The sequence below is a fragment of the Polyodon spathula genome, chromosome 11, assembly GCF_017654505.1.
Source record: "Polyodon spathula isolate WHYD16114869_AA chromosome 11, ASM1765450v1, whole genome shotgun sequence".
NCBI lineage: Eukaryota > Metazoa > Chordata > Actinopteri > Acipenseriformes > Polyodontidae > Polyodon > Polyodon spathula.
This window is the reverse complement of record NC_054544.1, coordinates 33,551,010-33,680,548: the sequence shown is the minus strand read 5'-3', so window position 1 is coordinate 33,680,548 and position 129,539 is coordinate 33,551,010. Positions and strand designations below refer to the sequence as shown.

General features: G+C 35.6%; 2 protein-coding genes and 1 long non-coding RNA gene across 31 annotated transcripts; 2 read left to right on the top strand and 1 right to left on the bottom strand.

The window, feature by feature from the left end:
- Nucleotides 1-22,587: 22,587 nt before the first annotated feature.
- Nucleotides 22,588-85,327, top strand: LOC121322813 (muscleblind-like protein 1). Of its 27 annotated transcripts, none has more exons than XM_041263124.1 (13): nt 22,588-22,688; nt 35,730-36,615; nt 67,605-67,775; nt 69,410-69,469; nt 71,990-72,190; nt 76,207-76,458; nt 77,156-77,209; nt 78,022-78,172; nt 80,067-80,102; nt 80,817-80,911; nt 81,410-81,433; nt 82,255-82,329; nt 84,121-85,325. In XM_041263124.1, exons 2-12 carry the CDS (start codon nt 36,442-36,444, stop codon nt 82,309-82,311), a joined length of 1,275 nt encoding a protein of 424 aa, XP_041119058.1. In that variant the 5' UTR covers nt 22,588-22,688; nt 35,730-36,441; the 3' UTR covers nt 82,312-82,329; nt 84,121-85,325. The 27 variants fall into 27 exon arrangements, with proteins under 27 accessions (XP_041119058.1, XP_041119056.1, XP_041119075.1 ...); XM_041263122.1 differs by lacking the exon at nt 22,588-22,688 and adding an exon at nt 27,475-27,693; XM_041263141.1 differs by lacking the exons at nt 22,588-22,688; nt 77,156-77,209 and adding an exon at nt 27,475-27,693 and having other exon boundaries at nt 78,127-78,172; nt 84,121-85,326.
- Nucleotides 85,328-111,712: 26,385 nt separating this feature from the next.
- LOC121323509 lies at nt 111,713-118,617 on the bottom strand. Of its 2 annotated transcripts, none has more exons than XR_005951144.1 (3): nt 118,551-118,617; nt 118,007-118,265; nt 111,713-114,787 (listed from the first exon to the last, which is right to left on the bottom strand). It is a non-coding gene; the product is annotated as an uncharacterized LOC121323509 (long non-coding RNA). The 2 variants fall into 2 exon arrangements; XR_005951143.1 differs by lacking the exon at nt 111,713-114,787 and adding an exon at nt 117,093-117,481 and having other exon boundaries at nt 118,551-118,616.
- Nucleotides 118,618-118,727: 110 nt separating this feature from the next.
- Nucleotides 118,728-123,449, top strand: LOC121323507 (P2Y purinoceptor 1-like). 2 transcript variants are annotated; one of them, XM_041264604.1, is made up of 2 exons: nt 118,728-118,811; nt 119,441-123,449. In XM_041264604.1, the coding sequence occupies exon 2, from the start codon at nt 119,515-119,517 to the stop codon at nt 120,586-120,588; it is 1,074 nt and encodes a 357-aa protein (XP_041120538.1). In that variant the 5' UTR covers nt 118,728-118,811; nt 119,441-119,514; the 3' UTR covers nt 120,589-123,449. The 2 variants fall into 2 exon arrangements, with proteins under 2 accessions (XP_041120538.1, XP_041120537.1); XM_041264603.1 differs by having other exon boundaries at nt 118,736-118,895.
- Nucleotides 123,450-129,539: the final 6,090 nt, after the last annotated feature.

The following is a 129,539-nucleotide window of genomic DNA, read 5'->3' as shown; positions in this document are numbered from 1 at the left end:
ATCTGCCTTGTACCCACAATACCTTGTATTGGCCCACAATTCCTTGTAATTGTCTTAAATGGCTGTTGAAACCAATGATAACATGTCTCATCCTGTTGTTGTCTTAACAGTAATGTAACCATAACATCTCAATAATGTACACGGTTTAAGGACCTGAAAGTAAATGAAGGTTGAAAATCTCTTGCCATGAAATAGGTTACTGCATTGATTCTGATGGATCTTTTTTTTTTTTTTAAGTAAGTCTGAATTTATCTCAGACTAGCATTTGTGTTCCAGGAGTGACTTGTAGTGACAAAGTGGACCAGGCCTCCTTTTATATGTTTATAACAGGTGCTTCTTGTTAACAAATTAGAGGGGCAAATATTAAGTTTGGTACAAATCAAGACTATTTCCATCATTTAATTCGCATCTATTCCAGAATACTGTAGCGATCTCAGTTCCCTCAGGCAGGCGCATCACACAGGGCGAGGTAATCCACACACAGACGGAGGGCGGGCGCAAACCCGGGACCTCTCGCACTGAAGCTTAGCACCGATACTGCTGTATAAAAGAGCCTGCTCCTTTGCAAGGAGTGCATATCGGCTTATGTCTTTGTATATGATTATGTAATCTAGCTGCCCTGCTGCTGCCTTCCCCCGTGCACGCTACACTCTCCCCTGCCAGCTTCAAGTCTGCCCCGGATTTGCTCACCAGGCTACAGTCCGATGAGTGCGTGCCGGGGTACCTGTGTCCACTCATGATACAAATATAGCGATCTCGGTTCCCACAGGCAGGCACATCACACAGAGCGAGGCAATCCCTACACAGGCGGAGAGTGGGCGCGAACCAGCAACTTTACCTTCATTTAAAATATCACCAGCATATCCCAAATAAAAGTGCCCAAAGTTTCAGTGGGTGACAATGCTAATATTGCAATCTCTGATAAGTGGGGGGATATATTTGAAAACATTGGCTGGTACTCCTTAATGCAGCAATAAAAATAATTTTAATAAGATTCAGCAGGTCCTTCAGTGTGTATCTATGCAGTAAAAGCGTTCTGCGCCACAGGCGTTGTGGCTACCCAAACAGTCCAGCTCTCCTTACGCTATATCATGGCAGCTGTCTGGATGAGTGCTACTAAGTCTTTCTTAATGCTGCTACACACACCAGTGTACTATAATTAAAAGCACAAGTGGGAGTAGAAGGAAGGCATTGCTTTCTTTTGTGCTATAGCAAGTTGCAAAATATTGACTACCTATAAGAATAGCTGTAACACTTTCTGATGCCAGCAGGCAGTACCACCGTATGGTAAAGTAGAAGTAAAATAAATATTTAACAGCACTACAGTAGTTATTATTAGATTTTGTACAGAGGCTGTGCAAGCTATCTAGCCTTGTTTGCAATCAGCCACTAAGGGTGCAATATAGATAGTCTGTCTGGTTTTTTTTCATGCAGTAATTTTAAAAGATTATAATGAAATTCAGCAATATGTACAATATGCTAACCATTCAGAAAATACATTGCCTAAACTTTTGGTAATTGTAAAGAATATTTTGTAAACTGCGTCTTAATATGACTCACATTATAACATTGTCATGAATAATTTACAACGTCATTGGTTTACACTGATATTTGAAAATCAAGAGAGTTCATACATAGGCAATGTTTTTGAGTAGAATCAATACAAATATCAATTATTTAAACACCGCTCATTGTTAGAAATCTCGTTATATCAGTTAGTCAACAGAGCCTTTGTACTTCAGACAGCTGGCAAGTAATATTTAATTTAAAAACAATGGCAATAGTGCATACTTGTAGAATATCAGTCAGTCTCTTTAAGTTTTTCTTTTATTTTTATTACTGTGACAGCGTGACAGTCTTCTTTCATAACCTTATGTCTCATTCCAGTTTAACAAAAAGAGAGAAAGTTTAAAATACAGCAGTTATGACAGATATTGCAATACACACAATGAATGTTGTTTTTGTTTTTATCTTGTCCTGTAAAACTCCAGGCCCTTTAGCACTGGTTTAGCTTTAGTTTCCAGGCTGGTGGGAGGGGGTCAGTATTTGCTAACATCTACAGTACTCTTTAACCCTTTCATGCATGGCTACCTAATATGGGAACAGATATTGAAGACGCAAATGCATGGTAGCCTCATATAAGGATGCCATTGTTCCCCATATAAAGCAATACAAAAACATTGAAAACAATTTAATTACAAATATATATATTTATTATGTGTCCAAAACTACTTTTTTCAGCTATTTTTAAAATACTTTCTGCATGAAAGGTTGAAGTGGACCAGCAGCAGGGTCTCCAGGACCTCTGCTTCTTGGGCTAAATGGTGTCTTCAGGCCAATCTTTCAAACACTAGCAGTAAATTACAATGTGAGCTGACACAGTATGTGGAGGGGAATTATTGTTTGCTGCAGCATTGTGTTTTTAAACCTGATGACAGCACATAAGGAATTTATCTGTGTGCTTGAATGTAAGGTATTTTACAGTTAGATATTGTTACTGTATTTTATCATTAAAATTCAAGACGCAAAATGTAGTTCATTTGAAATAATAGACTACTCCTACGGGTTTTCTTTAAATAATATGTTTCTCATACCAGAAACCACCCATTCAACCCTGTGTTTAAACCGCAGCAAAAAACGTACACAGATTTAGTAGTGAATTCCTAGGGATGTGGGACGAAAATAAATAAAAACAATACCAGATGGTCCAGACGAAGCCACATTTCATTATAATGTTTACTCTCATTTTAATAATAGAAAATCCTCAGTACCAGTTACTGTCAATTTATTAACATGTGATGTGATTTCAAAACTACTGCGTGTATTATTTTGTAATGTACTTTTTATAATATTATAGCTGCAATACTAGTGCAGCAGCAAGCCTACAGTAAGTCTTTGGCATGGCATTGAAACATATGTATGGATGCAGGCACAGATATTGTATACCCAAAGAGCTTTGGCAGCTGTACCACCACCAAGAATGGCAATTTCCAAAAGAGCCAAACAAACAAACAAAAAAAAACAAACTCCAGTATAAAGCAGCCTCTGAGCTAAGGTCTAGGCTTTTGTTTATTTTTTCAAATGCAATATGCTTATGTGCTGTTTTATTTAATAGGGAATGGAGGCATCATACATCATAGTAACAATAAACTAAGCAGTGCATAATACAGCATCTAAATGTCTAGAGCAATGACTGTAATGAGTAATTCGGACAGACCAAGCAAATTCAAATCTTGAATGTGTTGCATTTTTAGGTTATTGTTTTGGTCATTTGTCTTTTCCGTGGAAAATACCAAAAACATACATTGATGATAGCTGGAAACTTACACATGGGTATGTGGTGTGTAATTTCATATAAAAATTAGTGAGTTTGAAGAAAAATAGCAGGATGGTTTAATCAGTTTATATATACATGTGAAAAGTCACACAGTGCTGTTGCTTATTGCATTTTGGCGCTCTAGTAGGACAGACATGCAATAATACATGATCTGTCAGCAGTTTAGCGCTTTTCTGGACTGCTTGTTAAGTATATGAGGTTTACCTCATTCAGATTTTAATTTGTTTCATAAGGAATGCTAATTACATTTCTTTGGGCCATAGCCGAAACACTGAAAGACTTGTGATATTGGTATAGCGAATAATATTATTTTTATGTAGTTACTTTTTTATGTTACCATATAATGATGGACAAAATGTATCACTTTTCAGCATTATGTGATGCCATTTTGTATTTATTTTTTTACATATGGATTAACATTTACTGTACTGTAGTCAATGTTAACACCTAGCTGAATAAATTAACGATCAGATAATATCTGAGTTACCTGACAGGCCAGACTTTATTACATCCATGAGTGTCTTTCTTCTGAACCACTGATTAGTTATATCTGGGTTGTTGATGGCAGTGACTTCACATGACGATTTCTGAACAGTAGTTTTCAATAAACGATGAAAGCCAATTGGACAAACAATCAATATGGCAGTCATATTGAGTTTGTGTTACTTTTTAGATTACTGAGCACATATTTGCCTGTGATTCTTTCAGCTAAGTTTCAGCCAGACTGTTTGTTTCCTGTAATTAGAGGTAACACATACTGATGGACATTAACCTCATGAGGCGTTATTGGATAAACATCTGGGATGCAATTTCAGAAGAAGCTATGAAATCTAAAAATAGGTACATGAGTAGCTGCTGCCTAATGGGTAGTTTACGCCCCTATTTTATGAAGGATCTGATAATTTAGCAAAGACATGTTGAGAGAATTGTTTTAATCATAAGATGGATTAGCTTTGTGGCAATTGGCAAAGAAATGCAAACAATTTTATATAAATTAATTTAATTATAATTTTGGAAAAGTCCCATTTAGTAACAGTACTGTGTATGCTTTATAATACATGACATGGCTGCATCAGCTATGATCACTAATGCTGTCAACATTCCAACAGACTATAAAACAGTATTTATGTCAAGTTCGTATAACAGTAGATGTTTTTTAATACAAAGCATAGACTATATAAGAGAGTAAAAAGGAAGGTGTCCTTTAATCATTCTGTTGTGTTTTTGTGATTTGAACCTGTACATAATTCGCTTGATCTCAGTTAAAGTTTAGTACCTGAAATGGAAAATAAAGGGCTTAGTGGGACCTCTTGCACATTTATTAGAGGACAGAAAAAGCTGAATCATGTGAATCTTTTAATTAAAAGCCAGTTTACACAGCCTGCATACAAAGCACAAGGGTCACTAGATTAAGTATTCACCAGAAACCTTCCCTGTAGGGTTATACAAACATGATGTTAAGTTCAGTAAAGCTACACATTCAAAATAACATAATCAAAAATGTTTTTTAATGTTAATATTTGAATATAAATAGATATAGTTTTATTGAACCACTTGCGTTTTTTTTATGCATTATATAATTGATTCTTGATGAGTAGGCATTTGGTAAAATTTAAGAATCATCTGATGCTTCAGGCATATGATGCTGAAGGATCTTATAGACTGACATTCTGCATAATACACTTTATGACTGGGGGCAGGATCTGAAAACAAATAACAGTAAAAGGTAGGGAAAAGGACAAACAGCATGCACGACTGCATATCCAAAAGTCCGTATTACAAGTCTGTGTTTGTATTACAAAAACAAACAAGCCCTCATGCTAACATGTACAGCATAGTTTTGTTTATTGTAGTATATTGTAACAGATTGTCCTTGTGTAGCTGTACAGACAGAGAGAGAGAAAAAGAACAAAATACAAGGTCTGGGTGCATGTACGTATGTTATATTATTCAGAGGCTTGTTCAGGTTATATGAGGCAATGTTTAAAAAATACTTCAGATGATACCTCAAATTTTGCTTTTTCTTTTTTAAAATGTATACATGGTCGGGTGTTTGAATCACGGGTATGGCTGTTACATACTTTATTGTCTCTCGCTGAGTGCTGTCTATATTGTTTAGTTAAGGGCACAAGCAGTCATCTGGCAGTTAGGCCCTGACAGCTCTAGAGCCTGAGAGGGAGCTGGTAATGCAGAGCAGCTGCTATTTCGTGCTAATGGTCAGTTGAGCTCAGCAGATTAGAATAAGAAGGTGAATGCACATGTCTAAGATTATGAGGATTATGTGGTTTCCTTATACGGGACAATTATCCAGTGTTAAGAGTTTGACAGGTTAATTGAGAAAGCAGATTTTTTTATCATAATGTGCTGATGAGAACAATATTGAGACTGAGGCTTTGAGAATGCTATTTTAGTTTTCTGTGCTTTATTTTTTGTGGTATTGTTTAAGACTAGCCAGTACATTTTTAGGTATTCCAGTCTATAATGTCTCTGGTGTCTGAAGTCCCACTGTGAGTGAGGAGGATTTTAAATGGGCAAAGTGGAACGTTTGTTTGACGCCCCACACAAACCACAAATAAATCAACAGTCTTGAATCTCCGTTTTCTCAAATATATATAATAAAGTTACCAAACTAGCAATAAAATGTAAAACTTATTTTAGCTTGCATGTAATCCAAACTGGTTTATTATTACTTTTAGAATTGTGTTATTTGGATTCAAAAAACAGTATTTGAAGTAAAAGCTTTTAGAATCACAGCTCAAAATCTTTTAATATCATGCAACCATTTTTTTTGTTACTGAAATTCCTGATATACATCCCTGAAACTAAATATGGAATGTGTGCAGCATGTACTGGAGTACTTTGCAAACCATGGGCTTCTGAGAAAGTGCCAAAGCAGATTATTTGCTTAAACAAAAATATTGAAAATTATATTATTTAACTTACTTATAAATAGGGCTGTTTTCGAAGGTTCGTTCGCTAGCCAGAAATTCAAAGATAGTTTTAAACCTTCAAAGGTTTGTCAGGTGACATTCACGCACTGTGTTTTTTTTTTTTGCCTGTTAATAGAAACCGTTTGACAATGTGTGAATACTATAAATCACACATTAAATGTCACTCACGTGCAAAAATTGGATTTTTGGATTTGTATAATGCATATTACGTAAACAAAAGTTAAAATCCACTAATCGCTATATGTAGCAACTCTACATGCCTCTGCTGCTGGGTATGGAGCAGGGTATAGTTTCTAAATCACTGGGGGGTACCTATAGCGGTTGTAGTGCATCAGTAAAATATGGACTGAATACCTAGTGTACAGGACAGTGTAAGAGAAGTGCTATGATAGAATATGTTTGAAACTTAAAGAATATACACTAACTCTTCTTCATTTGCCATCTCAACAGCAAAGCCATAGCGTAAGCTGTTTTGAAAGAAATGTCTCGAAACACCTCTGCTCTTTGGGATTTTTTGGTTAAATGATCAAACGACCGAAAAAAAAAAAAGTTGAACGCAAACTTTGCAAGCAACTGATGATGTATCATGGAGGCACAATCAATCTGTGCGGTCACTTGAGTATAAATTCATATTATGAATATCTTTAGTAGTAGCAAAATGTGACTGATAACCTGTTTTGAACGGTGACTGTTAAAGAAAGCTTTTATTTTGCCTAAGTCTGCTGCAGTTGGTGCTGCTGCAGTGCAAGCTTACTGTATAGATCGCAAACAGCATCAGTTAAATGTAAATAAACTACATGTGAATGTTGTATTCCATTTATATGGACTACCTGTAAAATAATAGGATTTTGAATCAAATATAAACAAGTAAAGCTATGGTGACGTACCCAGTAAATTATGCAAATTAGTACCACTGAAGGTAGGAACCTTCCTTCAGTAATGTGTTCCGAACCTTCAAAGGTTAAAATGTACCCTTCATTGCAGTCCTACTTACAAACTCACTACTCTAAACAAAATAGCTGTGCTTTGAAAACAACTCAGTTGCTATTGTGTGGGCCGTGGGGTATGGAGTTAATGTAATGCACTTGTTAACAACCTGTAGGAGTTAGCACACAATTAAGGAAACTTGGCTAACTTTATTTACTAGCTACTGGCCTAGGCTCATGCAATTTCTGGCAGCAGACTCTTGCATCATTTTCCAATTGGTCTCTCCATTTTCAAAATATTTAGTAGTATCTCCTTGTCATAAATAGAAAAAAAAACCTTAATGAATGTTTATAAAGAGGCACTCTGACAGCTATCCTGCTACATATAGTGTTAGAGAGGGAGGGATAGCATCGGGAATGAGACTCGAAGGCTGGAAACTGCAGTTAAGGTACGGCTAAGGAAATGTCACATGTGCGTGACGGATCATTACCATTTTACCAATTTGCATATGTTTTGCATCATGTTTTTTATCATTTGCGGCACTTCTGACAGCTCGTGAAGATGATATCGCCATTTTGCTTCCAAATGTTTTTTAAACCTCATTCCATTTAGAATTAAAACTTTCTTGATCACACGTGCCAGCAGAGGAAGTTGAAGTGAGCGATCATACCGTATTACAAAAAAAAAAAAAAAAAAACACCACTCTACAGCAGGCAGTTCTCAGAAATGCTGCTATGATGTCAACATGAAATAGATTATAGAGATTATAGAGAGATCCTGAAAAGTTAAAATTGCATTTTAAGACATCTCTAAATGACAGCTTGGAATACCATGCTAGAGAAACCCAAACACAGTACAGACACGCAGATCAGTGTATTCATTTTAGATATTATTTAAGCATTTTTTTTTTTAAATGATTTTTGAGCAATAAGTGCAAACTTGATTATGTTGGAGATTATTTTAAGGACTAAACAGTACGTTTTGCAGTGTAACCTGTCACAAAAATACGCTGCAGGCTGCACTGTGCAGCTAGAGGTATAGTGGAGCTGTGTATTATTCAAAGGAAAGCCAAGGTTTAATGTCTTATTTTGGATCCACAGAATGTGCATGGTTAAAATATCTGTTTGTGGCATGCTTTTTCACATCAGTGACACCTGATTGACAGAGTCTACCAAAATGTGATTAAACTTTGTACATATTACAAGAAAGTTAACCCATGTACAATACTGTCAATGCAAGTTAAGGTAATCCACTCTTCACTGCATCTAACTGATACATTTTCCCAGGACAAAGCACCCCTACTCTGAAGTAAATTGGTAAACAATCTTTTAGCACTGGTATATATATAGTGAAGCATTGTGAAATCATCCTAAAAACTTGAGTACAGGCAAGCGTTGTAATCACATGGAGTAGGGGATGCATGGTAAGCTGTTAGTGTAATTTAGCAGAACAGATTCAGTATGCTTGTCTGGGAGAAGGGAGGAATCTGAATTGTGCGTGCACTCCACCGTGGGATAATAATTTCTCAAGAAGGGTAACTTGTTTTTAATGATCTTCACTACATATGTAGGGTTAATTTGATTGGATTTCCATCAGTATTTCAGAAGTGTCAGAAGCAGTCAGGGTTGATTTGGGTTTAAGATAAACCTGTTACCATTGATTAAATCAAATACTTTTTAGGAGGGTTGGATCAGTCTGTTCTCTGCCTTATTGTACAGTATGTACAGTAGGCTGAAGTAATTCATGTAATTTACTTGACAGTTATCACATTCAGTTTTATATGTTGTACTTTAAATGGATTTTGTTAAAGGGTGCAGATAAGAGCTTCAGGACCGTATTTATGCCATGCCCATGTGTGGATTTTGTGTTATATGTTGCATGTGGTGTGTTATGTTGGCGTATAGGTACTGGTGTCACAGGATATAAATGCGTCTGTGTAGTATGAGTGATTTAAAATATATAATTGTATTTAGGCATGGGGATGCACAATCACTTCACGTGCAGATAAAGTATGTAGTAGTATGTGGGCACAGGGATTGCACAAATTAGTTCACGTGCTGGGATTCAAGTGATTAATTAATTAGTAATTGAATCCCGGCACAACTGTGTATATGGAGGCACGAAGCACTTACTTGGTGTTGTGTGTTCAGGGAGAAAGAACGGGAGAGAGAAGGAGAAAATGAATTAAAATAACAGCAATTGCTACTTCGTGCTGGAGGACCAGCACGGTACTTGTTTGCAGAGTGTTGCTACCTATTTGTTTAGTTGGTGTCAGTTTTGTGTTCAGTCTTTTATTTTTCTCTGTGAGCATTGTTTTGTTTCAAACCTTTTTATTTTATTTACAATAAACCGGCGCAAGCAAGTCCATTCACCATTTCACTCGCAGTGCTGTGTGTATTTCTTCCTGGTCTGATGTCACCGCTCAAGCCATCCTGTGACAGGGGTAGATAGGGATTTGCTGAGTAAACAATTGTCCATAGAAATCTGATTTAGCAAACTCAGTTAACATGTTTGTTTCTGATAGAAGCTTTTTCACTAGAGCTGTTCAGTTTTAGTGGAAATTATCATATTTTCAGTGCAGCACTAATAACTTTTTGATTAACATATAATGGAAGAGACTGACATGTTTATTGTATTAATCTTTTCTATAATACATTATCTAATATACAGCATTGACCAGCACAAGTAGCACAGATGATTAATATACATGTTTTTATTACAACAATTTCATGGAGATCAAACTGTCTACAGCTGCCATTTCATTTCCTCATGACTTTAACCAAGCAGAATCTTTGTCTCTTGTAAGGCCTTGTAATTTGTTCCACAGTCATTGAACCCATGTGTGACCCACACTTGGCTTTTCTTTAGTTCATGTAAAATTTTTGATGAAGTGTTGTACTCACAGTAATGTTTATTTAATATCATAACAATATGCAAACATGTACCAGATACAGATATAGTTAAAACATTGTGAGTGGCAGCTTAATCCTCGTGGAGATGGGTGTAGAAATTCATTGAAAACGGCTGTTCTGAGAACAGTCTGTTCCAATCTTGAATGCTTGTCTTGTAATGTGTTTACTGTACTTACTATTTTACATATATCTGTCGAGGTTTATGAAAGCGATTTTAGGGGGTTTTCTTTGAAGATAGAAGCTTACATTTCTGCCTCCCTTTTCTAGTGACACACTTTATGTGGACACATGATTTACCACTTCCTGGGAATCGACAGCCCATAGTTACTATAAACTAAAATATGTCTTGACGTCTTTCTATTTTTTCAGTGGCTTTGGTCCAATAACCAGACATTTCTTCAAAATTAAAGGAGGGCTTGGATTATTAACCGTTGGGGTATTATTAATTGCAAATTATGTTTAAGTTCCTGGTAATAACTCTTCCAAAGTTAGAGAATGTTTGACATTGATAACTCTAATAGTTATACTCATAATTGATAGGTTTACTACATATTAATAGCCTTATTTTTAGCTGAAGCTTGGAGGGCTGATTCTTGCAATGACTTGTCAGCACATGGTATGCACATGGTATGCTGAAGTTTTCAGACATTCCGGGCTAGCCATCTACCAGCCTGAATCCTTCTGGACAGTAATGCATGGTGCAACATGCTGTCTTGTTCGGTACTGAAGCTGTAGATTTCTCACAAAGCTAAGGTAAGTGCAATCCTTATTTTCCATGCAACCAGCTTTTGGGAGATTGGCTATGCATTGTTTTTTTTTCTACCTGGGAACTGAGTTGAACCCCCCCCCCCCCCCCCCACCACCACCACCAACCAAAAACAAATTGATTACTGTACAGGTACTGTCATTTTCAGATTAGAACCCTTTTATGAATATTGTGTGTGTAATATTCTTAGGTAAAAGTAGTCTAAGTATGTTGTTCTTATAGCAATAATTGTGAATGTTAAAGATAACCGTTAATATGAACAAAATAATTAATAAATGAAATACTTTACTTCTTAAAAACATGTATATTAAGGAAATAAACTCTTGCCATTTCTGCATTTTTCCAGTAACATTATACAGTTAGTCAAAGTTCTTGCAAAAAAAATACCCAAAACACTAAAAACATTTTCAGCAAAGCTGCTTTGATATCTTGATTCTATCAGATTGTAAGATATCCACAAGACTGCAAACCTCAAATGTGTTAAAAATGTATTCACTGTCTCCAAATCAAGTACCGTGCCAGTTTAAAAAGCAATGCAATGTTTTGACTTCACCTGAAATGGCTGTAACAGACTATGGTGATGCAGTTAAGTAACTGGAAGTTTTATGAAGTCATAAGCATTTTTGTTATGATTGGTAACTCAGTTGATTTGTAACACAAATTCAACTACACTAAACCTATGAGTGTTGACATAAAACATTATCCTAAGTGTTTAATATAATCTTTAGTGGTTTTACTTTTGCTTTGGCATGTCCAACTGAGGTTAGTTTCTTTTTCTGTATCGTACAATAAACCACTATGGATATCTGCTTTATAAGAAATAAACTGTAGGCAAATCACATTTAAAATGTTCTATACTTACTGGGCCCTCCCATCAGTTTTACATGTTGGGAAACAGCATGTAAGGATGAATGAGAGAAGGGGATGGAACATGATATAAATATGTTCTGAAAAAGCAATATATTGCAGCCAACAAAGCCTATTTAAGAATTCTATCTTGGGAAATCTAACATTTTGAGGATTTTCAGTTAGATCCTAAACTCACAGTTTCACAATAATACGGGAGAGTCACTAACCTGATATCAATGCAATAATACGAGAGGATCTCTAGAGATGCAGTAAAACAGGAGCTATATTTAAAACAAATCAATAAATAAACAGAACCAATGTTGTCCTTTTGTTAATAAAATAGCCTTCAGCAATGTATTGCCTCAACACGGGTTAAAATACTGACAGTAATCAACGAGGCATTCTGCAGACTGCAAAACTTTATTGCTGGCCTGACAGATTTCCATCAGCAGCAATGACAAGTTCGTTTTGAGCATGGGTGGTGACAGGCTGCCTCAGTCTCAACTACATAGCAGACAGCAAACCAAAGCATTCTGTGGCTTGTCAGTTGGAACCTAGTTTGATCAGAGAAACACCACACACTTGTTGTTCAGTACTGTTTTCTCGCATGAGTGCTGAATTTATGTTGTATATTGTAGATGCCCTATTTTGCCTGAATCAATTCCAGTGATGTAATTTCCAGATACAGAAGTTTAGCAAGCCTTGTCAAAGCGTTTCAGCCTGGTTCTCAGGCTCAGCTTGACATACAGTAAGCGTTCTTTAAGAACATGTCATTTTAGAATAGTTTGTACTTGTCACAAACTGTTCTATCTATTAAGATATACAACCTTTTGCTGTGAAGAACGTATTGTTAAAGAAAATAATAATTCCACACAGAAATTTACTTTTTTTGTTGAGTCTGAGTGGAACAGGAGGAGCTCTATAAATCCCAAATAAGGAAGCTGGAGTCAGATGATGTTCCTGTTTTCAGAGTCAATGGGGAACAAGATCAGATATGCAGTTTTGTTTAAAATGTAAATGAGTCAAATCCCAATTCAGTACAAACATGATTTCCAATTTAGGAATGAAAGGATTCATGTTAACACTAATATTTAAAATGTAATATGAATTCCAAAGCCCTGCTGAAACTAAGAGAATTGTGAGTAGATGGCATATTTGATTTGATGTCAATCACATTTATGAGTGTTTGCCCTGTAGACTGACAAAAACATCTGAACCCTTTCTGAAAAAACAAAACAAAACAAAACAAAAAAATAAAAGGTTTTAACCAAACTTTACTCAGGCTAAAAACTAATAACGCCAGAGTGAAAAAGTTTAATGAATAGAGATTACTGTTACAAAAATAAGAAAGAACTGAACCATTTACATTGATCACATAGCATTTAAAAAGCACTTGATTGAATAAATGTAGACTGCCATTTATTTTTACTGGGCGCTTCTAGCAGCCCGGTCACCACTGCAAACCTCTTGAATAACACGTACTGTAGGCCACTCAGGTTCTGAAAAACCTCAAGTAACTCTTGCACTGGAAAAAGCAGCTCTGTCAGGATGGTGAGCTAAAACTCACTAAACTGTCTTGAGGCCAATACAGTAAACAGTGTTTTTTCTTTCTTTTTTTTTTTTTTATCAGTCAAGTGTTTAATTTGTATTACTAAATATATTATGATTGAGTGATTTAAAGGGTTCATTGAGTAACATTAGTAGGATTTCTTTATTATTAATATGTAGACCACTTATCTCTTCATTTTCTAAAGATTAAATAAATCTGTAGCAGTAACAGTTAAGGACTAAACATTTGGTTATTAAACTATTGGCTGATTTATTTGACAGTGTTAGTCATACCTCTGTGACATGTTTCAACAAGTCAATTGGAAACGTTTGGAAACTAGGCATACTGTACGTTTCTATCAGCACTTCTGCCTCTGAACCTGACCAGTTCTGTCACAGAATCTATATCCTCATTACATGTGCAAACTTGGAACTTCCAGCTTCCTACTATGGATGGATAGATGTTTGTATGAAAGATGGAACTAGAAACTTGTGAATGACTTCTTGGATTCATTTGAGTACTGATTGGTGAACACCGCATGAAAAATTCTGTTTTTAATTGACTTTTTTTGTTTATTTTTTCATTGTTTATTAACAATGTTTTGGAAAATGAATACAAACTTCTAAAACTGTTTATTGAACTTGGTTTACTGTAATTAATCAAAACAAGACTGCAATTAAACGGTCTGAAACGGTGGTGTGAATAGGGGACAACGTACCCAGTGAAAAGTTGCAATATCTTTGTAACTTGTATTGGTTATAGAGGGGATGCATCACAAAAAAAAAAAAAGGTTACTATAGGAAGGTTAAGTGTGAAATGCTGTTAGTAAGATGTGTGCCCCACTGTTCGCATTCCATAGTTGTTATCCTAAGGTAATTGCAGTGGTGCAAGTTTACACAGCTTTTGGTGTTGCACAGTGAATCCATTGTTAATGTATTGTTAATTTGCATTGCTGCCTATAATTGCATAACTTGTTCAATCATTTACCTTTCAGAATATACCGTCCTAACAATTTTAAAGTGGCTGGCAATAACACTACTTACTAGAAGCTTGTAGCAGTCAGTTCAAAGTTTGCCACTGAGCCAGGACTGAGGAGAAAGCCTTAAAAGGCAAAGAATATCATTTCAGTTCCTGGCATCCACTAAGGAAATGCTAAAACAGGCCTAGTTTTTCCAGATCGTGCAGCGAGAGCTGTTGAGCGCATGTCAAGTCTTTTTTCTTTCATAATATTTAGATATTTCTTATTCAGCTGCATGATTTTTCACACATCCTCTATAATAAATGGACATTATGTTATACTGTTACTCATGCAAGTTACATGACTAGATTTGCAACACATAACAAATTGGTGTGAATAAATAAAACAAATGAACTAGCAATGCTACTGTTCTCAGCGCAGGGGACAGGGGGAGAGAGGTCGAGAGTGTTGGGGGGGGAGAGGGGGGGGAGGGGGGGGGGGGGGGGGGGAGAGGGGGGGGGGGGGGGGGGGGGGGGGGGGGGGGGGGGGGGGGGGGGGGGGGGGCCCTTTAGAAAAAAAAGCCAACTCAGGTCGGCTAGACCAGCGAGGCCTTTTTTTCGGTTTGTAATGGGGGGGGGGTGGGGGTGGGGGGGAGGGGGCGGGGGTGACAAAAAAAGCCAACTCATTTAGCGGAGGCTTATAGCTCCAGCTTGTTTTAATAATTTTAAATGATGCAAATGCCAGTTTATTACCAAAAGAATGCAGAGGCCTTTACAAGACATAAGTGCTTCCTTCTCTAGATTACAGATGTATTTGGCATTATCCTCAAATTTCCTTTTTTCAGTTCTGCTCAAGCTGTAGATCAAGCTATGGAAAAGCTTGAGATGCCTCTTGGATACCACGAGTGACTTGTGATGATTCGGTGTGCCACGGGTAAAGAGACTAGACTGTACATTGTGTTGTTGAATTACAAAGTTCTGTGTTGTTGAATTACAAAGTTCTGTGTTGTTGAATTACAAAGTTCTGTGTTGTTGAATTACAAAGTTACCAGAATGCTGGTAAAAATATCTAAAAATGTCAAAGCGAGCAAAGACAATGAGGAAATTACTATATGTTAGGGAGTATTGTATAACATTTCTAATAATTTTACACTTTCCCAGGAGGCTTTAAAGTTCCACCCAGTTAGTCAGAAGTGAGGTCACAAAAGGCGGGGTGAGCCCATAGCGGTTGTGGCTCTTGTTAGGGTAGGACTTTATAAGCAGTTGGCATGAGGGTTTAATCAAGGTTTATAGAAAGGGCAGGTTCAAACAAGAAAATTAGTTTTTATGAGCGCCATTTTGGATCTCCTGCCAGCTTGCAAAAACTTGCATTCACTCCCACCCTCAGTCACACACAACAAGACAGGGAAAAAAATTTGACTATTCAGGGTGAAATTCCCCACAGTGGGGCAAGGTAGGAGACACTGCCAGAGACACTTTCCCCTTCAACAGTGTTTTGGAGTGAGGGTTTAGATGGGTAATCCTTACTGGATAGGGAAGGAGCAGTTTCTGCTGACTATTGAACCTGATTGTAATTGGGAACAGTCCAAAGTATTTAGTTTCTTTCCCTAGTAAGTTTTGGTCTAATAATTAAGGTGATATGTTTATGATTCCCAAAGGTATTACAAATTCACTAAATATAGCATATTATTGTATATAATATAACCATAGGTGCTTATGTTTGCCTCTTTGATCACATATACAGTCGATCAGCTAGGTGATTGTAAGTTTTGGGACCTGTTTTTAAATACAGTCTTCTCTGTGGGTGCTGTTTGATTCATGCAGTGGTTGGACACTGTTGGAGCAGGCGTGAACTGCATAAAATGTTCATCCTATAAATTTCAATAGTACATTTTCAGTCTGAACTGTGATTGAGACACGGAAATAGGCCAGTGCTGTCTACTGAATTTTAAAGCATATAAAAACAAATCCCTTTGAAATATTAAGATTGAAGTGGAGAAAATCAGGATTAGAAATACATGTAGCAAAAGTGAATGTGCAGCTATAAATTGACAGCAAAAAACAGACAAGCTTCAGGTGTTAAGAAAGCTTTTGATTCAGGTTCGCTCATTGTAAAATAGCTACAGGACTGGACACGACTGCTTAATGTATTCAAGTTTCACAAATTACAAGTTAAAACAATCCTTGGGAACAGTTTGTCACGGTTACTCGTCATTTAAACAAATTATGAATTATTCATATCAATTTATAAGCAGAAATTTATGCTGATTTCGGTACTTTTGTTTAAAGTAAACACTTTAAATAATAGATTTACAAACATCTAAAAATATATAAATATATATCAAGTGCTCATGTCTGTGTTTTATGCTTAATAATAAAACATTGATGTTCATAGCTCTGCTATAGCCTACTAAGTTATATAGCTGTGTGGCAAAGTGGCTGGTGATTGTGAACAGGTGTAGAGGTGATCCAGTGCAGGAGAAATCACAAACAATTGTAATCTGGTAGGAAAGGGGTTTTAATTGTAATCTGGGTCTGGTGACCAAAAAGAAATACACAACAATGGGTAATGCGCGGAGCCAAACAAACAGGTTTACAGTCCCAAACAATAATCATTATCCGCCTCACAATACTAAGACACGGTCACCAGACCGATGTGTGTTGTATTAGTGCTCATAGCGGGTGATAACAGGCTATTTTGTGACAGTTCGTGAAGTGCAGTTCCGGCTTGTGCTGGCCCAAAAGCGAAAGCTCCGGAACGTGTTTAGCTGTCTGGTGATTCAACAAACAAGACAATTACTAACAACATGTACAACAAACAAACACTCATGAATATTCTTCTCACAATCTGGTTTCTCAGGCAGTTAATACTGCGGCTCTCAGTCCTTCTGGGTATATGCACACAACCCAAGTGAAGGAAAAGATTAGCGTTTCTCTGGCCCCTTTTATGCTACCCCGCATGATCCCTTGGTAAACGATTCCAGCTTCGTCTATAGCTTGCAGCTGCTACCTCGTTTACCTTCCGGGTCAATACGTTCATGCAACAGTCTCACTTCCATCCAGGCTGACCGACATCCCGACCTCGGAAACGAACTGTCAGGCCAGCCCATCCAGATACTTTTCCTTTCGCTATTTAGCACCCTCACAGGTCGAGAGGGAGATTTACAACCAGAACTAATTATATTTCTGTCACAAGCCGTAACATACATTAAGATGTCAAAATATGTATATAAAAAAAAAAAAATTAAAAAAAAAACATATACTGCAAGAATTCTGTGTATAATAGCCATTATAATTACAGTAACGTGATTAAACAGAGCTTTGGTATTGCCTAACCTCCCCCACTTGGATAATAATAACTTCCTAGTTCTAGGGTGGAGATGTTAAGCAAGGAACAGCTCATCTTTTTCCTTCCTCTGTGGCATATGTGCAATTTCTGTTATCGCCCCACCTGTTGCTTGTTGGTGTTCTACATCACATGTTTAGAAATATATAGATGAGGTCATTTACCAGTGCACTTGCTTTGTAAGCTACGTTTATTTAAAATCTGGGTCATTTGTAATGTTTCTTAATATAGCTTTGCACGTAGGCTCATTACAAACCATTTGTTCAAAATGTAGTCCTCACCTTAGTCTTTAAGCCTTTATTGTCCTTTACCTTGGTAGTCTAGACATAGAATTTTGAAAGTTGTAATTGCACCTAATCTAGAATAGTGTGTTGTTTAAAATAAACATGGAGACATTTTTACTACTGTAGTGAAAACCATAACTGATTTAAAAAAAAAAAAAAAAAAAAAAAATATATATATATATATATATATATATATATATATATATATATATATATATATATATATATATATATATACTCCCTTTTCATTTCCATCATTAATTTGTAGGCACTGTATATTTACATCTGAAACTGGAATCTGAGAATACTAAACCTGCATTGGGTCATTTATTTTTTAACAACAAATCTCACTCTAGAACAACCCCTTGAGATTCTACACTCCTAGTTGTGGGAAAGTTAAGGATCTACGTCATGCCAAACTAAAAAAACAAAAAAAAAAACAATGTGAACAATGGATGGACCGTATAATACTGTTTTTTTTCACATTATATGAATTCCCATTACCAATTCTCTAAAAAAGTATACAACCCCCCCCCCAAAACGCTAATTCTGATTATTCAACTGAGCCGAAATTAGTAGCAGCTTAGATTTATGTTGAAATAGAAACATAACAAACACTTTTGCTAATGTAATTACATTTACACAAACTAGTTTTGCTAACAATTGCTGTAAATCCACTTAACACATTTTAAGAGTCAGGCAGTGGAAGGGTGGAACCCTCACCTTTGTCTGAACTGGTATCTGGTTAATTCCTAGATCAGTTCTGTATGATAGTATGTATTTGAAGGGGTCAAATAAAATAATATATATATATATATATATATATATATATATATATATATATATATATATATATATATATATATATATAAAATGAGAATTGTACTTGAAAATGTTCCCTTTTTGAAAATGAGTTTGGAAAATAACCCTTAATGTTGCACAAATATCAAAAGAAGAAACCGTATGTGTTCGTTGGGCTTTTCTGACTACAGGCGCTTGCTATGGACCATTGAGGGAGGCTGAGGTCTGGTTGTACGCGGGAACGTCAGCTGTGGGGACCGAAAGTGTTGAACCCGAAGACGTGGTTGAAGTGGCGAGTACTGGCTTGAAGTAATGGAGATTGCTGTAGTGTTGGAAGCAACCCATTTGTCGATATCATTGAGCCATGTATTTATTGAAGCAATAGAGACGGCGATGGGTTGAATGAGGGACTTCACTTCATGATTCAAAAATGTTTTTATGAAGCTGAAGGATGGGAGCTGTGCTGGAGAGATGACTGAAGAGGAGGGACTCTGCCGAGCGAGTTTGCTGAAGCAGTGTGGGTGCAGCATATATAAAGGTACAGTTATTATTGAAAAACGCCATATGCTCGCTTCTAGCTGGGAAGTTGATATTGTTGTTTTGCAGGGTTTTGAAGAGGTTGAGCCTGCTGGCTGGCCGTTTTCATCTCCGTAGTGCCAGGGCAACAGGGTTGCTGGGTAGAGGTCTGCGTTAGAAGTAGACGGTACTGACCTTCCATTGGAGAAATGATGAGATAGAGAAATGAATGTGATATTTTGAGGAGATCTGGCGTGTATTTATGAATGTGTTGGGAGCCAGGTAGGCTTTAAAAGACTTTAAAAGGCACACAACTTCCCTAGCCCCAGCCTCTCAGCAGGAGTCACCACACGCAGCCCTTCTATAAGAATGTTAAAGGATTAAAGTCATAACATTTTCCAATATAGAGTGTCGACATAGGGCCCTATTTTCACACTGTGCCTGCTTTTGCTAATTTTATAAGGTCAAAAAGAACATCATAATCACACTTTCTCCAATTAAACTTGTTTCACATTTCCCTTTGGCTGATTTTTTTTTTCTTTTTTCAAAATGGATGTTCCTTAGACTGGAATATGCAACTGAAAAGAAGGGGCATTTTCAACACTTGATAAAGGCAGAAAATACTTCTCAAGGTGTTTTGGAAATCTTATATTACATAACAACAACATTTTAATTCTTCATTGTTTTTTTATCTGGTCATGTAAATAACTTATCACTTCCATTCCATGGGTAACAGGTGCACTGACATAATGCAAAGGGCTTGTGAACAAAAAATGTCAAGCCATAGATGATTTTTAAAATTGTTTTTACAAGGATACCATAGATGTACTGTTAGTACACTATGTCAGGAGTGCAATTCATATTCCGACGACCGGGACAACAGGAGTTGTGTGAGGGACAACAAGTTTTGCAATTATACTTTACCGTCAGACAAGTAGTTTGTATTTATTTATTTTTCTGGTGTTCGCTCTGTTGCTAGAAAGGCACTCCGGGTATATTTGTAGAGAGACACGCAAGATTCTGAAAAATTGAATTGCGGTCTAGCACCTGCACACAAACATTTTAAGAAGTGTTTACGTCCTGCCCCTACCATTTCTGATTGGCTAAACTGTGAAGCTGATCTTCTGTTGGTTACAAAGAAACCCAGAAATGGCTTCCAAGAGAGCCTCTAATCTTTTAAGTTGAAGTTATTGCTTAAGTTTTTTGTAAATTATCAAATAGGTGATGCTGCTTTCTTAATACATGAACCTGACATTTAAATGCAAAAACATAGTAAAGTTACAGCAGCAAAAAACACCATAGTTGCTAAGGTATTAGCGGATTTGAAAAAAAAAAAAAAATCACGTTATGTACTGTACTTTATAAAATATTTTAAGTCAACTTTGTGGTCAAGCGTGTACAGTACTCGTTAGGATTAAAAAAAAAAAAAAGTTGAGTTTACTGTTTAGAAGCATTTCAAGACTTGATTTCTTTCAGTTTTCGTGTTGCTTATCTTACCATCTACATTATACATTTATTTTATTTAAATTTAATATTAAAAAAAATATATACTTTTTTTTACTAGATTTGAAAGTAGCGATATTAGTTATTTATTGGACAGGCACAATTCATCGATTTTGTGAAACTATGAAAACATAAAGATTGTCAAATATGTTTATAATGGTAGAAATGAAACGCTTATGTGTGAGTTGATCTGTACAATATTGTATTATTATTTTAAAATAAAAAAAAAACACTTTAAATCTGATGGCAATCTGTTTTTGTATTAATTAATTCGTGTATTTATCTTTCAGTGAGAGTAGTGCAGAGAAAGAATGTTGTCCACCCCAAAAACAAAACAAAACAAACAAAAAACACCCAACAGGGTATGAAACCAGGATCCCCCTGCTGCAGCAGTGTTCCAGTTAGCCATCATAGGACAAGACGTTAGAGGAGGGAAAATGGCTGTAAAATATTTTACACTGTTAATAGAAATAAACAAAAGAAAAACATAATTTTGTCTTTGCAGAATTTGATGGAACCTACTGTCAATATTTCGTGCATTTTGGTAGAAAAACATTACAAAATGCAGAGAGACTTCTACAGAGGTTCTTTAAAAATCTGGGGTTCCGCAGTTACAAAACTGGAAGAACATCAAGAAAAATCAGAATTCCACAAAGCAGCAGTAATATAGTAGTTGGCAATGATTTTGTATCTGTGATGCAACAAACTAAAACACCTGTAACATCAGGAGTTGGATTCAGCGTATAGAGAGAGTGGGAAAAAAAAAACACAGGCTGAAGCTATTTTTATATTTGAATGACTCCCAAGTATTGCTTATTATAGTTGTACTCTTAGTATGTTACTTAAATTTACCAGCAAATGTGTTCCAAACTGCACTGAAAGGAACATTTTCTTGAAGTATGTTGTACATTTGTTGAGGTGAGGTGGGGTCACAGGGAACGTTTTGTGTATCGTGAAGAATTTAGTGAACATTCAAGTTATAAGGCTAGAGCCAGCCCTGTTAATCACTAATTGATTGATTGTGTTCACTGTTAAGTAAAACCAAAATCCTACAATTTATACTCTACTTTTGTGTGAGTTTTGTGCTACGGGGAGGGGACAAGATTTTTAAGAAGAACAAGTGGATTTGTGTAGCATTTTGTCCCTTGGACAACAAGGTTTTTTTTTTTTTTTTTTTTTTTTTTTTTTTTTTTTTAATTATTCCCATGAATTATGTTTGATTTTCTTTCCTGATGCATTTTACACTTCAAACTAGCTCACACAGTTCCATGCAGGGAAATTCATTTTTGCTTCTTACAGACATGTGTCCCCTTTCTTACTGTCTGACATTTTAAGGTGTGTATTATTCAAGTGCGTTGTTAGTACAAGAAGTGACATGGATAGGTAAAGTAACTTTGATCTAACAATTCTCAAACTGCAAGGCCCTTGCACCTGCTCTGTGGTCAGCGGTATCTGTACCAAACGGATAATGTGCAGATAATAACTGTTTCAGTTTTGCAAGGCTTTATCAGTTACAAGCAGACAGCGCTGCTTAAGGAAGGAAGCAGCAGGGGCACTGACAGAAACCACAATCCAGAGTCCAAAAACACTTGTTGTTGCTCTTGTCAGTTTGTACAATGGTTTCTCAGTTCAGATGCAACAAGAGTAGAAATAGCACTTGGTGTCTCATGTTCACCATGCAAACATGTTTTTCTCTTATAGGGTAAGAGAAAAAAAAATGTGTTACCCTTTGGGGAAATAAAAAATGTATGCAGAACTGCAGCCTGTTGTTATGGTAACTGCAGCAAATAACTATTTTGATGTGGTTAGACCTGTAGAGTGAAGAACGCAATTATTCAGGTCTTGCACAGCTTCCTCTTCAGCCAGGTCATCATCCCTGAAGTAAGAAAAAGGATGTTGTAATTAGCCCAGAATGCATTGCATTCTCTGGTACTTGAGCGATTGGTTTACTAAGTTATTTCAGCAGGCTCAGCATATCAATTGCAAGCAGGTAAGACATACACTTGTTTATTGACGTACAATATTGAATTAATCTACAGACAAATATTCAGTTGTTAACAGTGTATAATATATGTAAATCATATTCATACAGTTCATTAGATGCTCTGGAATTTTAATTAGGAAACATATGCTTTGACTGAAGTCTTTACTGTACTTTATGCCAATTTGCCTGAGAAGATTATTATTCTTTTAAAATTAAAAAAAAAAAATTCTGCTGTAAGGCATAGAGAAGGTTTATTATTAATGTTTTGTTTTTTTTAATTTTCATTTTCTTAAGAAAACTGAAAATAATTTATGTTCATAATTGTGTTGGTGTGTGATCTCGAAGCAAGAATGCTGGGAATTCTGGGAATGCTGGGAATGCTGGAATTGATTTCATTATTTATTTAGCTCTTTATTACTAAATTCTACACTTTGATTTTTATTGTTTTTAATTCTTTATGAATGAGTTGAATTAAAACTGGTGTAAAGTAAACTTCTAGAAACAGAACCAAAAGACTGACATGACAAAAATGACATGACAATTTGGAATAATAGCTTTGAGAATGTAACCCTAAGTGTCTAAAATCAACTCACCAGTGGTAAATAGCTGAACCCCCCCCCCCCCCCCCAAAAAAAAAAAAAAAATATATAATGATATATATATATCTATATATATATATATATATATATATATATATATATATATATAACATCTTGTATTTTATATTTTAAAATTCATATATGATGGGTGGCTTGACTTTATCTGCAGTTTGAGTTTTGTTTCTGTGCTTGTTTTTGGCATGCTTTAATTGAATTTTTTCTCAGAGGCAGTACGTATGTATGTATTTAAATGAGGCTGCAGTTGAAATCAATGCAAAGTTTTGTATCTACAAAGATGCATGTTTCACTTGTGAGTTCAAATATGCATACAGTAGTAATAATTTACTGGGCCTTGGACGATTTCTAAGCCCTGGGAGGAAGGTTAGAAACTTAATTTGTTTTTAAATGTAATGAATACTGAGAATGTGAAGGGCATGCATACGAATAAGCACATCCAAATTTCAAATGTCATATTTTTCTATTTATTTATCTATTTAATAATGTTTTTATGTATTTTATTTATTTTTGTCATAGTTTAATTTAATAAAAACATAACCTGGTGGTACTGCCCTGTAGATGATGCACCATAGATAATAGTCAAAATCATTATATTCTACAAGCTAGGGCAAGCTCTACAGGCAGTTTTTTTTTTTTTTTTTTATTATTATTATTATTATTGTTATTGGGATGATGATTAATGATAATAATATGATTAATGATAATGTGATTGACAAAAACGCTATAAATCAGCCCTATACTTTTGGGTGCATTAAAGAAATTTAAATGAGGGATTGCTATTGAAAGTATAACAAATGTTTTTATTTCAGCTTCTTGTCAGTTCTGCTAAATTGGTTATTATTATGTTATGTGGTTTAGATGCACACCTCATCCGGTTTTGCATTAGTCATAGTGCAAATTTCTGTTATTTTAATGGTGATGTTGAAACCAAATATAGCAACTGAAAGATTAGTTTCTTGACAGACTGTATCATGTAGGCAGTTGAGTGCATTAAGCATGCTGTATTAAGAGGACAGTTAAGCACTGCTAATGGGAATTCATCATTGGTTTTAAAAAGTTAACCACAACAGTAAGGATTTGCACACGTTGCAGGCATGTATTACATCTGTACATATCATACAAATAAGGACGCCACTGACTAAACAGCATTTAGTCATGAAATAGGGATTTAATCTCCCCTTTTTAAAATACCTTGAATTGTACCATGTCGTTTTGTATGACGTTGATCCCTTTTCAAATATCTTGTGTTTGTTTTTGTGAGTGCATTTTGATATCCATGAAACTTTCCCAGTGTTGTTACAGAAGTCAGCAACAGTCTAGGTAAATAAGGCCTGTTATCACATGATGAACATGGAAATGCACCCAACATGGAAACATTATTTGTTTACCTAATAATGAACAAAAAGACACTGAACAATGGTTTAACTGCAAAAGACATATAGTACAGAAACTTTTGCATATTTCTTGGGAGGGGGATATTTTGTTTTAACAGGGGATTTCCATGTCACCGTTTCAGTTTCGTTCAAGACTTAATGCAATACTTTTTTGGGTATGGTTATGTTTTTATCACAAGTCTTTTTACATAAATAAGTATAATTCTGCCCCTTGGGCACCATTGATTTTTGGTTTGTGGCCAATTACAAATGTGAATGTTTTGTGATTTCCCCCCCTCCCCACACCTGTAGGACAACAGGTAATCCCATCATCAAGGAAAGTGGCCTCTTGCTGTGTGCTATTGGGTTCTGACAGTTTACTGCATGGGAGACTTGTATCCCTGCCTCACAGCAAAGCAGATATTCACACTCTCAAACTAACAACAGTGTGCCATGATAGCCGGCTTGTGAGCCACAATAAACTTTTTAGCATTTATCATGAAAAGATTGTGCCTTTTAAAGCTGGATTAATGGCATCTTTTGCAAACCTTTCTTGCTCTGTGTTTGTGCAACTAGCAATTTAAGGCTGCTACCCACCAGACGCAATGCGACAAACGAAACTGCAGCGATGCGACGAAACTTATAGGAATTATACCTCTGATAAGTATCTTTCACATCACAGATAACACGACAGGCGACACAGGAGCGGCACCAGTGAGGCACTGGAGCGCCGTGAAATAAATAGGACTGAATCCTAATTTTTGCATTTTATTGCGCTACAAGAAGGGAATTGACCAATCAGAGAACAGCTTCAATGCACGTGGTTCAGCAGGGTGAAGCAGTATCCAAAATGACAGAGGAAACAGTAATACTTGCCGTAGAAAAATACCCAAAGCTTCATCGCAATTATAAAGATTTGAAAGACAATATATGGGAGATCATTTCGATGGAACAGGATATGCCTGGTGTGTATGATTTATTGCCATATATGTTGAAATACCGTCAAATAAAACACACATAATTTCCACATCATATTGTCAAACATACCAGTCTTGATTATAGTTTTGTCAATAGCAATTTTTAACAGTTGGACAGATCTGGAAGTTTCCAAACTGCATTACCCTTATGTCGCTTCTGTTGTGTATGGTCATGTTGCTGCAAAAGTATCTTGTCGCCCAATGAAAAATCGCATCAGATCTGGTTTGTGGCAGCCTTTAGAGTGAATCCTTAAGATTAGTGTATGACTGATTGAATTCATAATAGCTTTGTAATTGTGGAAATGTGTAAGGAATAGGCAGTCCAGTATTTTAAATACACTGTCTAGGATTCTTTCAAGTGTTTTCCACGTAAATGGTAAACAAGCAAAACCAACGTTTTGATATAGATATATATATATATATATATATATATATATATATAATATATATAATATATATATATATATAGATCTTGAAATATATATAAAATTTTAAATTATATTTAGAATCAGGGCCTTAGCTTTTGAGAACTTTAGAAAGTAAAGGTTCCTGTATGTCCATAGTACGTTAGAAGAAACCAAAAGCCTGTGCTTACATAGGAAAGAAAGCCAGACTACAGGCCATTATTGTCTGCATGGTTATTCAGGCATCTGCACTGGGAATTGGCGAGGAACTGACAAAGTGACCTCTGACATAGACAAATGAGTTTTGACTTTCAAGACGTGAATAAGAAACGTGATTTATATTTTTAACAGCTCTGGTATTTTTGATTAACTTCTATGCATTTGCTAAAATTTTAGATCAAAATAAACAAAGGCTTACACGTATGTATGCAGCATGTTCAGCCATCTTTCTCAAACCAAAAAGGAGTTGCCCTATGGTATAGTGCCCAACAGCAGCTATTAGGTCAGTATTAGGACGCAGGTTGTTCCAATACTTGTTGGAAGGCAGGGTATAAATACAGCTATGCAGGTCCAGCTGCTGAACACCCATTATTATTACAATGCATTCATATTTTGTTTTGCTTTTTTTGCAAGCAATTGGATTGGTTTGGGCAATTGCATCACACAAGTGTTGTTGACATATAAAACTGGGCTTGAATTCAATAAAATAAAGCGATATAGTCGGGAGGTTGTGTCTATTTGCATTGAATGTGCTTTTAAGTTACAGATTTCAAATAGCAAGCTGTACAGTATTTCACATGTACTGTATACATCATGACACATCAGAACTTTCTAAAACAATCTGAAAAGTTTTCAGTCTCCTTTTTTGGTCACAAGAAATTGTTCTAGTAGGTAGAAATTTCAAATTGAAATGGCTTTATTCTTGGCTTATGGATTATAAATATTTATTAAAGTCCAAACTAAACATTCATTCAGGCATCAGTGAGATTTCTTAAACTGCATGCACAGAACTCTGCTAAAAGCTAGGTCAAAGCCTATATTGAAAGTCCATGGCAACAGTATTTGTAAATCTATTAGTCTTGCTCTGCAGTTCAGAGAATATTGTACAGTATGCTTTACATATCAGACGGATTAAACCAAAAGCTACTTGTGGTGGTGGTGGTGGTGGGGTGGGGGGATTCTTTTTCAGCTGTATCCTATTTACTCCCTCCATTGTCCTTCCTAAATATAATCTGTGTTTAAACTAAATCTGACAAAGAATTGTCTGGTATTCGTCCAGTGCGAAAACTGGTACGTGCGAGACACATCAGGCAGTATTTCGTAAGCATGTTTCACTTGTGCATAGTTGAGAGACCCAGTCTAGTCTAACACATCCAATGCTTCCTGGTTGGATTTGCTCTTAGGGGAGGGGCAAAAACAGGCAGCAACGCAGAGCAGCCAGCAGAGATAAGAGTCTGCAAGGCTATATTCAACAGCCTTTCCACTGCAGCTGAATGTGTAGAGACTGTCAGAATGCCTTTCTGATAATAGCTTGAACAAGTTCATTTTAATTTCTTTGTCATCAAATAATAATTTCCACGATGCCTTGGGCAATGTCTCTATGGTTTTATTTGATCTGAGGGGGAAAAAAAATGTGAGAGGTAAGTTTTTTTTTTGTTTGTTTTGTAATTCTTTGCTATTGTTGCTTTCTGTTTTGGAGCCCAGGGCTGACTGAAAGCTGAAGGGAGGAAGTGAGACTAGGCTGCTCTGGCTTACTGTATCAGGCTGCAGGTCTAGGTTACTGTGGTTTACGGTTTCATATCACACACCATCTATAGCTGGAATGAAAACAGAAGGTCACAGCTGCAGAGCTGTGTAAAGCAGCCTCTTCCTGTCAGTGCTTTGCAGGCAGCACCGAAGCACAGCTAAAAAGCTGTTTTTCAGCTGATCAGAAAGAGAAACAGGTGGATACTACAGCAGTATCAGCCCAGAATCCTTCCAAAAAAGCCATTATGACAACATTCGGATAACTGAGATCAGTATTTATAAGGTTTTGCGTCATCCTAATTGAAATCCCGCGAAGACAGCTTGTTTTGCATATGGTCCAAATGTGTGCTCTGAAAGGTTAACTCTCTGCCTACTGCATATAAATTATGCGTGACATGTTTAGCCATGTTTCCTTATATGGCAAGTGCTGTATTTCAGTACAGCATGGTCCTGCCAAGCCAGCATGGCGGAAGACTGGAAATATGCTTTTTTTTTAAAAACTAATTTTCAATATGTCACTTGCTAACTATAAGAAAAGTACGGAAGTGCACTAATCATTAAGGGAAACATGATGTCTGTTTTTTTCCTAGAAAAGTTAATTAGGTTATTTTTTATATAAAAGTTAAATACAGGCACAGGTTTTTATCCCTCAAAGGTCAGGAATCTGGCATTGTTAGCAAAACGTCATAATAAAGTATATTGATGAAAGTTTCAGTATATATAATAAGTCAGACAATGCTGTCTCTGAGTTGATTAATGCTATCTTTACACAAAATACCTCAAGGCTAAGACTACCCTTATAGTAAGTTTGTTTTACTGAATATTTTAAAAGATACTGGATAAATATATATTTTAATAGAACATACATATTTAATTCTTACACCATTTTATCAATACCAGAAGGTAGAAGATTTATTTTCTGAATTTGAAATACGATCACGTTTTTTACAACCACACCCACCATTTCAGCTACCGCTGCTGTCTCCCTGGCACAAATACGTATTAAAACAAACAAACAAACAAAAAAAAAGTTAGACAGTAATACAGTTATTTTAGACTGGGCCAAAGAAAGTGTTTAAAATCCTCAGCTCTCTAGCGATATATGTCAGGCTCAAGAACAATAGCTTTCTGCCTGCTCTCCTGGTTCTCTTGCCTTTGTTGGAAGAAGGTACAGCTGAGATCACCATCCAACAGGGTGGACGAATAGATAAAAAGAAAGATAAGATATAAATGCAAGGCCTCAATTTCAAAAAGTGAATTGTACTATGGAGGTATCTTAATCACTGTTGATGATGTCTTTGTGGCAACTACAATAGATCAGGAAAGTGATTTATATTTTCACTATAGATGCTTAAATAAAGTGACTAAAGCAGTGTACCTGTATATTTGGCTTCTTGGATGTCAACACAGCACAATAGTGGTGGCTGGTTATAGACTGTCCCTATCTGTGGACCAGCCTGTGTTCAGATTATTACTGAATACAAATTCCGACAAAGTGCTGCACTAGTTGCACAAACTAAATGTAAACCGAAAAAAAAATACTGTAATATTCCAGTGTGGTGTGACAGAACAGCATGCTGATATTCACCCGAAACACAAACTGCATTTTTAAAATATAAAAAATGAGATGCGTTTAAAGTTATTGCATTTTTGTAAATTGTAAAATATAAATATTTGATTATGATTTAAAAAATAAATAAAGAATTGTTTGAATCGTGAAAGTTTTGTGTGATTACAGTAAATCTAGAAATAACACAGACCTCTTGTTAGGGCTATGGTTTGAACACATTTTCATCACTGAATTAAATTGAATTACTGTGGAAATCCTAGGTAAAACATCTCAACTAGGATAAAGACAAACACTGCCTATAACTAAGGCTGCAGGATATTTTACTTATTAAATTTAGTTGTTTAATGTGTGCATTATCATTTCTTATGTTAAAGAATACAATATAATAGTATTGTAAAATCAAGGCTAACATTTTTTCGAACTATCTTGTACACCGGTTTGAGGCTTGTAATATCCATTTAACTGCTGAAATATATCATCACTACAGTTATGCTAATTTGAGAAATAACAGCTACAGTTTAGACTGTAAATAAAGGCTGTGCATGTTAGTAAAGGGTTCTGTTCATGCAAAGCACATGGTTTCTGTAGATGCCTTGCGGTTTCTAAAGTGTCTTTGTTTTCACTTACACTTGCTTTAAGACCTATCTTACTACATTTGTATGTGACAACCTGACAATTGATGTATTGTCTAGAGTCTGTGTTGTCTGTTTATTGGATGAATCGCTGTTGTACCCTACTGAAATTGCGGCCAGCTGTACATCAGTAGGTGTATTATTCATACATGATTCATAAGCTCTGTGTATAGCCCATTTCATGTTTTATTTTTTAGATTTGTTTATTCTACTATTCTTTCCCCTATCAAAGACATGATTATGCCATGTTGCTAAGGGGAGAAATATCATGGCAAGTCTTATTCAGCTGCACTGACTGCATGCTTCATACAGGGAGGTTTGTTATTTGAAAACATATATATAGGCTAACCCTATAAGCACTCGTGTTCATTTATAAAGAGACCCTGTTCCCTTGCCACGCTAGTAAACTGAAGCTTCACAGAGAAAGTTGACCAAAGCATTAGAGAGCAAATCTTATTTGTATAACACCATTATATATATATATATATATATATATATATATATATATATATATATATAGACACACACACACGTACACCTTGGTGTTAAATTTCATCGAAGAGGCTAGAATCTCAGATTAACTATGGCAACTGCACATGCAGAATGCTGATAAGGGTAGCCATTCTTTTAAAAAGCTTTATAAGTGCTACCGTGTGAGAACCTGATGTTTTTTTTTTTTTTTTTTAGAAAGCCACAACAAGAACATTTAAAATATTTGGAACCTTCAGTGAACCTTGTCTTGGTTTAAGTCAGATCATCCATTGGATCATATAACTAGACAGTTTTGTTGTACTGCAGGTCAATTGTAATAATAATAATTATAATTATTCATCATGCCCTTATGTCCTGCTTCAGAAAAAACACCTCTATGCTAAATTTCTGACATGAGATGGTATTCAAAAGGACCACTTGGGGTGTGTAACCCAGCTGAAATTGTGACAATTGTCAGTTAATAAATTGAACATTTCTGTATTAAATTACAGTTTCAGAGGCAGAAATGATTGTTTCATCAACAACAACAACAAAAAAGCTTTTACTGCAGTAAGACCATTGTTGTTTTTATATGGAAGACCCAGGCTTGGATTAAATTCAAATGATAACACTATATGTGTTTTATAATGCTGTAGCAGCTGTATAATTTGTTATTCATTTTGGGTCCAATTAGAGGTTACTATAGTAGTCTAGAAGCAGTTTTTTGGATGAAGGTAAATCTTAGGAGACTGTGCCAGGACCGCCTACAACTCCCTGTTGAGACATCCCCAGACCGAGTAGGAGGATTGTAGCCTCAAAGGATAATTAGGATGGGAATACAAGTCTTTTATAAGCTAAAAGTGACATAATTTGTTGACATCATTAACATGTAGTAAAATGTGATGAAACACCAGATTTTGTGGCAGAACAGGGTTTCTGTGTCAGTGAAAAGATTGCAGCAGAGTTGAATAAAACAAAACATAACTATAAAATTAGAAATAAAAACTAGAATTAATAATAATAATAATAATAATAATAATAATAATAATAATAATAATAATAATAATAATAATAATAATAATAATAACAAAACAACTAAAATGTTAAATGAAGTGCCTCTGCCTTTTTAATAATTTTTACAAAAGAGGGAAACAACAATTATTTCATTAGAGAAAAAAAAAAATGACATCAATGATATCAGAAACACAGTCGACCAAGGAAGAAGCAGTGATCGCTTTGAAGAATGTTCTGCATGAAAACGTTACATTTAATTACGGAAAAACATAATGATATACTTGCTACCAATTATACTTATATTATATATTACAGAGGGTTTTTACTTTCCCAGTCGCCCCTTGCAGGCCATTTGAAGTTCCTATTGAAAGCATATGATATTGAGCACAAAGTAGCACTACTGTTTGCTATGTTATAGCCCACACTAACTTCACCTTGAGTGACTTTGCTGCATGAACCTGCATTGGACCATGAGGATGCAACAGCGTTGATAGCTGGAGTATAATATAGAAGCCCTTACCCTGGTCTCAATTGAAGAGTACATAAGGCAGTGCTTACATGCTCTTACCATCTGTCTGCAGCTCACACGTCAGTGCCCATGCTTTTCCAGACAATGCTTCTATACAATCGTTCCATTCAATTTGCAGACACCAAATACCTGAACATGCTTCTCACTTTTTTGCAGGTGAAAACAGACCCATTGACAGGAATCTGGGTTTTTTTAAGCTTTGAAAGAATGTATTTATAGTACTAGTATAGTAAATTAAATGTACTAATGTCATCTGCATGCTTAGTAATAAAGTTATAACCGCAATCGAATCAGCCAAACTTATTATATTGCAACTTTAAACTCAGATTTTTGAAAATCTATGACTTCAAAAGGCCTTTAAAGCTAAATGCAGCCATATGAAGAAAAAAACAAAAACAAAAAACAAAAAAAATCCCACTATATCTATGACTTATGTTACTGTAGCAAAAATTTCTTTGGGGGAGAATCTTACCAAAATTTCCAGTTTTTAAAGAAAATGCCTTTGACAGTAAGTTTTAATTCAATTCCATTCTAGCTCTTAGCATTACTGACCTTGCAGTCTGATATTGTGGGCACTGCAGCATTAGCTGCTGCACTGTTTCCTGGCTTTCCTGCTGTACACATGGTAGATTTCCTTTCTCTAAAGTAATCTATACTAGAGATTAAATATACTATGCACTGTACAGTTACAGTATCATGATTTTACAGTGATTCTCACACATTTAGGAGAATGTCTTTGTGTTATATACCAGATGAGACTTCACCACAAACATTGTATTCTGTAGTTTAAGCTAATGACTACTTTCAAACCTTTCTGTCAGTTTTCTTTTTTCATTTGTCTAAATCTAAAATGGCTCTGGAATACAAAAGCATAGTAGTATACCTGTTAGTATATGAGGGGAAATGGAAGAGAAGTGAAACTGAAATGTAAGAAACAGTAATATGTACCTGTTGGTATAACATCTGTGTCTAGAATGTAGACTATGGTTTTGGTATTATTACATACGGTCGAGAATCTCAAAGTGGTGGAAAGTACTTAGAACAAGTTGTGTGTTTTTGTGTGTGTGTGTGTTTTTTTTTTTAATTTATTATTATTTATCTGTGCCAATCAAGTGCTATGATGACATATAGTCAATGCTGTAGTATACAATAAAAGTATGCATAATCTACAGTAAATGCCTAAAACAAAAGCTAAATTAATCTGCAATTACAAATACACTAAAAGTAAGAGTTTTTGGCGAGGCTGTAATAATGATAGGCGTAAGGTTTCCAAAAGACTTTACTAGAAGACCTTCCTTCAATGTGGCTTGTAAGGAGAGTGCCTGCGTAAACAAGTTTTATTGGAAAGATTAGCAGATTATCAAATAACACAGTGTCTTTAAATAGATTAAACATAATGCACATAACTATGTGAGGCCATCCATCTCCATAATGAATCTGTTTTAATACAGGGGTGAAAACACGATGCACTTTTTTAATATACAAAAATAGTTATCATGAAAAAAACATTGTTATATTGTTAAGGCATATGTTTTAAATTAAATAGTTTTATTATTGTTGTTAAAGTTTCAGACATATCCTCCAGTATCTCATAAAAACAAAGTATTTCAAAATGACATTACTAGTCAGTGTCAACAGGAATAAAATTATATCTATATTTTGATTTAAATATCAGTCTTTTATACAGGTGTTCAGCTTTAAAGTCTTGAATTCTAATCTACATGCATTCAGTTGTGAAAACAGTTCAGTATGTTAATTGCCATAATGCCTTTGGTTGTTTATGGAGACTTGTCTTAAAGCTAAATAAATAGAAACTCTGTTATATTCACTTATGACAACAGTCTATTTACTTATCTTGCTGTATAATTAATTTGTCATGTTCTTTGTGAAACTGAATATTTATTAAAAATGACTTACAGTGATTTGTATAAGATATTTCACAGCCTGGTTTGGATGTTCACAGTTTGTGGACGTTGTTCTTGTTACAGTTATATTCAATGCACATTTACAAAGCAGCTCAGAATTACTTGGCCAACAAGTTACCAACTTTAAGCCTGTTATAAGATGCTGCAGAAATTGCTAAGAGCTGTACTAATCAGAGAAAGGTCAAACTGAGTGGACACAAAACGTGCATACAGATGGTTATTCTGTAAATCTGCTTGTTCCTAAATTGTAAATTGTATTGTGGTTATTGTGAACAAAAATGTGTGTTTAGATGTGTACAGAGATATACTACATGTTACATTTTTTATCTATATATATATATATATATATATATATATATATATATATATAATATATATATATATATATACAATATATTTATGAACATCAAGCTATGTTTTATAAATCATAAAAACATTATTTTAAGTTTCATGAACATCAAGCTGTGTTTTATAAATCATAAAAACATTATTTTACTAACTCAAGCCTTGGAGTAAAAACTAAAGAAATGATGTGTTATTTACATTTTTTTTTTTTTTTGTCCTTGATAGCAAATTAGTTTTTTGTGGCTTAGTAACAAGTTTAGGGAAAGAGCGTAGATTTTGTGAGAAAGTGAATCCCTCTGCTTGCTGGTAAAAACACAGTCAGATGTTTCAAAAGTGCGATGTTGAAATATAGTTCCAGGACATAGCCAACTAGGCCAGGCTAGACGCTGCAGACTTAATGACATGTAGATAGAGCTAATTGTAACAGGCCTTCATGTGACGCCACCACCTACATGTTTTATCAGTCAGGGAAACGGCACTCTCTATTGCACAGCCTTGCTAAAAATCAAATTGCCTCGTTAATATTTAATGCTGCTGTAATGGAATTGCTTTTTTCCTTGGCTGAGCCTTGATTTTACCAGACACACTGACAGCACTGTGATTCCTCTGTTTTCCCTGCACGGCTCGACTGCTTAGTTGAAAAAGGGTCAGAATAAAGAATGATTTTTTTGATATTGGACCTGGTTGTAATATATTGACAGTCTGCTCACTGAGTGGAAGGGTTTTACTGTATACGCTGCATCTGGAGCTGGAGCCGGTGTCTCTGTGGAGAGGCATGGCCTGGTGTGAGTAATAGGAAGTAAATGGAATGGGTCAGGAGATTGAACCATTCATAAACATCCCTTTTCCTTTTTTATTCATGGGTGTCAGATGAAATGTAGTCTCTGCAGAACAGGCAGAACAGTCATAAAAGCAAGCAAGCTATAGAGGTATCTGCATTTCTGAGGCTTGCTTCTCTAATCAATTTGCAGGTGTCTTTGCCAGCATAAGATAAGTATTTTTTGAAAGGCAGCGCGGTTTAATCATTTTGCAGCATGTTTAGTACATTTTAAATCCACATGCTTATTCTCTCGCTAAGCAGTCACATCAGATGGACATTTTCTAAACTTATTGCATAGTAATGAACATCTGATAGGCGTGACCTTTCATAAGACAACCCACACGATGGGCTTCCAGCCCAGAATACTGCTGCAACACTGTCTGTGATTGGTCACCTTGCTATCGCGCACTCCCCCCCCCCCTTTCTCTCTCTCTTTTTTATGTTGACAAATCTACTGGCTGCAATATGCTCTACTGTAAGTATGTGGTTTACACATACTGGTGTGGTATGTGGCTGGTTCTTGCATGCTAATTCGTGGGACGATGGGTAGGGGGAGTAGTGTGTCGGTGGGCAAAGGAATCAAATGCTGTTTGGTGAATTTTAATGTATCTCTTTCTTCTACAGGTTGGTACTAAGAAGTGCCTTTCCTGACGTCTCTGCTGCTTGGAACCGCTTCTAGAGCAGTCACTGCTTTTGCCTTGCTTGCTGCCAGCTAGACTGCGACGACAGCACATCTACTCTTCAGCTCTAGTCCAGCCACCCCCACCTGTACCTCAAATTGAGCAAACACGTCCTCAGTATCCAGGCATTGCCATTTCACTGCTGCTTTACTGTACAAACAAAACTTTTTTTTTTTCTGCTCTGAAAGAAAACAGAGGTTTTACCGCCATTAAATTGACAAGAAGGTCAGGTTTCGATTGTTGCTGTACACTGCTGAACTCTATATACTAATCCGATGAATAACGATTGCACCGTATATCCCAGTTGCCAACTCTACAGGAAACAGTTTGAAAAGTCTGCCACATTTTCATGCTTATTTTGGGCTCCAAGTTGGGCTCAAATATAGTCCAGGCCAGAGTGTTTGATATACATTTATTCACTGCTGATATTACTGCTTTAAAATTATTTTTTGTCAAGTAATTCGTTTTTAGGCTTCACAGAGGGAACACTGTAAGTTTTCTGAAGTGCACCTCCGAAACAAAGAAATAATATAAAAGCAAAATACAATTTAAAAAGTATTTTTTAGCTAACATTTATATTCAATAAAACATACCACAGGTTGCCTAGAGATTTTTATTTTAGATTTTTCAATTTCAACCACCTATACATTTCAAACATGGCAGTCAATATCGCGCAAATGCGGGACACAAAATGGCTCACTCTGGAAGTGTGTAGAGAGTTCCAAAGAGGGACTTGCTCGCGGCCAGACACGGAATGTAAATTTGCACATCCTGCAAAAAGCTGTCAAGTTGAAAATGGAAGAATTATCGCCTGCTTTGACTCTTTAAAAGTAAGTACCATAAATCTAGTATTTCACTGTGATAATACCTCTTGGGCACAGTATCAAGTTTGTAGAATGCCAGGTTCTTTTTATTTATGTGTTTATTTATTTATTTATTTTTGAGACTGTCATATGCTATGTTTTTATCTTGCAATTACAGTGATCTTTCAAATCAAATCTAGCCAACTTATTGAGGCCATAGAAGCAGGCATGTTTGGGCTTGTATATAACTAATGAGAGCTAGTATCTTTAGGTTTAAGGATTTGAGCAGCTTGTTCTTATATACAGTTACTGTGCCATGTATATTTCCCTGTCATTTTAGAAACATTTAGGGTGTGTTTTAAATTCTGTATTTGGAAATAAGAAAAAAAGGCAACCATTTTGATGTGTGTGTTTGTTTTTGTTGTGTTTGTCAAGCAATAGGAAATACAATGTGTTGCCTACCTAGAATTAAACTAGCTCGCTATATCCAGAGGTTGTAATACAACATTGTGATAGCCATTGAGCTTTACTTAGTTATTGCTACCATAGAAAAGGTTAGAAATCTGACATTTAAAAAGATGTTGATATTGTAAGCACTTTTAGCATACAGACAGAGCCAAGCCCTGATCTGTAATACTTAAGATGGTTCAGGGCTTGCATTTACTGTGTGTTTGTCAAGTTGAGCTGGAGATGAATATAAGCTGTATAATGTTCTGTCTATTTTTAGATTTGTAGAAAGGCAAACAGAATGTGTTCTAAGGGAGACCCGTGAAATGACAGTACCTTTTAACTGTGCTCTGCTGTCCAGGATTCATGCCGCTATAAAGACATTTATTTTCAAATTTAGCAAATTATTTTCATAAGTTAACATGTTAAATGAAATGGCTGCAAAATTACGCTGTTTAATATGCACTTGGAGCCAGTGCACTTGTGTGATTTATGGCAGATTCGTACCACTGGTTGCTATCCAGTGGGGATTGTTATATAAAGGATATGTTTTTTTTTTGTTTGTTTTTTTTTTTTTTTTTTTGTCTGGCATGTAGGTTTATTCTTTAGCCAAAGTCCCACTCAGGCGGTAGACAAATGAAGGAAACAGTTCAGTCTTCATGACCTCATGTGTCTGATAATACCATTACATATTATATGAAAAGAGAGGCTGTAGTTAGATTTTTATTGTGCCAATGAATACATTCACTTATGCACACAGACTCACACAGCCAATCTGAGATCTATTATGAAGACAATAATGCTAGGTAGCTACACACAAGCACTAGCTAAAATACCAGTTCAATAATATAGGTATGTCTGTGTAGAAACAAGTTGACAGACCTATAATAAAAGTGTACCTCAATATTCATGAGTGAAACACCACTTTTGTGCCCATCCATCGAGGCATACTGTACAGGTACAATAATTGTTGGAAGTTAATAAAATAGAAGCCACATATATTTTATTAATTAATTAATTTATTTTTTAAAACAGCAGTTTAGGGTGAAACAATTGCAATTCTTTACTAAATGTCCAGCGCTAGGAAAATGTTGCTAAAAACATTCAGTGTATATAAAGGAAGCACAGTTTTCCAGTTGCACAATTTTTCCACACTGTACAGGATATATAATTAAACCCAGATTTTAACAAATGGCCTACAGAGTTTAGTGAAGGTGTAGGCCTGCTTTAGCTGTAGCGTCATGAAGTTACAATGACTTGACTTCTGAGAAATAAACATACGGCACAAGAATTGGCCCATTCAGTAGTTAATCCAATAATGCCTTTGGTTTTGAAATACATTGAATATAATAGACTTTCAAAGATCTGTAACATACAGTATAGTCTACTTGCAATGCAACTTTGTTTTGTTTACTATTTTTTCCATTTCCCTGAAGTGTTTTTTTTTTCTTTTCTTTGTCCTATCAGCTGTAGTATGCAAAATAAATAAAAGCATTTTGAAAACAGGTTTCCTAAACCTTTTGGCCTTCTCTCAGAAATGTCTACAGTATCCATCTAGATGCTTGTTGCTGTTGGTAGTCACTCTCATGTCACCATTCATAGCTGACATCTGCCCATATTAAACGTCAGTACTCTGTTAAGAGATATAAAGGTGTGTTTATGCTATAGGAAGATGTGATGTGTCTTCAGAGATGTTTTAATGTTAATAAAACATATTACAAAGAAAAAAGACAGTAGTATATATGTTACTATACAGTAGTCATTGTGCCTAGAATTTCTAGAATGCACAACCACTGAGCTGCTAATGAAGTGATAGCCCTACAAGTCATGTAAATTACTCGCCTGCATTTATAATCATAAATCCTGTTCTAGATTTTGTTGTAATCCCCATGTGCAATGTTTCTGTCACCGATCCTGATTTTTGTAACAAGGGCTGACATATCTGCGGTTCCACAGTCAGTGGATTTAATGTGGTCGATTTATATAATGGAGGATAAGCAATAAACAAAAACATAATAATAATAATAATAATAATAATAATAATAATAATAATAATAATAATAATAATAATAACAAATGGTCAAAATACCTACTGCATTTGCCAAATCCAATGCAGCAGTTGATTCCACTGAATGAGGGCACGAGCTCTGATTGATTACAGTGCACCAGGTCTTCATTGTGCCCCTGTTGTACATGCTGACACTAGGATCAGAAATCCACTGACACAATGTGGGTTGTCACTGGTATGCAGATACAGCTGTCACTGCCGTGTCCAGTTATGGCACTTGAACATGACTAGTGCTGTTAAGTAAATACCACTGCATGTCTACTGAGTGTTTGAAGACAGAGGCACTAAGTATTGCAAAGCTGAAGCAGCACAGTATATTGAGCTATCATGTAACCCTTTCTTATCTGCAATGGGAAGTGCTTTAAAGTAGCAGCAAGGTCTACAATAGGGCCTGCGTATGTCATCCTCACGTCACCTTTCCTCCCACGTCTAAAGAATATAGTTTCAGCAGCACTGTCCAGTCCATGTGACTGCTATACAGCAGTGATGCTTGACACTGGAATGATTTATTCGGTATCTGTGCACAGAATTGTAATATGATGCTTATTATGAGCATGCCAGTAGCAAATCCTAGCAAAATTATTTCTGAACAGCACCAAGAATATAACTTTCAATATTATGCATATCCTTACAATGCTGGTATGTATGTATTTATGCATTTATTTATTTATTTATTTATTTTTATGTATTTGAAATATTTATTCAGTTTCACTTTGTTACTCTGGTAAAAAAAAAAATCACAAACTCCCTTATTATACTAAGCACATGCTTTGTAATCCTTTGAAAATTTAAAGGAAAACAGGCGCTACATTTTATTTAAAAACAGACGGCAAGAAGACACCTTTTTTTTTTTGTTAGCTGTAATATCAACAGAACTCTTTATTTAAAACTTTACCTCAAGCTTGCCTTTGACAGCTGGTCAGGTGAGATGCCTTAACTGCTGTTCATTTTTGGAAGTAGGAAAATAAAACCCTGCATTTCAATGTGACTACAGAGTAAGTCTGTGTTAATTACAAAGTGCTCTATATGATTAATAGAAGCTCACACATCAGTGGTTGAAGTTTTTTTTTGGAATAGCACTTGTTTTCAGCCAGGCATATACTGTACTTTCTCCTTTTTTGTGCTCTCTGCAGGATTATTAATTTGCTTGCAGTTCATTTTAGCCCACTGGTGTTTATAAAGGCAAGGGGTCGACATGTCTTTGCATATGGGTCATCATAACTGTCCTAGATTATATACAAAGAAGAGAAAAGAAGCTAGAAGTGCACACGAAGTATGAGTTTGTGTTAAACCGCAGATGAAAGCAGGCCTAACCCTTGTCAACACAAATGAAAACAAAGTTAATAAGGAAAGGACATTTCCGCACGATAGTAAATTGGTCTGCAATTATACTCATCTGCTTTTATATTACCTTTAGAGGGCTCTTGTGATCCTCCTCATTTATCTGGAAGGGCTTGTTAAGTTACGCTGTATAAAAACACATGGGGCTCTGGCTTCTGAAAGCTTTTCGCTGCACATTTTATTAGCACAAATTTTCTCTGTAAGAAAAAAAATAATAATTAAAAAAATACTTAAACTAATATGAAACAACATACAGCCCCTAGTTTTTTGTTTTTGACTTGGTAACTTTAGGGCTAGATTCTCAAAGCTATTTTCTTTGTAAAAGGTAAAAAAAAAACACACACCAATTACAATTTCTGTTTTTTTTGTTTTTTGTTTTTTGTTTTTTGGAGGCTAATGACAGTTTGAAGTGAATAGCTTTGAGAAGCTAGCTCTTACTGTCAACATGCCTGACCCGAAATACTGTAACTGTATTGCAAGCAAATCACAATTGGTTGGGTGTAATTTTCAGAAATGTGGTACATCTGGTGGAGGGATTAGCTGATATGTTTGTCTACTTGGTTGTACTGTAAGTTTTAGCTTTGATTGTTTGAAGACCTTTTTGAGTGGAGTTATTTTTCTTGGACGACAATAACAGTCCTCTTTTGTTTTGAATGGAGTTATTTTTCCTTGACCTCTTCATAGGTCTGCAGTGTTGAAGAAGTGTCAGGACAGTGTTTCAGAGTAAGAGGCATAGGCCAGTGCTTCCCAATCCTAGTCCTGGGACCCCATGCATGTTCTGGTTTTCATTTCAACCAAGCTCTCAGTTACTTAATTAGACCCTTAATTGAACTAATAATTTGCTTAATTGGACTTTTTTTTTTTTTACTTGTTTTTAGCTCCTAAAAAGTTGCAGATTTGAAGTTAGCTATAACATTAAATAACTTGAACTCTGCAACTTTATAGGAGCTGAGAACAATTAAAAAGGCCTAATTAAGCATATTATTAGTTCAACTAAGGGTTTAGTTAAGTAATTGAGAGCTCAGTTGGAATGAAAACCAGAAGACACATGGGGTCCACAGGACCAGGGTTGGGAAGCCCTGGCATAGGCTATGGCTTATAAGTGCTCCAGACCCCACTCTCTTTTTAAAACAACCATATGAAATGTAAATAATGTAAACTGCTAGAGGTGTCTCCTTTTAACAGATGATAATATAACATACTGTCTCATGTTGCTTGGTGTTTCCCTAAATGCTTTATAAGTGTCACTTGGATTATACAGCTGCAGAGTACTAGCTAAAGGTTGCCACCGAGGCACATTTGCACCCCTGTCAGCCATTAGACAAGGCTTAATTAGTCGGAGCTGCAATCTGTCAGGCAGCTTTGTCTTCATGAAATATTGATCTGCTCTGTTGACATTGACGCAGGGCATGCACACCATTAAGAGGGGGCTCATGTCACCCATTCTGCAGATAGCAGTAAAGTAATCAAATAAATCCAAGATATCTCTCCACTAAACAATCTTTTTTTCGGTATTTGATAGACTTGTGCAGCAGCACCTTCGTGTAAAACACAAAGCCACTATAAAGTAAAGTAAAGTAAACCCTTATTTACAAAATTGAGTCTCTGATTATGGATTGCAATTCAAGCAGCACAAACAAGAAGTGGCAGAATCCAAGCCCTGAAATGTAATGGCATGTACTTGTGCATTCCCTAGCTTTGAGGCTCCTAATCGTAAGGGAGGGCTTAACAAATATGTCATTACAGATGGAAAATCAAAAATCTTTGTTTATGTGGTTAGAACCCACATTTAAGACAATATATAACACAAACACTGTATGACAATTACTGTCCATTTCTCTCTCTCTCTCTCTCTCTCTCTCTCTCTCTCTCTCTCTCTCTCTCTCTCTCTCTATATATATATATATATATATATATATATATATATATATATATATATATATATATATATAATAACATGTATATGGTCCTTTTTTGTTAAAGATTTGTAGTATGATTTGACTATAAGTAGTTTTTTGGACATCTTAAACTTGTTGTATGATTCACAGGGGTTGACATTTGAAGAAATATTGGCTTCATTAACCTTCAGAAATCCTCAAAGTTTACAATACAAATGAAAATGTACACAATGGTACCAGAAGTGACAAACAGGTTAAAAAGGATAAAATAGGGCAAGGATAGACCTGGCCTGCAGCTCCTATGATTGCAGCAGAAAGCCTTCCACTTGCCTTGAATTATAGTTAAACATCTACATAAGGGTATAGCTTCTCAGAAACAGCCTATTTTAACTACATTGTCTGAATCTTATTTTTAAACTTAATCAATAAGCTGTGTCCTCAGAACTAGGAATTCATTTTTTTATGTATTTATTTATTTTATTTATGTCAGCTCAGCAAAAAATAAATGAAACATAGATAATGAAATGATCCATGTTGGTAGCTTTACAAAAAACTATTCCAGAAAAAGGTTAATCTAATAGTGTATGGGGTTCAGATACGGATCACTTTGACATACTGCCTGAGTGCTGTTCAGTACAAATGAATTATTTTGCTGCCACACTAATTTAATTTCTAAGTTCCATTACTAAAGAACCCTAGTTTAATTGAAAACCATGCTTTTAACTTACTGCCGCCTTGAAATTATATAAATATTAACATTATAATATATTACATGCTTAGTCAGATTAGTTTTAGTGTATCATATTTTCCCATTTAGGTATTTATTTTGTGTATATTGATTCAATTATATAGCAAGAAGGATTACAATTGTACAAAATTAAAACACCACTTCTTGCCTTTAACTAAGGGGGGGATGCGTGTAAGGACACAGAGGAATCAATTAAAGAAACGTCACTTCTGTGCATTATCAGCCATTATCAACCATTTTTACTTTACTTGAACTGTGTTTTTTTGCCCTGATGTTTTGCACTGCATTAGATGTACGGTATTTGTCCACATTTCAGTGTGTGGTACAGCATAATAAGCAGCTGCTCTTGAATATTTGATTGTCTCCTGGCAGGAATATATGTTTCAGATTAGAGTTTTACATATGTCTAGGAAAAAGTGCTCGTCCAGTTGCGATGGTTGTATACTTATACCACACTCCCCTCCATGGGAAGCAGTGAGCCACACTGGAACCAGTCCCCTGCTCAACACATAGCCATATAGATTGCATTTAGCATGAGGTGTTTACTTTATATCAAAATACAAACTCAGACAGGAATGCATCAGTCCTGTTGACAGCTGGCAGATGATCTTGGAATTTACATATTTCTCTGCGATAACAATTGTGTTGACAGGATCAATCTTGATACCATACATCACGATGTACTGTAAATGCAGTAAGCGATGTGCTTTAGAAAACGTTCTGTATTACTCAGCAAATGTTAAAAGTTGTTTGTTTTTTTTTACTTGAGTAACAGAATTTCTATTTTTTTTTTGGAACCAACTGTGAAGATGCTGTGATTTTAATGGAGAGAGAACAGAATTTAGAAAACACCAGTTTCTTTAAAAAAAAAAAAAAATTACCTTAGGTACCTTAGGTCCTGCAGTGTTTACAACATGTACTATTATGCAGTATGTACCATTAAACCGGAAATAAACCAAAGGTGCCACATGTCATTTTGATTAAGCATGCCATATGTTTTTTACCTTATTTATTTGCGCGGTAGAAAGAAAGAAAAAACTGAAATGTGGAGTATAATAAAAACCTGTTTTGGAAAAATGTGCTGTTCTAGATTAAAGTCTTCTGGGCTTCACTGTGTTTCGGTCATTCAGGGAGTTGTAAAGTAGAGATGTGGGCCATATCTCTGCTACATTTTCTATGCCCACATCCGTTACACTTCTGGCAAAAGCAAAAATGCAAACAGAGGTCAATTAAGAAGATGGCTTTCAATTACAGCCACATTGTGGATTCAAATATAGAATGAAGAGTGTGAACCCAAATGCATAAATTGTAGATGATAAATGTTTGTAATTATATAACTTTTTGAGTTATGGATGTGTCACCAAATATAATGTTTCTTTTACATGACAAACTCTTTCACACTGATAACTGGTTCAAACACATGTTTCGAAAGTGTCTCTTAACTTGATTTAAAGGCGAGTCTATTCAGAGAATTTCTTTAGACTATGTTTGTATGTTACACATTACAGACTTTTTTGTACTCCTAGGGCAGGTAATGAGATATATTAAAATTACGCTAGAAGGTTATGGACCCTAACTGTATTAAACTGTAGGGCAGTAAGCATCAGCCACTGTTAGGGGGATAAAAGTCAGCAAATGATTCTCTGTCAGCAGCATTAAAAGAGCCTTTCAGAGACTGTCCTGAGGTAAAATGGAGAGTTATGTGAAAGGCAGCACTAATGAAAATAGTGCCTCTAAGCGGTTGTGCATAAAAGGATAAATGAGGTAAAGCCAGGAAGTACTGACATTGGAAAAGGATACATTTTAAAGCCAGGCCTCATTCGACCACATTCCATATTAAAGGGGTGTGTTTTTGGTGTCAAAATTTTACAAAAAAAAAGGGTGAAATAAGGGAGGGACTACTAGAAATAGGCAAAGAAAAGCATTTGTAACAAATGCTGTAGACGTTTGTAACTACAGTGCATTCAAAAAAGGTTAACTATCAGGATTGTTAATCAAAAATGGACAAAATGCTATATTAGATAAATAAATATTAGAAACACAACAGTATTGTGTGTCTATGAGAACACTGGACTCAATTAGAATGAGGCTACAGCTACTAATATCATGTAATGTCCACAAAAAGATCCCAGTCCCATTTAAACATCCCATGTATACAGCTGAGTTAAACTGCTGAAAATATTGATTCCTTTCTAAAGATTGGTTGCTAATGTTCTACAGAAAATCAGTAACATGCAGGTTCTGGGGGAACCTTTTGTTGATTTTTCACAGCACACGCATGATAATTAGAAATTACATTCCATTAGTCTTGCACTTTGCAGCAAAAAAATGTTTTTTGCAACTCAACAAGCTTTTAAAAACAAACTTGCAATGTAGGCAAATGATCACCAATCAACCAAAATTCCACGTAACTATCTTTAGAGGAATCTGCAAATGTGGATGATTTATATTGCAATTGAACAGACAAATTAATGATGATAATGAATTTGGCTGGAGACCTTGTCCGTGGGTGCTGACAGCTATCTGCAATGTTGGCTGGCTAGTCTTCACACGATAACATCATGTAGTCCAGTGAAAACACAATGACATCATGTAGTCCAGTGAAAACACAATGACATCATGTAGTCCAGTGCCACAGATAGGAATTGACTCCCAGGGCCGCCTTCCCCCAAAAGACAAGGCTCGTCAAGTGAAGATGATAAATGGTTAATGCAACAACTGCAGTGGCGCAATGCCACCCACCCCAAAAATTGGAAAAGCATGATTGAAAAGTAATAAGCTGAAACACGGGCCAGCACCCCCCTTGCATGAACGCACTGAGAACCCAGCCTCTCCGGCCTGCCATGCACCCTACAAAAACTGAAACCGAACCAACTTGTTGATAAGTGAGTGGATTCTCTTTCCAGAAGTACAACCAGGTTTTTCCAGTAATAGAAAAGTGTATATCATTTATGAGTAAGAAAAGTGTATTTGGAACTTGAAGCAAGCAGTATGTTTACTGCTAAATTGTCAGACTTGTTTAATAGGTATTTTATGCATCAGGTTGAATATTTAGCCTAATATGCACCATACCTTTTTAATTAACAGTGTCTGATGCTTACTGCCCTACAGTTTAATACAGTTAGTGTCCATAACCTTCTAGCGTAATTTTAATATATCTCATTACCTGCCCTAGGAGTACAAAAAAGTCTGTAATGTGTAACATACAAACATAGTCTAAAGAAATTCTCTGAATAGACTCGCCTTTAAATCAAGTTAAGAGACACTTTCGAAACATGTGTTTGAACCAATTATCAGTGTGAAAGAGTTTGTCATGTAAAAGAAACATTATATTTGGTGACACATCCATAACTCAAAAAGTTAAATAATTACAAACATTTATCATCTACAATTTATGCATTTGGGTTCACACTCTTCATTCTATATTTGAATCCACAATGTGGCTGTAATTGAAAGCCATCTTCTTAATTGACCTCTGTTTGCATTTTTGCTTTTGCCAGAAGTGTAACGGATGTGGGCATAGAAAATGTAGCAGAGATATGGCCCACATCTCTACTTTACAACTCCCTGAATGACCGAAACACAGTGAAGCCCAGAAGACTTTAATCTAGAACAGCACATTTTTCCAAAACAGGTTTTTATTATACTCCACATTTCAGTTTTTTCTTTCTTTCTACCGCGCAAATAAATAAGGTAAAAAACATATGGCATGCTTAATCAAAATGACATGTGGCACCTTTGGTTTATTTCCGGTTTAATGGTACATACTGCATAATAGTACATGTTGTAAACACTGCAGGACCTAAGGTACCTAAGGTAATTTTTTTTTTTTTTAAAGAAACTGGTGTTTTCTAAATTCTGTTCTCTCTCCATTAAAATCACAGCATCTTCACAGTTGGTTCCAAAAAAAACAAAAAACAAAAAAAATTCTGTTACTCAAGTAAAAAAACAAACAACTTTTAGCATTTGCTGAGTAATACAGAACGTTTTCTAAAGCACATCGCTTACTGCATTTACAGTACATCGTGATGTATGGTATCAAGATTGATCCTGTCAACACAATTGTTATCGCAGAGAAATATGTAAATTCCAAGATCATGCTGTGTTTTTATAAAGGATTAGTGTGACCGATGATTTTTAATCAGTGAAACAGTGGATACCTACACCTTAAGATTTATAAACCTGATTATTCACAAACCTCATTTAATACCAACTAGATTTATACTGAGTTAAAGAGCAAAGGTATTTGGATCTGCCTGTTTCAATCATTAAAATAGACCCAATGTGTAGTATTGCCTCCTGTTTGTCGAGGCACTAGTAAATTAGCAGCTAAATTAGCCCTGACTGATGCAAACCATTCTTTAAGAGTGCTTTTCCTTTTGCATTTGCTAAGTGAACTCTTCTATCTGCTGACACAGATCTGTTAAAGGCCTCTGGAACTATTTTTTGGGTTAATGCTTTTCTTAGTAATTGTGTATTTGGAACTTGAAGCAAGCAGTATGTTTACTGCTAAACTGTCAGACTTGTTTAATAGGTATTTTATGCATCAGGTTGAAAATTTAGCCTAATATGCACAATACCTTTTTAATTTGGTAAAGAAAAGCAGATAGTTTCTTCTGTAAAGATCAGAGGTGCATATAAATCATTCTCATCTGCAATTCAGTGATGCACTTAGAATGTGTTCAGATTTATTCTAATTACAGCAGACTGAAAACATTGTTTTCGGGCATCAGTTCAGGCCATAATATTGTACAATGCCAGGTTTTACATGTTTAAAATTGAAACAAAAAATCCATCAAATATAGATTCTTCAGTTTCCTTTTTTCATTTTTTTAAAACAAGAAATGCTACTGTATTTTTATAGAAAGGTAAAATTGGTTATTTTAAGAGCAAATTACACCTTTTCGGTGCAACTTCCCTTTAGAAACTGTGCTGCAATTGCAGGGATATCTTTTTTTTTTTTTTACTTGCAAACCAGTGCAATTTCCTGGCTAACTTGTTGAATCCATTAAGGGGGGAGAATTTTTTGACGCTGTTAATGAAAATATTCCACATTACCTGCAGCTGGAATACTGTGGAATATACTACCTCTTTGTCCATGGCCTCTTGCTAGACTGCATTACATAAAGCTTCACTGATAAATGGATTACATTCTGCTGATGCCTCTGCAGTCTTTAGTGTGAAAACACCACTGCTTGTTAAAAATGAACATTACACAATGTTTGATAAACATCTTAAGGGTTTATTTTTGTAAAATGTATTATTTCCCAGTCAATATATTTTCAAGGTGTCTTTCAAAGACCAACACATAACCTTCATCACTAGTGAATTGAATGCCTCTCCATTAAGTGTGGATGTCTGTGTGTCTGGGTTAATTTGCTCTATTTCATCCTTCAAAAAGAGTGATGTTTTTTGTTGTTGTTTTTTTTTTTTTTTGCTTTGTTATGCAGCAGAAGTCACAGAGCAGTGCCTTTTCAGTGACTTAGATCTTCATCAGCAATTTCTCATGATCCTAAGAAAATAAAATAGTTGGTCCTTGTGATTATATCAGACTATATCAACAGTATTTACTTTACTCAGTTCCATCTTTGTAGTCTTTTACTCCCCTCTTTTGGATACACATTAAACTCAAGAAGAATTTTCACAATGCCACACAATTTTTGATGTGTGGTCTCCTGCCACAGCTTAATTTGACTGAAACAAAAAGCACAGAAGAATACAACTTTTTATTACAACTGTGTAATGTATCTTAGTGCACAGAAGCCACAGTGAAATGTACCAGATGCAGTACACGGTACTTTCCACCCAAGCAGCATGTGGCAGGCTACTGAAGGGAAATATAGTTCACAAGTTAGTTTTCTCTTATGAGTCTCCCAGTCGGTAAGTGTTTAGCTTTTTGTCAATGATTTACAGAAAATGGTCAGTCCTGCGGGTCAGTCTCCATTACATATAAAGTACCCTTCTAAAGCAAAGGGCACGTAGTTTAACCCAACACCATATACATTATGATATGCATTATTTTTCCTTGTGCACTTGTTATATTTACTCTTGCATGTTCCAGATTTACTATATGCTACAATGAAACAACTAGAAAGGTATAGAAGAGACAAACTATAAGACTGAAAACACTTGTCCAAACAGCTTCCTTATCACAGAATCATGTGGGTGTCACATTTAGGTTACTACCATATAATCTTAGTATAAAGATCTGGGAGTGGGATATCAGCATGACATGGTTCCTCTTTAATAGGCCTAATAGTAATTATTAAGTAGCTATGTCATGTATGTCTTTAATGAAATTATATTAGTAATTACCAAGTTATTACATGTTAAAAACAGTGTAAGTAATGTAATATTAGATATTTGTTTGAGCATTACATTACTTGGAAGTTGCTATACTGTTACCATGTAAGTAAGGCAAATGATTGTTTTTAGCCTTCTTAAATCCCCTTAATCATCTCTCTCTCTCTCTCTCTCTCTCTCTCTCTCTCTCTCTCTCTCTCTCTCTCTCTCTCTCTCTCTCTCTCTCTCTCTAACAGTATTTCCTTACAAAGCTTTCAATGTTGACCTGAAACAACAGACTCTGTGCTTTACTGTCTTTTAAAAACAGTGGAAAATGGTGCTTTCGTGTGTTTTTAAACCTTTTTTGTTTTAGTTTTTGAAATGAGTTGTTCAATAATGAGTGTTGAGATCTGTGCAGAGGCGTAGGCTGTGCTATAAGAGCAAGCCAGTTATGGAACATCCTAGTCAGGGGAGCTCATACAGTATATAGTTTTCATTCTACCACTGCCTACACTCCAGCTTCTAATATTGCATGAAAACCTCATTTTTCAATGTGGCAACTTAGTTGGGGGGGGAGTAAATCTAATAGCATCCTTCACTTTGACCGAAGATGAATATCATACTGCATTGTGATTATGTGACATTTTTTGTTTCTGCCTGATAAAAAGGTTTAGGCTTCATACAGTACACAACTGTATTTTATGATTCTTTGGACCTAGTTTGATTGTGGGTATTATACAAGAAAACCACTGCAGATGCCATTCTCCTTCCATTCTGCCAAAAAAAAAAAATAATAATCTAGTTTTATTTCATTTTCTATTCAATGAAAGTATGCACTTCACTGTTGAGATTAAACAATTTCTGGTTAGGTAGGCAGGTTTAATTCATTCTAGTGCAGTTCCAATGTTAAAATAATGTGGTACACATCCTTATAATGATAGTATTAAAGGTCTGCATCACCCTGTTCATTGCTTTCCTTAACAGAATACTTTAATATCTTTCAAATCCAGATACATGGCAGTGCAGACGGAGAATTTAAATGACACTTGTGAATTATAATAAAGCAATTCAGGGCTGGATTTGACCTGCAGGCTTTGCAGCCTAGATTTAAATACATTGTGTCCTCTATAAGGCCTGGACATGGAGCCGATGCAGAATAAGGTTCAGGTTCAGTCAATTAAATATTGTAATATTAAATACAAGATACCAATATACTAATTGTGTAATGCAGTACTGCAAAGGATTAGAGAGGCAAAATATTAAATTATATTACAATGAAGGGAATCAAAGCAAAGAGAAATGCCATATACACTGAGTGTACAAAGCATTAGGAACAACTGCTCTTTCCATGAAATAGACTGACGAGGTGAATCCAGGTGAAAGCTATGATCCCTTACTGATGTAACCTATTAAATCCACTTCAATCAGTGTAGATGAAGGGAAGACAGGTTAAAGAAGGATTTTTAAGCCTTGACACAATTGAGACATGGATTGTGTATGTGTGCCATTCAGAGGGTAAATGGGCAAGACAAAAGATTTAAGGGCCTTTGAACAGGGTATGGTAGTAGGTGCCAGGGGCGCCGGTTTGAGTGTGTCAAGAACTGCAACGCTGCTGGGTTTTTTATGCTCAATAGTTTACCATGTGTATCAAGGATGGTCCACCACCCAAAGGACTTCCAGCCAATGGCAGGTCAGCGGTCAAAAACGGCTCATTGATGAAAGAGGCCAAAGGAGGCTGGCACGAATTGTGCAGAGCAACAGACGGCCTACAGTTAGACAACTGACAGTCCAGTACAACATGGCAGCAGTGTATCCATGTGCTAATGGATTTTTTCAGCAGGATAATGCTCCATTCCACAAGGCTAGAATTGTCCAGGAATGGTTCCATGAACATGACGGTGAATTCAGCTTACTGCAGTGGCCTGCCCAATCACCAGATCTCAATCCAATTGAGCATCTTTGGGATGAGATGGAACGAGCTATTCGGAGTAGAGCTCCACTACCAGCCAACTTCACACAACTGTGGGAAGCATTGGAGTCAACATGGGCCAGCATCTCTGTGGAACCCTTTTAACACCTTGTAGCGTCCCTGCCCTGACAAATTGAGGCCATACTGAGGGCAAAAGGGGGTGCAACTCAGTATTAGGAAGGTGTCTATATAAAATCAATCAGGCCCAGTTTTGTTTTAGGACTGGGTCTGAATCTGATTCAGACTGAACAAAAAATCTGTATGATTCTCCCAATTCTATGCATGGCGCGAATGATAGATGAGAAGTGGGCAACACAAGGGAATAACCCCCCCTGCCTATGACTAGGTCATATCCAGCAATGCCAAGGTTCTCAACAGTGATCAAGGCGATGCCATCCAGATTCACACAAAAGTAAATGTTCTCTTTTTGAACAGCATGTACTGTACCAAGCTAATGTATGAAAGGTATTTTTGTTTGCAGACCCCGCTACCTTAGGTCAGAAAAAGTATTTAATTCCCCACTAAGCCTCATCAAGTAATTTAATTGTCCATTGATTTTATTTATTTTGTTTCTCCTATTTTTGATGTTAAATTTACACAAGGGATTTGAACCACTTGACATGCAATACATGCTTGCTTTAGCTGGAAATGTTAAATATTGAAAATAGAGAGATAGGGTTTCATACTTAAAATTACAAATATAACATACAAATATGTGTTATTAGTACAAATGAATACTGTTGAATGTCCAATTAGTTTGGTAGCTATTTGTCAGATCACTTGTAATTTCTTATTTTTATTCAAAAATGGAATATTATTACGAATAATATAATATAAAGCATAATTCCTTATTTATTAAAAACCTATTTATTAGGTGGGTAATATTAATAATAATATTATGAAAAATATTGAATACTACCTACGTAAAGACACACAGTTTATCTTATGTCCAACTTTAGGTAACCAAAAGAAAATATTTGACCAAAGTGTGAAGTAATTTTACGAACGGGTTATAATCGTTTGTCATAACCTTCCTTTCTAAAGGTAAAGTGGGTGTTATTTCTCATAACCATGTTGTTTGAGTGTTTAAATGTGCTGTATAATTAAAAACATAAATGATTTTGTTTCTGTTAAAGGGAATGAGTGCATGCAGAGTCACATAAATCATCTTTTCCAAATCCATCTTATCTTTACCTGAACTCAATACTGAAAGTGCCCTTTTCATTCTTATTATCTGTAATAACAGGCAGAACACAATCTTCAAAAATAATCATACAAGTATAAAATATTTTAAATCATCCAATTAATTTCAGTATATGTTGTAAAAGAAAAGTGGCATTTATCTCCCCAGAAAAGTATTGCTTATTGCAAAATTGTGCAGAAAATGTTCTTTTTGTGATTTGCCAGCTAAGAATTGTTGATCTAAATCATAAAAAACAACTGTTTTTGCCCTTGTTTAATCTATGGTATTTGAATTTATATATGTATGAACCTCGCACTTGATACGTTTATCTTTTTGCCATGTTATTTCTTTAATTTAAAGTGCAAGTTGCAGTTATTGTTTGAGAGCAAGAACAATGTGTCTTTGCACTAGAAAACATCTCTATGAGAGCCTCTCCAAGCTGTGTCAGACGCCGACATCTCTGAGCGAATGCCTCAGCATCATAAGCAGTCATTAGCAGATCTCTGTTTAACAATATTAGACTGTCAAATGGCAGTCACTCAAACATTTCGAACTGACAGATCCATGCCTGCAAATCTTATTTGCCCCTTATTTTTTATCCTGCCCGGTCAGTCCATGGTGTTAGGCTGTGGTGACAGACAAAACATTCATCTGTCATTCATCATAGGAATGTAGGTGCATACTATCAAATGAGAGCTAGGGGTTAAAGGTGGAGCTCCATGTAAGAGGAATAGTTGGGAGGGCAGATGAGGTTTAAAAGGCGGGCATTGATTGTTAAAAAGTCAGAAAGACATACATGGCCACATCTGCCATTGTCTCCATTCTTATTCTTCTGTATTCCCTTCACCCTCTGGGTTAATTGCAGTTATCATACTGTACAGGGTGTGTGTTCTGCTCTTGCATGAATAACTGTCCCTGATTACCATCATTCAAGTTACTGAATTAGTAATACTCTGTTTGCAGTAAACTGAAAAGAAAACTATACTTCTAATCTTTAATACAGTTGTCACATTTAAACTGACAGGAACCCTGTTTTTAGCATACATTACTAGAGATCCTGTCAGTTCTAGGGTTCTTTGTGACTGCCTGGACGATTTTATGCCTTGCTCTTGAAGAGATTTTGGCAGACGGCCACTCCTGGGAAGATTCGCTACTGTCCCAAACTTTCTCCATTTGGACACTATGGCTCTGACTGTGGTTTGGTGGAGCCCCTGAGCCTTATAAATGGCTTTGTAACTCTTTCTAGACTGATAGGCATCAACAACTTTTTTCCGGAGGTCTTCAGGAATTTCTTTTAATCGTGGCATGATGTGGCTGTAGAACCTGTGTGCTGACAACTTCACTCTGATGGTAAGGGCCAAAGTTAGTCAGATTTATATTGGCCAGGGCTGGCCCAAATCAGGCCTTCTTGTTAACCAAAGTATTCAAACAGCTGACCCTAATAATCCCTTAAATTGGGTTTAGTTAACTAGGGGGGCAATAACTTTTTTTCACACCTGAAGATTGCATGTTTGATTACGTTGCACACCAAACAAATGAAAAGAAGCACCAAAAATGCAGAAAATCAGACGGGGCAAATGCTTTTTCACGGCACTGTATATTTTTTTCTAATCTAGTCCTGTGGTGAAATTCTGCCGGTACTCGCCGCTACTCTGTACCGGTACTTATTTTGATGCCGGTACTGGGTACCGGGACTTACTTAATCTGCTTTTCATCCAACGCAGATGCATTCCACAGTCCACTAGCACAACATTTCTCAAATACACTTTCATTCAGAACAGTTCGTGCTGCTTGCATTATGTTTCCTCATGTTGCTTCTGACCATTAATGTCAGTATAATCACTGCATGTTGATTGGCTGATCTTTCATTCTGATCACATTTAATTTTGGCATTAGTCACAAATCTCCGCCTATTTCACTTTGTGTCAGTGCTCATTCATTGATCAGCGAAAGAAGACTTTAGCAGTGCAACGTGAAAACAGCGGTATGGAGTAATTATCATTATTATGAACTAATAATTATTTTCTTTAATGTGGCAGAGAAACTATCTGAAATATTCAAAATGAACATTGCTGCACATGAATTTGAAGGCAAAAATCCCCCTTTTCTAAAACATTGTGAAGAGTTTTCACTTGCATGCACTTAAAAAAAAAAAAAAAAAAAGGCAGAAGTAAACCACAATAATGATATTACTTTATGAAAATGTGTTTTTTGACACTTTGAGGGGTATTTTAGCCCCTAGTGTGCTTTGTTTGACCTTTTTGTATAATTGTTTCATAGCACAGTTGTTTTTTATACCATTTTTTATAACATCATCCCATTTTTAGGATATCTTGAAACAAAGCTCCCTCTCTACAGCAGTTACTGCATAGTGTAAATTTCTTATTGCTTGTCATTTAAGGTTTAACTTAAGTGTGATATTACAGTACTCGACTGAGTGATACAAGCAGAGGAAGCTTTCTGTTTATGGTGAATTGATTATAATTGATCAGTAGTTTTTTAATGCTTATTTTGTATTTATAAATGTACCGTGTACCAATATGTATACATTTTTTAAGTATTTATTAATTGGCACTCAAATTGTCTCAATTTTTTTTAATGTTTACATCCGGATATGCATATGAGTACCTATACTTTTTTGTTGAGAATTTCACCTCTGAGTATAAGCTACGCCTATGGTTTCTATAACAAATCCTAAGTGAGATTTTTGATTTGTTGAAATCTCCAAAAACAAATTGCGACTGATAATATACGGTGTAGATTTAGCTATCTTTTTTCACCCCATGAATCAGGGCTGATAGACTAAGGTGTCACACATTTATCCCAGTATGTACAAAGATAAATTCTGACCAGTGTTTAGCATTTTAACAAAATGTAACGTAGCTACAAATTGACACAACAAGAGATATAGTCAGTTTTGAGCTATTTTCTTTAAACCAAGTATAAAATACTACATAAAAAATATAATTTTTAAAATAGTTTGTAAATTGGCACTGGCTTGATCAGCATAATGTCAGCAATTTTTTGTTGTAATTAATCTTCATCCTTTCTTATCAGCAGTTACCCAGAGGGCAATCTCTTAATGCTGTTAGGACAAGTGAATGGCACAATCTCCTAATGTGTATTGTGTAGTATTTCCTCAAGTAAACTGTGGCTGTACGGCAGGGGATGACAGGGCAGGGAATAGCGCCATCTATTAACTTTACTAACAACACTTACAAATGATATTATAAATACAATGCGTAATATTTGTGTGAGGTCAGTCACAATGCAATCACAATTTCTGCAGAGTTCAAAAGTTTATTATGTTTGTTTATGTTGTACCCCCGCAACCTCATATTAACTCTACTGGACACTGTGCATCCTGTTTATCTATAAAGGCCACAAGACTGCTAGTTATGCAGGAAACACTGGAATTGTTGTGTTATTTATCATGCTTTACAAATTACCAGTCAAATGAAGCCAGGTCAAATCTTTCTTGAGAGACTCCACTGTCAGGGGGGGAATCTATTACGTTGTTTTTCATAATTGTCCTCCCAAGCCAACCACTGCTTACATGCATACCATCTGTATATGGAGAGATCATTTAGTTGTTTATCAGTAAAATCCATATTCAACTTGTGAATATAAACCATTTGAATTTCAAGTACTTGTTGAGCTGCTCATTTTTCCCTGAATTTTAATAATGATGACAAGGGAAAATGTTTTTCTTATCATTTTCAGACTGTGATGTTTGAGAGCCTGTTGCTATGCAACCACTGCCTTGACACTAACATTTAAACAAACCTATTTATGAGGAGATATTTCACATATGTTCCTAACAAATAAAATTAGGGATTGGCTTTGCTGCATTCTATGACCTTAGCTGCTGGAAAACTCAAAGGAAATTAAAACCTGGCAGAACTCTAAAACATTTTTTTAGTTTGTTTTCGATTTGCATTTGAAGCCGTGGCTGTTCCACTAGAACTGGGGGGGGGGCTGAGTTGCATTACAGATTTTTAAATAATGCTTTTTTTCAAAACCGGAGAGCGAGAGAGAGTGGGAAAGAAATTGAGAGGAAGAAAAAAGAATAACATACATGTATATCGAATATAGAATCTAACTGTTTCTGTTTGATAAACACATCATTAAGCAATGGCCAGAAGGGCGTAGCTCTTGGAAAAGTGCCTTTGTTCAGAATTTTAAGCACACACGCTGACTCACAGAGAATGGAATTTCTGCATTTTAAATACAACCAAGTTTCTCAGGAAAATATATATATATATATATATATATATATATATATATATATATATATATATATATATAGTGAACGATTGCACCACTTTCAAAGTTTGTTGCCCCTTTAAGACCAGACCCAAGGACACGGAAATTGATTTTTAAAGCGCTGACGCGCACTTTTTAATCAACACAAAATGATTACAAACAAAATAAACTCGGAAACAAAACACCTAGCTCTCTTTTGGAGCGCTAACTAAACATCACCGGGAACCCAACTATTACTCAGCACGGCTAAGCCGTTTACCTGACACAAACTTCACTCGGCACTCTCTTCAATACGACTGGACACACACACACACACACACACACACACACACACACACACACACACACACACACACACACACACACACACACACACACACACACACACACACACACACACACACACACACACACACACACACACACACACACACACAGGCTCTTCACTCAGCCCCTAGCAGTCTGGCTGCCTCTCTTAAATACCCTGCACCTGGCTCCAATTTACAATTAGCACCAGGTGCTGGGGATTAACTAAACAATAAAAACAATTAACAATTACAAAAACCCTTAGCCCAATTCACCCACAGTGCATTTTCACATGGTTTTAGCAGGTAGGAATTTTAACCCCCTCCCTGCTATCTTACTATATATATATATATATATATATATATATATATATATATATATATATATATATATATATATATCATGGATGAATGCAAAAGATCATCATAACAAGTGTTATTATGTTTTTATTTTACATACAGAAAGGTGCACTTTTCGTTGCATTACCCTTACTGAATAAATATATAGAATAAGAGGGTTCTGTGCTGACCTGTATAAAGATAATAAATGCATGCATAGTAAATTTGTCTTTTAGGTGTCATGTACATGCAATAAGAATGTCACCGACTAGCTGCTGCGGCTAGGTAATGTCTTTAATTTGAAATGTTATAGATACAGCAAAACCTTTTCTGTTACTGTGAAAGTTACATTTTGTTATGCATACAATGACAATGGTTGTAGACACTGCAGTTTTTACTTTTATAGATTAGTTCGGGTGTGAAAAAAAAATGGAAACAAGTCTGAACATGTCTTGAGAAAAAAAATGACGACAGTATGAGACATTTTGAACTTGTATCTAAATGAAATGACAGTTGCAGGAAGTAACACTTTTATACATTTGACGTTTGACATTTGTCTTTATTTTTGGTGTACAAATGCTGAGAGCCAGTGCAGTCACATTTTCCTGCCAAAAACCCACCTTCAAATGAGTGATTTGTGTGGGTTTAAACTGTGAGCTTGTGTACACATAGCTGCATTTCCTCCCACTGTTCATGGTGTGATAGATACAAGGCGCGTACTGTTATATCGCTCCATAGCAGAAGTTTAGAATGTGGACTTTATGGTTCAAATTAACTCATTACACTCTTGTAGGTATTTAAGTTCTCTTCTGCTGTATGTAAGCTTGCTATCATAATGTCAATGCATCAGACTTCTCATTCCGGTCAAAAGACAGCAACTATTTGGGAATGCCATTTTACTGATTTTTTTTGTGATACAGTATACTGTATGGTTACTTTATTTACAATAAAACCCCAATTAGTTGTAGCTATAAATTGTGTGATTGTTCCAGTTCAAATGATTTTGTCAAATATGAATTGAGAACGAATGTCTGTTTTTGTGTGCGTGTTGGGGAGTATGAGGGAGTAGGGGGTTGGCTCAAACAAGGTATTGTCCAAATACATCAAATCACGGAATTTGCTTTGTTTGCCAAAACCTGCTGGGGTTTATATAACAGAGGCAACTGTTTCACCATGGTTAGTTTTTACTGTTAGACTGTGGGTGCTGTTGCTAATTAATGGATGTTTAATAAGCTGGGAGATAGAAGGCATGGCAGCTCCTTACTTGATCTGAAAGGAACATAAAATGTATTTGATATTCTGGGTCTTAACTTCTGCTATGGTATTCATTCCGGATATAAGGACTCTTCTTTCAGGGAGATTTCGGTACAGCTCCAGCAATCTGTCCAGCTTGTCGGCCCCCATGCTGCTTGGCAACAAAGGAGCTCAGTAGTTTAATTTGTCTATAGGGTCTGTGTCCATAGAGTTCTGTGAAATGTCGGCAAACTCTAGAGTTATTTGTTTCCTAACTGCAGTACTACAGAATTCCCTGGGAGACAGAGGTTTCTGAATGAGACGCCCCTTTTAAATATTCACAAATTAGGCCTATCTGGTAACGTTTTCGGATCAGTCCATCATCTCCCTGCACTTGCAGCTGGCTTAGATGTGCTTCTGAAAAAGAGGCTGAGGGCCAAATTATCTTTCTATTTTGTGCTGTTGAAATAAAATCATGTCTAAATCTATTTTCTTTAGCTGGGGTGTCGTTTCAGACGAGCAACTGAAGAAAACGATAACAAAAAAATATTGGCAAAAGAATGTTAAATAAGTCAGTACTTAAAATCTAATACGGTAGTAACGGTAGTATTTAGACCCATGAATCAAATATATGGTCTCATTAGCTACAATAGCTGTATCTGTGGAGTCACCAGGCACATCATAAACCTTAAAGAGGCTGTAACTGAAGCTAGAAGAAAAGCTCCTTTTTTTAACCCAAATATGAATATGTACACATTCACATATACACACTGTTACAGTATGTTCTGCTTACAATTCAGCTGAATACTATTCATAGCATTCGATTCTTCATTGCACTTTATGTGCATATAAACAAACAACAAGAGGAAAACATGTTTTACGATATGTTTTGTAGTCATAAGTCTTAACTGTGTGCCAGGCATCTTGAAGCAACATATTCAGCAAAGCTACTGTATATTTCAATAACAATTATAATATGTAACATAAATTCTCATAAGGGCTGGCTGGCTGGAAATTATTTACTGGTATCAAGCGAGTGGGAGCCGCATGCTTAATTAGTATATGGAAATGATAAGTAAGATGTGTTATCCGTGAAGACATCAAAACTCCAAACCAGTCAAATACTGCAAAATGTAAGTAAATATTGTGTTATTTAGACGTAGAGTATGCTCATTCCCGATTTATATTTTCTTTTGTGGCATGATGTTTAGACTCTTTCAAGGTTCTTAAGAACCTTGCAATTCCTCTCTGTGTACTTTCTATTTTAAATGATCACCTTCTCACTGCTCCGGTAAATGCATTTGTTTTCCATACCTGTATACGTGCGCCACTAGCTGCAGGCTGCAAACTGTCTATACATACCATTCCTATTCAAGATGTTTAGGTTTCCACTTGGAAGCAGCCTTAATGGCAGGTATAAAAGGCAGAGAACCCTGCCTTGACCATGTTGATCTCAGCAGTCTCCTCATCTACACAGTCACTGTACAAGGCAGTAATATGGCTTTTCAGTTCATGTCCCAGTGACTGTGAATACCCTCAGGTCTCAAAATGTTACCCTCAACTAAAGACTAATATTCAGAGTTAATTGCCCATTATTTGCAAGTACAATTAATGAACTAGGTCTGCTGAATTCTCTGCTATTTAAAGCTGTCGTATTCTAATTATTTTGCTTGGTTATGAATGACACATCAGTCGAACACAAATACTTTGAATGTTTTTCCATGTCAAGTAAAAGCCCCTGACACGTGGGAAGTACCTGTGAAATCATGCAATATTTCAAATCAGAATCCCTTTTTATGTTTTGTGGCCCTAAGGGGGCTGTTGATAAGAGCGTTATTTATTTATTTATTTTTTTAAGATTACTTCACAATTGATTCTTTTTTCTTGTCTTTCATTTCCTTTCACCTTTCTTGATAGCTACTATGTTTTACGTTATATATATATATTTTTTAATAGTATTTTTTTGTTAGCATGTCTACAGGGGGAGGAGGCCTTGTTGAAAAAAAAAATCACAAAACCAAGTCAAGCATAATGTTAGAATCATAATTCCTCTAAATGACACAGTCATCGAAGTTTCTTTTAGTACTTTGGTTGAATAACAATTAATTCAGAATTGACGTTTTTCTGGCTGCATATAAAATCAGGCGTTGTGCTTTATGGCTTTCCAGACTGCCTTGAAATAGTAACTAGCAGGATTGTGCAGTACTTTGAGTATGCTGATGTGATTTATCATACTGCTGCTGGATCCGTTTTGAAGAGGTTTGATGCGCTAAACCACAGTTCTGCTAGATTTGTAACTTACTCAGTATGAACATTTAAACTGTCTACTATACTGGTGGTGTTACTATGGCTGCTTTAAATAGCAGATAATTCAGTAGACATAGTTCATTAATTGTACTTGCAAATACTTGTAATGGGCAATTAACTCTGAATATTAGTCAGAACTAACCCTGCCTTCTGCCAGTTCTGTTGTCAATTCAACGCTTGTCTTCCTTTTATTCCTTAAGCATATTATCTTCAAGTATTGCCCACCCTTGTTAGACAGCTTTTTGGGTCTTACAGTTCTGGGTTTGTGGATTACAGATGGTGTTTCTCTGTACTACTTGATTATGCTTTGGATTTCACACCTTGAAAATTCGAGTGATGCAAGCTATTTCACTCAGTGTTTTTCCTTCTTTATAGAAGTCAAGGTTGCTTTAATAATAGAAAACCCTAGCGGAGGCTTTGAGTAAATTGTTGATGCTCATAATGTATCAGAGTAGAAAAATGCAACATGTCTAAGACTTTTGCACAGCAGTGTATGTGTGTATATATATATATATATATATATATATATATATATATATATATATATATATATACACACACACACACACACACACACACACACACACATATATATATATATATATATATATATATATATATATATATATATATATATATATATATATATATATATATATATATATATACACTGTTATATTGTATTTGTATCTCCCAATTGACTGAAATAATGAAACACCCCCAAGTAGCCATGGTAACTCAACATTTCAGCCGGGCTAAATGTATGACATTAAAAATACAATCAGATTGAAATGTGTCTACAAAAAACATAAATAGCCAACAATAAGCAATAGAGAAGACTGGACAGGGCTGGGACTAAGTCATTTAGGGGTTGGGCCTGGTTGCACATTTTTCCACTTTCCTGAAGTTCCTACGCAGACTCAAATGATGTCATGTTTATAACTCAGTGTTAGAACTAGAACAGAGCATGCTTTCTTCATCCAGCTAAGTGCAGAAAGTAGCTGTATTTAAAAGCCAATTATTAAAGGCATGCCAGTTGCAAATGACTATCTGCAGCAACTAGGGTTTGACTACAATGCGAATCCAGTGCATATAGAAGATTAAACTGTTTGTTTTCACAATTCAGAGACAGGCTTCATACCGCGTGAGAATGATCTTATTGCCTTCCTTTTGCATGTTAATTTGTATGTGGGAGGCATCTTTCTAAAATACATATTATAACATATTGTTGTGCTCAACAAAACACTCATCCAAATACATCAATAATAAATCACAGCCACATTTCAGTTACTGTGAGGGTTCCAAAGTGGCTCATGTGGTAAAGCCGCAGGTTTGCATCCGGGCTGTGGTACAGTAAGTTGATGGTTTTCACTGGGGATTGCACAGGGAGCGTCACATTGGCTCTGGTGACTACTGGCCAGGCAACCAGTGAGTTCAGAATCTGTAGTGGTGGCATTTATCCTCCAGGGGCTGGTAGCTTGCCGACATCTGATATTGAGCGCCCGGGCGTAAAGAGGCCATTAACTTGGATCAGTGCACCCCCACTGATATTCAGTAGACATCTCCAAATCAGTACTTAAATATTATCTTCCTTAAAACTAAATTAATATTTTTTTCACAAAGCTATTCCATAGACCTTTTCTGTATATAAAAAGAGACATCATTTTGCCAGTGTTTTTTTATTTGTAATTGAGAGAGAGAGAGAGAGAGAGAGAGAGAGAGAGAGAGAGAGAGAGAGAGAGAGAGAGAGAGAGAGAGAGAGATGAGGTAATGAAGTTTTATGCAATAAAAAAGATCACTGGCTGTTTTGCTTCTTTCCTTCAAATTACTGATGAGTGAATGATTATGGATTTACAGTAGCATAGCAACGGCTCCTACTCTCATGAATTGTAGGCAAAAGGCAGAGCTGTTACGTTTAATGCCCGCCAGTCTGTCACATATCCTTGCTAAGACCAGACAGTTTAAACTATTACAAGCATATTGTGACCCATAATTAACAACACCTGGTTTGGTTGTTTAGTTTGGCCTGGGCTGTTTGCCAAAACACTGTTGATATGATATGAGGAGAAAAACATCACGTGATAGCTGCCTGTGCCTCCCTTGTTCGCCTCTTTCTTAAGGTATGTTATGACGCTGCTTTCATTGGCTTTGTTAAATGCACTCAGCAAGGGTTCCTCACCTTCAAGTGTTTTTTATACGGTTTGTTTTAAAAGACATTTACATCTCTTTACAAAATGTTCCCCACCAAAAAAATCTTATTAGAAAATACTGTTAAACCTCATTAAATGAGTAATACCCAACATCAGTTTGGATTTACATTCTCTGTTATATGGTATCCATTCTAAACTACCATGGGTGGGATCACATTGAAATACAGCTTAGGTCAGTCTGGATAACTGTAAATTAATCCTCTTTAAGCTTGGATGGGTTAGCATAAGGTCAAAAACATTTTATGTTGTTATTTTGCTTGAATCGATAATAGTCTCGTTATGTATAGTACTGTTATGAACAAGGTTGTTCTGTTTGAAGGGACAATCTGTTGTCCAGTGGTTAAAGTCCAGGACTTGTAACCATAAATTCACAGGTTCAGATCCCACCTCTGCGAATGACTCACTGTGTGACCCTGAGCAAGTCACTTAGCCTCCTTGTGCTCCATCCTGCGGATGATGTGTTAAATCAATGTTCTATTGTAAATGCACAGTTCACAGCCTACCTCTGTAAAGCGCTTTGTGATGGTGGTCCAGTATGAAAGGCACTATATAAAGATATATTATTATTATTATTATTATTATTATTATTATTATTATTATTATTATTATTATTATTATTACACCATGTAACACAATTTTTGTTCCTGGGTAATAAGTGTTATTTCCTAATTGCTTATGCCTCAAGAAAACGAGCGCTTTTGTGTCTTTTCGTTCACATAAAGTCTGAAAAAAACAACATATGAATCCAAATTAACATGTATTTATACTAAAGTAATACAAAAATGACTACAAAAGATTTAGAAGTGAGTAGTTTTTCGAGATTTACGATTATACTGTAAATACTTCTGGTTTGGTACTGTATTCACACTCCCTAATAATACACAACCATCACTGTAGAAAATGAAAATGAAATGAAATGACTTTGAATGAAGTAAATGGCAATCACGTGGTTTCAAATGTTTTTGGCTTCAAATGTTTTTGGTTGTGCCTTATGTAGGTATGTGGATAGTGTTGTAGGACCACAAGATCTGAAACATTAGTGTGTGTGTGTTTTACAAATGCTGCAAATAACACCCTGGGGTTCAATAGCATTCATTAATAGGGGCTGAGTTCTTAATGTAGCCTTAATGTGGCTTACTGTGTGTAAGAACTATACTAACATTGGCTCTTCCGAACAGAAGATTATTACCAGTTAATTATATTTCAGTTGGTGTACGTTTCAGTTTCCCATTTCCCATTTCAGTGCAATGATATAAATAGGATATGATTAGGGAATAGACCAGCGAGTCTCATAATTCACATCCATGTATCTTTTTAAAGTAGGTTTTCCCTGGGACAGTATGAGGTGTCTTAAAACTGGTTCAATAGAGAGGAGAAACAGTTGTAATGAGAGAAAGAGCCATTTACCAGCTACACCTACTGCACAACATTGAGTTTGTTTAAAGCATTAGCACTCAATTTAAAAGCAGTCCCTTTTGGGAATGATTATTCAGTACCATTGCACATACAACAAACTGTCTATTTGTACTACATTTGCAAAGTGCAAACTTTGATGCCTCCTACAGAGTTTCTAATCTATTTACTGAAAAAACAGTATAATGATTGGAGCAATGAATAGTAAAATATTTGAAATAGGCAATTTTACTTTTCAAAAAAAAAATAATAATAATAATAATAATAATATAAAATTGCATATACAAATATGTTTTACAATGCTGGGTATAGCATTATAAGTTTTAATGCAGTATTTTAAAATGTTTGACAGTTTGCCCATTTAATACAGAGTGCTGTGATAATCAAAAATTAGAAACAAAATGTTTTTGATATAGGTTTGTAGCCTTCTGTCAAGTATCAATCCATATATTCCACCTATAAAAAAAGGCGCAAAAATACCTAATAAGAAGTATAGTGATTTTTAAAAATAGCAATATTATACAGTAACTAAATGTGGATGGCTTTTTTTTTTTTCTTATCAAATGTTCTTAATATGGAGCATTGCAAGTCACAGGTTATTGTAATAATAATCCAGTTGCCTTGAATATCTGTATTTTTTGTATTTGCATACTGATACAAGCTCAAGCAAGCCACTGCTTTGCACTGAACTCTGCAGAAATAATTCGATGGTAACTAAAGAATCACATAAGGGCTGTCTGTTTATGTTTAGTAAAAGCTAACAACTGTATTTAAAAGAAACAAACATGTGTATTATATCACAGTCATAATTGTGACTTCCCTAACACCTCTTAATGGAGAACACTCACCAGGTATGTGTTAAAAACTCTTTCCCAAGCAACATATCATTTTTCATTCACTGTCTGACAGAGATTTCTGACATTTTCCATTATGGCCCATTACCTATATCCTCCCTCCATCCGTTATTTATCACTGACATCTGCCACCATTGACGTTCCTCTAACATTCACCTCTTATTTACAGTCAGACACCAGCTCTATATGAGGAATCAGCTGTATTTAAATAATTAGCCTCCTGCCAAGGAATGAAACAATTTAACAATGTTTTTAGCTCATCAATTTGACACTAGTTCTTGGGAAATCTTTGTTTAGAATAGCATTAGTTGCACTAAGTACTGGTTAGTTGCAGAACTGTTTTCTGGAAGACATAACTCTGGAGGCATGAGTTTCAATCCAGTTTAGGTGAAATTGGTGTTAGCGTAGTTCCCTAGTGTTTGGAGTTATTCAGGTCAGGGCTGAGTTGTGAAGAAGATGCCCCAGTGGGGTCTCTTGGCTCAGTTTCTCCTTTGTTTTTAACATCTAACTTTGACCTTCATATTTTCAGGTGGAAATCTCAAGAGCTTTCTCTTTGTTTAAAAAAAAAAAAAAATAATAACCATTTGAAATATAAGTTTACAACATATTAACCCAAGATGACAACTAAATATCCATTATTATATATTAATTGACCTCTGTTTTACTATTCCTCTGCAAAATGTCTCATGTTTTAAATGTTTATAATTTTGCAAACAGCTAATAGAATTGTTTGTTTTATATGCAAACATTAGAACATACTGTAACTGACATGCTTTACTTGTCATTATTGATATAATACATTATTGAAAGATTATGAGAAGCAGTAGGTTATGAAATGATTTACATGGTGTAATGAGATCTAGGCTAATAACCATAAGCTTATTCTGCTAGCTAAGTTGTATGCTTTGTCACATGACAGTGTGGGGAGAAATGGAAACTTTCACTGGCAGAAGGTAATTAACAGTTAATAATGAATGTATCTGGAGAGATGACAGCTGGTGTAATTTTTTTTTTTTTTTTTTTAAAACGAGAACCCTTAAATGTTGTCTCTCTTAAAAAAAAAGAAAAATCATATAGTAAGTAGTATTGGTCCACTATTAAAAAAAAAAACATAATGATTTTAGCAAAACCTTAATAATCTTGCTCAACATGACAAATAACAATGATACTAATATTTTGGTAGGGAATTAGACATTTTCCCTTTGACTAAACACACCTAGAGCTGCAGTGTTTAGGGTATGCCAAGCAACCTCATATTACTTTTCTGCCAGGCATCCAGACAATAGCCAAGCGGTAGCTGAAAGTAGAAAGCCTTTACAATTAACCCCAATCAATACATTTTCAGTGACTGTAGGGACAGATTGATTCAAATAAAACGACTGATCAGCCTCTGGGTTATACTGCCAGGATAATGACATACGAGGAAAAGGAGAATATTTAAAGAACAACAATGTAATACCATTTCAGAATTCAGCACAGATGAAAGAGAAAGTGCTACTGACTTCCACGCACCCCTAAGATATGAAATATTCATCAACACAACAAAGTAAAGATACAAATCTGGCATCTGTGACAAATAGAAAGATGCAGAGAAGTGTGAAAAACTAGAAGTGTACTGTACAGTGTTACTGTAGCATGTTTATTACGCCTGTAAATGGAAGCGAACAAAGATAAAAATATGATGAACAAATATTCAATCTTTACGTGTGACATGCATCTCTCATTCTTGACACCTGTTTTACCAGTGGTCCAATTGTATGTGTACATGACACAAAACATTCATGTGTCCTTGAAAGAGTGATACACTATAATACCAATTACTAATTGCAGGTGCCAAATAGTTATACGTTAGATTTTACAAAAACATTGTATATACTTTTAAATACTTCTTTAATTAATTAATTAATCAAATTACATGTAACTAATGACCTTGCTAATTACAGTACAACACTGATACCTAAATGAAAACAGAAATATCAGTAAGAAAGGCTGATAGTGTGTTGTATTCTGTGTGCTTGAAAAAGCCACAAGCAAGTCAAAGAGCATCAGCTGGTGCCAGATCCCCATGGAAATCACTCTGTGTATGTGTTACAAATAAATAGCGTTTGATTTTATTTGTTTATGATTATTTTTATTTTTTTTTTCCCCTTTAGGGCCGCTGCTCACGAGAAAACTGCAAATATCTGCATCCTCCTCAACACTTAAAAACACAGTTGGAGATAAATGGACGCAATAACCTAATTCAGCAGAAAAATATGGCTATGCTAGCCCAGCAGATGCAGCTTGCCAATGCCATGATGCCTAGTACTCCATTACAGCCTATGGTAAGCGAGTTTTAAATCACAAAAAAAAAAAAAAAAAAAACTCAAGCCTGTGACAAAAAAAAAAAAAAAAAAAAAAAAAAAAAAATAGAGATGAACTGTATGATGAGTTTATAACATGTTTTATTGCAGACAGACAGAAGCTGAAATTGGATAGCTTGGGTTAGATATCTGACAGATGCCAGCTTTCTGAGATCAGCACTTAGAATCAGAACTGTTATTGTTTCCCCACATAGTATATTACATTTAACCAAAATGTATTCTTTTGCCAAGCTGTGCTGCAGAGATATTAAATTCCAAAGCACCGTCCCCTTTTTTAGGATGAACACATTAGCACAGCATTAGTTGATAATGTAGGTTAATATTTAGAAATACAGAAAGGCTTAAAGGCATCTGGTATAAATGTTGGTGCTGGTGACACTAAAAAAACCAAAATCTGATAAAGTAATGCAAATCAACATTTAATGTGTTCTAATCATGTTTATTTAAATAAAGAATAGATAGGACTCGTTATTAAATGCTATGTTAAAATAAAGGAAAGGATCACAAAATCATGCCAAAGCAAATGCTTTTGTGGGAAAACTAAGTACAGTGTACCATGTGGAAAAACAATCAACAGTATGTTGCATATAATGTATAGTGCATATTATGCCCCAAACTGTATTTGCCTTTTTTATTAACTCATATAAATCGGGCCCATTTTTTATTTTTTATTTTATCTCATACTATATGCTCCATGTGGTAATTCCAGTTATACTGGGGCCCGTGGGCCTGATATTTTAGCAGAGACTGACATTGATAATCAGATTGTTTTAGAGAAACAGTTACTAAGGAAACATTTCTCTTGTTTTGTAGTCTGTTACATTGTTTCCTCTTAAGTAAATTCTAATTGTTGAACATGTGTTTCAAATGTTCAGTTACATAATCCACTTTGGTTGCAGCATAGTTATAAACCCCTATTTTAAATTGATGGGGGTTCTATAGAAAGCTGTGTTGTACTATACTTTCTTGTAGAGGTAAAAGGAATGTTTTTAAAAGTGTGTCGCTAACCTAGAAATGCAACCACAAACACTTTCCCATAACTTGGTGTGATCCATGTGTGAGAATGACCTACCCATTCACTCTGCCTTACCATTGCCTTTCTGCTTTGTTTGGGCACTTTATTCTTTTTTTTTTATCAATCACCCTTTTTCTGCAATCATTTCAGGTCTGTTTTTCTTATCACTGATGGCTTTTGTTTGTGTTATTACCCCTTGTTATTCAGTCCATCATATTCAGATACAAAGAATAATAATATATATATATATATATATATATATATATATATATATATATATATATATATATATATATATATATATATATATATATCACTATTTGTATGTAGAGCTCCAATATTCATATCATGATTTGGAGATGTAAGGCTAATGTTTAAACATTTGTAGTAAAATGCAGATTGATACCTGAGTGCTGAGTAAAAACAGCATCTCAATTCGGACTTTTACAGTCAACTGGGCTATCCTGAATCAGGTACCAAATGGAGCATCTTAGAGTTTAGGATGAAAAAAAATGGAATAATAATAAATTCGAAAGGCATAACAAGGTTTTTCTAAATCTTCCTTTAAAATATCACACAGATAGACCGTTTTCTTATTCACCCTGAATCTTCATACAATTCGTCCCCCCGTTTCTTTCAAGTAAGTAACATTGTTTTTTAAAAACCTGTTTTCAAGATCATTTCTTGTCTTTTTCCTAAGCATGTTTTCTTCTGCTTCATCTAAAACAGTACTGTATACTAACACTGTGTTTCCAAATGCATCCCAGCATTCCCTGAATACAAACAGCTTTTGCCCCCATGTTGGTTCAAAGTCATGGTTCAAAGTCATGGTTCAAACCACAGGAAAGGATATCTGCTAAATGAATACTATGTGGATAGCTGCTAAATGAGTACTATATTGTAGTAATGCTACTGTGGTAATGCTACTGTAGATGACAGCCACAGCTGGCTGTGCACAGATTTTATTTCGAGAGTTTTTAAGATGTTGATGTTTCACACAAGTTTTGAAGAGTTATATACTCCCTCACAACACAGAGTGGTAAAATCAATATGCTTGCAATATGTGGAACTAAATGCTGAGAAATGCCCCTTATTTTCTTTAACGTCTCTATATATTTTAATTTGAATCTACATTGCACGCTCATGTGTTCTCTATGGATTTATGAAGCTTTCATTTTGTGGTTGGCACAGAGTGGGATTGCCAGAACGTAGTAAAGCAGGGACACAATATCTCAAACATCACTTCCTGCTGCAAATGTCCTGCCATACCCTCATAGTTAAATCATAGTTATCAAATAGGAATACATTTTAGTTTTTGAAAAGGTCTGTTGCATCCTAATGTGCTACCTTTTTGGGAGAGTTTGTTTTTACTCCTGGAAAAGTAATCAACATGAAGCATTCCCTTGTTATTTTATTCAGCCCAGTGTCACTTAAAAGTTAAAATAACAATATTGGACTAGCATTGCTTTTGCGACAGCTATCTAACACTGTTGCTATTGAAGCTTTACAGTAGGAACCCAGTCACTAAAACCCAGCACAACACACATGGAGACAGTGTAAGATATTCCATTTAAGGCTATACAATTCAATGCCAAAATTGTAGAAGATTATTAGACTATGCTGATAAGAAACTCAGTTTATTATTGTAAAACACTAGCTTGGTATAAACCATAAAACATAAAACCTCTTATTAAACACAATCCTGCCAGATTTCCCTTTTTTATTTTGTTAACAATATGGACTTAAAGTGCTGTCTAGATGGTCTCTTCATATGTCAAATGTTGACACTGTCACGGTATCATTACTTCTAGGTGTTTTTTTTGTACAGGTCCTACTGCAGACAGATTTGGAAATGTTGTCCATGTCTATTGTTTTAAAATATATTGTTTTCAGAGCTGTAGTATATGTTTTATTAATTTAAATTATAATTTTTAATAAACAACAAATACAACATAACTCTATTTTAAATATTGTATGCAGTTCTTGCAGCATAATTTTAAATATTCAGTATGCCAACTTGGACAACTCAGGCTTCAAAAAGTGAATTGCTTGATCCAATTTTTGAAAAATATGTTACTAGCTTTATATATTATCTTTTTTTTTCTTTTTAAGTGGCTTGACTTTGTGTTAGACAACATGCAATATGTGTCCTTGATGAATAAAGTGACAATACTTCTTGAAATGTTTACAAGCACAAGAGCATTCTTAAAAAAAAGGAAAGAAGAAAAGAAAATCATTATTTTTATGTTGTCTGTGAAACAGGATTATTACAAAGTATAAATCTACACAATTGATAGAATGGGAGCCATTAAGAAGACTGCAATAGATCTCTAAATTGTGCTATTCCCAATACATAATATGATCTCAAGAAAAATGCAACCTAGTTTTGAGTGTGGGAGCTTATTTTAATTCCATGCATGGCCTGTCATTGAAGGTGATCTAATTAGCTGTCTTTAATATCTTATGGCACTAAGATACTTTAAATTAAAAAGTTATTTGTAATCTTACCAACAGAGGTTGGAATTGGCACTAGCTTAATATCCAGCAGCTACCCCTGTGGCAAACTTGCAGCATTTATTTCTTTAAATCTCTTTTTTAAAAATAGACTTCTAAAGATTTCCCTCTCAAATTAACAGCATAATACAGATGTGTTAAACATAAATACACTTTATAAACCATGAAAGGGGTTGTTATTTTGCAGTATGTATTTGAAAACAAAGCGTTATTTGTTTGTTTAATTAACAAAGTTAATATGTGTAAATAAATATATGCATTCTTGTCATTTGATTATGAATACAAAGTCATGAAGTCAGAAGGCCACTTCGCCACGCTGCTGAGGGCATAACATTCCTTAGCAGTTTAAGGGAGGCGTTGTATGCTGTATGTCCCTGTGAAAATGCAGCACTTTGCTGTTTTAATGTAATCTGAAACCTTCTCTGTGACAAATCGTCTTAACATTAAGAAGTTATTATTAAGAAGGTGAGTTGTTTTTCCACAACTGTGTAGCAAAGTGTCCCTAACTGACTTACAGTAATAACCACCTTGCACACAACCAAAAAAGCACGCTGCCAGTTATTGCTGTTCAGAACATTATAAATGTTTTACAATTTGCTCTTTGTTATATATTTTTCTTGTAAACCCTTGATATTTTGTTTTGCAGCCAATGTTCTCTGTCGCCCCAAGCCTAGCCACCAGTGCGGCAGCAGCTTTCAACCCCTACATGGGGCCAGTGTCTCCAGGCTTGCTCCCAGCTGAAATGATGCCTACCGGTCCAATGCTGGTAACAGGGAACCCTGCTGTCCCTGGTCCTGCTGCTGCAGCTGCTGCTGCTCAGAAACTAATGAGGACAGATAGACTGGAGGTAAGCCAGGAATAGACACTTCTAACATACCAACAATGAACCTAATTAACTTTTATTTTACATTTCCCATTCATTTTGTGTTTTATCATTCTTATTCATTTCCTGTTTCTTCAATGTTTTTAATTATTATTATTATTATTATTATTATTATTATTATTATTATTATTATTATTATTATTATTATTATTTGTACTACTACTTCATATTGCATACTTTTTTCTGTTTTAACCGAAATGTAACGCACTTTTAGATACTGTGGTATGAAAGGCGCTGTATAAATAAAATACATTGAAAATGAATTTAAATTTATGGAATTAGAATAGCCTCAACTGCAGTTATCTTTAAAAAAAAAAAAAAAAAAAAAAAAAACAAACAAACAAAAAAAAAACAAGAATGTGTTTAAGCTCCCAAAAAAGAATTGAAAGGAAAAATTATTTTGTATTATGAGATTTAAAGCAAGATCGTTATTTATTTTCTTAAGCCCAACGATTAAAAAGACGCTTAAGTAGAACCGACGCCTCAGCTGTTGACACAAGTCACAATTTAAGTAAGTCTTTTACTAATGGTGTGTTTACACCGGCCATTTTTAAGACAGCTTTGGGCCGTCTTAGGTCTTTTTTCTGTGGTGTAAACGCACGCATCCAACTCTCAGCTGTCCTAAAAATATCCAACTAAAGACGTGGCTCAGCTCCAGCTTAGGTCTGTCACACGTGACTCACACATGACGTGATGTCGCTCGGCTCCTCTCCCACGGCATCTAAACAGGATGAAGCTGCAGTGCCGTTGCAGCGTCACAAAAAGTGAACGACGACATAAGACTCAAGCGTCCTGAATATTTGAATTTATTAACAGTTTATCTTGGGGAGTATTTGTAAATATCTACGTTTTATTATTAAGTTGTCATCAAAAGTGTGCATACCCCAAATATCTATACATTGGGCTATGTAAACTTTTGACGAGAACTTTTTTGCTTTGTTAAAAAGGTGTAGACGCCGTTAGACGTCAAAGAAACAAAAGTGTAATATTTGAATATAATTGTGTTATTTTATTGTTAATATTTTGATTGTACCGATGAAGCAAGATATGTTTTTGTTTGACCTCTGATTTTTGGCTCTGTGAGCAGTGTTTTGTTTGACTTTGATTGCCTTTTGTTTATTAAATGGCGCAGCAGCGCTTTAACTGCAGTTTTACTGTCTCTGAGTCTCCTTGCCTGCCGATACCACCTGGGCCTGCAACACTATCCGGTCACATATGGTGTTAACAGTGGGATAGCAACCCCGAGAGACTTGGAGACAGTAAAACTGCAGTTAAAGCGCTGCTGCGCTGTTTACTAAACAAAAGGCATTCAAAAAGTCAAACAAAACATTGCTCACAGAGCCAAAAATAAAAGGCCAAACAAAAACAAATCTCACACACAAGAAACACTTACAAAATAACTGGCACAAGGGCCAAAACAAAAGTTTAAACAAAACTGTTCAGGCTGGGCAGAGCCTTCACTGAACTTTGTCACACCAAACAAATGTAGTAACACACTGTTCACTCACCCCAAAACACCTCCACCAAACAAAGGCATTTCCCCTTTTTTATAGCATGTGGTTGGAGCCTAATTATCAATTATTTAATTAGCTCCAGCTACATTCGCACATGTATTTTGGCAGGGATAGGAAATTAACTCCATCCCTGCCAACCACCACCAAATCACCACACAACAATATTATTACTTACAGACAGGGCCCTGCCCTGCCACAGCAGTTATGTACAATCATATACTGTATGTATGTATGTATGTATGTATGTCAACCTCATCAAATGTTTTATCTTGTAACTTAAGAACTGGGAAGCTGTTTGAAGTTAATGATACAGTTAACAAAGTAAACTGTAATTTGATTGTTCAATAAACCTGATCAAGACACAAGACATGAAAATAGACACCAGCACAGTCTCGATTAGATGAAACTTGAAGAAGCTGCAGATCATTATTAAGCATGATTAAGCAAAAATTGACAATGAGAAAACTTCAAATGAAAGATTTGGGACTGCGCTAAAATTACCTGTTTGTTCTTTTATGAATTTGTTATGTCACAAAATTTACCGTAAAAAACTGAATTCTGATAAGTATTGCCAAAGCAGAGAGAATGTGGCTGAAATGTGAAATATAAGTATAATGCAAAATTGAAGTGGCTGGCATGAATGGTACTTGGCTAGTGCTATAGAGTATTGATTTTCTTCAACAGTAGTTTTTAGATCTAATAAATGAAGATTAAAATGAATATTATGTGACCTGGCTTTAGAAAGATTTTCAAAAACAATTACTCATAAATGCAGAACCAAAGAACAGGAATGATGTTATAAAAATAAACATGGGTGGGTTCAGTGTATTAAACTATGTGTCCCAGCTGCTTGTGACTCACAGCCAGCAGACATTACTGCATGTGTAGCGCAAGCTGCCAAAGGAAACAAGTGGTGCATTAAATAGCTTTTAATTGCGTTTAAAAATTAGGAAAATGAAAACAACTTTTAAGTGTTTTCAATTTTTAGTTAATGGTGATAATACAATAAGGGGCAGGGTTTTATTACAGAGATAATAGTAAACAACGTGGACTCATTGATTCCAAGATGTTAGAAAACTAAACAGTTCATGTCATGTCTCATTTGTATTTATTTAATGTGCTGTAGCAATGGTGTGAGCTATAAAGAATTCTGACACTTATACTTAAAACTACTCTGATCAGCTGACCTTTTTGAATATCCGTATAAATTATGTCTAAATATTGTAGTTACCCAGTTTTGTGTTGTCTTTGCAGAGTCTAATATTGTGTTTAAATATTAAAACAAATGAACTGTACAGCTCAAATTCAGAGCCCTGTTTCACAATTATATTAGTCGTAACAGCGCTGCCACCAAGTCACAGCAGTATATCATTATGTGCAAGTGGGTCTGTTATTTGACACAGGTACAGTTCAACATAGATTTTGCTAAGACAGTGAAAGGCAAAGTATGCTTTTGAATAGTTCTGAGTTTTGGTGTGTTTTCTTTAACTTTAGGTTTTTGAGACCAAGTGAACTGGGGAAGAAAGTGAATAGCAATCGAAGGATGCATAAAATTAATCCCCCCCCCCCCCCAAAAAAAAAAACCATGTGAATAGCCTGTGTTTTATTTAGATGTATTTTTTTATTTATAACAAACTCCTTAGTTCACCCTTGCACAACTTGTCCATGCTGGTATGAAAAGAGACATTACATTTTAAAAGATCACCTGTCTTAATAGATAGCTAGTAGATGAACCCGGTAGACAATGCAGTGGAAAAGGCTGCTGATGAATAGATGTATCTTCTGTTTATGGTTCCACCGTGATATACTGTGTTTTCATCATGGCATTTTCCATCAGTGGTTTCAAAATTTTGAAATAATACAACCTTTTGTTTCAAATGAACTCTGACTTTTGATAGTAAATGATGTGGTAAATATCGCCATATGAGTTGCTACAGTAGATCTTTGCTTACAGGTATAAATAATCTATACAGTTATTATACTATTACTTATTGTGGCATATCTGAAATCATATTTGATCACATGTTGTTCATGATGGGTTTCAATATTGAAAACTTTACTTACAAATTGACTGTAGATTTGGTGTATCAGCAGTGTAATTTATATGATACCTGTACATACTGTATATAAGTTGATTTAAATGTTCAACTTTATTCTTTGTTGCAAACAAAAACACTTGTTGTACTGTGTATAGAAACAAATGTATCTTGGTATATTAACTTAATTTACACATGAACAAATATGTTATTAAATATGTTTTGGTGGAATGATGCTGATCCAATATTAGTCTGCTATAAACCAATGAGAGGAAATCAAGAGAAGTTACCTTTGCACATTTGGATAACAAAAGAACAGTGATTGATTTCAGAGCAGACAACATGCTTACTGTTTTTTAATCAGCAAGTTATCAGGTAAACTCCCCCATATGAGAACAGGTTTCTTACTCGGTGTTGGTTGATGTTGCAGGTTTGCCGGGAGTACCAGCGCGGAAACTGCACAAGAGGTGAAACTGATTGCCGGTTTGCTCATCCCTCTGACAGCACAATGATTGATACCAATGACAACACAGTCACCGTGTGCATGGATTACATAAAAGGGAGATGCTCCAGGGAAAAGTGTAAATATTTCCACCCGCCTGCACACCTACAGGCCAAGATAAAAGCCGCGCAGCACCAGGTCAATCAGGCTGCAGCCGCACAGGCAGCAGCCACCGCAATGGTACGTCAATGAATTATTGCGCTTGCAAAAAAACAAAAAAAAAGTTTTGCCCTTTGTTTGAAATCTGTACTTTTGCTGATGAACACTATATATGTTAGAAGTAGTCGCCAACCACATTTTTTTTTTTTTGCCTCAGTTTTGTTTTAAGGTCTTTTAGAATTAGTATCATCAGATAATCTGTAATTGCATTACAAGATTAGGGTTATCTTATTTGAACTAGTCTGTTCCTTGTCCCTTGATCAACTCTTTGTAACATTATATTTCCTCTCACACACCTAACTAAAAAGTATGCTATGAAACCTTGTTGTTTGATATATGTAACCTAGTGTAATTCCATTAGAGAGAGCCCTGATTCTAAATTGTGTTGCTTTGATTACTAATAACCCAACAATTCCTGTGCAAAAATACAGATGGCAAGCTGTCTTTCTTTGGTTAGATTACCTTTGTGTGTAATTAACTACATAGACTCTGGTTTTTAGCCTCACAATAACAATTCAATAGTGGTTTTATTGTGCATGCTTAGTCTTGTTATCCGTTGTATATTGCATTCCGATGATTTGTTTTTTTATTTGTTTTTTTCTCACCTACCCAAATATGCACTGCTGCCCCCATGATGCACCTCTGCTTGCTGTTTATGTTAATGCGCTTGAACCCCATTGGCCCATTGCCATCATGTGCTCGCTGCCTGCTAATTAAGACTCAGTCGGCTGTCAAATCACTGAAGCGACCCCTCGAGGCAACCTTTGACCTGGTACTATGACCTTTCACCTTTTAGCTTGGCATGTAGCTTTATTGTAGATACAAATTTTAACTAAAACATTGTTCAAATAATTACTAGTAATATTTTTGTTGCAAAGAGTTCATTGATGGTGATAAATTGATTGTGTAGTTCCCCCAAAACATATTTAAATGTATTCAAAGTATCCAAACAAATGATTGACAAACTATTGATGAAATAAAGATAATCACATTCAGTTTATCACACAAAGACTGTTCTTAGTAAATACTGAGAGTTGTTAAAATTGTATTTATAATATTTCTGTATCTCTGTGGTAGGCATGGCTCTAGTTGAAAGCCTTAAGTATTTAAATATTTAATGTTTAAAAATCTGCATGCATTTTTCCAAATTTTGCATGTCTAATTTTTGGGTGGAAAGTCTGGGGTTAATATATTTTATCCTTATGTACTGTTTCTGTGTAAATTTCTCTTTAAGATTAACATTGCTTTTACTGTTGATCTTCACGGAGCTAGCAGTGCGGCTTTCCTTTTCATATGATTTGTGTTTCTCTAGGCTCGAAGCTTTGTATTGTTTAAATATATGAGTCGATTGTAACATGCAGCACTGACATGTTATGAATTGGTATATCAGAGCAGTGCTTCCTTTATTAAGCTGTTATTTTGTATTATTAGTACCGTTTTTTTTTTGTAGTAGTAGTAGTAGTAGCAGTAGTGTAGTCTGCCGCTTGCTTGCTGGTTGCTATAGATGGACGCTGTACATTGATTTTGCATTTTACTGATTATTCTTTTCTTTCACTCTGCTCTTTTACACATTCTCATTTGCAGGGAATCCCTCCAGGTGTACTCCCCCCATTACCAAAGAGACCTGCACTTGAAAAAACCAATGGTGCCACCTCAGTGTTTAATACTGGTGTTTTCCAATACCAACAGGCGCTTGCCAACATGCAGTTTCAGCATCAAGCCTTCATCCCTTCAGGTAGGCGCTTCTGCTTTCTGTGCTGAACACCATAGAAAAGCAGAAGCAGAAGTCCTGGTGTGATACCTGTTATTACAAGTTAGCAACCCAATCATTTGTGTGTGTTTTTCAAAATTGTTTTCTTAAAAAATAAAAAATAAATAAAATAAAATAAACCTGGTTTGTTCTAAAGCAATAGAGATAAAGGAGAACACTCTTTAAAAAAAATGCTGGTAAGCCTGCTGTCACAATATTCATTTCTAAGAATTAGCGCTGCAATTTGCAATAGAGGACTGTTCTCCTTTCTTTGTTTTCTTTGCTTAGTGCTTCCCTTAGCTGTAATGAACAGATTTATTATAACATGACTGCTGTAGGACCCTTTTAAAAACAATAACCAGTAATTTCTATTTATGCCTCATTTATCAGTCTGTGAGTCAGCCTAATAACAGGAGTAAATTACAAACCGTCGTGAAGCATATTAGAGAACGTGGCTCCAGCTGATTATTGGTTTTAACTGTGGCTTCCCTGCTAGCAAGCCTTCGTTTCCTGATCCTTGCTCAGAATTGACATCTGCTTTGTTTTGAATGTATTCTATTATTTATTTGATTTCACTGTGGGACCTGCAACATTCAGCGTCAGTGTTGCATTCCCAGCTGATGTATCACCGCTGCCTTGAGTTTTATATGCTTCAAATTCCTGTCCTGTTTGTGTGTGCTAGTAAAAGTTCTTAGTAAAACTGTATCAATCGTTTTTGGTTGAGGCTCTGCAAAATGTTAAAGGATATGCATTTCTGTATAGTTCCCTATAAAGAGGAAGTACACAAGGCTGCCATTATGGTATGCTGTCTCCACAAGGCATCTGAGGTTATTTTTGAATGCCTGGTGGGTTAAGAAGTGGTTTATTAGATGTTATTTTTTATCCACAATTATTTATGTCTGTTTGAAAATCTTCAAACATGGCCATTACTTTGGAGGCTGCATTCACATTACTTCTGGAAATCTTTGGAATTAAAACATAAATGTATATACAAGATCAAGCATTGAGACTTAATGAATTTACAGTACAGTCAGAATGGTACTGGGTCAGACACTTCACAGTTATAGACATGCTTCTAAGGCATCATGTCATATTCAAACTGGAGGGTTTTCAATCAGAATTCTCCAGATTCAAACTTTTTTTGTTGATGTACAATATTGTGATCTAAAAAAAACAAGGCTTAACAACAACAAATGGTCACACCCTAATGGTTTGGACTAACACTAATGCTAACTACATGTCAACCCAAACCAAATTCTGCCAAATGGTTTCATGTCAGAATATTGAACCCTTTGAAAAAGCTGGGTACTCCATTTTTTCACCACCCAAATAGAGTGCAGGAATGCTGTATGTACTGAAAAGTGCAGCAGAAATAACAGGACACTGGGTGATCTATCTCTAATAGAGCTAGAAGCTGTCTTTTATAGTATGCAGCTGTTCCCAATTGACACCAATTATCTAATTTGGGAACAGCCATATTCTCACATTCTCACAACTACATTAACCTCCTACAATTTGTGATAATGTACAGTTAAACAATTTATTAAGAACGAAGAATCCAATTTGACCTTCAAACTTTAAATAAAAAGCTAGGCTGTAACAGAAGGGCAATGAGGTTGTCGTTAATGAGAGAACGTGGAGTGGTGATTTACCAGCACACAGAAGAATGAAATGGTTCCTTCAAAGAAACTCTTTTCTGGTTAGCTTTGCTAATTCATGAGTTGATTGTGCTTTCAATATAAACGCTGTACCCATAATAACACGTTTTCCTCCTTGTTTTGTTTAAATGGTTTTGTTTTTCTAATTACACTTGTGATGGGTTGTTTTTAATTCTTTTCCCTTTCAAATCCACCTTCCTGTTGCAATGCATGATGGGCAGGCTCAATATTGTGCATGACACCGACATCAAGTGTTGGTAGGTGCCAGAGTTCTTTCTTAATTATCTTGAACCCTGTGTCTTGCTCACACACACCATCAAAATCCACTGCTAATGAAGCTTGTTGCTGTCCTTGCCCCTTCTCTAACATCTGCCAATTAAACATGTATTTGAAATGTAAATGATGGTCGTTTAAAAACAAAACAAACATTAAAAAGTAAACTATATATATATAATATTATTTATTTACATTTTCTTGGTCTATTAAACTTTTAGTGGATTTCGATGGGATTGTGATGCCAGTGCAAGGGTTTGTTTATGTTCATCTTTGTATAATCAATTGAGCTGAACTTTGATATTTTAATTAATAATATTCATCTGTGTGATTTGGTTTGCACAAGTGCAGTGTTGATTTTAAATTAATTTTGTTGAGTCTCTGTTATGTTAAAAATGCTAAATGCATGTTAACAAAAACTACTTGACTACAGTTATTGATTTTAACTAAAAACAACTAATATGTGTTATTCCTTTGGTAATGATGGTAACTAGCACTTCCCTTTTTTTCTCTGTCCCGCATTCCCTTCCTGGAATGCTCTCCTGCTTTGCCCTCTGATTGAATGCTGGTCATGTTATCTAAATGTGGCACACGGCTTTCTGCTGGGATAACACTACCATGCCCCAATACTTCACCACATGGTGCCACCGTGCCCATATTGCACACACTTTTTGCTTATATGATTTTCCCTCCGAAAGTTCCCATGATGCACAGCGCCACGCCCGCCTCTATGTCTGCAGCATCATCGTCTGCCTCAAGTGTGCCCTTCGCTGCAGCAGCCTCAGCCAACCAGGTTTGCTCATTTACAGCTTTGTTTCTCAATGTAAACAGCTCTTAAGTCGGTGCTTTTTAACAAAGGGAATTGGTATATCCCTCTTGTTGGCCTACACTGATATTATTACTTACCAGAACAAACGGCATTTTATTTAAACCCCCCATTCCTAATGGCTGGAACTGTACATCATGTTTAAAGTGTTGTCTAGATCATAGTACTGCATTTCTGTAGTTACTTGCTGTAGCAATTGTAGAATGTACAACAATTGAGTTTGATGCCATTTTTTTCATATTAACAGATAAACTGGTTGATAAACTGAGTGCCAACGCTCATGGCTACAAAACACACAGTAGTGAGGTGTGCAGCAACACTAAAAGAAACTAGTTTAAGACAACAATAAATGTTTTGACTCAAAGACGTTGAGGACATTGATAAGAAATGCTAGCTTGTTGTTTGTGAAGTTCGCTATTGTCCACAATATTAATTTGTGCACTTTTTGTCCTTTTCATGTTTGAGATTCCCCAAGAATACATGCATTTGGTATGTATGAGGTAGTTTTTCTTCAAAATATAAATGTGCAAGGTACTATATGTAATGAAGTATGTTTGCAGTAGCTGCATACCTAGGGTCCTATTCTCAAAGACCCACAATACATATTTGACCCAAGTGTACATTTTTCCAGATTGGTAAGTTTTCTGAAAATTGTGAGGTGCCACTGGTAATCATTGCAAGCAGAATATTACAGAGCAATTCCAGTACAGCATTACAGTACATAGGTGTTACTTGTTTGATGTTGAAGGCTGGAATGCAGTCTTTACTTTAATAATAATAATAATAATAATAATAATAATAATAATAATAATAATAATAATACATACATCCATACATACATACATATTTCCTTTTTAAACTTAGAAGTGTGTTGGATATACCTTGAAATATACATTTGGCTAACAATGGATCAGTGTAGCCTTTACATGGGCCTATTCTTCCAATTGACGTACAGCCTGCCATTCGGGATGCTCTCTTGTCCATTTTGATCATTTTCAAAAGGGGATAGTGCAAATGATTCCTAACATTGCACTCTGTGGAGGTCAACAAGAAGGGAAACAGATCAGGGTGCATGGGTCACTGTGTTTGCTTTCTTCACTATCGGCTTTCAACACTTATTCACCGTTGTTCAGCAAATATTCAACTACTTTTTATGATTTGTTATTCATTTAGTTGCTGTAAGTTTTAGCAAATACATGTGCATTTATTAATATCGTTAAACAGTATCTAATGTTTTAGCTTTTCTAGAACCTGTTAATCTTTGGCTTTGTTTTTGTTTTTTTTGTTGTTGTTTTGTTTTTAATCTACAGATACCCGTAATGTCTGCAGACCATCTGACTAGCCACAAGTATGTGACTCAGATGTAGGAGCCTCTTCACAGAACAGTGAGTTTAACGACGTTCTCTTTCAATTATCCGACTTCTCTATTATACATGTTACTGGCAGTGATTCAGAATCACTAGCATGACTGCTTGCACTTCAAACAAAGGCTCCTGTATTGCAAAACCTGAAGGCCTACTCTGAATAATAGAGGGCTGTGGTAATGTTTGATTTTGTACAACTTGTGAGGCATATTAAAGGTTGAGTTTATCTTATGATAAACAATAAGAATGCAGCCAACTCCGGAGTATGAAGCAGAGCATGAATTAATGTGACAGGCAGCTGCAAGCTACTTTACTTATGAAAGTTACCCAGTGCTCAGAATACTGTATCTTCTCAACCCTATAACCATATATTGCATTGTAATATTTTTTGCATTAAGTTTAACACAAGAGTTCATATAACTTCTGGGATATGTATATATTATGCATTGTAGGGCTGTCATAACGCTACTTGACTTGTAGTATGACCAGCTATAAAGCTGTGTGTCTGAGACCTGAGCTCATTCATTCTGCACTGTATCACTCACTAATGACAACACATAGTTAGCAAACTATGTGATATGTGCTTCAACAGTGCCTTCTATCGGTTGTTGTTGGTGTTGTTCTTTCATTGCTTTCCCATGGCTCAGTCTGCCGCAAGATGGAGTTTATGCCAGTCCTGTATATAATTTTAAAACAATTTTGGCGCTACATCATTAATCTAATATTACACAACACACAAGAAACATTTACGTTTAAAAATACAATTACATTTTCCTTAAAACCAATATACTTCAGCATCTGTGAAAGTTGTTCACCTCAGTATAGTTATCTTGAGTATGCTTCCATCTTAATAGAATTGAACAGCACTGTAAATTAAGTACCGAAGTGGTAAAGCTGTAAAATTGCTTCCCGTACTGGAAGATCTGAAATGCAGCCCATTATTCTTTTGATATGTTACATATACATTTGTAACTGGGAATATACTGTGCAGTCTCCTAGTAGACATTCCAATTGTAAATGCAGTTTGCTCAAGTGTATCTTACCACATGACGTTTATGGTACCCTTCCTCTTTCTAATTCATTTCAATAACACAGCTGTTAGCGAGTCCTTGAGAATATGGTTACCATGTCAATATAATGGTGAAATATAAGTCCTGTTTAGGGTGGATAGTTATGTGATGCTACAAAATAACCTTATAAGGCCTTTAAACAAATATCTCCATTACTGGAGTATTTTAAAGGCTGATAAACAGAAACGTGGATCACTAAATATACAGTATGTATAAACACTTCTAAACTAATTATGTTGCTTAGTTTAAGTTAAAGACATTAGATAAACTGAAATTTTAAACACTTTTGGAAAACAGAGTCATTGGCCTTGATAATTGTATTCTTATTTGTTTTAATTAAAATATACAAGCAGTTTATTATATCCTCATTGCACTGGAAATGTTATTGTTACACTGATAAGTCTCCAATGGCAAGCCCAAGATATTTTGTGCTGATGGTCCTAATATTATTGGGCTGTATATTAAAGAATGATATACTGCTGCAATTCATTTTGATGCATCATTTTATCTGGTTCGAGAGTATATTCAGCTAATATATTAGTTGTGTTAATAAAACACTACAAAATACTATGGGCAGATATTAATTTTAAAAACACCTTTTTTACATATTTGTAATATTCAGAACAAATATGACAAACTCTTGATTATCAATTAATTAGTGATACTGGTGTACATGTAGCAGCAGCCGTGCTGTTTCAATGTAACTTTTTGAAACATGCTTGTGTGCATTTTTTTTTTTCAGATCATACTAAAGATACAAGTGTGTTGGTGCACAGTCCAGATGTCATCGGTCATGTAAAAATACATCAAAGAGACCCCATCCCCTCAGCAGGAGAAGTTGACATAATGCATGCTAACACCACAGGACAGAGGGCAGAAGACCTGGGCATACAAATACTGCACACTGACACGTATATATTCTGTATCTTTTACTAATCTTAAAGCTGAGGGGGACTGTGCTACTGTCCACTATACATCACTGTCTGCCTTTTCTACTATCATTGTATGCATACATTTCAATGCATATGCATAAGTAATCCATTGCCGTACAGGTCTAGTCCTCACCGAAAAAGTAGACTGTGAGTAGTTATCATGTCTAACATTGGGACGTCTGTAGACCAAGAAATTATTTTGTTTTTTTAATTCTGATGTATTTCTTTCATGGTTTACAAACAACAAAGGTGCACCTTGTATTTTAAAAAAATGCCATTATAGATGAGAGTCGATTGTGCATGCATAGTGTTCTGTGTGTAAGGGTTATATCTTTAACGGAACAGATTGTAAGAGGAAGTAAAGGAGGTATCTGACAGAGATGAATGTGCTGAGCAAAACCACAACTGTGTATATTTTAAAGCACAACATGGCTTTAAGTACCATGTTATAGGATACACATTAAGTGCCATAGACTGTACATCCAAAGTAGAGTATTATTCCTGCAGTGTTATTGTGTTTATCTTATGAACCCCACTTTTTGGTTTTTTTGCTACTGCTAGAGCTAACTATGTAGAGGGCACCATTAAGGTTTCAGTGTCACACCTACTTACAGCTGGCATTACATGAACATCCATACGATAATATGATGTAGTTTATTATACCATCGTACTTATATATTGCATAACATGCAGTGTCATTTTTTTTTCTGAGTATTGTATCATGCCATTTCTGAGACAATGAAACGCAAAAGGGTTTAGCAGGTTTTTTTAAAAAAAAATTTAGCCTTTGTCAGAAGTCTAGACTGTAAATGCTTTGCGGTGAAGGGTTTTGCTTTGAGCTGAATGTTGCATTACAGTCACAGTCGATGAAATGGTGACTCTAAACTATGATGAAAGAAGCACTGTCAAAAGAAGCATGATAAACCAAAATCACTGAGTACATGGAGGTGTTTAAATAGTTACAGAGTGGGAGATGTATTCGGGTGAATTTTATATTTGTTTTTATTATTATTATTATTATTATTATTATTATTATTATTATTATTATTATTATTATTATTGTTGTTGTTGTTATACTTTTTTAAGATTAATGGCATATAGGCTTAGAAAAAATGTTTTATTAGTTGTGACTTCTTTTTTTTTCATCTAAAGGTTTTTTTTTTTGGTTTGTTTTTCTGTTAACATTTTGCAGCTTGTGATAATTAGTTGAGCCCTTTTCAGCAAATGTATAGATGGCTGAAGTGGGGCAAGATTCATGATAGTATAGAAACAGAATGGAAGAAGTGAGAATTCTGTTCTAGAATTTTCCGTACTTCCTAGCCTGTACAGGAGGAGTGACATGTTTAGTAGTACAAGAACGAGATGTTGATTTTACGGATTGTACTGTAAATCTATAAAAAGCCTTAGATTACATTATGGGTTTGAACCCATTAAAATGTAATTTCAATCACAAGAAGATTATATAGGTTATAAACGCAACATGTTATTGTATTTCTTACATATAGAATTGTACTTTTTTTTTTATCATGTTACATTTGTATAGTTTTTTCTTCTGTTTTATTAGGTTGTTTTTTTATTTTCTATTTCTTTTAAAGGAAATTCGATACTGTTTTAACATTTAGTTTGTAGATTTTTGTTTTATTAGATTTTGCTGTTAACTTTTTTAGAGTACTAATTCTGTTAAAATGAGTTATTTGTTTCCTTCATACCATACTCGTAGTTTTGAATTTACATGTAGTATTGATTAATTATGTGTATTATTGTAAACTAAAATTATTTTTATTTTACTGTTAGTGAAGTTTAAGAATGTCAGTAATTTTCTTGTCTTGTTTGCATTCTTTGAACAAAGACCTTTTATATGGATATCTTACAATGAGGAAGTTATTGTTAAGAAAGACGTTAAGTTGTTGCTATAGCAACAATCCTGGCAGACAATTGAGTAATATTTTGATGATTTTTTTTTTTTTTTTTTTGGTTTGTAAGTAGTCATTATTATAAATATAAAAAAAATAATAATAAAAAAAAAAAAAATAATAATAATTATCTAGTTCCTAGATGTTAGAGTCAAATTTATTTTTTACTGAATCCATTTCAAATAGTAAAATATTGTTTAAATATTTTTTTTAAATCCCTGGATGACAGGCCTTGTTTAAAAGCTGCATAATCAATAGATTTCTGTGAATAATTCAAAATAAACAAAGTTTACATATTAAGATTGAATCACTGATTGTGCAAACTCTTGATGCTTGATTATGCTGCCATTGAAAGTGATGGAACCTACTGGAAGAAGGTTGACTTTTTGCACTTCTGTATATAGTCAAAAAAGAAAGAAACATGTATAATAATAAGATCTTATTTTGAATAATAAAAAAATGTCTATAATTACAAGGAATTTTGTTAGGTGATTAAAAAAAAATGACAGGCTGAACAAAATTGCTTGCAAAAGTGGCACAGAGTTAGCACTCCATACCCCTTTAAGAAAAGGCAAAATTGTTGCTTAGCTTTTTTTGAACAGCTTGTAGTTTGCCAGGAGCTTTTCAGCTGGAAAGATATGCCATCTTCCCAAGATCTTGTACTGGTCCAAACCTGCACCGGTCCATACCTGCCTTACGATCACAGTAAACAACAGGTCCCAAAACAAATGGGTAAGACATGGATCCATATTTTCCTTACATTTGTCAAAATATTTTCATGTTTTAAGAAGAAAAAAAAAAACAGCAGCATATATTCAAGATATATTCAATAATTCTAATGTACTGAATTTCAATGGTATATTAAAAAAAAGATTAATTTTCACAGATTCAAAGCGATAACAAACACTCCATAGCCGTAGTTGTCACATGGATTTGTTGGGAGAACTCTGCTCTTTTAGCAGATGAAAACAGAAAACAAAATGAATTCTCTAAAGCCACCTAAGGTCTTGTACACAGTGACTTAAGTTATGTAAAATTAGTGACATCAGTCCACTAGTTTTATCGGACAGTCTTATCATTTAACAAATCTTCATAGTATTGCAGTCCCATGCCTTCGTCTGCTGAAAGGACAGATGCTTGGTTTTACTATTATGTAATCTTACTTTTTGCTTGTATTTGCTACAAATAATGTGCTCTGTCCTAAACTGCTATTTGTTTTATGCTAATCTTATTATTACTGCTATATATTGATTCTTGCTGTTATGAAAAAAAAATATATAGAAAAATAAAGTGGAATTGCACTGAAAGTGTTGTCAAATGGTCCCCTTTGTTGCTAAGATAGGTATATTTGTTGTCAATGAATGACTTCAGGGAGTAAAACATGACTCATTGCATTGGGTACTGAAGTAAACAACCAAAGTTATGGTCAAGGGAAACAAAAATGCAGGGGCAGGGGGGCAGAATGGGAGACATGATATTATAGTTTTGCATGATATTAATGCGATTTTTGTCCCTTAAAAACAGAGAAAACCTCTGGGGACCCAGAACTGAAAACAAGCTGACTCAAGCACTGCTCACCAATTATACGAGTTCCTTTGCCCTCTGGGTGTCAGCTGTAATTTCCTCTTAAAGAATCCCTTGGGGAGGTACATTTAAATGATATTTTTAATATCACCCTGTGACGAGGTAAAGCAATCTTGTGCTGTAATCCACCCTCCCAGCTGCCAGGGGGCTGTGAGCCAGCCTAGAAGACCCCAACAGGAATCGTGTGACGTGGCAGTTCCAGAAGTCCCGAAAGGACAGTCACCATCTTTGTTGAGGGCAACAACATGTAATGTGCTGGAAAGTCCAGGAATTGGGAGGCGATTCAAACACTGATCGCTGATTGGTGGCCGTGTTGTACCAGTCGAGGCTTGTCCTTGAAACTACCCAGAAGTACAGGAGAGGTGCTGACGGGTATTTTTTTTTTTTTTTTAAATAAATGCGAACTGTGATTTTTTGACAGACTTGAACAAATTGCTCTAGAAGGGAGACCAGGCGAGAACAGACACCCAGAGCCTGGATATTTTACTTTGGTGTTTATGTTTTATTTGAACTCTCAACCTTTCAGTTAGTGTTTCTCCTTTGTTTGGACATTTTCTTTTGTTTATTGTCCTGTCCTGGATACCATTTTTTATAGGTAAGAGTCAGGTTTTATTTTCTGAAGTACTTAGAAAGACCATAAATGGATCAGCACTAATTAAAAAAAAAAAATAAAGTTAAAGAAAGAAAACTTGGAAAACCACACCATTATCTGGACTTTATTATTTTACACCTCTACCTAACTCAAGCATTTGTGACACACCCCCGGAAATTGGTAATCCTTCTCTGGTTTTGAATTGTCTTTGGTGATGTCATCCTTAATGGATCATAAGAGTTAAAGGATGGCAGGATTTAAGGTCACTGTTTAGGTCCTCTTGTAATTGTTCTTTATTTATTAATTTTTTTTGCCTCAATTCTTGAACACCTGAAGGAAAGTATGAAGATCAAACTGCTCTGCAGAGGCTTTGAAGAATTTAGCTATAAACTGAAATGACATTCAAGCAAATCAGTAAAGACACGCAGTTAAAATGGGATTTAATTTGAATTAATACACCGTGAATTGTTTACTAAATTGCACTATGAGAAGAAGTTAACTTTTCAATTGGGATGCAGTTTATGCACTGTTTCATTCAGAGTTCATAATAATGATCAGTTGGAGTTAAAAACCTAGTGAAGCTGTTTTAAAATGAAGCTTGTACTTTCTATAACCAGAATCCCTATATAAGAGACATAACAGAGTAATAAATAATTCATTATGTGTGTGATCACACCTGTCCAAATTCTCTCTGGTCAAACGTTTTGCAACACCCTGCAGAATTAACAAATAAAGTCGAATGAAACCTGCTGCATAATGTTACGTCTACATATTGAATTACACACCGCTTTGTAGTTTACCAACATAAAACTGACACAAACTGAAAAACGTGACATTTCAAAATCTAACATGAAATACTGCACTACTATTATGGCTTCTGGTAGACTTTAGCGATATCGTGTTGTAGTTTCTTTGGATCTAAATTATGTTCATATGGTTTAGATTTTGTCTCAGTCCTAAAGTTCTAGGTGATGCAAATCGCTGCCATCGCTGTGGTAAAATTAGAGATAAAAGTTCATTTTTAATTCCACTAACTGATGATCAGATCATCTCTGATGCTTTCCTAGGCTCACCATAGGTTATTTTCCCACAAATTACCACTGGATGGCAGTAACTCAATTGGAAATGTCTATCGGACAACAGTTTCTAAATACAGTATTTTCTAATTGTTCAATTTGTCATAATACAGAAGAACACTTTGAATTTGTTTGTATTATACAGCAGGTCACACACCCCTCAACACTTCATATTTCTGTTAAATTTATCAAAATATTGAATATAAGTGGGCAGTTAAAAGCAGCCATTTGCTACAGAACTACTCTAAATTATTTATTAAGGAAAGCTGTTCGAGCAATAAAACATTATCAGGTTTCACTTTTTCAGCTCTTACTTTGGTGGTCTGCCTAAATCACTTTAATCTTGCACACAATCTAACCACAACTGATGACTGAGAATAAGTCACAAAAAGTATATCACACTCATTCCATTTTATGCCCTAAGATTGCAAGGAGACAGTTCTACAAGCCAGTATGCATTACACCTACTTGCCAGCAGATGTCACTGTTGCCACCTCCAGACAATTCTCTTTCAAGACAAATACATGTATTAAATGCTAATCAAAGTTTTAAAAAGCACTTTTCTTATATTGTATTAGCACTGGTGTACCAATATTCACTTCATGTCAGAGTATGGAGATATTTTGAAGACAATGCTATGGATAAAAAGTTGCTGCTGCCTCCTGGTACCTAATCAAAAGAAGGGAATGAACAAATGGTTCTCAGCACACTAAAAGGACAATTTGGGGTTTAGAATTCCTTTAAGAATGCAATCTATGACGTACTATAACCTAGCAAACCCAGAACACCAGCAGGGCCAGCTGGAAGAATGGGAATGATGAAGGTGTTAAAAGTGGTGTAGTTTTTTTTTTTTTTTTTTTTCTTAGAGGGACATACATTATATTTTGCCATAATTGTATACACATATGACTGTCAAAAATCTCTGGGGGGGGGGGGGGGGGGGGGGGGGGGGCTATCTTTAAACAGAGTAATGCTTTCTTGGAAACACGTTGCTTAAGGGTGTTATTGCAGATGTTGCTGTTTATAACACAAGGTGAATGGATTAAGTGAACTGCAACAAAAGACATGTTATCTAAACAGGCAACAGGTTGATTTGATTAACCTACAGCCCAGCAGCAAAAGCCAGAGCTGAATTTTCTTCATTGCATTTTTACAACTGTAAAATCCTTCAAGTTTGATGCAACCCAGGGTGCTGCAAAACAATTCGATCTGTGGATTATCACGCAGTGGTATAGGTTGAGCAAATCAACCCCTTTTCAGCAAGGTTTGGTTTGATTGGGACCAATACGTTTGTTAATCATGTCCCAAAACATATTTATTGTTCTTACTATAGTGTTTAACACTCAGCCATTAAACTTAAATGACCTTCTTAGTTTGGTAGGCATGTATTTTTCAATGATCTTTTATTTAACACCATGTAATCAAAGAATCTACAAATTCACAAAAGGCTACCAGAAGCCATAATAGTAGAACATTCTTTCATGTTAGATTTTTTTTTCATTTTTTCATTAAGTATATGGAAAAGTACAAAGCGGTATGTCATTCAGTGAGCTAACATAACATTATTCAACAGTTTTCATTCGACTTTATGAAGCAACATTAGTTCATTCTATAGGGTGATACAATACTTTTGGCCACAGCTGTAGAAGGAAGCTCACATTTTTCACTCCTGTACTGATAGCCCCTAGACCTCACCCAAAATAAGACTTATGATCCCAGTGGTACAGTAATAAAAACGGATGTATACATAGTGTTATAACTCATTCACAGCTTCTGGTTCACATCCAGGGCTTCAGTGTTTCTCTGAATGGAGGTTTATTGTACACCTGCGCCTGTTTGGGTGTGACTCATGTTCACATCCTGTTTTGTGTTCTTCATGACCCTTGTACTGTATAAACACTACATTCTCGGTACCAATAAATAGGTCAGACTTAAAGTATAGCCATTGTGCTCTACAGCTACACTGTAACTTTGGGGAACATGTGCTATGCAATGTATTTGGCCATCAATTCCACCACAGATGGATTCCACAGAGATATGTTCAAAGCTCTGTAAGTCAACAAATGGAAAACTATTATGGGCAGTAGATAGGTTTTTACTAAATATGTACTTTGTAACACTATTATATTATTACACATCACTGTTCGAAGATGTCAGAGAATTAGTTGATAAGAAATGGCTAAGTAAAATATAATCTGATGGGGCTCCCTCCCTTATAAAAAATACTATAGTAATGTCAACGATTACAGTTTCCTATAATGAACTGCTGCCAATAGGTGCATGAGGAATATGCATGTGCTAAATTTTATTGGATGTCTACAATAACATTTCTAACACTAACACTAGCACTAACACTGTGGGAAATTAAAAAAAAAACTGTATTTTAAGTAGTTCACGTTATTTTGGCACTTCAAGGAGCTGGCATGGTCTCTACAGGGTTGGCAAGTAAATTCTCACATTGATGGCAAAGGAACGAACTGGCTTATTGTTCGTAGAAGTGGGAGTTATATGCTTTCATTTTTTAATTTATAAAATCTATCATTTGCCAGTTCATAAGAAAATCCTACAATCTGGAATATATCTCTCCAGGGCATGACTGGTTTCCAAACAGTACTAAGCATCTGTGTGTAGCTTCACTAGAGGGATTCACAGTGTCAGACAAGACAGCTCCATTCTGTGACTGTCTTCTCACTATAATGTTTTATTATGCACAAATGTAAGTGTTTATTTAGACCTTTAAAGGCCTAAATATTAGTACAATCTAAGAAAAGATTGAGTAGTGGCAAATGTGAGTATACATTTTGCAATAAACTTGTTTGAGAATGCGGTAAGATGACTAAGAGTAATATTAAGATTTAATGCGTGTTCAGGGGGTGACTCACTATTTAAGACCTAAACACATTCTGAAAGTAAATGTTGAAATAAAATGCAATCTTTTAAGATGACAATTAACTTGATGTACTCAATTGCAATACCTAGTTCTGTATTTCAAGTTCCTCTTCAAACTTGTATTTGTTGGTCATTAATCTTTATTTTTCCTTTAAGCTCCTGATATAAACCTAAGATTAAAAAAAATAAAATAAAAAAAAATAAAGTTATTATACTTTTGAATTGAACCATAACACATAACACTATGTGTTATTAATATATGCATGGTATGCTTATACAATAGCTCTCAGTTGCTAGCTGTAAACATGTTTTTTTTTTTTTACGGTTTTAAGCAACTTGCATGTGTTTCACACAGAAGGACTATTCTCTTGCCAGCATGCTCGCTGAAATACACTGAGACTGGCCAACCCAGCACAGCTGTGCTGTGAAGAATTGCTTCTAGTCAGGAGGCAAATCTCTGCTCTTCTGTTACATTACTCCCCTGGTAAGAGAAAGCGAGTCTTCTGATACAGAAATAGAAAGACTTTCCTGGCATGCTTGTATATGCCTGTTAAAAGTGTAGTGCTTACTAACACACCGGGGAGCATGTTGTGCAACTACTTTGCTGTTGTTATTTGTTTAAGAAAGTTAAAAAAGCAACTTTTAGTGTAGTATTAAGTAGGGTGCTAATGACTGGGGTGGGTCTAATCATAAAACTGTAGCTGTTAGTAAAAAACAGAGCAATTAAATGGGAGAAGTGAATGTTAGTGGCAGATGTGCACCCAGCTATCCAATTATGCTCCAACAAACCCAAAATGAATATCCCTGGTTAATCTGGAAGCCTGCTGATACCAGCATTATAAATGACACTATGGTTTGAGATGAGTTTCTATTGCTGTACAAACTCCCAGTAAGATATCCCGTATTTGCATTGTGTTGATTTTTTCATGTGCAGATGCTTGTATATGCAGTAGATGGACTTGACACACTTGACTCTTAGAACATAAGAATACAAGAGATTCAACAATGAGGAAAGGCCATTCGGCCCACCTATCCTTGCTCGCTTTAGTGCCAGCATGATCTGTTAGCACTCAAGAGAGTATAAACAAAAAACCCTTACCAGGTTAGTAGGGGAAATGAAACCTCTGGGAATCCGTGGCAAGACAGACCACCCTTCCTCCAAACAGCTAGCTAAAGGTCTTATTGTGGTCACAGAGAGGGTTATACATAGGCTTCTAGAATCTTCCTGGAACAACTTTTGGGTTCCAGAGATGAATAATTGAATTACAGAATCCCAGAAGTTTTGGCCTCGAGTTCTTTTGTGATATTATTTTGGCCTCCTTATGCTGATTGCCAGTGATACCGAAAATGATTCTGGATGACTGCTGATCCAATCTGATATGTGTTTAAATTATGATTTAATGTTCTCTCTAGGGTTTTAAATAACATAAAGTAGAAGCTTAAGTGCTACTCTTCCGATAATATCTACTTTCAATTATTAACTAGGTTTTCAGCTTTTAAAATAACAAGCCAAGAGTTCAAATTTTTACTTTAGATATACCTACTGTCAGCTAATCTTTATCATCAGAGTACATTGCCAGGGACTGTGGCATTTTGTCAAGTCAGCTTTGATGCAGCATACAGAGAAAAGCTAATGAAGTTGTAATGTAATTCAAGTTGGACAGGGCAATGCATAGGTTTGCATTATTTAGAGCATGCTGTGTGCTCATTTCCTTTATAAACCAGAATCGAAGAAAGCCTATCCTTGTTAAATGCTTATACTGTGCATTTACTATGGTTTACCACACTTCTACTGTATGTGCTTTACTACGATACCTTTACCAAGGCACGCCATAGGAATATGTATACTAGGTCTGCTCCATTGTGTTAATGTGTGAATGATATCTGAGTTTAAGGGTCAGGGCACTTCCTCATACTTTGCATATGAAGAAGATTTGAAACTGTTTCATATTTTGTTTTATGATTACTTACATAAGGAATGTTAAATATGTACAACTACTGGAATAAAAGACATGTCCCAAAACTGGTTTGTGCAAACACTGAGAAGAACAAACAGATTTAAAACTTACTGTTTATTTTTCTGTTCTTCTGGACACACATATTTATTAAACATAAAGATTATAGAACATCCACATTCATTAAATTAATACCAGAAAACAAACCCAAACAAACATTAAAACCATTTTTCTCCATTTAGTAAACAGGCAATATATTTCATCTCAAGACAATTTGTCAAAAAACTGTACAGAGTTTTCTGTAATTATATTCTAATATTATGCTACCTTGGTATAAGGTGACCCTTTAGACTAATTAATTAGTTATAAGGCGATATGGTCAGACCTCCCATTTGCTCCTCTTGTATTCACATTATAAAGTGATACACGGAAACTACAGCACCTGACTACAGCATTAAAAGGAAGGAACACATTATTATATCAAATGACAATATTAAGAGCAGGAATTTTTCAATCTCATTTAATACTAAACAGGCCTGATCACGTACAGATCTAAAACTGTTTGTGGGAACTAAAACACATTATTGATGATAACTTATCCAACTGCACATTAAGAACATTTTGAAACATACCATGCTCATTTTATTTATCACCAGCTATTTTAATTCAACACACAATGTCTTTAGAAATAATAAGAACCTATAGTGATACTGGTACAATGTAACCAAGGTTAAGAGATTAGTTTCTCAGTCATGTCAAATAAGGGATGTTGTTAAAAGGTAAAGCTAAGACAAATGACCACAGTCAATACCAGACACTGGAAAAGACCAAACACTGAAAAAGACCATTATAATAACCTCTGAACAGTTGGGTTCAAAGTCAGATTGAAGTTAAATTTTGAGTACTGGGATGCAGATATTGTTAGAACTTAGATCTGTGTAGCACATTCACCACACTTAACGTGTGTTAAATGATGACATGTTATGTGGTTATTTGTCACTTACTGTCTGTCGTGTATTTCGCCTGTGGTTGATATTTAATGATGGTTTGCTGGCTGCTGGAAGAATTAAATTACTGCTTTTTCATTTGCCACATGTTGAAGTAATACCTTACATTTTTTTTTATAAACTGAAGAGAGGAAATAGTGCTTGAACTGTACTTGAGATTTAAAAGAAATCCTAAATATTTTGAGTGATGGAAGCCATGATCGATGTAACTCTCAAAAGTATGGACATTGTTCATAAACAAGAATATATAAACTATGGAGGAGGACAATTGCAATGGAAATCCATATTAGTTGTACTGCAGTTTCAGTAAAAGTTCTGATGGAACAAATCTAAAAATGCTCACTTAAAGACATGCCAGACTCGTGAACTGTGTCACCTTCCACTAATTGAGCTTCAGTTGTAACTGGCTGATTTAGTCGATGACATATAAAGAATAGACAGAGTGTGAACGTTGCGCAATCAGGATTATTCAGAAGTGTTGAACGATACTTCATTCAAAAAACGTTACACAGTGGAGCAGAAGCCTTGCAGACACCGTTATAGAATCTGCTTTTGCCAAATTAAAACCAACACCTCTGCTGCAACCTGCTGAGACGCCTTCAGAATTCCATAATGGAGACAGAGCTATTATGCTGTACTGTATATCTAACCCACTCAGCTGCAGGCAATGCCATTGCTGCAGTAGCATTCAAAAGCAATTTATCAATGGCACCATGACAACATGACAACTGATTGGCTTTTCAAGGCAGACACTAGTATATAGCTTTTTTAGAATGGTGTTTTAAAATAAAAAGGATGCAAGGACTGATTGCAGATAACAGATAATATTGTTTAGAAAGTTATTTTTGGTTCTTTATTGCCGTGGATTCATGGTAAGCAAAGCTGAGCCTAGGAGCAATGCTTCATCAGCCAGAAATCTAATATCTTCAGGCTTTTGAAGCAGTTTCAATTACACTGCCATGTTGTACTACAGTTCTGACTAGCTTTGGTGTTCTGTATAGTTCCTCCTATTTACCATTTCAAACTGGTTCCTTGTTATCACGCTCAGCATGAATTGTGTCTGCTCCGGGAACTTTATCACAACAGGGGGGCTTGTGGTAGTACATCATCTGAATGAAAAACAAAGATTTAACAAGCACCCTGTTCTGCCAGAAGGCCTAAATGGAGTACTTCACAAGCAAATGTGGTTTTTTTTTTACTATAGTAAATCATATCTGCTAAATACTATATAATTATAAAAGAACACTCAATAACGGAAGCAAAACAAAAAAGAAAATGTAACAATTTAACCTATCTTACTCTGTTCTAATGAGATAGAGTTGTCAAAGCATGTAAGACATTTTCTTCCAGTACAAATTGCTACAGGAGGCAGGAGCACAATTATGCAGCTTATACTACATTACTTTTCCATGTTATTCACTTTTGTAACATGTTATGAAAGGTATTTATCAATAATAGTCTTCACAATAGCTTGATGCTTTGTTAAATGGGTTTGCATAGCATATAAAAAAGAGCGAATATTTTATGAAGACATTTGAAAAAGTACAGTATTTAGAGGCTAAATAATTAACAGTGACCAGTTTTATATGTGGTGTTTGCTGGGGTAAAGTTTTAGATGATTGGTCACAATAATGAAATTATTAAGCTTTCATCACTTCAAATGGTTGCTATTTGTAGCAATTTTCTGGGCTCAGCCTTCCTTCCTGTTTGGAGTTCTTGTTTATACAGATAACAATGGGTGCATTGTGCTGCTCTTTACATTTCCTCATGACTGTACAAGTTTGCTTGTGTTTGGTTTGGTTTAATCAAGAAACTTACAGGAAGACTTACAAACATTTTGCCATTCCCTGCTTGACATCCTCAGAAGCCATTTCTCTTTTTGCCTCTCTAGAAAGGTAAGATACTCTGTGTTGGTATCTAAGCGTATTGTGAAAAAGAGCTTTGAGTCTACTGCAGTTCCCTTGCCTTTCAGGCTGAAAGCTGGCTTGCCACTTTCACAGAATCAGTGACCCCTGTTTCAGCCTTTTTCTTCTATCTTTCTTCAGCAACCTGCAAGTGCTCGCGTTGCAGGCTGCTGCTTTTATCTGTGGTACATGAGTCGACTGCCTGTGCAGTATTGATTTAAAAGAGTATTGTTGTCTCTTTTTTCCAGCCTTCACTTGTGTGGGAACACGTCCTCCAACAGGGCTAAGCTTCATTTTACTAGCCCTGCAATAGAGTAGACTGTGTCAGATGCCTCGGACCGCCCACTTTGTTACTTTGGGCCTTCAAATTATTTTTTTTTTTTTAAATTGAACAACAACAGCAGTGTGTTTCGCCCTAGTGTTGTTTGTACTATTTATTGTACTCTGTTCACAGATTCAACCGACGCGGCTTCGGCCTGTGTCCCCCCTGGTATACGCTTCATGCTGACCAGGCGTGTGACTACATGCGTTTAGGGTTGGCACCACTGCTTCAGGTCCCCGGTGCACTCTGTGCTCTGTGCCCTCGTTGCACAGGGTGCTTAGTGCACTCATTGTGCACAGTCCTCGGCTCATAACGCCTTGGTGCATACGGTACGAGGTGCACACAGTGTTGGGTGCACATGGTGCTTGATCCACTTGGTGCTCACAGTGCTCGGTGCACTGTGCCCTCAGTGAACATAGCGCCCCGATGAGTACAGTACCCGTAGCTCGGTGCATTTGATGCTTGATGCACTCGGTGCACACGGAGCTCAGTGCACTCAGTGCGCATAGCGTTTCGTTGCTCGGTGCGCTTGGGGAGCACATTGCTCCATGCACTTGGTGCACTTAGCACTCCGGTGCATGCGTTACTCAGTTCAAGGCGGTGTAATTAGTGTTCACAGTACTTGGTGCCCTCAGTGCATTTACAACTCAGTTGTGGTTCCAAAAAATGTTAGGTCTGATGGCCACAGCCATATTACACATGCGCCCCATTTACACCCCCAGATTGACAGACACCATCAGCTGACAGTGTCTCACATGTGCTCCGCAGCTCTGCGATGGTGTAGGATGTCCTCTCACCTGCGTGAGGCCATGAGGATGGGAGTGGTGTTATCTCGCCAAGTTGTGACGACAGACACCTCCAACTCGGGTTGGGGGGCGATCTGGGAAGGCAGAGGAGTCCGTGGCACCTGGTGGAGCACATTTGGGAATGGTTCGGAAAGGTGCAGGTCACTTTACCTTGGCGGAGACGACGCATTACCTCGTGGTATTCCCTCCAACGCTTAGGTGGTCCACTCAGTGTCGCCCAGGACACTCCTTTACGCGTTCCCGCCAGTACTGTTACTCCTGGCCTTTTTAGAGAAGGTCAGGTTAGAGAAAGCGACAGTTCTCCTAGTGGCCCCTTGATAGCCCAGAAGAATCTGGTTCTCGACCATATTTCAGCTAATACAAGGCCATTCCTGGGATATCCTGCTTCGTCTGGATCTCCTCGGTCAGTCGAGAGGCTCTCTCTGGCATCCAGAACCGGGCAGGTTCCAATTATGGGTCTGGCCCCTGAATGGGACCGCTGGATAGCCATAAGGCTATCAGACGCCGTTGAGGGTGCTCTGCAGAGCGCTAGGGCAGACTCCACTAGGTTGTTGTATGCCTATCAGTGGAAGTATTTTCAGAATTGGTGTCTGACTAGAAGTCATGACCCAGTTTCTTGCGCCATGCCAGTTATCTTGCAGTTTCTGCAACAACTGCTTGATGCTGGTAGGTTATCTTCCACATTGCAGATGCATTTAGTGGCTATCTCTGCATGCCATGCCCCCATAGATTTGGTATCTCTGGGTGTGCCTTTTTTGGATACCCAGTTTTTCAAAGGCGCTCAGCGGTTAATGACGTCCCAGGAGGGCAGTTCTCCCCGAATGGAGCCTTGATGTTGTACTGGAGGCTCTTACAATGGCCCTGTTTGAGCATAGCCTGGTCCTTGAGGTTACATGCTCGAGGTTGCACCTTGTGTCAAGCGGTTCTGCAACATTCCTTCTCCCTCGCCACAGCTCTGGTATACATGTTCCATACCTAATGTTTTGGTAGTAGTCTTCAAATTGAATGGGAACGTTAGGTTACTTACCGGAACCCTGGTTCCCTGAAAGAGAAGATGACCACCAACTACCAGGTCACATCAGTTGCCTTCATGGGTTTGATGCAAAAATGGCCTCTGTGGGATGACAGTTTTAACCCCTCGGTATGCGGGACCGAGGATGTCATTCAGGAAGGGGCCTATTAGCAGCTCTGGTATAGAGAGCTCAGTGAATACCTACCAATGAGCAGACATATCCCATACATAATGTTTTGGTGGTCGTCTTCTCTTTCAGGGAACCAGGGTTACGGTAAGTAACCTAACATTTTTTTTTTCTTTCTGTTGTAGCCATCATGATTCATGAGTACTGAAGAGAATAGTGAGGATCTGCATGTGTTGCCAAAACATTTCCCAAGGGTTTAAACTCTTACAGCAGTGCAGCTGTTGTGTAAATGCTGTGAACAAATCTTTAATTGTAATATTATGTTCCTCAATAGATAGAGCGACTGTTCCTTGTCATAACTAGTGGTCTATAACACTTTGATAAAAAAAAAACCTCAAAAAACCCCCCAAAAAACCCCATCTGTGTCAGCAGCTTCTTATACATTGTGAGTAACCACAAAGTGCTATCAAGACACGTTAACATTGCAGAAGTTCTCTTCATGTTCATTATGTGATGTATCTTTATTAATGTTAAAGATAACACACAATTACAATTACACTTTTGGAATGTTTCAAAATTAGCATTTTGGAATGTTTCAACAGCTTAAAGAAAGCATGTTTATACCATGCATGCAAAAACAATGAATTTAGATTTGGATGTGTGCACCCCCAAGTTGCTTACAATTAGTTAAATTGTTAAAGGACTAATTGTACAATTAGTTAAAAGACTGTATTAGCAGTTTTTTTTTAAAGTCAAATCTTTTGGAGATTCAATTTACCATGGAAAATGCAACCTACTATGGTTACATTATTAACAAGTGGCACTGGAACAATTTTTAAAGTGGGGGTGCTGAAAGCCATTGAACAAAACTGTAACCCCTGTATATGATGGAAGCCATGCAAAGCCAGGAGGTGCTGCCGCACTCCCAGCACCCCTAGTTCCAGCTCCCTTGAACCCTCCCTCCTCTTTGTGGACAAAGAGACTTAGAAACAGTGGTTGGAAGGTTCTAGCTCTCAAATAAATTCATTACTCACGAGAGAAATGCTCTTTTGAAAATCCATTAATGCTCCAGTTTATATAATACTCAGCGATTTCTGTTCACATTACTATCTGGCAACACCATTAGCTGCCTAATGTCCCCCTACTATAGCATTCTCAGAGTACTATGTTACAGTACATGCCACATTACTGGTGGTTCAGAGTTTAAAGCAAAGGGCTTGTTACCAGGAAGTTTGCGGTTCAAATCATGGCTCAGCCACTGACTCACTATGTGTGTGACCCTGAGCAAGTCACTTAACCTCATTGTGCTCCCTCCTTTGATGAGATGTAAAACAAACAAGGTCTAATTGTAAGTGACTGTGCAGCAGCAGTTGTGATGCAAAGTTCACCCATTAGTCTCTGTAATTAGCTTTGGATAAAAGCTCCTGCTAAATGACTAATTAATAATAATAAATATTGCTGTTTCCAAAATGCACATTTCTAACAGTTTCTTTAAAAAGTTGTTGATTTCCTTGGCTTTCATTTTGAATTTCTTGTTTAAAGTTGTCGAACATTATACCATAGATTCATATTTTTATCAAAAAATTTTATTAATGCTTGAGTGAAAAATAGAATGCTTAGGAATGGGAACAACCTGGTATTTCTAACCTAAGGTTAAAAATAAAATGTTCCTGGTCCATTGAAACAACTGAATGTAAAAATATTCCATACACCCTGAAGCCTCATGTGCCTATGGGCCAATCTTTTCAAGGTTTAAGAAGCAAGTAGAAGCCTGTTTTGCCTGCTAGCCATGTATAGAATAACTCCTCACAAGGGGCATATGCTAGAGGGTTACTGCGACACATCCAGAAAGCACTTTCCAAAGAAAAGCTGTCAAACATTTTTGCCAGAAGGCACCTGAAAGGCTTATCGTCAAGGAACAACCGTCGTTGTTAAAAATCTGTAATATAAAACACATTCATTCCATGAGAGAAATAAAATAATTCTCACTTCAATGAGCTTGAATCGTTGTTTATTAATTAATTCATTGAAATAGGTGTTCCATCATTCTAAACAGATTTTTTTTTTTACTAGACAACATTTTACCCATTCTTTCTCATAGGAGAGTCTTTTTTTTTTAATTTGGAAATAAGATGTGTCTCTAGTTTGTTTCAATTTGAGATGGTCAATTATGTGATAGTAGTGGCAATACAATTCTAAAATTCTCACGTAAAATGGTGTGCGTTATATTCAGAAAATATTTCCATCAAAACACATATAACTTTCAAAGGCTAATCCCTAGCAATACCAAGAACCAAAAAATGCTGAACATGCCATCTATTATATTATATGACAATAACAATTTCATTATTTGTATTTATGAAACAACCTTCTGAAGCATGCAGGATTGATAGCAACGGAGCTCCCTCTATTGATTTGCAGAGCAGGGTTAGTAGAACCAGTGGCAATGTGAGAACTTCTACATGCCATGCTGACCTTTCTATGTCCTCAATGGGCACCTTGTACATTATCTCCAGCCTGATTCTTATTAAAGTCAAACATTTGGGTGGATTTTCTTTTATGTTTTAAATTAGTGTCTTATTCTGAGAAACCCTTCCCATGACAATAATTCACATGGCCTGTACAGGATATGTCGAACAGGCACGTCCTGTTTAAAACAGAGATAATTTATTATAATCCAATAATAGAGTAGCACTGTTTCAATGCACCAGTGTGAAGCTGTATTCCAGGTCTGGCCAAACTTCCTGACCCTATGAGCCACATACCAACATTTTTATATGAGAGCCGCAAGCCACATACTGTAAAACATGATATGTTTGCGAGCACGACATTTTAAATACCAGCATTTGTTTTGTGCAGTACAGTAGTTGTTATCTCTTAATGACAGCAAAATACACAAGAACAAGGGAGAGCATTTCAAAACCTTTCAGTTTCTGTGTCATTTCTATTGTGTATTAAACTTGAAATGTAACACTATGGTGTTGTTCCATTATTTCTGTTTATACTGTATGAATTATGCACTTTAAATAAAATATATTCAGTTTTTATGAAGCTAAATATGATAGCTTTCCTGATTTCACCAAAAATTACGGTATTCCATGCCAAACAAAACTTGCATGATGCTACATCAGCTTCTTTACTGAACACCGAAAGGATCATCTGCTGAGCTGCTGAGGCGTGCTTTTAAAGAGGCTATCTTGTTTCCCCTCAGGTCTGATCCAGGAGGATATTCAAATGAAAATGTATTGTTGTGATTTGTTTCATAATGATGTTTGAGGTTACTTGCCTGTAGAGATTACAGTGCGTCTAAGCAATTTGTTGCAGATGAGACACAGAAGTTTACCACCGTTTTTAGTGAAAACAATCTCTTCCTCTCATTCTGGCTTAAAGCATCATACTTGTGTTTATTACTCGTGGATGGTTTGCTCAAAGCTATTGTCTCCATGAAAGGAACAAACATTTAATTCAAAATGATGAATTGACTTAATCACTCGAGATGATTGAACTACGCATGTGCCAGCGAGCGGTGCCGAAGGTCATCAAGTGACGAAATTTGCTAGAGAAAAGAAGGAATAATAAACACGAATGAATATAGAGAACACAAATAGCAAATGTGTTGTGTTTATTTGTACTTTTCCTCTTTTCTTTTTTGTTTATTGTTCTTTCTTCAGCTCATTTAAGCCGCAAAGTGTGCCTCACCCAGCATTTCACTGGGAGACGCACTTGAACTGTTCGTGAACTGCTAACGGCTCACGAGCCACTGCTTAGCCACCTTTGCTATATTCTTTAGCTTGGATCAACATAATGACGCAAACCAAACTTATAACAGTTTCTTTTTTTTAGGGTTCTATGCCTGTGCATGTATTTATTTTCACTACCGCAGTTATTTTTTTTAATATAATGTAATAATTAGTGTTCTACACTCTACACAAGACTAAAATAAATGGCAACATGCTGCTTCAATTAGATTTTCTTTAAAGAACACATTCACAACTAAACTGAAACTGAGGCAGCTGTTCTTTTGATCAACTTGAACAAATGCAAAGCTTTTTTTTTTTTTTTTAACTTAACCCCTGATGCCTCAGTGATTGCACTGGTGGTTATATGCTTGACTCATATACAACTCTACTGAGAATGGGAATTAAGCAAAGTAACTACATTTAGGTTAATGCTTAAAATATCCAGACAAAGATGTACCAAGACAATAGAAAGGCTTAAATACGGAAACTGGTTTTCTGGATAAGAAAATTCTGGTCATCCTTTCTTAAAATAATAAAAACAGCACCTCAATCAGTTTGAATCATCCTTCCAACCATTAGCTAAAATATAAATAAAGGTATGCAACAAAAATGTCAGGTTAATTCAACTAAGTAATGAATACAGAAATTATTTATTTAGAAAGGTATAATGTTACTATTGTATCATCTTATATGTATATTGTACTTTATAAAAATACAGCATTTGCTGTAAAAACACAATTGTGACTCATGAAAGTGACTCATTTATTTGTCTGTGAGTATGTTACAGATAAATAACCGATAATACTAATAGTATCCAAAAAAAAGACAAGCCAAGTCCAGAGCTATGAATCAATAGACTCGCTTTAACGCTGGGAATTTAGGTTCATGTATGAACTTGTGGTTTAATTTTTAATTTCAGATTTTGAAACAAATACTGATTTATCAAAATACTTACCAAACCATCAAGATTAACATCCAACATGCTACTGGCTTTTACAAGCCTTCAGGACCCTCATAGACATTAAGATGCTTCTGGAGGCCATTACCTACTCAAGTATTCAAGAGTTCTGGGGTCTCGAGATGCAAATGCAAAAGCCAACCAAACTGTCATAGAGAAATAAAATAAGCCCAGCAGTATAACACTAAAAAAGACACTGCTCACAATGAACTGCTCTTAGTTGTTTATTCAAGTTTCCATCTTTATTGTAGTCACTTATTTTTTACTTACTGTATGTCATTGCTGGTAGAATGCATTGATTAACAACTTTTGGTTTTTAGACTGACTGGCAAGAAGCCCTTTCAAGATTTCCCAAATGTTTTCCATCCATCCACTCATTATTCTATTAAAAGATGTTACCATTTTCCTCTGATATAAAAAACATCATTATTACAGTCTTCTCGGAGATGCATGTGGACAAGTCTAAGTCTAATCTTAACAAAAATTCTGCAAGACAATAATACATAAAATAATATTTAAAAATATGCATTTTGTGGCCTCCTAATAGCAGTTGCCTTAATACAAATAGCTTAAAATGGAGACATAAATAATTGTGGTCAATATACTTCTGGTGTTGTTTAGCATTTTTCTACTGCGAGTATTATGAAGATAATGCTTTTGTTTTTGGAATTATTAATGCTGTATTAATAATATATATATATATATATATATATATATATATATATATATATATATATATATATATATATATATATATACAAAACAAAAAAAACATCTTCAATTATACTTTGCAGTTAAATAGTCTTTTCATGTAAAATCACCTTATTATTGCTTCTTATAAGACAGCCTTAAGCCATACTGCCTTGGCACACATTGTTTCTTAGTTAGTGCTCTCATATTAGTTCCGGGAAAAAAAACACAACTGTAACACTTTTAAATATGGCCCTTGCCACCTAAATAAATTACAGACACAGCTGAATACATTAGAGGTGCAAATGTATGCAGTAATGAGAGAGATATAATACCATCATAATCTCCACTCCAGGTAATGGATTAAGAGCATTATATGGAATCTGATACTAAAACATCAACCTCTCCGTATTCAAAATGGTCTCTGATAATGACTTCACAACCATTAAGGCGCTTATAATAACTGCTTTGTGAAACTGGTAGGAGTCATTATCAACTCTTTAGAAAATAATTTATGAATGTGTTAGTAAACTAGCTGTTAACAGTTACAAAGTACAAAAATGACACTTAAAATAAAGTGTGATAAAAAAAAAACTAAACATAAACATTCAAATACGTAGCTGTTTGTAGTGTGTGCATCGTGACAAAATTAACAAACCATCATTTCATTTGTGGCTGAAGGGTTGATACGGAACCATTTTAAAAGATCTTTTTTTCTCAATGGATCTCATTTATCTGTCTTGCAACAAAGACATAATCAGGCTATTCGTTCATTCAGTCATTTGCTAATTCTTCCAATTATTAATCTTGACTCCTTACAATCTACTGCACAATGCATGTCAACCATTCCTCGAAAACAGCTGGCCTTATTTCTGCAAAGTCAATGTTAAGCAAAGTTGGATGTCAAGGCTGACATGGCCTTGTCATGATAAAAGCTTCCCAGTCTGCTCTAAAATAGGGATTACTTTAACAAGTGGAAATGAATTACAATAGTTGCTGGAAGGTTTCTTTAGATGTTTTGACTTTTCCGCACAAAGTTAACGTTCAGCCGTGCTCCATTAGGACTCCTAAAGCCATTTAACTAACTGCTTTCACTTCTCATATCTTAAACAGTTCAAGTGAACCTTTAAAGCTATAGTTATACAAATATAGTGCAGGCAGTTTGCCTACTCTACATTTTTGATACCTTATCATATCTGCAAAAAATATAACATCTGTAGCTGGATTGAACCTATTAAATAGATTAACCGATTATAGATTATCCACGTGCTGTATCTAATAAACCTGCTTTGACTGGAAAATAGTCAATAACATGTAAACATAAGGGATGTCTGTGTTAAATACTCTCAGAGAAGAACTTCACTAACTAATACTGCGCATGTGGGCTTCAGCATGCTATTTTAAACACAATTAAAGGTGTTGTCACCAATTGCATACAGAACAGTCCACAGTCATCCTACACCTTCCTAAATAAGGACAAGTTAGAATCAGAACTACCCATCTGCAGTGATTCAGCAATGCAGGAAGGCAAAGAGTTCAAAGCCCGAAGACACAGCATGTTCAATGCTTGTTTCACAAAGCCCCATAACCTAGACAATCTACACCCAATGGGTTGTCTGAAAATACGGCAATGTAAAATCTGAAGAAACATAAATTGAACTGACTTCTTGTTTAAACTGGAAGCAGATCCAATTGAATTCAAAATGACACAACTGTTTATTACGAACAAATGGACGACATCTGGACGCTATTGCTCTAGCACTGAACAGGTGGTGGCAGACCGCTAATACTCTTCACATGCTGAATAAGATACTATAGAGCTTTAAGATATGATACTCTATACTACCATGTCTTGTCAACCATGCAGAATTATCATTTTAATAACATTTTATTAGTAGATGAAAAAAAAAAAAACACTAACCATAAGCTTCCAAGCCCCAGTAGATCATTTTAAACCAAAGAAGGGCTGTAATTAGTGTCATTTTTTTTTTTTTATGGCAAGCCATGTTTATGCTGTTTTGTTCTGTTTGAAATATGAAACTGCAAGCTCTGACATTTCACATCGGTCAAAGTCACACAGCCACACATAATAAAAGCTGCTGGACTGTTTGTGCTTTTAACCTTCTGTTTTACAGTCAAGAAGTACAAGCATTTGTATAAAGCACACAACAGGGCTTGTACCCCAAAGAATCAGCCTCTCTGTAATAATTTATTTGTTCATTTATTTTCAGCGTAGAAGTGTAAAAAAAAAAAAACCAAAAAACCCTGAGAAATGTCACTGGAGCTAATGGTGGAAAAACTGATCGTAAAGGTAAAAGAATTGTCACTGACACTGAATGAGGATAACAAGTGTCACGTTTTCATTAGCGAAGTGTAGATTTTACTGTATAAAGAGGTGTCATGACTTAAACACAGAGTTAAACATCAGAGAAGTTCCGCTTGATGATTCCTACATGAAAAACACATTCTCGTAAACATCCCGAAAAAAAAAACAAGAAATAAGTCAACTGACATTCTATCAAACTACCAGTAATGTACAGTGCATTATGTTTTCAGGTAAGACGTTTATAGCAACTTTTATAGCTGTCTCTTATCTTTCTCATACCCAGAGCTTTTTGCTCAGAATAGGTTAGAAAAGATAGACTTTTCTTCATTTTAATCCTTGCCATCATTCACTGTTTTAAGCTGGAATACAAAAGAGTACTTCATAAAAACAAATTTAAAAAAACCATGCAGAGTTAATAACATGCTTTTATTCAACTGCCTTTGATGTATTCAGTGTATCCCTGCTTTCTTCAGATGGCTGATTGCAAATAGTTTCGCAGGAAGCATGACTAATAAAGCACGATAAATATAATAATGTATCTTATCTGTGACAATGAAACATAAAGCAGAGTATTGCAACAAGAAATGAAATAATGCAACTCCTTAAATAGAACTACTCTTCACTGTGAGACTGTACAGCCTCTGTGCAACACATCCTGGGCTTACAGTAGTTTAGACTGCCTGAGCTAATACTCAGTAAAATTACTGGATTAGGTAATTCTGTGAAAATTTGGGAGCTCTCTTGCCCTTCACCCTAAATTAGTGCTAGTGCTGGTAATCTAATCTTAGTTTTAACCTCTTATGGGTTGGTTGACCCCATCACAATGAGTTGAATTTGCTTTTGCTAGAACCAAGTGAAGGGATGTAAATATGTTCAGAGTGAGTGTGTTTGAGTTGACTCAAGGTGTAGAACTGCAATAGAATCTGCATCAGATTGAGGTTATTACTAATTAGTCATTTAGCAAGTGCTTTTATCTAAAGCAATTTATAGAGACTAGGAGGTGAACTATTCAACAACAACTGTTGCTGCAGAGTCACTTATAATAGGATCTCATTTGTGTTACATTTCATCCGAAGGACAGAGCACGAGGAGGATAAGTGACTTGCTCAGGGCCACACACAGTGAGTGGCTGAGTGGGGATTTGAAGAGAGAACCTCCCAGTATCAAACCATTTTCTTTAACCACTGGACCACCAAGCCCCTTTATGCACTAATCACCCTATAAATTGGTTGTAAATATTAATAGTTGATGTTTGAACTTCTGAATAAATAGATATAAAACATAGTTCTACTAAATACGAAAATGAACTTTTCAAAAAGCCAAGTCCAATATTAGCATGAAGTAAATAACAGCTGCTCTCATGCAATAAAAATCAGAAACTAGGAGTCTTGGAGGCAGTAGTCAGACTGATTGTTGACAGGCTGGAAAATAAGGTGGTAAGATCACTATGTTACAGTAATAAGAGTTTACGAAGTGGAAATTTATTTTGGTAACAGTCTTCCTTCACTATATTCAAAAGCTTACATACAGAGCAAATAAAGTAATGGCCCTGGTAGATGCTACTTAGTTGATTGTTCAACATCTGTAGTATACATTTCATCAATATAATAAAAACACCAAAGAACACTAAGTAGAGATCTTTTTCACGTACACATGAACCTAAACATCCTATTTGAATCTGACATTGCCTTTAAGTGCCACTTGTCATGTGAAGAAACAAGTGGAGTGAATGACAGTCATCTTTTATCTTTAAAAAACTTCTGCAGTACAGCTGTAGGAAACAAGTCAATTCCAAATTCTCTCTAATTTAATCATCTTCTGGAGAGACAATTACGGGCTTGAACTTCAAGTAAAATAATACACAAACATTGAGAGGCTTTCAGGATGTCATACATTTCACATAACTGAAGAAAGAATTGAATTGACAATATTTCGAATCAGGAGTTAACAGTGTAATGGATCCTCTTGGATCATCAACAGGCTATAAAATATGATGTATGTAGCCAGCATTTACAAGGTAAGAAGATGTCAACCCCTTACTTTGGTCCTTGCTGAAACCTTTTAAACATGTTAAAGTAAATGCCAACACCAAAGACCCACATTTCATCTTCTCTTTCATATTACACTTTAGAGAGAGCCAGCCAGTTTGACACAGACACTAAAAATGAGTAAAGAACACTGGACACTCTGATCAAGTACTGGGGTATTTTGTATAAATCAAATTAGCATAACATGGTGCTAGTAACAAATTATATGTTTTAATGAGATCAGGAGTATCCGATATACCCAGGATGTGGCTGATGCTTATGTGTAAGCCTTTGTTGAGTCTCAATGTTTACTTGCCAAGTAAAAGGAAGGACATCCTAATTATAAAGAACAAAGTAGTCTATCGACATTTCCTGGCTATAGATGCATGCTTAGTTTATGTTTTGAACAGTAACACATGAAGTTGAAACTGGTTTGGCTTACCTCAAAAGCCTCACTTGCATTAACATCAAGCTTTTAAAAAGGAAACAGGACTTCCCCTGGGGTAGCCTTTATGTTTTCACTAAACAAAACAAGGTTTTATCCTTCAGAACTGCTTTTAATGTTTCTACACAGAATGCCCTGTGTTTGGGCTGATCACCAGAGATGTCCTTTCAACAAAGTGTTTTTTACCTCTCCGTCATCTGGTCAATGCAATCTACTGTACAAAGCCTCAATGGGGTTAGGACTTCCAAACACATTCGTCCACTCCTGCTTTATCTCCATTAGCTATTTTATATTTAACAAATTTTCCATTGCATGTTTCCAGCATATTTTGAATTCTAATCCATTTATGTACCCTGAAGCTGATCTCAAGCTAGAAGCCTTTAATCAATATGCAACATAACTGTGCAGTTATTTGCCATGCATACAGTAAACCTGGCATAAAATTTAGACTATTTTTTTAATTTTAAATCTAAAGACAGATTCTTCTATTTACACTAAAAATAATGTGATGGGTTTGACAGTGCCATCAAAATGTTTACTCTATGTATTATATGGGGGATGGGGGGGGGGGGGGGGGTTGGTATTGAGGATGTCTGCTGTTGCTAAACATTCACTATATCTAATGAAGCAGACAGCTCAGTACACAGTCCATCATATACAGTACAGTTGAGTTAGCGATGCAGAACAATGCTGAACGCTTTCTATCCTTTACACATCTTATTTATTGATGCAGCCGGTTCAGGCTTAAACTTTGCACACACTACTTATTGGCCTTCTGTAATTCTGTACACTTCATTCCAATGACCTAGAAAGATCAAAGTTTTATTTTTCTAGCTATCATTTTAGGTTTCTTTATTTAACACTCCTAAGATTAATGAGGTGTATTCACAAGGATTAAACTATGAATTATTAAAAAAAAAATAACATGAGTTTGTGAATACATTCCATGAATAAGGGAGAACCTTAAAACAAAAGGCTGTTCCTGTGACTATGGCATGCAATCAAGCTGCCAAAAGTTGCAGTTCCTAACTAAAGGGAAATTAAAAATAAATGTGATGTTCATTGTGAATTACAATCTGCAATTACTGAAGAAAAAACATGTTTTCTCAGTAGAGGATGCGGATCACTGGTTATGGAAAGGTGAGCTCCTGAGCTTGTCACAGTTGGTTTGATAAAGCACTTGCCTCTGCAAGATAGACCGGTTCATTATTTATAATAATGCCTAATGGTCTGTAAAGCAACATCAGCTGTCCTACAGAGAGGCGTTACTTTTGTTACAAATGGTCTCTGAGTAAATCTATTCTGTGGCACCACAAGTCCTCATCAGCTGAAAGAAATTGAAGACAAAATTCCAATTTGTTTCAGTGTGACAGGAGGCAGACACTTATAAGGAAAGGCCTGTTTGAAACACTCCAATAGATTGTAGTTATGCAAAATCTAAAATTAAATTGGACCTGGGACTTTTTATATTGAGCAACATTATCTTGCAGTTATGCTGAGCAGAGTGTAACCAGCTAAGTCTAATGCTTCTCCTTTAATAACAGAACAAAGAAGTGAAACTTCTTCTTTCATGTTCAATTTGCATTCAAATCCCAGCAAAACAATGGAACATTTATAATTAAAAAACGAACAGAAATTGAGCAGTACTGTGTTAAACTGCCACACTGAATCCAAGCTATACCCAGAGCAACAAAAACACATGCATTTACAATTTCCAACTACATACAATTAAACTGCACTTGTGCTGTGAGCTGTGTGTGCACTGAAATAACAATATCATTAAAAATGCATAGCCAACTTGCACTACTAGACTCAGCTATGGCCAAAAGTTTTGCATCATGCTGTACAATTAACTGATTAACTGAAGTCTAACGAAGCCTGCTGAATAATGGTACATTAACATATTGTACTATATACAGCTTTGTAGTTTTACATAAAGTTAACAAAACTGATAGAAATCGAGAATTGTAACATCTAACATGAAATACAGTACTACCATTATGGCTTAGTATGTTCTAGTGCTGTTAATATATATAATAAACACTGTTAAAATAAAAGACACCTGTCTTCATAAACAAAGTTAAAGTGACCAGTGAGCTAAAGACCTGAAATGCTGTGCTGTATTTGGTAAATCTAGTTTGCAATGCTCCCTTAGATTTATAATTATCCCCACATTAATGAAGATTTCCTGTATGGTTATCTTCTCTTCCACTGATTTATTAAAGGAATGATTTGGTTTACACATCAGTGCTGCTACACTTGTACTGGCCTCTAAACAAAGCTATACATTCCAGAAGTGGTTTATTACTGTTGCTTTACTTTCTTATTATTGCACTTCCTGGTAGCTTATTGTTTTATGGTGAATGCAATCATATAATTTGAAAATTCAGTAGGGCATTTGATTTTTGTATTCCCTTTTCTGGAATGCAAATGTGTACGATGGACATTTAAAAAAGGAACAATATCAATTGCATATTAATTTAATAATAGTTTAAATAATATTTCTGCATGAAATGTCTCTCGTCTGTTTATGAATGGCAAAAGGGATTTCAACCTTTTTAGGGGAATAAAATTGTTGTACATTTTGTCAAGGTTGAGCCTAATTTTTTTTTTTTTTTAATTTTTTTAAAAACATCCATTACTTTTGACAAGCCAATGGCAACTTTTACAAACCAAACCTAAGCAGTGGTTGTTGTAAAGCTATTTAGACCTGAAGGTAATGTCCCAGCCTAGAAAGTCTCCACTTGGACTCATGGGGCACCTGACCTAGTCCTAACCCATTTACCTCCCTAAACTCACGTGATGGTGAAGGCCTACACAGCACTCTCTGCAGATCAACAGCAATGTGGAAACTCTCAGTGAATATGTTCCCCTCTGCCACCATTGCAATGGTGTTCTCTCACTATGGGGCCAGTGACTCAGTCAGGTATCAGTCTCTGTCAGACCCCACCTCTCTGACAGCAGCTAAGAGGGGGAAACACAGGTCATATCTCGAAAACGTATCTGCAAACCTAAACACAGGCATTGCTCCTGCCTTGAGAATGGAGATTAGTCAACAGAATGTCAGAAATAAAGCAGACATTTTATTGTGCTCAAAGGAAATGTGGCTGTATCGTTAAAAAGCAAAGTAAGAGACTCATGTTACATTACTAGGTGTTGAGAATGCTTTAATGCGAATAGCTATTTGACAAGTTTATTAGAGACTGACTTCAATGGACAGTTGAATAAAGTTCAAATTTGCAATACAGAGATTAAATGTTTTTGCTTCAGACACAGTTCTGACAAATGAATAATTGCAAGACTAAATGGTGGAAAGCAGAAAACAAATATATCACTATCAAGTCTTAATTGCCACAATAAAACTAATAAAATCTAAACTGTGATTTGATCTAAAGTGGGATGTACCATCTACACTATAATCATATGTGACTCAAGCTCTTCAGGGGTTTACAGTTTGAGTGTGTACAGGGCATGTATTATATGCTTCAATAAGCCTTTACCAACATGATCTCAGATCAGCATTGTATTATCAAGATGGGTCAGAATTAAATGGTCTGTAGACATGAAGCTTAATGGGATTTAAATACTATAACATGTGTACTGTTACTTTAACTGTAGGGCAGACTGCAGAGCTAACAGCCAGACGAAGAAGGTGCCAAACTGGAATATATTCCAAAGCACAGACAAGAAATCAATAGGGAAAGGCTACTTAGATTTACATCTGATGCTCATCTTAAAAAATTTCAGTCTGTGTAATTCCAGTAACCTTCCTGATGCAGACATTATTGACTCACGGTGCACAGCTAGTGTTTATTGTATTATGGGCTCACAGTTCAATGTACAGAAATTTGCATCATTTTTATAGAAGCTTGGACAAAAAGCCTTAATTTTACCCCACCTGCCTTTGCATTGTGATGGGAAGCAAATATACTTTCTCGAAGACTAGAAATGCAGTAGACTCATTTGCTTGTGCAATAAAAAATGTTGGCATTATTGAAAGCCAGGGCTGTACTGGAAGAAGCAATGCTAATTTGCTGCACTTCTTCAACCTTATGAGAAAGCAGAAGAAAGTTCTTGTCACAAAGACACCTGCATATGTGTATTGCACATAGAGATGCTAAAGAGGTCCATACTCTAAGATGCCTCCACTGCATTTGAAAAGTTTAAAGCAAAATGTACCATAAATTAATATTCACTTGATTGCATTGACATGTGCATTTAAGGACTTTTGGTTAAAATATGGGTTAACCATTTCCGTTTGCTTGCTGAAGTGGTGCATAGCGAAATTAACTTTCAGTAAGACACTCTAAAGGACAACAATTGATTATAATTGACTGTGTTGAGTAACATTCCATCAGAGGAAGGCCATATACAATGTACACAGGTTAAGAAGCTGCTTTGCAGTAAACAATTGAATACAACTTATTTTATAAGACCATTTGCAAAATCCCCCCTTTCAAACCACCTTACACAGTATTTCAAAACCAATCCTATTCTAAAAACACCTAAAACTGTGCACTAAGTAAACCCTTCCATAAAACACTGTTAGCAGGCTACCTGTGACTTCAGGGGGTTATTATTACTATAATTATTCAACTCCACTCACTATATTACCACAACACGTCCCGAATAATATAAGCAGCAGTTTGGGGAAAACGATAGTTCCCTTTCAATTCGAAGATGGCCACCAAAACATCATTATGGGATACACGCCTGCTTATCGGTAGGTGTCACTGAGCTCTTTCTATCAAAGCTGCCGATAGGCCCTCTCCCCTCGGTGACCCCTTCGGTCCCGCCTCCTGGGGGTACTTAACAGGGGAGATTCACTCTCTTCCGCGACAAAACCGTGATGTCGACCGAAGCGACCCCGCGGTTGGTGTCCATCTTCTCTTTCAGGGAACCAGGTTTACAGTAGGTAAACTAATGTTCAGGAAATATTCACCTGGGCATCAAAAGGCCTAGAAAACAGGTTTGTAGGTGCTCTACACTACCCTAGTAGAAACGTCAACAAGGAAAGATAAAGTTGAAGGTAACTTGTATTGTAAGAAAATATTTAGCTCCCATCAGACTCGATCCTCCCTCTCCAGCCCCATGACACAGGATCCTGCAACAGAAGAACAAACAATTACAAATAATAACACAGTCTTAACAATAAATAACTTAAAAACAGCAATACAAAATAAGCAACAAGGTTCCTCCCTTTGGGTAATAAACTAAATAAAATGTGGTACATAACAAGTGTAAAAAAAAATACTAATATAATAAATACAAAAGGAAACCATGATGTGCACAACCTCAAATAATTATAGACACTTGTGACATATACATCAGAAATAGCAATTAAAGCACTGGGAATTAAAGCACTGGGAGGTTGCTGTTGGTACATTGCCTGAAGCAAAGAGAAACCAGCAAACTCCCAGATGTGATGCATGATTATTCTCTTATTTACTTGTAGTGTACTTCTATCCTTGAATTAGGCTTTTATCTTTCCCTGCCAACTGCTTTTAAACAGATGAAGGAAAGATAAGGCAACTGCAGCAATTTGAAATATTTAATTTGAAAACACTTTCGAATGGTAGGTTTTCTATCTATGTCTGAAAAAGTGAAGTCACACTTGAAATAGATATTTTAATTGCAGACTCTCAACATGGTGTTGGGTTGCTAGAAAACAATGCTGTTCTGATCATATGTCATCTTTAGAACAGGGATTTTAATTGGTATCATGAATTGAATTTGGATGATTTATGATGTCCTATGATGACCACTCGCACTGTTAGTGCTTTTTCATTTCCAAGGCACTGCTTGAATGTAAAAAACAACAGAGAACCAACAAAGTTTGCAAAACCTGTTGTAATAAATGAACTGTCCTGGGAAACACAAATAAAAATAAACTTAATACAAGTTTTTTTTTTTTTTTTTGTTTAATCCCATCAGATTCTATAGTGGGGCCCGAACCTTCACCCCTAAAATAATTTTCACAGTCATACAGTAGCCCCTCGCTAAACCGGACGTGTTTGTCCGGCATAAGGAGGTGTCGGGTTTAAAACCAATACAATAAAATCGCACACACATACACTTACAGTTCTTGGTGCATTTTAAATATAAACAATTGTGCTGAAATAACACTAATGTGTTTTGGGTAGGCTACACATTAAATTGTTTAAAAATATAAATCTGCACAATAGGCCTATACAGTATACAGTACAGTAGTAAAATCAAATGAATACCTAGCATACTTTTGTGGTAACACAAAATAAATCATGCTGCTGCATTGTACACATTGGTGTACAATGTGAATAAAAGATTTTAGGGGAATATTAATTTTTTATTATTATTATTTTTTAAATTGGTCAACTTAGTGGCCTAGACAATTAACACACAATAGATCATGGTCCTATACAGATGCTCAGAATAAACATGAGGGGTTAGTGGCACATGTGTGCAGTCTATTGCTCCCAACACGCTGGGAAAACAAGAAATGTCATAGAAATGTGTTTTCAAGGCTTGTAAGTACACCCTGACTTTAGTAAAAATTAGGTACTTTGGTGTTCGTCTTAAAAATACATTGAGCACAACTGGTAACACACGAGAAAAAGTGGACTGGGAAATGCTAGCAACAACTGCGACTGTTTAAAACATGCTTTCAAAAGTTCTTAATAAATTGATGCAATTGTAAGTGTCACAATTGCCCACAGCTTTAGTACATCTCATTACAATATTTGTGATCCCTCATTTGCACTGTCTCCATTCTGTTTTTGCGGATTTCTGCAGGAATGCCAAGAATTACATATTCATTAAAGTGCAAATAAGAACTGCGGCTGCAAAGTATTGGTTAAAGTGATGCTAACAGTGTTGCGTTTGTTTAGTACATTTCACTCTACACTTCCAACTGGTTTGCATGTGGTTTGCAACGATTGCGACAGAAGCAGCATTTTAGTACATCTACCCCTAAGTAGGTAATTGAAGCTATCAGTGCAAGTATATGATACATCCTATTTTTTCTGAAACTAAGGACATTTCTGACAGTCTGAATACTGATGTAACCACTGCATGGTAGTATTTGATACCTTGCTTAAAAGGAAATGTTTGTAGTAACTTATTTTAAGGCAACTGTTTCTACATTATATTTTGTAAAATCATAACATTCTATGAACTCTGAATTAATTTGAATTCAACAAGCAGTATATTGTTACCACATCAAAAACATTTATAAAATGAACAACAATTAAGAAATAAAAGACATTTTCAAGCAACTGGGATTTTGAATGTACCATCTGTTGTTGTCTTTCACTTAAAACTAATACAACAATGTTAAATCATACATTGGATTTATAATTTAGAAAAGGGAACATTACAATAAAAAATGTTCATGCATATCATACCCTGCAGTGTAGTTCCTGTTTTCAAGTAAGCACTCCATCTGTTACAGCAGGTCTATATCATTACACTCTGCAGTGTCATTTACATCAAATTCAGTAAGATAAAAAGAACATTGTATTTCAGAAAGGAGATAGCCACAAAAGATTAAAAATGAACAATTCTTTATTGTACTTGACAAACGATCATGTCCATAATGAAACGGAATTTAATTTGGCCCAAGGCCTTGTCCATTGGAGCTCGATAACCGCCCCTAATCTCTGGTTGAACTATAATGTAATGACTATTGATTGATGATAACTAATGCCAGCGGGCAGGACAAGTGGCACTCTGAGCCATCTTCTCCCTGGATAAGGTGCGGTGGAGGCAGGGGAGGAGGAGGACCAAACAAAGGCAAGACACGGAGGCACAGGCGATAGGGCTATTGAAAGCAACAGTTTGATTACGAATGTGATTAGTGGGTGGATTCTCTTTTCAGAAACACAACATAGTTTCCAAGGATAATGTTTACCTATAAGGCCTATAAAAACATATTATACCAACTGATAATGTAATAGTCAATAAACATAATAGCAAAAAGCACACATAATTTCAAGATGAGTCAGAAACCTGCTATTCCTAAACATACAGGAGGAGCTGTCATAGAATCTGCAGAACACTCCCAAGTGATGAACCTAACTATTCCATTGCAAAAACTCACATAGCCTGTATCTGTACCTCTAACATGTCAGTATACTGCAGTTGACAGTGCATAGTAATTTGTAAAATTACTGTCATTTTGTAATTAGTACTGCAATTCAAAACCAATATATGTTCTGTAGCTGCAACTTAGTCACTGCAGAATTAATACAAATTAAAATAAAGCATTTTCATGTATTTTAACAGTGGATTGTACCAAATAATGAGAAAAAAAAAAAAAAAAAAAACATTCTAACTTCTTACTGACCTTTGACGAGATGTGTGTAAACCGCTTAACAGGAGGACATTGGGCTATTACAATATGGGCTAGCATTCCTTTAACAATCTCTGAGAATAGTGCCACTTGTTTCTCCCAGGCTGGTGTATAATAGTTAACATATTCTTGCTGTTTTATACGTATCACAGGTAGAATTGTAGGTGCTGTATCTGCTTACAATCCATTTCTGCCACATGTAGAACTTTAATTACTCAAGTTGACATGTATTGCACACTGATGGCTTTAACCGCTAAAAAAACAAAACAAAACAAAACAAACTAGGTTATAAATCTCCAACTTCTATTACAGCTCAGTTTGCAAAAAATAGTATTTAAAAGGATCACCTGTTTTTTTTTTTTTTTTTTTTTTTTTTTTTTTGTTATATCATACTTGTACAGATAGCATTTTACAGTTAATATGAGTTTTGATTAAAATTGCTCTTTAAATAGACAAGTAAACTATAATGCGGTACTGTAATACAAACTTATGTTAATTCTTAAACTCCTCCTATAGAATTCACCATTCTCTGACTCACCATACAACACACTACCCATGTACATTCTTGCACGGTCGTTGTTTATCACCAAGACACCCTTCCTATCAGAAGTTTGTTGATTCGTTGATTCCAATGGCTGGAGTTAAAGCCACGCCTGTTGCACAAGTGACGCTGCTGCTGAGAGAAAGCTGATCGTTGGAGTTCTTATGACTTTCAAGAGCTTGTTGCAGTTGACTTAGACTCCCACAAGATATATATAACATGAGAGCTCCAAAGATGGGACTTTGGAAAGACGAACCTGTAAGAAAATCAGACGCTTCATACATTGTTTTTTTCAAATTTTTGTAACAGATCAAAACGAATGCTCAAAGCTTATAATTTACGGTACGTTATGAAACTTATCTATCTATCTATCTATCTATCTATCTATCTATCTATTTATTTATTTCTCTCTCTCTCTCTCTCTCTCTCTCTCTCTCTCTCTCTCTAGGAGACCCTCTCTTAGAGATCGCTCTCTCTCCTCTCTCTCACTCCCTCTATATATATATATAGAATATATATATATATTATTATATATATAATATATATATGCTAAATGTGCTAGATTTTGATTTATGTGTTTTCTTGTTCGACACATAAACAAAACTTAACATGATCTTTCTTTAAAAAGGGGCATGGACATAAGTAGCCTACCTGTTCTGATAAGTTACAATAGACATTCTGGAAATACGGAAATAAAAAAATAAATAAAAAAAAGCACACAAACGTATTTAAACTTCAGTACCTGTATAGACAGGTACACTTGTCATGCAAGCATTTTAGTTTAGTTAAATTCAAGCTGGTGGAAATACATTGTGTGTGCATGTGCGTGTGAGTGTTTGTAGAATATTTACTACACCTTATCTAATTTACCTGTATTAATATTTCAGATGGGGGAGTGTCCAGGAGCGTGGTTATAAACATTGTTTAACAGTTCAAATTGAAGGGGTTCTTTAATGAAAATATGACAACTGAATTTAATTACACAGTTTTGAATACCACTGCTGCTGTCCCGGGAGTTGATAATAACACTGTAGGATGTTCATTAACGAAGACGGGCTTCCAGTTTTATTACCTGCCAACGGTGTACATTTTAGTCTTCATCACTGGATTCATAGGGAACAGCGTGGCTATATGGATGTTCGTCTTCCACATGAAACCGTGGAGCAGCATCTCCGTGTACATGTTCAACCTGGCGTTAGCTGATTTCTTCTACGTGCTCTCTCTTCCCATCTTGATATTTTACTATTTCAACAAAACTGACTGGGTGTTCGGAGAGGTGATGTGCAAGCTTCAGAGGTTTCTTTTTCACGTTAATCTCTACGGGAGCATCCTGTTTCTCACTTGCATCAGCGTCCACAGATACACCGGAGTGGTGCATCCTTTAAAATCTCTGGGGAGGCTGAAGAAAAAGAACGCTATTTACAACAGTGCACTTGTGTGGTTCATTGTGGTGGCTGGGATCTCGCCAATATTGTTCTTCTCCCGAACTGGCATCAAGAATAATGGAATGATGACGTGCTATGACACCACGTCATCAGAATACTTGAGCAGCTACTTCATTTACAGCATGTGTACAACTGTGTTCGGGTTCTGCATTCCTTTTATAATTATTCTAGGCTGTTATGGATTAATAGTAAAAGCTCTGATTTGCAACGATATGCACAATGCACCTCTCAGGAGAAAATCTATTTACCTAGTAATTATTGTTTTGGCGGTTTTTGCTGTCTCCTATCTCCCTTTCCATGTGATGAAGAATTTAAACCTGAGAGCCAGGCTATACTTCCAAAGCCCGGAGATGTGTTACTTTAACAACAAGGTTTATGCCACCTACCAAGTGACTAGGGGTCTTGCCAGCCTGAATAGCTGCGTGGATCCAATTTTATACTTTCTGGCTGGGGATACGTTTAGAAGAAGATTATGCAGAGTTACAAGGAAAGCGTCCAAAAGAAATGACAATAACCTGCAGTCTAAGTGTGAAGAGACTGCCCTGTATGTGCTATCAGAATACACTGAAAACGGAGACACGCGACTTTGAGTGCAATGTATTTCATTCAGAGATGTCACATTAGACTTTTAATATAGGATTGAGCAAAAGTCATATATGCTTAAACTACAGTGTTATACTATGAGTTTAATTAGCTGTAGGTCTGTTGTAGTAATATCCAGGACAGAACAGACTATTTGTATTGCAAGAGAACAATTGTGGGAATAGTGCAAACCATTAGGATTAAAAACTACCTGAAAGTTAAAAATTCAAATTCAATTGCCTTGATTACAGACTATTAATGATTGCAAAGACAGGATTGGACTGTTTTAGCTATTGAGACACCAACATTGCAATCCAGGTAATCTCTTGATGTCATAATGCTGCTGCAAAATGTTATACGTGACACCTTCAAAACCGTTTAGAGTACAGAAACCAAAAACAGAAATCAACAAATGGGGATCGCCTTTTTTCCGCCAAGTGATGCTTCTGTTATACTAGTAACATTTTACAGGAAACTACTATAGAGCTGATATTTTCCAACAGGCTTATAAATAAACTTCTTAAATATGTATAAGCAATTTAAAAAAAAAAATGGATAGGACACTACATCTTTACTACAATGGCAGTATGGTTAAAACAGATTTTCCAATTTGCAATGCATAATAATATATCAAATAAAAGAAACATGACTGCAGCATCCCAAGCAATGCATCTCTGCTTGACATTATACACACTGACATGCATTCTTATAAGTGATCAGCCCTATGTGCAGTATGCGCAACAATATCTACATTTCATGGTATATGAAGGGATTGAGTATATGTGACCATCTTTTTAATATATGTTTGGTACAGTTACAGTATAATGTTTTATGTAAGATTGAAACATGTTTTTATTTTTATATATTTTAACACAGTTTATTAGAAACAGTAATGTAATTGTTAAATAATTGCATGTAAACAGTGTTAAGTCTATAGATGACAAGCTAACTAAAGTTTAATGTAAACTGATTTCACATTTCTGTGTACTGTTTCTGTGTACTGTTTGCATGCAGTTTATGTTGAACGTGACACAATCAAGTTTTGAAATACCTTCTACTTTCTAGGATCATGACAAACAGTAGTCTAGCCCAGAACATAAGATAAGGTGAAAGTTGTCTAAAAAAAAATACCTGTTACTGTGTTCAAGGTGTTCACTAAGCAGAGGCACATGTTTTACTGTTTGTGTTCATGATCAAGATATTTATTGTGCTGTTTACCATAAAGAACAAGATATTCTGCACTGCTGTAATTTGACGTTCCACCATCTTGCCTGTGATGTGCAAGTCAGAATACAAACAAAGCAGGGAAACGTAAGGCGTAAAAACACAGCAAATTAACGCTGTGGTGTGATTAGCCCTTAACATGCTTAATTGTGTAGTGATTTTGTTAACAGTACACGATGCGTTTCTGACAAATGAGAAGAAATACAGATATTTCATTTGCAAGACTGGCAGCAGCGTTAGCAACAGGAAACAGTACCTAGCATTATTTTGTAAACAAGTTTGAAATATTTTGCACCTCCCCCCCAAAGTTTTTAACTGGCAACATCTATATTTACAAATGTAAGAATCTGAAAAGGTGCTTTTATGCTTTGATATTAAAAATTGTAAACCGGCCTGTGTCAATAAATAGAAGATATAATGAAAAAGAAATAAGGATCTCGTAGCAGACTTTTTTTTTGTTGAAGTTTGCTGGAGATGTGCTTTGTGTGCTTAAACAAATGCTTGTGCTGATGCTGCTAGTGTTTCAATGACTGGTGTTACTTTGTCCCCGTTTTGGCAAACTTGGAAACCCAGGAGATGTTTTTAAACATCCTGTATAAATAGGAATGATTTTAAATGAGAGAGGAATTATGAACAGTAAACTGCAAGAAATACTCAAAATGAAAAAGTATAAGTGTGAGATATTACAGTGCCACCCATTTATAAAGCTAACCTATGGTGGCCTTAGGTATAAATAAGGCTGTCCTGTTTGTGTTCCGCCTTATAACACATATAAAAATGCTTCTGAAATGGCATTATGGGGCAGATTGGAACCTGGAAAATACTGCTGCACAAGTGATTCCGCCAAATAAAGGGGCATCTTAAAAAGGGGAACACTATTCTATCTTAGAAGATGCTGTCTGCATTAACTGTGTGTTGATTAGCTTGAAGGAGGGTGTTTCTTAGTATATTGGTGTCTCAGTACATGGCTGTATTATTTTTGGAGTAAACTGTGCAGCTTCCTTTGTTTAGGGTGGACACTGGTTATAACAGCTTATAAAGGTTTCCTGAAGAATGTGCTCATTTTCAGGATAAGCAATGTGCTTTTGTTAACCAAAAAACACGTGCTTCTGTTCACAGAATTGTAGCCATCACGGAAGTGGGGGTTTTGAGAAGGACACCTTGGCCTCTATAGAGTGGGCAGCTAATTTGCACAGTTTGTGGGGACAGCAAGCAATTACAGCCCAGACTGCAGTGTATAGATAAAATATATTACCTGCTTTGTGGAAATAAATAGAAGACATGTTTTATACTGCAATTGAAAAGATTACTTTTTTATTTCAATCATCTTACATATTTTAAGTGCTTTAATGTGTACCTTATTTTACTAATTTATGTAACTGTATATGGTGCTACATAAAACATAAAACTATGATAGACTGGATTATATGCCTTTCAACTTAAAATAACAACAACCATGTTTATTGTGTTTGTTTTCTGTATACTTGTTATAAGAAGAATTTTTCTTTTGTGACCTTCACTGATATCATTATTTAAAGTGTATTGACATAAAAAAAAAGCTTGTAAGCAGTGTACAGTGGTTGTTTGTAGTTTACAAAGTTATATTTTTCTCCGTTGGAATTATTAATAAATATAATTTATCGTCTTGACGTCGCTCCTTATATACACTTCGTGCCAAGCTTTTCACAAACCTCTATGACTCTAAATGTTTTTTTTTTTGTGTCGGTCTTCATCACAGTTATTACTGAGTAGTGTCATTATGGGATCATAAAGGGAAAGCATCCATAGGGTTTGTTCTAGAGTAGACAGTCAATTGTTATCACTTGGATTTGTATCGTGCACGCCTCATTTTACAAAAACATCACCTTAAACTGTTTTTGAGCTGTTGTGGAAAAAAATAAATACTGTTTCCAGAGGTAAGTGGCCTGACCAGCAGATGAATGTGCTGACTGCGACAGTAGGAATCAAAATTCTCACTTGTTGACATACCTTCGGTTTTGCAGTGGCAACACTTCTTGCACACATGCTCATACCTTGGTTTGTCATCCAGGTGGTTCAAAACAATGGTATGTCTTTTTATAGAACATTGGCCTTGCATGAGTTCAGACCTCATCGTTGCTTCTATTTAAGTGATAGAACCCGTCAATGCGGGCTCTAACGTCTGGTAGATGACCGCGACCGGAGTTATGAGTCCCGAGCCGTAGGCGAGGGCGCTAATGAAAGTCAAGGTCATCTACCACATGGTAGTGCCCGCATCAAGAGGACTATCGCTACTAGAAAATTATTTATTTCTTTATTTTTTTTTATAACATTTTAAAATGTTATAACCTATATTTGCCTTGAACTTCTGATATTTCGCCGGGTAACCTTCTGCTGAGGAAAATAGTCCCAAACATAATTAGAATAGAAAAATGACATACACGTGGAGCAAACAGTTTTTATTATTATTATTATTATTATTATTATTATTATTATTATTATTATTATGACAATGCCAGATAAATTAACTGCAGGTTTGTTGAATAGTCTTTGCAGTGTAGAGTCACACTTGAAACTTGTTGTTGGAGGCAGGGCATCATTCAAGCTGGAAGGGAATGGACTGGCTGGTGCGGAAAGAACTGAAACAGAGTTGGCAGTTTGACTGGCTGGTTTTGAGGCAGGAGGTTGTTTGGGTCCAGCTGATGACAGAATTGTTGACCAATCATGTCTTTCCTGTTGTTTTGCTGTCTAGTAGCTGCAAATTGAGTCTTCATTACGATGTCTGTGATTTCCCTTGTTTCTAAACTAGCATCAGAAAGTGTCAATGTTTATGTAGCTTTTTATGTTATAAGATTAGTTGTAGATTAGAATGTTCAGGGAAAAAGCCAGTATTTATTGGATTGGTTTAAAATTTAATTCACAGTCACAGCACTTCAACGTTCCAGCAGGCATCTATGCAAAATAGAAGCCCACTAGATCTGGAAGCTGATTGGGTGTTCAGACTTAATTGTCTTCTAATGAAATATAAAACGCCTCCTATTTTAAAAATAATCTATATTTCCCCGTATTTTCCTGTTATTAATTTGATCTCATAACACAATCCAGCAAAGTTGTCAAATTCATCAAAGATGGGAATTATTCTAAACTGTTTACTATGGAATCATTTTTCAATGCTGTGAGGGGATGCTATTTATTGCATTTAAACCATCAAAATATACAAGATCAGAGATTTGGGTTGCAATATACAGTTTAAATGAATTGCAGCTATTGTTTAGGAATTGCAAATAGTGGCATACTTGTTGATACTATTGGCAAAGGTAGTTATTAAGTGTTTCAGTTCATTCAAATAAAATGTTACCACATTAACAGGTGACGATCTAACATGTTTTTAAAATGCTTTATGTAGTTTTAGACAACAGTTACATTTCCTTACTAGATCACAGTTTTAATCCCAGTTTATACCTCTTTTTATAATGCTTCCTGTCCTGTTGTTATTTTTGTTTTGTTAGTCCTCTGTGCGAATTTGTTTAAACATACCTTTACCTTGCCAGACAGTACATTATCCTGCTATTTGCTTAGAAACATTATAATAATATTTCATTTAAAACCAATGCATAGTCAGTCCCAGGCTTGCATGCTGATAGTGTTTTCTATTTAATAATAATTATATAAGCAAGTTTATACATATCACAGTTGACATGCTCAATCCTGTTCTGGTAGGAGGTTTAAACAATCCTTCCACCTCAGGTTTCACAAACTAATTTGTTTATAAATAGGTAAAGGTAGGGGAATAAAAATAAATGGTTATAGAATGTTACTGATATCATTTATTAGGTTTGTTCAAAACTTGCACGATATTTGCATTTTGTATTGTATCATTTAACTGTTCCTGACAATGCATTTTGCTTGTTCCTATTATCTTCTATCGAGGTGGATTTCTTTCTTGTTGCTCTGCATGTTATGCAGATTTTCATGATCTCCACCATTAAGCCAGTCTATAAAAATCCATCTAATTTCTTTCCAGTCGCAATATGTGGTTTCTTGCTGGTTCAAACTGCAATCTACAATCAATAATGCGTTGGACATTTCCCAAAGGTCAAAGACAGCCTGTATTTATCATGCTTTCGTATAATTTCAGAATTCATTCATCTACCTGCAATATTTACTGATAATATAATTCATTATAGCGCCTTAGTGTTGGATGCTTTTAGGTATCAGTGCAAGATCACATACTGCCAGACCGCAAACCTTACTGAGGCCGACAGAGTCATAGCTGAAATTGGGTTAATCTTGATCTGCTGCTGATGGAAACAAATTGGACTGATTTTAAATCAGATCAAAAAAGCAAACAGTAAGTATGTTTACACTATTCAACTGTATTCTTACCAGGTCAAATGGTTGTACTGTAAGTTTGATCACATAAAACATTCCCATATCTCAAATGGTAACAGAACAGCATGCCTTAAATGTTACTTAATTTACAGTATTATACAGAACCACTTTTGAATATTAATATGCTGTTGTATTTATCATATGACTAACTCCCTGGTTTTATCGCAAATAAATCAACAACCGATAGATAAGTGAAAAATACAGGCCAATTACTGTAGAGGTTTGCGAAATGACTTTTTCCCCTTTTTGATTTTCCATTTCACCTTGGATGATTGTCACCTTGAGTTGATTTAGGTAAGTGAAATGTGCCTTGAACAGAAGCCTTTTTTTTTTTTTTTTTTTTAAATAAAAGGATATGTCCCAAATCTAGAAATTAAATCAAATCTTTTCTAGCTCGACCTCTTTTAGGAGGGATATTCACTTGCAGTGTGTATTGCAGGCTCTAATGTAGCAAGACATTGACTAGTTACATAATGACAGTAATAACAATATATATAATCTGAAACACAGCAGCCTTGCGCAATACCTACTGTACTTAATACAATATGGAAAATAACAATATGTACTGTAAAAATAACAAATGACTTTTACATTTAATTAACAAATGGTTAAATCTCGACATACAAACAAATCTATTTGCATAAAACATTTTCTCATGCTATTGCCAAATGCCTTCTATTGGAATTTCCTTTGTTCCAAAATCATTCATGCTCTCTCTCTCTCTCTCTCTCTCTCTCTCTCTCTCTCTCTCTCTCTCTCTCTCTCTCTCTCTCTCTCTCTCTCTCTATATCTATATATATATATATATATATATATATTACTATATTATATATATATATAATAGATATATATATATATATATAAATATATATGTTATATATTTTTATTGTACAATTAAAAAAATAATTTAAAAAAAGTAAAATAAGTTAAAATGCCAATTCAGGGAAGTGTACAGTATCATTACTCATCATTACAAAGTTATGACATATCCAAAACTATTCATGTGATCTCAGCAACAAAATAGTGTCCTTCCTTGTTCAATAAAATTATATATAGCCTAATGATAGTTATGCAGGTTGGAATAACTCATGCTGTGATCATAATTAAACACATGCCGAAAGATATTATTAATATATAATAATAATAATAATAATAATAATAATAATAATAATAATAATAAATAATAATAAAAACAATTTGGTATAATTCATGTAAACAGCTTCTTAAGTACAGCAGCACAAGGGCCTAGGGTTAAACTGCTGGCACACATCTGCTTCCATCTTTTTACTCATAGAAGGTGATTTAAATATAGGAAAGAACCCATCATTTTAAATACTGTCAGAAACATAATTGCGCTCAGTTTCTGTTCTGTTGAATGTATGTTAGCTACAAACATTTCCGTCACCAGTAGGACAGCAAATACAAATACAGGGAACTACAATCATAATAACAGTTAATCATGGCAGAGACATGCTGCCCTTAAGTCTGATATACACTCCAGTGATACAAATGGTTAGATTTAAGGATCCAAGTTTATTGAGGTTTACTGTATTTCAGGAAAAAACACACACACACACACACACAAATTTACAGTATAATCGTAAATCTCGAAAAACTACTCACTTCTAAATCTTTTGTAGTCATTTTTGTATTACTTTAGTATAAATACATGTTAATTTGGATTCATATGTTGTTTTTTTCTGACTTTATGTGAACGAAAAGACACAAAAGAGCTCGTTTTCTAATTGGAAATAGTGATTTTTTGAAATTTACCTGTCCTGGTCACAAAAGCAAAGTTTGTGGGAATAATAGCCATTTTCTATACTTTTCTATACTTTTGAGGCATAAGCAATTAGGAAATAACAATACCCAGGAACAAAAAAAAATAAAACATTTGTTACATGGTGTAATGGATCACTTTTTATTGAACCTTTTTGAAAACAGTACGACTTTAGACTGTGGCGTAATTGATTATGGATATTTGCTTCTATGAAAGCTTGTGACTCTTGTGTCTTGGAAGTAAGCACCCATAATTGTGGGGCATGTGATCACTTTGGGTCGCTGAACTGAGATGAAATTAATATGTCCAGCAGTCTCTCCAATGCAAAGACCATTTGACTCCCCTTGTGGTTAAGCTTGGCAGCGTCTTTACTGGATGAGCCACTGGGGTTAATCTGAATATTTTTTAATAAGTTTGTCACTATTACTTGTCACTGAAATGTTCTTAGTGGATAATGATAGCTTAAAAATCATCAGTTTATATGCTGCTTAAAGCAGTTGGACATCTGCTGGCTTTCTGACTAAACTCAAAGCAGTCCCCATTTCTAGATTACTACAGATGCATTTTGAACCTGATACCATTTGGTAGCTGGTGCTGCATGCCTACATTCTCAACTAATATTAGCTTCTGGTAGCCTCCACTTAACGAGCTGAAAATAGCAACCAATGCCTTGATTAAGTGTACTGTATCGTGCATTCACATTGCGCATGAAGATCTTTAGATGTTATGCTGTAGAGTTCAATTGAACAAGTGGCCTTGTTTATATTTAGATGGTACATAAAACTGGAAGATGCACAAGCCTTTAAAGATGATCATTAAACTACTCTAGTAGGGGTAAAGTTTGTGCAAAGTGTAATACATGTATACAGTAGGTTAAATGTATATCTGAAAATATGATGCGTGACGATCAGTTTTAGCTAAGGTGTTGCTGTGTATTTAGTTATCAAATGTTATTTTTCGGCAGAGTATACTGTTGTAAACCAGCTGCTGTGGCCGTTTCTGCTTGTAAAAAACATAAACCATTTATGATGCCGTCCCCTTGGAAAATGTAACATTATCTTTTGATTTGACCTGTAGCCTAATATGGCTTCCATATGGTGGTCATGTGACTCTGTTGGCTTCATATTTGGTCCATATCTTAAGAAATATTATGTAACATAATATATACCAAATTAATGGTCTATTTTTAAACAATGCAGAACAAACAGAAAAGAGTATGATAAATAAGTACAGGTAACAGCAGATAAATATCCCAAGACTATAAACATGTAGCAAACATGCAAAAAGTGCTATGCTCTACAGAGGCTGGTGTATAGATCACCCAGAGTGACACTGACAGTCTGGATAAGATGTGTTTTAAGGTTGGTTAATTGTTTCTTTTTAACCCTTTTGCTTGGAGGGTTATTAGACTTATTATTATTAGATGTATTTAATAAAGAGCAGATCAAATATTTCTAGAAATTGAGTTGCAAAACTGATCATTTCCATCAGCTTTTGTGTCTTTTAACATGTTAAAATTCCTCAGCTGATTGTCTTTTTAAACGTTGTACGCACGCACGTTCTTGCTAATGCAGATAAGAAAAC

Excerpts from the sequence above, each read along its gene's own strand:
- LOC121323507 (XM_041264604.1), top strand. The coding sequence starts at position 119,515 with ATGACAACTGAATTTAATTACACAGTTTTGAATACCACTGCTGCTGTC.
- LOC121322813 (XM_041263124.1), top strand. The coding sequence starts at position 36,442 with ATGGCAGTCAATATCGCGCAAATGCGGGACACAAAATGGCTCACTCTG. Across the intron at positions 36,616-67,604 it reads CCTGCTTTGACTCTTTAAAA|GGCCGCTGCTCACGAGAAAA; the intron begins GTAAGTACCATA and ends TTTCCCCTTTAG. Across the intron at positions 76,459-77,155 it reads AGGCAGCAGCCACCGCAATG|ACTCAGTCGGCTGTCAAATC; the intron begins GTACGTCAATGA and ends CTGCTAATTAAG.